This window comes from Zalophus californianus, chromosome 5, assembly GCF_009762305.2.
Source record: "Zalophus californianus isolate mZalCal1 chromosome 5, mZalCal1.pri.v2, whole genome shotgun sequence".
Lineage (NCBI taxonomy): Eukaryota > Metazoa > Chordata > Mammalia > Carnivora > Otariidae > Zalophus > Zalophus californianus.
In genome coordinates this window covers 46264703-46408881 of record NC_045599.1, presented here as the reverse complement: position 1 = coordinate 46408881, position 144179 = coordinate 46264703, and the positions used below count along the sequence as shown (strand labels likewise).

Below are 144179 nucleotides of genomic sequence, written 5' to 3'. Positions count from 1 at the left end.
CAGAAATTCCTTTCCAAGGTTTCACTGGGCATCAGGAGGATGGGGAGGGGAGTAACGTGGTAGACAAAAATTTGATCTGTGATGACAACCTGGAGAGGCGTGAAAAGGTTTTTATTAATGATGCAAGTTGCAGACAGTCCTGCCAGCTACAAACAGGGGTCATCATGCATTGGAAGTGCTGTCGGGGGCTGGCATTGTGGGGAAGGAGTGCACATCTGACGCAGTCACAGCAGACTCCTGCGCCAACAGTTGTTACAGAAGAGGTGGGTGGTGAGCTGATCCCAATCTGTGTAATGACAAGCTGCTTTATGATGGTGGGGGAGGGGATCAAGTGCCACATCTCCATTTCTGTAATAATGAACAGCCACGAAGGTACACACCCCCTCACAAAGCAATAAAACAAGCCATGTGAGATGCAGGGAGAGACCCTCAGAGCTGTGTGTCCGTGATCCCCCAAAACGGTGAAGTGAAAAGAGATTGAATCAGTTGGTTACTTTGACTTGATGACTTAAAAACTGGTCTGCCTCCTTTTTATTTCCCGCATTGATGTTTGATCACCGAATTAATGAATCTGGCCTCCGTTTCCTTTTGGTTTGACTTGGATGTAAATGTTGGGAGGAGAATTTTAGGATGTGTATCTATTCTATCTAGATGGTCTGTATTTGGGCAGCTAAACACTACGGAGACAGACAAAATGGAAAAAGAAACAGAGGTGACAAGAAGTCGGACAAGATGGGAATCACTGAGGGGTGGTGGCACAAGGGACCAGGACGAAATCAAAAGTGGTGGCAAAGACCAGTTTTGAGATTCATGACTTCTGGAAAAACAATTTATACCAGAGTCCCAGAGATCTCACAAAAATATTTTGATGTACCAGTGACTTACACAGAACACTTAATCAATGCATACTTAGCATATCACTCGGCACCATTTTAAGTTGAAATGGATCTATGGAGGTTTAATAGGATATTCACTATGAGTGGGGGGGGGAAGAACATGATAAAGATAACGATTTACTTGAGATTTGAGAAAGGCCCCTGGGAAAGGTATTTGATTCTGTGTAGGACGAATCTTGCTCTAAAATCTCAAGTTCATTTACACATATTTCTGAGACACTGAACCATGTTCTTTCCCTCAGAAACTCTATTTGTTCAGTTTGCTGACACCAGGCTCTGTAAGGCTATTGTTGGGGTGATACTTGCAGCCTACTCTGGGTGGGTAGAACAGCCTTTCAAATTTTCTCATACCTAGTTTTCTCAGAACGTGTACAATGAGGAACATCCATTTCCTTACTGTCGAGAAAAGTTAATGATCATTTTCCATTATATTAAAATATTACCCATTGTTATGACTTCAGTTTAATGTTCCTGCAGAAATCACCATGTGTTACAGAGTTTAACTATGCCAAGGCCAAGGCACCCATGTCTTATTTCAGAATTTTTCTTAAAAAATGGATTGTTTAGGATGAGTTATGACAAAAAGAAAGAAAGAAAGAAAAGGAAAGAAAAAGAAAGAAAGAAAGAAAGAAAGAAAGAAAGAAAGAAAGAAAGAAAGAAAGAAAGAGAAAGAAAGAAAGAAAGAAAGAAAGAAAGAAAGAAAGAAAGAAGAAAGAAAGAAAGAAAAGAAAGAAAGAAAGAAAGAAAGAAAGAAAGAAAGAAAGAAAGAAAGAAAGAAAGAAAGAAAGAAAGAAAGAAAGAAAGAAAGAAAGAAAGAAAGAAAGAAAGAAAAAGAAAGAAGAAACCAATCACACCACTTTGGGAGAATTAATAGGTAATTACATATTTTTTAAAAATCACTCTTAGCATGAAAACCCAAATTTTTAACAATGTTGTCTCCAGAATATACTCTCCAGAATATAATTATAAATGCCACATTAAGTCTCTGAACCAGAAATAAGAGCTTGCTTTTAAGATACAATAAATTCTTTAAGTATTGGGACTGTTTCTCTTTTAGGAGAGATGAAAAGTAGAATCACAAGCTACTACAGTATTGTAATTCCTTGAGTAGGTTTGTCATTATTATATTTAAAAAAATATTCATTCCCTCCTCAGAGGTTCATTATTTGTGTCCACAGAGGACAAAGGCAGGCCGGGAAGTGGACAGATGGAAGATCCAGAGTGGCCTCAGAGGATGCCCAACCTCCACAAGTTAGGAGGTACTTCTCCCCATATTAGGGCTGATGTACAATCACCAGGACCAGAATCTCACCATGTGAAGCCAGGAGCAGTGAAAGCAAGGGGAGAAAGAAGGTGGGGTCTGCAAGTAGAGCGAGATACTCATTGGGAGAGGGGAGAAGAGCCTGGGATTCATGCCAGCTGGTAAATCCAGTATTGGTTCATTCCCTTCTGTGATTAGTCTGATTGGGCTGCCAAAACAAAATACCACAGAGTGGGTACCATAAACCGCAGACACATATTTTCCCACAGTTCTGGAGGCTGGAAGTTCAAGATCAAGATGCCAGCAGGGTGGTTTCCTGTGAGGACTCTCTCCTAGTCTTGCAGACGGCCCCACTCTTGCTCTCTCTTCACACCGTCTTTCCTCTGTGCATGGCCGCCTGATCCTGATCTCTCTCCGTCTTAGAAGGGCACAAGTGAGAGAGGATCAAGGAGCCACCCTAATGGCCTTAGATTAACTGAATTACCTCTTTTAAAGCCCTACTTCCCAAGTAACTTATATGGACTAGGGTCTACCCATATGACCTCATTTTATCTTAATTTCCTCTATTAAGGTCTTATCTCCAAATTTATTAGATTCCATAGTATTTCCTTTTATTTTAGACGTCTCAGACAAAATAAACTAAAAATAATAGGCATCTTCAGATATTCCTGTTGCTTTTTGGTTGTACGCATATAACCTGGATTTCAGCTGCCCCCGTCCCACTTACCCTGCCTTTGGACAAATAAGATAAACTTGATTCAAAACCGGTTCTACCACCCATTAAAATCCAAAGTCTGCTCTGGGATCCTGGGATTGTCCAGCACTAACACCCCTGTGGGCTCCTCCCCACTGAGGCTCACAGTTATGGGTGCCGCCTCTATTTCCCCCACCTTAACCAGACCTGAACCTGGGCTCCTTCAGGGAGCTTCCTCACTTTATTTAAGAGTTAGGGCTGGAGCCAGAGCCACGGAGAGGGGTGCTCCTTACATAGGGCACCACCTCTCACCACCACCTCCCACTTGCCCTCACTTTCTTTTCTTTTCTCTCCTCTTCCCTCTGATCATTATGACAAATTCTTCTATCACATGCAGAACAGTTTAATAATAACTTCTCTAGCTTGACGATACTCTCGGGTCTCACCCTCTACCCCAAGTGGCTTATTAAAATATTTCTTCATCCAAATATATTCAGAGCTCTCTCTAAGAGGAATTCTGGTGAATACGATTTTCTCTCCCTCATTATAAGTACAGAAGGCAGCTCCTCTTCTAATCCAGCCCCGAGGTTCATCCTACACCTCCATAAACCCGTGTGTTGGGGCATCTCCCCGAATGTCTTCCTCTAATGGAGCAGGACACCAGGAAGGCTGCTTGCCTGGTACAACAGCCACAGCTGGGCAGAAATCAGCCACGCGGTCATGCAAAGTGATGCCACCCACACCACAAGTCTTTATTTCACCGAAATGCAACACTCCCCCGTGCAAAAGCTCAGCATTTTCCCCACGTGCAACTCTCATTACCCGCCAGGCAAACCTGTGGCTGCAGGCTAACTATTTAAACCTGCCTCTTCCAGACTTCTGAGTTTTCTCAACTCACAGTCAGGGCTCCCGCAGCCAAGAAATTCTCTCTTGCCACAGAGGAAAAAAATTCCCTGAATATCTGTGTCTCACACAATTCAGCAGATCACAAAGGATAAACGGGCACACTCTCTTTGAACTTGGCTTCAGGAGTGTGTCCATCAATCCAACAGATCTCGGCTGCCAGAGACCTCAGAATTCATCAGTCTAGGACCCAATTCATCTGGTCGAGGTTCTTTATGTTTTCCTTCTTTCATGTCCCTTCTGTCACCTTCCTTAGTCCCCAGTCCCCTTCAATTGCACACACTCCCTACGACTCAAATACCAGATGGTATCCTGTTATTTGACAGAAACTCTCCGAATGAGACTGAGGATACTGACTCTGAGTGTGAGGGCACTTGACCTATGCAATATTTTCAATTCCTGCAAGCTTCCTGCAGTGTAGGCACATGCCTCATGGAATGGCTGTGTGTGCACAGTGGTGGCTGCAAGATGTCACCATCCTTGTCAGAAGCCACCAAGTCCCAAGTTTCTGTTACTCCAGTCTTTGAAATTAAAGAATTGTAACATCTTAGTTTTTCCCCTTTCTGAGCCCCTGAGCCAGCCATTTCTGGTAGTTCTCAGAACTTCTTGTCAAGAAAACACGTCGACTCCCTGGCCAAGCATTCCCCTGGGTCTATTTGCAAAAGGATATTCTAATGGGTACAATATTTGAGCACCACTGCATCTCCGTTATATCTGCCTCATTATCTGACAGGAATCTATCTGTCCTTTGTTTGGAAACGTGCTTATTGTGGAGCCTGGCAAGTCTCAGGCTGAAAACAGGAGATTTATGAGCTGCCCTCCAGTTCCTGTCTGCCTTCTCCTAAGGCCACAACCCCAAAAGATCAGTCACTGAAACATGTTTTGGTGTCAAGTCTGAAATTCTGCTTTTTAAGAACATATCATAATGAAACCATGGAAATAGCATGCGAGGGTTTCACTCCTGCCATACCCCAGAAGGTCACATGCTCTAGTTCAGCCTAAAGGGACACTAATCATATTCAGCGTTCGAGGAGAGAGGCTTACAGTTGGAGATGACACCATCATTTGCATAGGATGTAAAAATAAAGGACCATTAATTTTATAGCATTAATTGAAGAGCAGAAGTGTTAGACCTCTATAATTATCTTCAGTGAATACATTTCATAGACATCTTCGCAAATGAGGCTTGTGTGTGTGCGTGTGTGCGTGTGCGTGTGCGTGACCGCGCGGGGTATAGATAGAAGAGCGAAGGCAAGGCCCCACACTGTCCCCTTCAAGATGCTCGGATTAGCACATCGTTAAGTTAAAAGCTTAACTTAAGTCTCAATTGCTTCCTCTGTGTGGAAACATGACATGTGTGGATTCCAGGCTCCTGGGAGGACAGTCTGCCTGGAAGAGGATTTCTAGAGCCTTATGCCATGTTTCCAAACGCCTGAGACAGAGGACAGGGAGGAAGCCCCGCAGCCCTGGGATGGAGACAGCAACTCCATACGGCCTCCAACACCCTGTGCTCCAGTCTGTAGTACCCCCACCGGGACCTGGCACCCTCTTGCTCCTGATTTCATCCCCATGTCCTCCCTACATGCTACACTTACCATTCCTATAGATTATTCCTACACACTAAACCAGGCACAATGGCTGTGGACCCACAGAGGTAAATCTCACTCAACCAATCATTTTGCAAGCTTAGCCACCTGACTGGTCGGCAACCCCAGGTCAGCATGGAAAGGAGCACCTCTAAGGATTTACACAGCAGATCATAAAGAACCATCTGAGTGACTTAGTAGCCCAAAAACCCAGGAGAATAAAGGGTATTGGGGGGGTTGGCTGGCATGAAAGAAGTGGAAAGCAAATCCAGCCTTGTTATCACAAGTGACATGGTGCCAGGGTCAAAGGCAGCAGTCACAGCCACAGTGGTCCATCTTTGCCTCTGTGTGAATGGGGGAGGGGCTGGAGTAGGGCATTAGGGAAAGAAGGACTGGGCAAGGGCTAAGCGCTGCCCAAGGTTTAAGAGTTGTTTAGGAGTTCTGCTAATTAGCCCAACATGCAAACTCATCACTTGAAAAATTATGAGCTACTTTTGAACCTTAGAGTCACAGAACCTCCCTGGTGGGTAATTTAGGGTTCCTCAGGGGAAAGGTTCGGAGCCACTAGTGTAAATAAAGCAAGGCATTAGCTAATGAGGTAGCACGACGCACACACTCAGTTGCAAAGGCCCTGTCTCCAGTGGCTGGGAAGGAGTGACAATACAGGGAGGAATTTCAGGTACCGATGTGCACACGTCGGGGAGAACCTGGGGCGGATGAGCCTATTACGATAGGTTATGCTTGGGAACCTCGTCTGACTTTGTGATAAGCTTCTCTAGGTATAAGGGGCTCACTCAGGATGGTGGAGCCTTCCACTAAATTCCTACATGCCTCACAGCTCAATTTGCTCTTCATTTCATGCTTCATTAACTTAGTTTGGTATATTCGCTTTTCTTTTCACCACTTTCTTGAAGTCGATTCTGCATACAACAAACGATACATATTTAAAGTACACAATTTGATGTGTTTGGAAAAGATTGCAGTACATATATACTGGTGAAATCAAGATAACAAACATTCCTGTCATTTCCGAAGTTTCCCTGTGAGCCGTTGTAATCCCCACCCCCCCATCCCTGTCCCCAGCAACCACTGCTCTGTTTGCTGTCATGTAGGTTAGTGAGCATTTTCCGGAGTTTTACGTAAATGCAGTCATTCAGTATGTACTCTGTTTTGCCAGCCTTCTTTCATTCGGCCGCACTCTATTCCCTGGCACTGCACTAGGGAGATTCCCCTCCCACACCAGAATTAGACTCGTGCACCAAGACGGTGGTGATAGGACATGATGTGTACATTACAGACAACAAAAACAGTGGTTTTGTATCTAACCTTTTTTTGAGATGCTCAAGGAACTATATAGTCACCCCACTTCACTGGTAAATAGGAATATGATCTTCTTTTTGGAAGCTGCACTAATCCTTATAGTTTAGTCTTGTCCTATGATAGAAATTCCAAGTCCTTAAGGGAACCTTCTTCAAAACAGTCTATGCACCTGGGTGTGGAAACTCCTGGCTTCATTTTCTTAATTCCATAAAGTGGCACATGGACTTTCTGTGTGGAACATAAACTGAGTACATGTACCTGGAAGTGAGAATGGCTGACTTGGTGCTTGTTGTTCTAACCGCCATTGGAGGAACTGGAATTGCCATGTAGAGTTCTTAGCTGGACTAAGCGGCCTTGAAGGCCTCCATTGTCCTTGACTCCAAGAGGCTAAACGACTCACCCAGAGGTCACCACAGAATCGACACCAGTGTGGAAGCTTGCTTAGGTGTGATCAGTAAGACTCCCTCGAATACAAGTGTCAAAAACTTGGCTAAAAGTGATGTAACCCAAGGACCAAAACAGAAGACCTTTAGTGGCTTTAACAATTAAAATTCTGGGGATGGGCTGAATTGGATCCAGGGGTTAACACAGGTCATCAGTATCCAGACTCTTTCTGCCCCTCAGTTCTGGCTTTCTCAGCTTTGATTTTATTCTCAAGCAGCTGGGGACCCCAGCAACTCCAGGCATATACCTGCCACCGTAAGCCTAAGAGAAAGGGAGTTCCTCACCCAGAATGCCCGAAGACTCAGTTTTAGCACACTGACTTGGGTGGTGTGTCTATCCCCAAGGCAGGGGGATGGAATATTCTGATTGTTCAGAGCTGTTCTATATATTCACCCAGGGCTGGGGGACGGAAGGACAGAGGTCAGCCAACCAGAAGGGCTAAAATGTGGAGGAGGAAAATTCCCCCAGTAAATACTACTACTCAGAGAAAGAGGATTAAATGCTGAGCATGTAACAAAAGATGTCCACTACAGTTGCTTTTTTTTTTTTTATTACATTGTATAAAATTCCCATGGCTCTCTTCAAAAACACATAGGGGATTCCTATATGCTTATTCAGCCTTGTTCTATATATGGATTTATGCCTAGCATTAAAATAAAATTATAAGCAAGATTATTCTTTATTTCCAAGATTAGAAAACCATGATCTCTCACTTAAGGACATCAAACATCCTATAAAAATGAGATAACATTGGGGCACCTGGCTGGCTCAGTCAGGTGAGTGTCCAACTCTTGATTTTGGCTCAGGTCATGATCTCAGGTTCGTGAGATCGAGCCCTGTGTCAAGCTCTGCGCTGGGCATGAGCCTGCTTAAGAGATTCTCTCCCCTGCCCCATTCTCACCCGCTGCTCATTCCCTCTCTTTCTCTTTCTCTCTCTCTCTCTCCCCCTTCTTCCCCCCCCCCCCAAAAATGAGGTAACATCTCAGTGGGAATTTAACCAGCAATGTACAGAGCATTTGACGTCCTTAGGACTCACTTGCCTCACATGAGCAAGGGGAATAAATAATTCTGTACCTTCCATTTTTAGAAGGTAAAGTTTTGAGGCTCAGTCAGATCACCCCCGGAAGTCCCTTCCTTGATTCTGCATGATTCCATATGTACCAGCAGGTTGATGTAATATATCACTCAAAATCCAAACAATCTCACTTTAATTAACGCAAACTAGCCTCATATGGTAATGGACATTATTCATGCTTTGAATCTCTTTCATCTATCAAGGAAATTTCCCACCTTGGGAATCCTGCCATCCCCTACGTTTCCCAGTTTCTTCTGCAAGCTAGGGCACGGTTACATGACCAGGACCTAGGATCAAACACCCCTTTGTGAGATTTAAGTTTAGAAGTGACACGAAGGGGCGCCTGGGTGGCTCAGTTGGTTAAGCGACTGCCTTCGGCTCAGGTCATGATCCTGGAGTCCCGGGATCGAGTCCCGCATCAGGCTCCCTGCTCGGCAGGGAGTCTGCTTCTCCCTCTGACCCTCTTCCCTCTCGTGCTCTCTATCTCTCATTCTCTCTCTCTCAAATAAATAAATAAAATCTTAAAAAAAAAAAAGAAATTTAGAAGTGACACGAAGAAAGACAGGCTGAATAGACTGTGTTGGAGAGAGAGAGAGTTGGCGAGATGGCCATCTTTCAGAAGAAGCCTTGTGCCAAGTCCTAGTGGAAGTATCCTATGCCCACCATTGGCCAAGTGAGTCATAGGGCTATGCTGGTAGCAGTAGGAGGCAGGCTTCCATTGCAGAAGACCTGGAGTCATTTGGACACTGTTCATGGTTTCACACCTCTAATCTCATCTTCTGTCCTCTGTGAACTGCTTAATGTGGTTTAATACATCATACCTGTGCACATGTTAGGCTTCAGTGGATTCTGTTGTTTGCAGCTAAGAATGGCTTGGTCAATATAGAAACTGACTTGAAGAGTGTTTTCAGGTCACAAACACATGAAGAAAGGGGCACCTAGTAAGGCTAAAGCAGTGAAAAACCCAGCTAGTGTTAGCAGATGGGACACTGCTAGAATATTTTGAATATTCACCTGTGGTTACCTGGAATTCATATCTATCTTGTGAAAACAAGGGTCGGGGGGATACAGTGGCATGAGAAATTCAAACAATGTGAACAGCATGAGTAATTCAGAGGTTACTTCTAACTGCACTAGGGTGCTTAAACTCCCTGCTCAGGGCATGGTCAGAGCAACAGGGACCTCCTAGTACTGTGCTCTATTGTCCTTTTCAGGTACAGTCTGAGTTGAAGCCATATTACAAGGTCAGTTGAAATCACAGCTTATTCAAGTGTCTTCTATCAGCATTAGGACCTTCGTAAGCAAGAATGGGACCTTGAGAATTTAAATTGGGAATATATAAGAAGCCTTCAACAATTCAGAAAATTCTGAATTCCCATGGCCTATTGCCAAAAAGCAATTGGACTTGCAGAATGGTAGAAAAAAATCTACTGAATTCTCAGGTATGATGCCAGCTGGAGCCAAATGAGCAACACCACCTTATGAGTTTGAGGTGGTATGTATAGGATGTGGTACACTCTCTGGACCATTTATGATACTATTTTCCCTTCTATAACCAAAGTACACGGAATTTAGAACCAAAATGTAAAAACAACAGGGCAGTGCTCAGTATTAGATCTAATGATCCCATTGAAAAAGTTTTATTTTCAATCCCTGTACTTCTGGGCACTGCCAATGTTAAAGTCTTGGTGCCCAAGGGGAGGAGAGTTCCACCAGGAACATGGAATGTCTTATTGAAGTAGAAATAAAACTCCTTCTTCTCAAGAGGATATCATGGAAGTCTCTCCATGCCCCTGGAAAAACAGGCAATAAAGGGGTTTTCAGTGTTGACTAGGGAGATAAATTCTGATTAACAAGGTAAAATAGGATAGTTTATACCATTTTGTAGAAAGAGTATTTTGGAAACCCAGGAAATCCCCTTGGGTCCCTCTGTGTATTGCCATCCCCACTGGTGAAATTCAATGGCAACCAAACGTAAGAAGGACCATAAGGAGAGGTCTGATTGTGAAGTGCCTGGGTGGTTTGGTCAGTTAAGCGTCCAACTCTTGATCTTAGCTCAGGTCTTGAGCTCAGGGTTGTAAGTTCAAACCCTGCACTGGGCTCCACACTGGGCATGGAGCCTACTTAAAAAAAGAAGAAGAAGAAAAGAAGAGGTCTGAATGTTTAGCAATAAAAGTTGTAGTCCCTTTGTCAGGTAAAGAACTTTAACCTGCTGATGTCCTGGTTCTGAAGGCAAAAATAACATGGCATGGTGGTGGAAGATGACGTCACTAAAACCATCCACAACCACAAGACCACGTGCAGAGACAAGGACAGTATCAGCCATTTGTTTCTCTCCCTTGCCATGCATATGTATTGACTATTCTTCCTTCTTTCCTTCTTCTGTTTCCCTTCCATTTTTTTATAGGGTGTGGGGGTAACATCAAGTGGTAATTAACTTTACATTTTACTCTGAGCCACAGAGTATCAAGATGGGATTGTGACAGAAGTGAAGAAGGTGAACATCCCCTGATGACTTGAGCTAAGAACTTGATGCGTAAACTGACAAGACTTTACGCTATCCCCCTTTGGAGGAGAGGGTAGGCAAGCTTTTCAGTTGTACAAAGAATACTTGCATGATGTTAGGCAGAAGCATTTTGTTCTTGTGGTTGGAGGAGTTTAGAATTTTAGTATGAAACAAAATTTATAGGGTTGTTGGACAGTCAAACAGTAGACGTATTTTATGTTGTGGGTTGCCATCTATATTTTGAACACTCTGTCAGTGTTTGGGAAATCTTCTGCCTACCCAAGGTGAAGGTGAGACGCTTGCTTTCCCAGCCTCCTTTGCAGCTAGAGATAGGTTCCTAAAAATGTGACCTAGTGTCCACTAATCCACTAATCACTAATGATAGTTCAGATTGAAAGGATAAAGAAGACGATGCCATGAGAAGTTCATTCTGGTAAGGAAGTCAGTGACTCATCCGGTGTGGCCTGGGCACTATTCCTATCGGCACACCCTCCTAGCTTGCTTATGTGGCCTCATGGAAACTCCTTGAACCACCACACCTTCGTTGCCAAACTCCCCTTCCTGCTTCCACTAGCTACAGCACGTTTGTTGTTTGCAACTCACTGCTATCCAGAGAAGCTTTTGCTGCTTGCCACAGTCCATCCTAAAGAGCACAAAATAAGGGAATCGTCCTTGCCTGCAGATGTTGGCATATCCCAGTTGCCCCTGGCTCAAAACCCTGAATACACATCAGGTAAAGGGAAGTGGTTCAACTTAAACACTCCTTTACACAAAGGGACATTAGCGCAGCTGCAGTTTGCCTAGAAAACTTAAAAGAGTGGCCCATAAAGGGAAAGCCCATCTGTTTGGGGACACTAAATCTGCGTGTAGTCCACAGGATATCACACCCAAAGCAGGGGCTCTAACTGCGAAGCCTAATTCTATAGACAAATCGTATTTGCCCTTATGGCAGCCTAGTGGGATGCATCACTGTGTCCAGGGGGGCCGTACATTGGATTAGTTGGTGGCTGTTACAGGTTAACAGGCTTGCAATGCAGTTTAACTAAATCTACATTTCCTACTGGCATTGAAGAAAATTCTGAAACAGCTGATCAGAAAAGAACACAACAAAATGTATTTTCATTTCAAAACTCAAGGCAAGTTCTTGAAAGGGACCTCAAGATTTCCCACCAAGAATATTTAATGAGCCACAGTTCCAAGCATGCTTAATTAAGTTGTTACCTATTGAGTATTCCTAACAATTGTGACTTAGTAGAATTTGTGTGAAAAAATAAGGACTGGATAGGTATTAGTCAAGTTGTCTAGTCTGTCAAAACTTATGTCATCCTGGCTTACTGAACTAAAAATGATGAGAATTATCAAAAGGATGGTTTGTTCCCTGACTAGTCACACATACAAACTATCTTTCCTTTATAGCACATTTTAATAGAAGTGCCCAACATCCCCCTGCTTTGCTGATACCATATGGTGTTGATGTAGGTTTATTTAGGTTCTTTGTTATCTGGGGAACTGAAAATTGACTGGGGAGTTAGACAAGCTCTTATCTCCTGCTGGCTTCTTTGCTTGCTTATGCTGCACTTTAAATAAATCACTCAACCCCTGAGCCTCTGTTTTCCCATTTAGAGAATGGGATCAGTGATGTCTGCTTTGCCGGCTCTTGGGAAGCCAGGGGAAAGGCAGGGCTCTGTTGTTTCCTGGGAGGCTAGAAGCTATTGGAAGCAAATGCACCAGTGGTATTCATGAGAAGGTAGCAACAGCCTGCAAAAGAAAGATACTGGCTTTCCCTAGACTCATTATTCAGACAGCTCAAAAGCAAGTGCCTCCCTTTTTCACATTTCCCTCCAGAGAATTTCCTGTTATTTCCCTGGTATTAATTGATGGTGGGCACCCACATTCTGAATTCTCAAAGGAAGTGCTTCCTACTCTTAACATTGGCTTCTTTTCTTTTTTTATTTGCTTTGTTTGTTTCCTCAGAGGAGTAAGAAAGAGGGAACGTGGCTTGTGGGGTTAATTGTGTGGATTACTAGGTGCATGCACAGAATGGCCCAGCTGAGCTCTACCTGCTTGTTTTCTCCATGGTACTTTCCTTGCAGCAAACTTTTTGAGCAAGAAATGAGGAACTCATTTCCGAGCCAGGTTCTTCATGCTGACAAAGTTGCCAAGGAGGCATGAGGCCATCCATAATCTTTAAGATGAAGGCTACATTTCTGCAACAAAGAGACCCAATCATATGGTGACTTGCTGAGAATATGCTTTCATGGGTAGCAGTCCTGATGGGAGCAGGTCAAGATGGCATGGCTCTTCTCCTGTCATACTGAGACCTGGGTTCCTTTGACCTTGGTGTTTTATCATCTCAAATGCAATTCTACTTAAATCGTACAGTGAGACCTAACATGGGTTCCATGAGAATGTTGGGTATTTTCCTACACTGGGATGTTTGGGTGGGGCCTCTGAATTAAAAGTACCTGGGTCATAATGGTCTTGAAACATTCCAGCATGCATGTCAACAGCACTAGGCCAGTCCGTGTTCTCTTCTCCAACTCTTATTGACTGCAACGTTGAGATGAGGTTGCAAAAATACTCAACAGTGATAGGTCTATACCAGCAGGAATATTTTATTACTTTTCCTTGAGACCGTCTATTTTGATGGGAGGAGAAGCAGTTCCCAAGTCATTCAGGTGGTGTCTGGTGACCTTTCTAGGGCTGAGACCTGGAACAGCTGCCCCTCAGGCTCACTTCTGCCCACCACTGTTCTCTGTCCCCTAACTACAATTTCTGAGGACCTGAAGACAAACACATGATCCCTGCCACAAAGCCCCAGCTCTGGTGAGAGACAAAGACCGGTGAAGTGTGCACACCACACACCGGGGCAAGTGCTCTCCACAGCTGGGCAGGCAGGGAGCTGTGAGCACAGAGGAGGGCCACACAAGATTTCCCAAGGAGAAGGGAGGTCTGATCTGCCTACAGGTCAGCCAGGTAAAGACGGGGGAGGGGGGAGAAAGACTGTTCCAGGTAGAGAGGAACATGCACAAAGCAGTGAAAGGCAATACAAGCAGATCCTGAAAATGACCAAAATGAAGAGGACAAGGGGCACAGGTGGTAAGGGGTGAAGTGAGAGAAATAAGTTAAGGGCCACTTCCTAAGGAGTCCTCACTTGCCATCTGAGGAGTCTAGACCAGATCCTGATTGCCATTGAAAGACACCAAAAAAAATGATTTTAGCTGTATTATGAACCTATTTGTGTTGTTAAAAGATCACAAGGGGCACCTGGGTGGCTCATTCAGTTGAGCGTCTGACTCTCGATCTCGGCTCAGGTCATGATCTCGCAGTGGTGATATCAAGCCCCACATTGGGCTCCACGCTCAGTGTAGAGTCTGCTTCAGATTCTCTCTCCTTCTCCCCCTGCTTCTCCCCCCACTCACCACTGCGTGTTCTCCAAAATAAATAAAATCTTAAAAAAAGATCACTCAAAAGCGAAGAGGAAGGGATATTCCTAAATGTGTGATCTCAGATCCACCAGCATCAGATTCACCTGGGATGCCAATTAAAACCGCAGAACCTTAGACCCCACCTTATACATACTGAACCAGAATCCTAGGGAGTGAATGCTCCAAGCCTTGACTCACTTAGAAGACACCCTGCAAGTGATTCTGATGCCTATTTAAATGTCTGTGGTACCAATTCTTTTAGGGTCCTGGTCCAGATAATGGAGCATCCAGTCCTAGGGACATGAAAGGAGTCTATGATGGCAACAGATTCCAAAGAGGAGGGTGAAGAAGGTGCTCATCACCCACATGAGGAATTAGGGATAGAACTTTGGCCCTGAGAAACCATTGCTGTAATTCCTTCCCCACATAAGCAAACACAGAAAAATCTGGTAGACGATAAGAAATAACTATCCTTCCTCTGGGTGGTCAATGGACACTCAAGGAGCCTGTTCCCAAGATGTGGATATGCTGGGGACAAGCTCTGTAAAAACAGATCATACTTCAGGCCAGCAAAGTTTGCAGCTCAGAAACACTGATTGGTGGCTTGCAGCAATAGTGCTGCTCCTTGTGGCATTTTGTTTGTTTGTTTCTTTGTCTTTTAACTAAGTAAACTCAATATTCATCCCATGGCTTAGAAAGTTGACACTGACAAGGGCAGAGACATTTTGATTGGTGCATCTGCAGTCTGGCTGCACCAGAGAAAGGTCAAATGCTCCTCTGACCTGGCCAGACCTGGCATCAGTAAGCAGAGTCTGTAGAGTTAGAAGGTGTCACACATTAAGACTAGTGAAGCCTAGAAGAGAGGAGGCATAAGAACTTCATTCTCTCCTGCAGCAGAATTCACCATCACCTGTGTTTCTGCTGGGGCAATTGTTTTTGCTTTTATGGGTTTTCCCCTTGGGTGGCTCTTTTGGCACCCGTGCTGTCATTTTCCTTGGCTGGGAACCCAAAGCCACTGGGGGGCTGACCCAGGAATAGAACCTAACCTGCTCACCCTCCGCCTACTGCTCTAAAACTGTGCCCTGCTGCCTCATGCCACGAGTGATCTTTTTCTAAAAAAGAAAAAGCCAGAGACCACAGAGAGGCTTTCCAGAATACAGTTCTGCTCTGTCCTGTATATAATATTCACCATATTCAGAATCTGGTTTGAACTGAGAAAATTCTATTGAGTCCTATATTAGAGCAATGCCGGCTTTGGAAACAAACGGACCCCAAAAGTGCAGTAGCTTGACACAGCGAAGTTTCTTTCTGTGTGGCAGTTCAGTGCAGGGGTTCTGGATTGGCAAAAAAAAAAAAAGGGTGGGGTGGGGGGGGAAGGGTTCTGTTTCATGTAATCAATTAAGGATTCAGGCTGACAGAGCCTAGGCTGCTTTTGATCTTTTTGTCTTCCAAGGTCACTCTGGGCATTCCCTAGGCAGTGGGATGGGAAACTTGGGGAAATTTGCATGGAGCATGGAAATTGTGAAGCCTGGAAGTGGTACACATCCCTTCTACTACACTCACTGAAATAAAATCAGTTCATGGCCGCACGTAACCGAAAGGAGGCTGGAAAGCGCAGGAGAAACAAGTTATGATAAGTAAGAAATGCCTAGCAATCCACAGTCAAAGATGGAAGAGCTTCCAGGAATAGCTGTGACATAAGCCAGGGGACTCCAGCAAGGACTCTTCATTTGTCACCTTCCACTTCTCATTAATGTACTCACTACCTAGTCCACAAGCATCTATTAGGCTCTTACTGTGTAGGAGATGCTAAGTATTGTGCTAAATGCTTTGAAGGGATTTTTAGGTGTTTTAAGACTTTGTTCCTTGAAGAAGTTCACAGGATCATGGGAGATTCAGACAAAAACAGTGCCAAACAAGGAGATAAATGCTACCACACGGAAGTATGGGAAGAATTACACAATTGTTTTGGAGGGGGGATTCTGTGGGGGAAAAAAATTCACCTAGGTGGGCCATCAGGGCGGATTAAAGAGCTTTGCAAATCAAAAAGAAAGGGCAATTTGAGAGAGGGAACAGCATCAGCAAAGGCATGGAATTCAAAGAGAGAGGAATGTTCAGGGAATGGAATGTGGTGCACACAACAGGTGTAGTTTAGGGTGAGGAGGGAGATACATGGAAGGCAAAGGTGGAAAGCTGGGTTACCATGACATCACAGAAGGCCTTGGAAGCCTGCACGGTGTTTTTGGTTTTTATCCCTAAGCCAGTGGTTCACCTTTTCTTTAATTATATACTGTTTTTACCTCACTCTTCTCAGATACCTGGTTCAAATGTTCATTCTGTATGTGTGTGGTGACTTGCCTCGGAGTATTGTGAAATAAGGCTGTGCTGTGTCCTTAGGACTCAGTCCCTCTCCATCTCTAGGCCGTGCTCTGTCTGCTGAGCCGAAGCCTCAGGCTTTGCGTGGTAGCAACACGGCAGGAGCACACTCGGCCCTGGTGTTAAGTTCACATTCAACACCAAGTTCTCTTGGTGTGTCATTGGCTTAGAGCGGCTCATATGCCCATTCCTCAGCTCTTGTCTTCAGTGTGTATTTATTGTTGTTGTTGTTGTTGTTGTTGTTGTTTTTCCTGTGAGGAGGGGTAGGGGGCAAGGCGGGGGGTGGGGAGATGAGCTTCGCAACCTCCTAGTCATCCATCTTGCTGACGCCTTGAATCAGTATTTTATCTCATGGAATGTACTCCTCTGGTCAGCCTTGAACCCACGCTTCCCTACTGGGCTTGGAGTAGTCAGCGGATGGTTGCGCAAAAGGAAACATAGGTACAGTTACCAGAGGATGGGTGAACGGACACACAGGCAAGGAAAAATTCCTTCCCAGAATTTCACTGGACAGATTGCACCCAACTAGCCAACTGCTAGGACCCCAAATATGCCTTGGGCTTTTCTGACATGTCTACCTTTTTATAAGCCACCTCTCTTTTTGGATGATTCCAACTCCCTCATCTAGTCCAAATACTCTCTCTCTTTAAAAATTAAGGAAAAACAGCTCAAATCCACTTCCTTTATGATGCCCAAAGTGTTCATTGCTTCCTGCAAAAAATTATAGCACTGAATACAGCACTCTTTAGGAAACAAATGTTCTCTACTTTCTACTACCGCTTGCCAACTTTTAATGACTACAGTTTTCCCATCCAGAGTGACTCTAAACTCCTTTAGGGAAACAACTTCACACATCTTTATCGTCCCTCGATACCTAGTTCACATTTCCCTTGATTTACATATTTATGTCCCACCTTGTTCTAAAATGAATCAAAGGTATCTTACAAAAATGCACTTGTACCACAAAGTAGAATAATATTAAGAATAAGTAGGTGAGCTTCTTTGGGGAATCCAGTTACTATATAAGAAGTCTGACTACTCTGAGATTCTGCCATGCTGTGAGGAAGCACAAACTAATCATGTGGAGAACAAGCTGCCAGCCATCCCCTTGCCGTTGTAGCCATCCTAGTTTAGGTACCAGACCCATGAGTGAAGAAGCAATTTCAGACACTATAGCCCAGGCAGAAGGCACATGGAGCAGGGGAATCTAGCCAACAGCCAGTACTAAGGACCCAGATACAGGACCACAGCCAAACTGTCCCAAACATACCCAGCCACGCGAGCCATTCCTGCTGAGGCTCCACATTGTGTAGCAGACATAACTGCCCCTGCGAGCTCTGATCAAATGAAAACTTGACTCCCAAAATCTCATTCAAGGCACCATGGCAGACTCAGAGGACAATGCAAAGATGTAAGTCTTGCTTGGAGTACAGAAACCAGAAGTCTGAAGGAAGAAGAACAAGATTTACAACTAATAGTTCCAGTTTTCTGAATAAAATGGAATAAGCACCCTCCACTCTGTCTCTCCTGATAATAAGGCCTGGGCAGAATGCACTGAGGAATCTGAAAAGTAAGTACTAGCGAGCATGTTGGGCAAGTATGCCAAGATTTGAAGCACCATTTTTTTTTATGTCTGGTATCTCATGAATTTATGCATGTATAATTCAGAATCTGTATGCATTCTTATAGCCAGAATACACTGACAATTCCCAAAATTTAATAGTAGGAAAACAACACAATTAAAAAGTGGGCAAAGACGTCAACCAACATTTCACCTTTGAGGGAAACAAATTAAAGCCATGAATTGCCATTACTTATCTTTGATAATGGTTTTTTAAAAAATACAATACCAAGGGCTGGTGAGGAATATTGCTGGTGGGAATATGAAATGGTACAGCCACTCTGGAAAACAGTTTCGTAGCTATAGAGAAAGCTAAATGTCCATTTCCCAGGTGAGCCAATGATCCCATTCCAAAAGCACTTGAACAGGTGAATGGATAACCATCAAAATACATCCTTACAAAGGAATATTACCCAGTAATAAAAAGGAACAAACTTCAATGAATCTCAAAGACACGTCAAGTAAGAAGAACCAATCCCTACTGGTTATATCCCATATGATGCCATTTATAGGGTATTCTCAAAGAGACAAAACTGTAGTAATGGAGAACAGAACAGTGGTTGCCCTCAGTTTGGGTCGGGGAAGGGTTGCAAGTACAAGAGAAAGCACAAGGGAATCTGCTGAGATGATAGAGCTGCTCTGTATCCCAATTGTGGTGGTACTGGCTATGTAACTCTACACACATATGAAAACACATAACTGTACACCAAAAAGAGAGATGAATTTAATTTTTAGAGTAATACTTTTTAAAGGGTGGGATAGAAAATATTGCACCTAGACAATTGTCTACAATAGAAAAATTGAAAAATTTTTGGGTGAATTCTACTAGAGAAACAAAACTTACCTTTGAGCTTTGACATTTCTAAAGTGTAACTCTGATGGTGCTCAGCCCTGGTCCAGCAGCTCTCTTTGCTGAGGGCCACCCCAGCCATGAACTATGCTGACAGCAGCTCCTGGAATGAAGGGCATTTATATGCTGACAGCTTGATGTAGGCTTTGATCTGAGTGTTGAAAGTGGGAAAGAATTCTGAAAAACTGAGATTGAGGCAGGGCCATCTTCCAAATGCAAAGTGTGTGTGGTGGCCAGTCTCCCAGACAGCCCCCAGTGATTTTTGCCTCCTGATACCCACACCCTTGTGTGGTTTCTTCTCACACTGAATCAAAGCTGCTCTGGGTAAACAACAGAGTAAGGCAGAGGTGATAGTGCAGGACTTCTGAGGCCAGCTCATACAGGGCATTGTGGCTTATGCCTTATCTCTTAAATGCTCATTCTGGGAGAAGACAACCACCATGTCAGGAGGTTGCTCAAGCAGCCCTGGGTAGAGCCCACATGGAGGGGAAGTGAGACGTCTTGTCAACAGCCAGCACCAACTCAACCTCCATGTGAGTGAGCCACCATGGGACCCTCAAGCTCCAATCAAGTTTTCAGATGACTGAGAACCCCAGTAGATATCTCAGTGCAAGCTCATGAGAAACCCCAAGCCAAAACCAGCCAGCTAAGCTGCTCCCCAAATTTCTGACCCACAGAAACCATAAGAGATATAAATAATTATTGCTATTTTAAGCCACTGAACTTTGGGGTGACTTCTTTTTTTCTAACACAGCTTAGGTACTAATAAAATATGTCAGCCAGCCTGCAGAAGAAAGAAAACCACGAGACATGTTCAGAAGATCGTCCTCTCTCAGACGCCAGAGAGGCTCCAGCTGGGCACAAGGTAGAAATGAGCTTAACAATGGCCACAGCAGGAAGAATTGGAAAGAAGGGACACAAAGGCAAGGTGTCACAAAGAGAAAATTTCCCAGTCACCCTGGGGTTCCTTGCTGAACAATTAATGGCTTTTTCTGCTGACACCAACAATGCTAATGCTCTTAGCAGAAATATCTTAGGGAACACAAGCAAACCGTTTCCTTTCTACCTTACTTCATCATGCCATATGACAAATATCAGCGAGTCGTTCACCATAGTCATTTTCCTTTCTTCCCAGACATAGAGTTATACCACATTTCTCAGCTTCCCTTACTATCCAGTGTGGCCGTGTGACCACATTCTGGAACATAAGCAGCAGTGAGGTACAAAACTTCCAGGCCTAGACCAGGAAACCTCCTGCGTGCTCCTTTGTTCTCTCTTCACACATATGCTCACTCCATGCAGAGGGTGGGAGGCCCTAGAGGATGGTAGGTCAGTAACCATCATGGGCCCCACATTCCCTCACAGAAGGCCAGCTGCCAAATACCTGTATTTGACAACTGTATGAGCAAGAAATAAATTTCGCGTTGTGTGAAAAAAATAAATAAGCGAAGCTATCAGGAGAGTGTAAAGTGAGCATAGGAAAAAATGTAGAGAATGAATGAGCCCAGTACACACACACACACACACACACACACACACACACACACACACACACACACACACCCCTGGCTGGAGGCCTGTTAGAAATGAGCCACGACATTATGATCTTGAGCTTTCTAGTAGCCAAAGCAAAAAGGAAAACATGATCAGTGACATGATTGACAGAGACCAAGAGATTTATTTAAAAAAAAATAAAAAAGAAAGAAAGAAAGAAGTCTCTCAGGAAAAGTGCAGCTACTTCCAATAATAAAAATAAATAGAACTTTTCCCAGTGAGTCTCCCTAAAGAAGGCACTGCATGATAAGCAATGTCCTCAACCATATCCGAGCAGCGAGTAGAACCACAAGATTCGTAACTCCATGTCTTCTAACATCCTTCAATGAAGGATAAAAGAAGGGATAAAATGCCCTGGTCAAATCTAGTAAAATCAGTTCTATGGGGTCTGGAGTGGGGGAAATACAAAATTTCGTGGTTGAATTAGTTCTCTGCTGGTCTGGCAGTGCTCAGTACCAAATGTGAGAGCATCTAGAGGTATGAATAAACTGACTTTCTTACAAAGCCCCTCCTCAACCAGTAGATAACTTGAGATATTTTGGTTACCTGATTCATTGGCACTTACGGGTATAGTTTTAAGGGCAGGAAAGGGAAAGTAGTGGAAGGAGGCCCAAATGTCCATGTGCTACTGCCCTGTGACCCCACGTGACCTACCAAACCTTAGCAAGCCGCTCGTGGGAACCAGAGTGTTTCACCATCTCACACGTCTTGCTGTATTTTCTCCCTGTGTATTTTCCTGGGGCGATGTAATTAGAACACTGACTAGAGAATGAAAAAAGGAAGAATAATCGAGTATAAGTACAACTGCAAAAAGTCATTATGATATGCTTTCAAAACCAGTAATTACCACTCTGACTTAACATGTAAATCACTATGAGTATTTTATTTGAACTACAACTGGATGCTTGTTATTTGACACAGAATGCTTTTGAGAAAGACCTAACGGCTTCCCACAATTGGGGTCCTTTCCAAGCCCTCCTTAGAGGAAGAAGAAAGGGATAGTCAGGAGGGTAATTTAATGCTTGCAGTTAAAACCTTGACAGAGACCCACTGTAAGGGGGGAAAGCAGAATGGGATGAATTAATAAATATGCAAAGTAACTTCTGATAGGGCCTGTATAAGCAAATTCAGAGAGTGGTTTTTAAAGTGAGAAGCTTCAAGATTGGCCCCTGGTAAAATAAAAAGGTTATAAACCCTACCACGAAATCAAGACTTCTGAGGAACTAGCCTGATCTGAGAGGAGTTGACTGGAGCAGTGAGGATGGAGCGAGTGGGAAGCCCAGGAGAGCGCTGGGCCCCGAGACCCCTGAGACTGACTTCTTAACAGTGCTCAGTGAATAGTGCCAGTCACGTCAGTGAGCATTTAAAGGAAACTACAGAAAACTGATCTTTGGTGGGCTGCGGAGGTTCCCACAACAGGGGCATACATACGGTATTGCAACAGCAGCTTGGTAAGCCTTTGGATCTGGGGTGTGGCAAGGGGAGGATATTTGGAATTAAATGCATTTAAAATCTGAGCTGCACACCATGCGCAGTGATAGTCATTTAGATTCCCCTGGAGTCAGGCAAACTAGCTGTGAATCTGACAACAAGATGGATAAATTATTATCCTGACAACTCAAAATCTGGCGAGAACTGGAGAACGACTCCAGCAGTAATGACAGAAACAGGTCAGGCTTGGACTGAGCCAGAGCTAAGTAACAAATACTTCTAGTATTTTATGCAAAATATTATTCAACCATTCTTCCTTCAGTTCAGTGAGGCTTAGAAAAAAATAAGAAACAGTATTTATATGGCTTTGGAGGAATTTAGGAAAGCCACCAGGATGCCAGAAATCGGGAGGATCAATGGGTGAAGATGGGTTTATGTTGTATCCTGTTAAGTGGTGCTGTAGTCTCAGACCTCAGGTTCTGCCTTCAGAGTGACATAAACCTAATAACCTTCCCCAGCCTTGGAAACATTTCTTCTCCTCCCATCTCCAAGGTGATTTCTTCTGCTTCAATCTCTGGAACTACAGCGAACCACTCCTAAGACAATAATACTGCCTTGCTCTGTAGATAGGACAGGCACCCTCAGCTGCCTACTCAATAGTCATTTCCCTCTTTCCCTTTGTAAACAAAACCCCACATTTGCTTGGCAAGGCATCCTCATCTACTTGGCTGTGTGCCTCACTGGACAAGTCATGGCAATCCTGTTTCTCTTGCCAGTCCTGGCTTAGGAATAAGCAGGGAGACCATTCTGTGTACTAAGATGTGAGGAGGAAGCTATTGGGTGGATTCTAGGAAAGGTTTCTCAGCTTTAAAAAGTGCTGCAGGGGCAAAATCGTCATTCTGCAGCAGATTCACGTTGTTATGGCCATGTGTGCTTGGAACTGGGATAGCAGTTCTGCAGCCATAAAGGGTCCTAGTCAAGGAAAAGTCAACTAATGATAGCAGAGTAGGAAGACAGAAGGAACTAACATCCTTGATGTCATTAAGGCCCCTGAATCAGTGAACCTGGAGCTCCCCATTTTAGAACTTACAAATGTTCTCATTGTTTAAGTGATTTTGACTGGCATTTTCTAGTTTTCTATTACTCGCAGCTGAAAGTGTAACAACTGGCAAAACAGATATGTGTATTTATACTCCTCGCATTAGGTTTCATAATAAACACCTTTGTTATTACCCACTGCATCTGCCATACACCAGTGTCAATGAATGCTGGCTTCCTGAAGAGGCAGATGCATGGATGGATAGATATGCCATTCTTAATACTAGCTGCATTCCCTAGCCTAGTAAATCATAGGTGAATAAGCCAGAAATCTATTCTAGATGCTTCCCTATTCCCCTCTCTCCATAGCCAGTTCGTCTCCAAGTTTTGTTCATTTTGCCTTCTGGATTCATCTCAAACCCATTTAATTCTTTTCATCTCTACCACCATTCTATTTCAAGCTACTACCAAGTCTTAACTGGACTAGTACAGTAGCCTCCCAAGTAGCCTCCTGAAATTTCTCACATCTATTCTCCACACTGCAGCCAAAGGGAATCTTTCCAAATGCTAAATCTCCGACCTCCCCCACTTCCGTCCTTGATTAAAGGATAAAGAATAAAATTCCAGAATTCATAAGATTCCACAAGCCTACATGGCCTGATGTCATCTATCCTTCTAGGCTACCTCTTGCCCTTGATACTCAAGCCAGAGAGACCTTCTGTTGATTCCTTGATGTACCCTGCTTTGCACATACTATTCTATCTGCCTGGCCGGCTCTCCCCCCAGCTCCCCTACACAATCACATACCTGTGTGTTCCATCTACCATTTTTCAGGTCAGCCTTGCCTTCCTTCCACTCTCTGAGTAGATGGTTCTCTGTTGTACACTTTGCTAATACCACATACCTTTCAGTCATAGCCAGGATGGCCATATAAACTGAGGACACTTCTGATAGTGAATGGAGGTACTATTAATAATTACACTGAGACAACATGCACGAAGAGAGATTTTCCTGGACTAACAGAACATTTGGTCACCCTAGTCTTTAAACTTACTTTTTTGTTTTTAGTGTTTTCATTTAAAGTCTGCCTCCCCCAGATCTCTACATGGGCAGAGACCATGTCTTTCTTTTCTCACCAACACATTCTCTATGCCTAGCGCAGTCCAGATTTAGTAATAGACACTCAATAAATATTTGTTGGAGGAACACTGGAAAGAAGGAGTATAACTCAGCTCACATTTTCCTTTCCTGTTATTTTTTACATTCTTCTTAGACCAGTGGTGATGTAATGTTATGCTCTATTCTCATGTATTTTAAAATATCTGATCATTTTTGCACAGCACTGCTTTATTGCTGACTCATGCATTTAGTCAACAAGTGTCTACTGAACATCTAGAATGTGCCAAGCATGAACGAGATGCTAGGAATATAATAGCAAACAAGACACAGTTCCCGTCCTCAAGGAACTCACAGTCCCATTAGGGAGTACTTGAAGTCCACTAGGATTCTAGATCAGCTTTTACCATGTTAATGCCTAGGCAATCTGGGCCTGACCTGGGCATGAAAAAGATAATCTGACTTTTTTCATTTCCTTCTCAGTTGTATCATTTCCTCCATGTCAGTTTCAAGGTCAGTACTTTCATGATTTCCATTTCTTACTAACACCTGTCTCCAGGAAACATTTAGCTACTTTGCAACAGTTTCAGATTCTGGCAATATATTAAAAACCATATTCATGCATATCAGCTTCCAAAAAATAAATGGAAATCTCAAGGTGCCTGAAATTAAGAGCAATAAGCTAAGGATCTGATCCTGAAGCTTCCCCATGGGTGGTTATCAAACTCAGTAATAGCTGGGTTTTAACACACAGTCAGGCCAGGATATGAGGTTATGGGTTCAATGGAGGCTCTGAATGGGAGCTAATACCCCTTTGTGAAGCTGGGATACTCAAAGGGATGTAGCCTTGGTAATGAGGTGCCTAGAAAAAAGATGGGCCCACTTTAACAGAGAAATGATAAAGTCTGCTATTCTGGGCTATGGCAAAGGAAAAACTTTGTTCCCAGAAAAATAAAATCTCGGGGCTCTGCCTTATGTTGTATCAAAGTTAGAATGTACACTCTGTCATAGTTTGGGAATTGTCAAGATTGGAAATTTACATAAAAATTAGTCCTGGGACAGTGATATCTCTAGAGTACCCGGCAGATATGAACAGGAAACCTCTATGGAATGACACTTATACAGCTTAGGCCACACAGGATTTTCACAGGAAGGTTTTTAGAACTATTATCTGAAAAAGATGTCTTAGGTAGGGGAAGCCGATTTTGAGATAGAGATTTGCATACAGGAGGTTTATTGGAGAGTAACCTAAGGAACACATTTGAGGATGTGAACGGATCAGGCAGAAGGAAATAACAGTCATACAGATGCGACAGAGCCGCCAGCTGATCTCATAAGGATTTTTGGAATTGGGGGATGATCTTCAAGAATATCCCAAATTGAAGGGCACCTGGGTGGCTCAGTCGGCTAAGCGTCTGCCTACAGCTCAGGTTATGATCCCAGAGTCCTGGGATGGAGCCCCGCATCTGACTCCCTGCTTGGCGGGGGCCCTGCTTCTCCCTTGGGGCACCTGGGTGGCTCAGTCGTTAAGCATCTGCCTTCAGCTCAGGTCGTGGTCCCGGGGTCCTGGGATCGAGCCCCGCATCGGGCTCCCTGCTCCGCGGGAAGCCTGCTTCTCCCTCTCCTACTCCCCTTGCTTGTGTTACCTCTCTCGCTGTGTCTCTCTCTGTCAAATAAATAAATAAAATCTTTAAAAAAAAATATCCCAAATTGAGAAAACAAAACTGCAGCCTTTATATCCCAACATCAGCCAGCCACTGGGTGCAACTTGCCCCTGAGAAGAGATCATAAACCTGGGAAAGATGGCTCCCTTTGGCCAAAGACAATCCCCAGAGAGACCCAGAAGTGAGCCAGCAGCAGCCAATGCACCAAGCAATAAGATATGAATGTCTCATTCCTGAAATTGGAGATGGAAGGTGGGGATTCCGAGCAGCACACATCAGCACCCACTCTACTCCGCTCTTGAGCTGCCCAGATCCATTTACATTTGCATTTTGTGGTAAGTGTGTCCCATCTGGGAAGAGCATCCTCAGGATTCTGGTTGGTTTCAATGCCTAAGGAATCATACAGGGGAAGTTAGTGGAGAAACTTGGCGGTCCTTGCTGCTGCAACTAGTTTTAAAAGCACAACCAGTTTTCACTGTCTCCTTTCTTTACTACCCGTTCTAAAGTCTCCTCAGCCTTTGCTAGTAACCCCTCGTGGTCTTAAGTAACTTAACTGGTGGAAGCTATGAAGGCCTAAGTTTCTAACCACAATGTGTCCTTCTGAGGTTGTGTCTACTGCACTTATTCATTAAGCACCCTAATTTGGCAGCACAGTATTAAGAGATACCCCAATTGCTCACTGAATGTGAAACATATTCTTCTTCTTTTCCATTAGATAACAGTAGTTGTATTTACTCCTGATCAATGTGAATTACCCTTGCAAGGTTGGTGTGTCCTTACCTTGCCTACTGGTCTCTTGGCACGAGGAACCTTAAGTGTCCCAGTGGCAGCCTAGTTTAAAGTAAAATGGGACTACTACTGTGTTCCCTGGTGGAAGCAGTCACCCTCTAGGAATAAGGACTTCTACCACAGAAGCTAAAGTTGCAAACACAGGAAAAACAAATTCCAGAAGTGGGTCATTGTGAGTGATAGTAAGATAAAGGGACATAAAATAGAAAAGAGTAATTAAGAAATGTGGTGGATAAAATGGAAAGCTCCAATATTTATATCATATGAATAAATATAATGTGAGCTCTTCAAAGAAAAAGGTGTAGAATGTGAAATAAGCAAAGTAAAAGTATGACCAGTTGAAAGCAGAAAATAACATGGTGGAAATAAAATAAAACGTCTATAATCACAATAAATATAAATGGATTGAACTCAATCACTAAAAGGCAGAGATGCTCAGATTGAAATTAAAATTCAATTGTATAAAAGAGACAGCTAAATATAATGGCATAGAAAGACAAAAAGGTAAGGGATGAGAAAAGATTTATGAAACAAATTCTTATTTTAAAAAGCCATTGTGGCTATATTTTATCAAACAAATTAATCTTTAAGGCAAAACAAATTTTTATGGATAGTGTCATTATTTTAAAAATTACCAGGAATGTAGGTGGTTCTGAGTCTATATACATGCAGTTAACAGCACAGATTCCAAATATGTAAAGGAATTCAGGAGTTGGTGGCAGTCTGTTAAAGTGCTACAACTCCTGGGAGTTTTGCATTTTCACAGGGCTTAGTACCTCAAGAAGAAAAAAATCATATTTAAGAGAGTGGTTTTTGGACCAATTTAACCCTAACTATTCAGAAGCAAGGTTAATTTATAAATGATCTGAAAAGTGATTAAAGAGGTCCTTTTAATCTCCTTATGTTTATTTACCAAGTACAGCTGTGTTTATGAAGTTGAATTTTTGCTTACTACTTCTAGGCAGTGAATTGAGTAAATGAATTGTGGGGTTGAGCTGAACTTTCATAAAGAAATCTAAAACCTGAGCCAATTGTCAAAGATGCATGCATCAGGGTAGATTTTTCCAGATGAGTTTGTTATGAAACTGAATTTTTGAGAACTTTGGACTGGCTGACAGCTTTATAACAGAGTCAAATTCTGGAAATAGAGAGGAATTTATCTATCTATCTATCTATCTATCTATCTAATTTATATATATAATTATATATACTGTTAAATATATATTTATATGTATTGTTCTGTCTTTTTGTTTTATTTGGTTGGCTGGGAAATTTTTCCTTTCTTTAATTAAAATAAATCTCAGTGGTACGGCTTATACAATCATAGTCTCAATCAAAAAGGTCCTCCCCATGGACTAAAATTCTAAGAGAACCACATACCTCTCATTTACAATATCTATTTACAAAGTCAGACAATCTCTTCTCTCTACATGTAGGTTCTTCCCCTTCTTTATGTCTCCATGATTTTCTCACCCATTCTTGCTTGTCCTTTCTCAAATGAAAGGGAAAAGGAATAAAGGAATCAGGGCTTAAATCAGGCAGGATTTTTTTAACTGGTAATATTGTGACAGGATGAGGGGGTGGAGAGAGGGAGGAGAGGGAGAGGAGAGAGATGTGGGTATAGCAGCTTTTTGCAGGGGATGTAGATCTTGGGAAGGGAGGTGATAGATATATTCTCGGTGGCCTCACCAAAGGGGAGATTTGGCTGCTAAATTTGACCTTGCTCCCAAGTAATTGATGAGACGTAACATTATCATCAGGATAATGGTAATGAGCTATAGATACAGATTCTCTGCCTGTGGAGATTGCAGACAAAATAGACTTTAAGGCAAAACACATTATTCAGGCTAAGAAGACTCATTTCATAACTTCCTGTTAGGAAAACTTTGGTGGGGTTATTTGATTGCTGTGAGCTCGGTTCTTCCACATCTGGAGAGCAGGAAAATTCAATGGGAAAAAAAATCTTCTGAACTAGACTTGGTCGCCATGTCTGAGCCTCCAGTCTCCTTGTTCCTGTCATCCTAAGAGGGAAATCTCACTAATGCCTCAAAATCAGGTTCAACATCAAGTTCATTATTAGCCTCTGTCTTAGTTAGACATTGATACTTCTTCTCTGACACTTGAAAAGGCCAAATATTTTCCTAGTTGTGGTTTTAGAATAAATTAACTTCTTCATTTCTGCTTTCTTTGTATTCTTTCTTAAGAATTTTCCTTTGAAGAGGGTTTTTGTGTTTCTATCTGCAGTAATCTGACTGGATATATTACAGTTAAGGCATCTCATTTCTGATCTGTAGTTTACCTTGTTAAATGGGATTTCAGTCATGCATCTTGAAAAGCTCTGCCTCTGGAATTTTGGTTTACCCTTGTAAATGCTCTCACTGACTTTGGAAGCAATTCCTGTGTTGTTGGATTTTTTTTTTTTTTTTCCTCTGTGTGGCAGCAGCCTTTCTACTGGTGTCTACCTTTTATTGATTTATGGTAATAGATGACCAGCCCCTTCTCTTCTGTCACTTTACAGGTTGACCTCCTTAGGTGAGGTTTTTCTAAAACTGGCACACAAGGTATAAGAACAGATAACCTTGTAAATTCAAAGGCTGGTTCCACTGAGTTAAAAATCCTGTAATTCCAAGATGCAGGAACTTGATGCTAATGAAAATTTAAACATGGAGTTTGTTTGGTTCTGGGTGCCTCACGCTGAGTATTGTTGCCATAAATCTAGGTTTGTAAACCTGGGTTTGTGATATCTCTCTTTTAGACCAGTGGGCTTTAGATTCTGGTGTGCATCAGAATGATGCAGCATGCTGATTAAAAATACAGACTTCCAAGCCCTACCCCTAGATATTAATTCAATAGATCTGGGGGCAGGGCCCTGGGATCTACATTTTAATAAGCTGCATGGGTGCTTCAGTGCAGATCATACTTCAGTCTTCATGAAACAAGATGAGAAAGAGAAAAGTATTTCCTGACTCCCATATAGATGTTGCTAGAAGCTGTCCTGGCACGGATCGCTAGGCCCTAGTGTTCTCCTGATGAACAAAAACAATTTCACAGTAAATCAGCATGAGGCAAGGCCACTCTGTGACCAAGATGGATAAGACAAAAACCAGATCATTCTGCAATCACATCTGAACACAGACAAAACCAAGAACAATGTTCAAACCACAAAATACCAAGGAGGCCCCACCCCCACTACTCCCAGCTAATATGAGCGACTGATGCTACTTAACAGTTATAGGTTTATCCTCGGTATATTCTGGCCTCCTTATAGATAAAATTTACTGAGATACACAGTCATAGAATTACCCCTGCTTTGTCACAGTCTCCAAGCCAGAGCAAAGCCCTGCTTCCTTAAACCCTCCCCAAAATCACCCAATACAATCATACATCCTGTAAGTCCCTTCTAATGTCTCCTTGCTGAGAGGCCACCATAGGCCCCATACTGTGCCTTCTCCTTCACTGCAACAAGTACTAAAACCAACTTGCTCTACTACAGGTGTGTTCCTGATGGTCCTTGGCTGGAGGCTATTGACAAGGGCTACTAGCTAGACCAATGCTTTCCCTTCTTTCTGTGTGCCCATGGTGTGCTGACTACTTTTGGCTACTTAACCACTCAAGGACCTAACATTGCTGGGCATTTGTGCTCTCTGCTATGGAAATGTATGGGTGTGTACTGTGTCAGTCATGACCCACACAGTATGTACAGTATGGTACACATGAAGCGGGTCATTGAGGAGAGTTCAGTGAATTTGCAGGGCACTGTCAAAAAAGGAAGATGAAGTACCAGAGACTAGCAACAGCTGGAAGCTGTTACCACCCCTAAACCTGAAGGAGCAAGAGCAAGGAGAAACTCTCAGAGACCAAGACAGTCACAGAGGGGGCCACCCAACAGGAGCTATGGCCTTTGGAAGAGGAAGGCAGCCACTGCTGACCAACGGGCCAGCAGGGCAGGAGCTGGGGAGACAAACACCCTGACTTGGCTCTCCTCTCTCCCCTCAATCTTCTGCCCACTGTCTCTGTAGATGCCAATGGGATCCAAAGGCAAGAAGGTCCACAATACAGTCTATGTGGTCAGCCTCCAGAGACCAGAGCAGGGCATGACTGGAGGGGCAAATGGAGACCAGGCAGCAGACTTACAAGGAGTCCATTCTCCTTATTTGGTAAGCTCTTTATACCACCTGTGTTGCAGAAGTGTGATGTTATCAAATATTATATAAACCAACAAACCTAAGCACAAAAAAAACAGAGTTCTTAATCCTATGAAAACTAAATCAAATGCTTTGAAAAGACGGAATGACAACAACAAATGAAACAAACGATTGTGCCGATGATGTGCCAGGTCCTGTTCTAAGCACTTCATACATATTGTGTTCATTCCCTATTGCTGCTGTAACAAATGATTACAAATTAGTGGCTTAAAACAGATTTATTCTCTTACTGTTGGATAACTCCAAAATGGTCTTAAGGGACTAAAATCCAGGTGTCAGCAGGGCCACATTCCTTCTGGAGGCCCTAGGGGAGAATCCGTTCCTTGCTTTGTCCAGCTTCTGGAGGATGCCCACACTCTTTGGCTTATATCCCCCTTCCGGAAGTCATATCACTCCAACCTCTGCTTCAATCAGCCCATCTCCCTCTCTGATTCTGACTCTCCTGCTCTCTTCTTTCCCTGATAAGGATCCTCCTGAAAGATTCCTTATGATCTCCCATCTCAAAATACTAACTTAATTACATCTGCAAAATCTTGTTAGGTAACATACTCCCAAGTTCAGGAATTAAGACATGTATTTCCTACAAACAAGGACATTCTCCCATATAACGGCAATATAACCATCAAAATCAGAAAATTCACATGGTACATTACCAACCCCATTCAAATTTTGACAGTTGTTCCAATAATGTCCTTTATAGTAGAAGAATCCAGTTATAAACCATATATTGCAATTAACTGCCATGTCTTTTCAGTCATCTTTAATCTGGAATAAGTCCATGACCTTTACTTGGCTTTCATGACGGTCACAATATTGAAGATTACAGGCCAGTTGTTTTGTAGAATGTTCCTCATTATGCATTTATCCAATGTTTCTTCATTCTTTTATTCAGGAGTATCCAAGTGATGAAGTGATGCTGTGTTCCTTTTAATGCATTTGATCCGATAATGCAGTATTTATTTGTCCCACTACTGATGTCATTCACTTGAATCACTTGACTGAGGTGGAACCTGAAAGATTTTTACACTGTGAAGCTGCTCTTTTTTTCCTTTGTAGTTCATAAGTATTTTGTAAGGAGGTATTTTGAAACTAGGTAAACACCCTGTCATTCATCCGACACTCAATCCATTCATTCTTTATCTCCATAAGGACTCATAGTTTTATTCATGGGTTATAATCTATTGATATAACTACTTTAATGCCACAATTCTGCCAGTAGCATCTACCTCAAACTGGCTTGATATACTTCCATCATTCTTTAAGTACCTCCTTGCTTCTGAAGCACAAGATGTTTGGGATCCTCTTGTACTTTCCCTGGCCCAACCCTGGAATCAGCCATTTCTCCAAGGAATCCTAGAGTCCTTTCAGTGGAGCATGGGATTGGAAACCAAGATCTGGGCACTAGGTAGCACGCTCATCACTTCTGGATTCCTATAGTGCACAGAACTAGGGAATATGTGTTACATGCATATTTCTATATCTAATATATGGAAAACCACCAGCCACACTGACATCTCCAATTCCAAACCAACCCCCACAAGTTCTTTCTAGTTTTCTACCTCTCCATACTGGGTCAAAGGATGAAGCATTACTTTGCCTACATGTATTAACTCACTTAATCTTTACAACAATCATATGGTTTAGAAAATAACATTGCCAGCCTGATCATCCACAAACACTGTATCGTGTATTTCAAACGGCTCAAGAAAAAAGGTCTATATACTCCACTTGCAACTTTTCTGTAAGTCTGTAATTGTTTCAAAACTTTTAAAAGTTTATGCTAAAAATATTCTCTGTTGGATCAACAGACTATGAGATACAATAGTGTTCATAGTATTCCCAGTAATCTGAATGTGATAAAAGCATTCATATATTTTCCAACCTGGGGGAGGAGAGGAGAGAATGAGAGAAAGGAAGGGACGGGATTTTAATCTAAGAAGTGTGGGAGGTGGGAAATGTGACCCACATGGCCTTATCTTTAACAACCTAGGCTGGTGGGTCAGAGCTGCAATCTTCAGTGTGACACTTCATTCATCATTTACATATGGCCATTTGACAACCATCCAGACCTGAGGTCCACTCAAGAGCTGGAGGATCCTGATTAGCTAATCAGCCATCTTGGCTGGGACACAGCCCATCAATGTGACAGAACATATTAGCTTAAAACTAACCACTAGATGAATTTCTTCAGGCTTATCCAGCCCCCTCAGTGTGAGAAAAACAGAAACATGTGACAACTCACCGGGATCTCTCTCTGGTCCAACTCTCTTTACAGACAGACAAACCCAAACACAGAGTGGTTAAGGAATTTGACAAGGTCTTACAGCTATGGAGTGGCAAGACTCAAAAAACCCTCAGCTTCCCATCCACATCATCAATGGCCTGCCAAAATTGCCTTGTGTGCTCACTGCCTTTGTCCTATGTAGCAACAGACTTCACCAAGGGACAATGGAAGCCCTCTTGATTCTAGGGGATTAGGGCTGGGAGTTGTTTGGTTAGTTACTAAAGTCCATCAAAATGGGAAAGCCCTAAAAACTGTTATGTAAATACCTAAAACATTTTATTTGATAGTTTTTCTTTGCAACTTGTTCTCCTGATTAGAGTTCCACAGTGTTTTTCTTGTATAAGTCAGAATCCATCATCTCTGATCTCCACTTTGTGTTTCTTTAAAGAGGAGTTACAACATAAAGACATTTGTCGAATAATATGAGTGCAGAACCATTCTAGATATTAATCATTTTTCCTCTTTTTTTAAAATTGTCTCATCCAGGGGCACCTGGGCGACTCTTGTCAGTTAAATGTCTGCCTTCAGCTCAGGTCATGATCCCGTGGTCCTGGGATCGAGCCCCACATTGGGCTCCCTGCTCGGCGGGGAGCCTGCTTCTCCCTCTCCCTATGCTCCTCCGGCCTGCTCATGCTCTCTCTCTCTCTCTCTCAGATAAATGAATAAAATCTTAAAAAAAATAAAAAAATAAAATAAAATAAAATTGCCTCGTCCATATATAATTCAGTAGCAATTTTAATAGATGTGTGACTTGGGCAAGTTCCTGTTATAACCTCTTTGTGTTTCAGTTGCCCTTCCTGCAAAGGGAGACAATCCAGGCTCATCTTGCATTTGCTCAACCCCAACCCTGGAATTAACCATTTCTCCAAGGAATCCTGCCTCCTTTCAGTGAAGAATGGTATTAGAAACCACGATCTGAGCACTAGGTGTACTCATCACTATTGGATTCCTGCTGTTCCCAGGTCCTCACAGGAGACAGCTAAGGAGTGTATATTATATACATATATATATTTCTATAACTCTTTGCATATATTGAAAACCATGAGTCACACTGGTATCTCCAATTCCAAACCAAGACCACAAAGTTTGTTCTAGTTTTCTGTCTTCCCGTATTTGTAACTCCCTTCTCCAACCGTGAATAAGTTGGCTCTCATTATCCTTACTATATTTACTTATCTGGCCAACACTCCTGTATGTAACCAACCAGTATTATTTCCACTACCTTCCTCGCCCCATGTGGACTCTGTCACCTCATGCTTAGTCACCTTTCTGCCACAGACAACTTCCACCCCTAAGTGGGCTCTGACACCCCCCACTGGGCCAATTCCCTGCATGGACACACTTGTTACCTTGCTCACATTCTGATATCCTATGTCAAGCTACTCTTCTTCAGCCTTGGTCCACTCAGGCCCTGCCACCAACTCTGGGCTACTGTGGCTTCCCTCCTTCTTTTGGAGTAGATGCCAACTTTGCTTTGTATCACCAATGAGTTTAGGATTGAACTGTTCAGAAATAAAAGGGGAGGAGGCAGGGGAAGAGCCCCTCCTTTGTTTTTAATGCCTTTTCTGACACAGTAGAGACTGTCAGTAGGGTCAAGAAACAGAAGGCACTGTTGGCATTAAACAAGGTGGTTTGGAGCTTCACATCTTGACCTGTAGTATGTAGGGGAGATCACTTCCAGATTTATTTATCCCCCAAATTGTGTTGTCACCAAAGGACACTGATAAATTCTTCAATGAGAAGTCTCTCAGCATTCAAATATTCAATCGCTATTATTGTCAAGATCACTTATTGGTAGATATTGTTTCCTTTTTCACTTCATTCCTTCATTAGCAGAGAGGCCTTACCTGCCCCATGTTATGGTGCTTAGCTCTTTATGCATTTCTGATACACTCTCGAAGGCCTGGTACACAGGGATTTGATGCAATTATTAGTGCTGCCTTAGAAGCCAGATAGACTTGTGTTCAAATCACTCTATCAATAATTTGAATTTTATAAGAATTAAAGATAAATATATAGATCTTTAAAATAAGGTGTGTGTATGGACACACACGCACACGCACACACTCACTCACACCTGCCACATGGTAAAGCATTCTCTAAGGCTTTATACTCCTACCAGGCTTACCTTCTTGACAAAGTCTCAAATCTGTGCATGTGTTCGTCTGTCCCTTTGTTCACTGGTCTTCCTTTGAGACCTGAGACCATGACAAGAATTTCAGGCATGTAAAAACTGATCAATAACAACAGTTCTGAAAAACCAGAAGATTGAACTAACTTCTCAGTGAACTTGAAATTAATGCATCACCTGTTATTCTCAGAAGTCTTGGATCCATTGGTACCCCCAATGGTATCATCCCAGCGGCATTCTCATTAGAACTAACATGGTATTTAAGAAGAGGGAAGGGAGAAGCTGCACTCCGTAAACCTGCTTCTCTCTGTGCTCAGTTTGCCAAGAGTTCATCCTGCCACCTCCTCATGTGAAAGTCCTTCCAGGTCCTGGCTTACATAACTCATTCTCTCTCAACCACTCATCGTTGGGTTGTGAGGATGCCCTGTCCCCTCCATGTTTCAGAGGCCATTCTGAGGGAACGAGAATGGGGAAACCTGCAAAAATATACTCGTCCAGTCTGCCCCAGTGAGCTGGAAGAAAATCTCAATTTGTTGCCATGTAAAAATCTTCTGTGGTCTCCCGCACGATGCTCTTGTCTTTGAACCCCTTCTGTGGAAACTGCTTTTACTTCAGTTATTTTATTGTAATTTTATTGTGCAAAATCCTCCCTCTGATTTCACTGGAGTCTTGTGCAGAGTGAAGTATAGCCTCTCCGTCCTGTGATGAGATGGAAATCGTTATCCTTGCCCCCATGACACCAGAGGAAAATGGGAAACTGCACTTGTGTAATCATCATTGTACACATCATATAAGAGAGGTACAGAATCGCTTCCTTTTTAGAGGGTTTAATTAAAATCATTACTTAAAAATAAGCCTTGTGACAACATCATGATTGGGCTATTTTCAAACTGTAGAACACCTATGAGAATTCCGGGTTCCATGAGAAAAGTGTCTCTTCGTAGTTCATGCATGTATGTTTGCAGGCCTCCAAGATGCAAAGAACTCTGTTAATCTTCTGATATTGGCTGCGCTGATTATTTTATGGTTGTCTAAAAATGAGAGGCATATCGAAATAATTTAATATTTTGTAATATTTTAGAGGGTCATTATAAGACATCCTCTTTTACTCAAAAGGATTAAATAACCAAGTCTATGTTTTTTATTACTGATTTCTACGATTAAAGCAAGTACATATAAGCTGAGCTGATTGCAATATAAAGAATTATTCTCTTGGGTGCTACTTGTATTCATTCTCTTTCTACATTTTAAAAACCCATTCATCAATTACTCTGCAGTAGTACCAGGAGTTAGCATGCACATATTATCTTCTCATATTCCATCACGGTCTTCCAAGATCACGCGTATGCGTGTGGGGATGTACACACCCGCCCACACTCACAAACACATACACACACATGCAGGCACTTATAATGGCATCCAAACATATTTACCCGTAATTACATTCTAGGCACTTTATCGAACAGATAATTTTTCATTCATTTGTGGAAGCTGAAAAGAATCCATGCTACTGTTTGGAGTCTTAAAGCAAACTGTAATCTTATAAACAGTGAGGTGAACCTCAGAGGCAGTAGTCTTTTGATATGCAGCATAAGTGAAATGCTGCATAATATAAAATGATGGCGCTATTAATCCTACAGCACTGGTGGTGCCCAGCGCCCCCCCCCTTTGCTATTGATACCAACCCCATTGTCTCTGGCTTTAAACTTCATCAGTATGCAAACGGAGTGTCACTATGATGGGTGGTAACTTGGTTGGATGCACTTTCTACATTTCTGGCAAATGAGTATAATTATTTTCAGAGCTGCGGGCAACTCATGCATGTTTTATCCTCCATCTGGACCAGCACGGTACACAATAGTGATAAAAGATGATTTTCCCCCTTGGATGTTCACAGGCCATCATCGACACAGTCCTGATGAAATGGCCATGTATCCCCTAGCAGCTCTATATCTGCCACAGCTTGACAACAAAATTATTTCCCCATAGTACTCAAACACTTCAAATATTCAAGCCCTCTGTGCATATATTTGTGTTTTGAAGCATTCAGCGTTAACATAATGTGGTAATTTATAAACTGACAAATTAACTATGCAGAAATCACAGAGAGGCCTTATGAGGTCTGCAAAGCAGCAGAAAAGAAAGCAGAAGCTTTTTGCGCTCTGTAATAATAATAATCCTATCAACTGTCGCAGATTGCCCGGCCTCCCATTGTTAGTACTGCGCGCTCTCGAGCTTGCTTACTGTAGGTGATATCACCCGAGCCGTCTTGCCTCAAACCTCACCAACCAGGAGGCTCAGCTGGGGCTCGAGGTGCCCTCCTTCTCTGGGTCTGGGGCTCGTAGGGGAATGGGACACCAATAAAAAAAAAAAAAAGGCAAGTTGCCTATATTGATCACTTGGAGCCAGAAATGGTTGTGTGGGATGGAATTTGGGGAGGGTGAGATTTGCCTTCAAGACGGGAAGGGAATTTAGGACTGGCAAAATCGATAACAGCAAAACTGAGATTATGCATGTGAGAGTACGATCGGCCTTCTTTGTTTCATGCTTATAAAATCATTTTAATGATTAAAATCCATCATCTTGCTAGCCTGCTTAGCAAGCGCTGGCGATCCTCACAGACCTACTATTGATCCTCAGACAGACAGCTGAATGGAGGTAGCATTCATCAAAGGACGCAAAAGAGTGCATTTTCACTTTTATTGTATTAGCTTAATTCTCTTTCAGATAAATTAAAGACTAATTTTGCTAGACCAAGGGGAGAGTCTATGGATCTTCTGCTGCCCCCATCTGTTTAACATGTAGATTCTTAGAAGGCAGAATTCATTTTTCAGAGACAAGAAAGTATTTACAAATTCTTTGCAAAAACACAGAACATTCCTTCACGATATGCCAAATCAGCCTCTCCTCCTTCCTTCTCCACTACACCCAGCTCTGCACTCCACCTCCCCCAGTCAGTGCACGTGTGCGCGCACTCACACGCGCGTGCACGCACACACACACACACTCACACACACACACACACACACACACACACACACACACACTGTCCTTTAAATGGTATGTACCATGCTACGAGGCCTACCAAACATCAGACACTCTTTATCAGCAGTTGTGCCAGGGTCTCCATGGCAACAGTATAATAGATTTGCCCTTATTCAATCCCAGAGGCCACATTGAAGCGCGATGCAAAATTTGCTGGGGCCTGAATTCCTTTCAAGCCATGGCTCATGTGTCAGGAAACAAGTCAATGCACAGACAGCGCTGCACAGAAAGATGGAGAGGAACCTTTTCTCTCCACTGCTGTTTGCTCACAGTGACATTCAGAAACTCAGGCCCTTCTAGATCTCATTTCTGTCTTGTTTTCTAGTTATTAATTCACTTCTTGGGGTGGAGAGGAGAGTGGGGGAGGGGAGCGCCAGGCTTTGCAATAATAAACTGCCAATGAAAGTGCAAAGCAAGCTGCATAAAAACGAAGCGTGCGTCTCAGCCTCCAAGGTTATGTAGGATTCAATATGGCTGAAGCCCACCACGGCAGCGGACACAGTTCTGGGGTGGGAGGCACCCTGGGGCCAAGCGGGGCTGAGCAGCCCACACCACCTCCTTGACCCACACCGGAGTGGTATTTTGTGATACCCAAGTGACCTTCCCCGGGGAAGCAGAGGCAGAAGAATGGACAGATGCCCTTGTCCTAAAGCCAATCTCGCCAGGCAGGAAGAATTCCCGGGAGCTCGCACCTGAAGTACACTGTGGCTAAAACAAGCACAGCTTAAAAGTTAAACAATCATTTGTTTCAGGTTTATTTTAATCATTAGCTTTGGGACTTACAAGATGATTACTTTGTGGGTTAATTATTTTCTGTGCTTGGCTTTCCAAACCTAATTGCTCAACTTCATTATTGTACATAGCGATCCATAGCTGGTTCCTAAAATTACCTGTCCAAATATTTTCCCTTTTGATTATCATGGAGAATTTGCTATTTTTCTCCCTGACTTGGAACTTTGCAGAAATGACTTCGTTGGCAGACACTTGTGTGATTTTGAACTAGAGACATCATGGCCATGAGAAAAGACTCAATCGCTGATAGGATTCCAAAGACGGTTCTTAAGCGGCTTTGCCCAGATGAAGCCTGATTAACTTCAGGGCAGTGGTTCTCACACTTTAATGTGCATAAAAAGCACCTGGAGTTTTGTTAAAACAATTTCTTGAACGCTGTTGCCAGAGACTGTGACTTGGGAGTCTCAGGGGTAGGGCCCAGGAGTCAGCATTCCCAGCAAAGTCACAGATGATGCCAGCACTGCTGGTCCAAGGGCCGAGTGAGTCTCAGAAACCACAGCTTTCAGCCATTCTCCAGCAGGAAAAGTTCCTCAACCTCAGACTTAAAGTTTATTTTGACTGTTTACGGTAACTTTGACTTCGATACTCTTCTAGAAGGGCATTATTTGTCATCCTAGCAGAATTACCCCCTTCTCCAGAGGATCAGACCCGCACTTTCACCCAGCACCTGGGGACACAGCGAGGACAGAAACCACGGGTAAGAAAAAGTCGTCAGGAGATCGGGATATATCCTCAGGCCTAACACTATGCCTGCCACACATCAGGGCTTGATCGGTATTTTTTTTTTTAAATGAATACATGAGTGAGTAAATATGATTGAATTGCAAGGCTTCCGTATTTCAGGAAAGAGATCTTAAGTCAAGGATCTGGTGTTCTGTGTTCTATTTAAATTGAAATCAAGTCAAATGTCATAGATCTGTTTTTAAAAGTGGCATATGAATTTTTGTGGGGGAGATTAAATTGTACTTTAAAATCTTCTAGGAGGCTGGAGCCATAGGATGAATCACTGTAGAAAGCAAAGTCCTTTTATAATTAAAAACATTACTCTCTAATTTATCTAGTTTTATAAGTTTGGGTTTTCTTCAAGTGGGAAACACTGCATTTTCACTTCAAGACTCACCAGCTTTGCTTCTTACTGCACAAAAGGGTGTATTTCTGCCTGATGTTTCAAACTTGGAATCATCGTTTATTTCTTTTCATTTCCCGTTCCTGCTGATTTGACCCTAAAATCTTGAGTCATTTTAACAAATAATCAGTTTCAACAGCAACAGAAGGTGGAGTCAATAATATATAACACTGACTTAAGATGATTCTGCTCCCTTTGACCAGAGTTTGGTTACCTGTGCTAAGTGAGTTATGCGCTAGAAAATGACACCTGGGCAGGGGGAGGAGGGGAGGTAAACTGAATTACAGCACGTGCTTTGTGAATTACCTCATCTACGGCGAATTCATGATAAGATAATGGCAGTGTTTTTCACCATACTTTACAGTATGTCTTCAGTTCTGAGTTTTTTCTTCCCAGAACAAGGCCAAGGGCACGGAAGTGAGCAGCCTCTTAGGCAGGGAGCCTAGCCGGCCCTTTCTGCCCTTCCAAGCAAGCGAGGTGCAGTGGGGACAAAAAGCAGATTTCTCTCTCCCACCCTGCCCCTTGCTTCAGTCCTTGAATAGTATCATCCCTCATGGGCTGGTGACAAATAAAATTCTCTTAAAATAAATCCAAATATACAGAACTGTAGAATTGTTATAAACTAGATCTTTGAGAGGGTGGATCTCGATGCTTCCTTTTGCCAGAGAAGGGAGATCCCAAGATCATGCAGGTAGTCAGTGGCAGAGATGGGGCGTGAGCCCAGTGCCTACACTCTGATAGAAGTCCCAGGACACCTACCCCATGCTGTTCCAGCCTGTTTGCCCTCCCTGGAAGGGAGCCCATCACACTGCGTGAGTAGATGTCCCCTCCCACACTCCCCACCTGCTGCAGGCTACCTAGAAGGGAGCATGAATGCAGAGTGCTATCAACAACTTCCAATTCAACAAATATTTATTGAGCACCTGCTGTGTGCCTGGTGCCACACTGCACTGTGACAACACCAGAATGAAAGGACACAGCATTTTATTACAAGGTGGTTACAACCAAGTAAATCTATTTTTCGTCACTTTACAATAGCTGTCTCCTCTGTAATGCTTTGCAAACTGGTCTATGCCCCAGTATGTCCGGAGCCACAGGTTAAACTGGTTGTTACTTCCTGATGTTTCCATTTTCCTTGATTCTAAGTACACTCTTTCCTTGATTTTATGACAGAGATTTTTCTAATTCACGCTTTAAGCTTCGGAAATGTGGATGGAGGCCTCTGACAGTCAAAGTGTGCACTACATTGGTGCTGTCCTCTGTCATTTTCTTTCTTTCTTTTCTGAGATACAGATTGAGCTTCATCTTCGAATGATACCTTAGAATTGAGGAAAGCAAGGAATTTAAGTCGGTATTTCTAATGTTAACTCTTTTAGGCCACTGCACAATAAGTCAGTTTTTAAAAGGTAAACAAATACCTCAACCAAGTCCCTCCTTTGTGGAGAGTGCTTTAGGCTCCCCCACCAGAGGCTCTGAATTCGGACTTTCAGCTGCTCTGTCACTGGGAGCACTTTGGGGGGTGGGGACCAAGAAGCCCCGGTTGAGATGAGGCAGTGTTTTGAGGTGCCAGAGTGAGAAGAGGAAAACATCTGCAGGACCAACATGACGCCGAGCGTTCCAATCAGACCCTGGACCTGAACACGAGGAGACAAACACTTCCAGATGCACTCGCCCGTTTTCATTTTACAAACATTCCTCTCCCGAGGAAAGCTGGTCTGTCATTCCCTGCGGTATTGTTGCGTTCTTCCACCTTGCCCCTCGCCTCAGTTCTTTGTGACCAACACACACTCCGGACCCTGCCTCTTCTCGCTGTCCTGCTCGGCCACCTGTCCAGTCCTGCGTTTGGCAGTAATGACCAACAGACCGTGCCTTTCTTGCCGAGTGGAGCTGCTGCTCTGTGGACCATTGTTTGTGGGGCCACACTGCTGTCCCCATCGCTGCCCCTATAGGATGGACACTCATCAACAGCTGTGAGAGGCTTCCCATCCTGGCCCATAGAAAAGAAAGGCCTAGAAAGGCTTCTCAGAGCATCAGTTCAGAGGTCCCGCAACCAGCCAAACAATACGCGATTATTCAACAGCTCCAATTCATTTTCCTCTGCTCCTCCCCCACTGTTACCCTTGAGAGAAAACTAATTTGCAGAAAAAAAGCCCCTGCCAGCTAACTTCTCCTCCTAAATGTATGATGACCCCCGAACTCTTGTCTCTGTGGGTACTTATTCTCATAGTAAATGCGCAGAGTTCTGAAAAGCCGTCTTCTCCTTTAAAAACCTCCCTCCCCCATCTTAGGCAGGGAGATGCTTTCTTTTCCTTTTATTCTTTGCTTCTCTTTTTAACGTGTGTGCTGAAATTGGCACTTTCTCTTTTCAGTTCACTCCCTTCCTGGGATTAATGCAGGCAGCAATGGAGAAATGTGCACAATTTTTCCAGTCTCTGCGCTAGGCGAACCCATGGGTGATGGATTAAATGTAACAGGCTCTACCTTACATATCACTATTTAAGTGAAGCGCCGTGCGGCTGGTGATGCATGGTGTCATCCAGAGCGCCCTACACAAGCAGGGGAGCGCGGCTGCCTCCACTGTTGTCTGAGTAAATAATGGGGCTAATGGCATTTGGTGCAAATGAGACGCCTATAGAACTCATAGTGCTTGTTGATCTCCTTCGTATTTTTCTTTGTCAAGAGCCTGCTTCAGCAGTGTGGCCTGCCTTCGCTATCCGGGGGAGGAGGGAAGGTCTCCGGGAGTTCAGGATTTTGTAACTAATACTGAACACCAGCGAGAATGGATGCCAAGGTCGGGTTAAGAATAAAGAAAATTGATTTGGAGGTCAGGGTCACAATGTGAAAGGCCCTGGATGCTGCCAAAATATTTTCATTATGCTGTTTTTGTTATGGAAAAGACCAGGCCTGCTGAAGGAGGAGAAGAGATGGGAGGTGAGGCTGGAGAGAGGGAGTCTGGGAGACACGAGGGGAATCAGAACTCTAGGATTTATGGGCTGTGGGTCCCCAAGTTTCATCTACCTGGCGCTTGCCTCCCTTGGAGAAGCGCGTGGATGGACAGACACTGATCATCATGTTCTCCCCCCACAGGATGGGGCAGTTCTGTACTCTCTCTCTCAGTCTCTCTCTCTCCTGCGGCAGAGACGCTGGAGACAAATTCTTCCAGTTGTATTTGCAGGGGTAAGCTATTTCATGCATCACTGTGATTCCACTTTTCACCCATGCCTACAACATACCTGCACCACAGGGCTGTATATTTTAACAAAAGCCTGTTATTATTGGAGCTCTGACCCGATTTTGTTTCTATATTCTGAAGTAGAAAAGACTCCAGTGGCATGAAATTAGCAACACATTCTGCTCGTGTGTTAATTGTGTGAGAGTTTTTGGCAGGAGAATCTCTTAGCACTACACGAATTTATTTTTTAATTTAAATTTGGTAGTGATTTCATATTGTGTTTAAAGAGAGGTACCATGGCTGAAAACACTTGGGATTTACTGTATGTTCAGAAAAAGAAAAAAAAATCTTCCTAATGCAGTGGTGCAGAAGGAATTATGTAATTTTTTCACTTAGCAGGGAAGCTGCTAGCATTGATATCTAATTCGTTACAAGAAATTGGCATTCCCAGGCAGTGGTTTGGGACGTCCTTGGACCCCAGTACAGTATCCAAATGCGGTTGTATCTGGCCAGTAGCAGATTACCTGCTCTGATAAAAGCAAAAATACATGAAAAAGAGAAAGTCAAAATCTCCTAGGACTGAGTGGCTGTTTTTCTCTAATGGATACCCCTTCTGAATCCCCCAAAGACGAAAGGGGACATATTATGACCATGGTTGTCCCCATGAACATGTGGATGGGGGAGCAATTCCCAGAAAAGGGAAGGGTGTGCAGACAAGCCAAAAGATGTGTCCCACTAAAGAGGATGGACTCCTGCTCTTATCTTAGTGGCAGAAGGCAGCTCTGAAAGAGGAAAAACGTAAAATAATGATTACTAAGTACTTACTGTCTACCGGCTATTGTATTGGCTGACATATGTCATCTCATTACCCCGGCCATATACTAGATGTCTGATTCTCTGCTACTGGCCTTTTGCCCACCTCCTCTCCCCACACTTCCCTCTTTGCCCATCACCCACCACACCCCTGTCATCTGAGAGGCTCTGAGCTGCCCTGGCTGGCGAGGAGCTCCTCCTTGGCCTTCATTCGCTGTGTGGCTCAGTCTAGCAGTTCAAAGCAGGACAGACAAGGGCTCTTTTCCCTGGTACTATCACTTCTGTAACAAGTCCTTCTCCAGAAAAACAAGCATGGCCTGAATTTGATTTGTGGTGTAGAGTAGAAAGACATAGAACATGATGCCAATTCCAGCTTCCTTGGGAAGATGATCTCCTCCATAGTTTTGGGTTTCTACATCTGTGAGAGATGGCTATACTTTGGGCCAGGATTAAACAAGGTGATGGATGTAAAGCTCTCAGCTCCAGGGATGGTCCATGGCCTCTTCAGGTCCCTTTGCTTCCTGATCCCCAGGCATGGCAGTCATACCTACTGAACCCACATTAGAGGCCAGAAGCCATACCAAGCTAGGCATGAGCAGAGATGTCCCCAGAGGTACCATGAAATATGTATCACCCCTCATTTAATCCCCACATAACCTGTACAGGGCGGTATGACCATCCTCCCTGAAACCATACCTTGAAGAGCAAAGCCGGAATTTCATCTGGTTTGTCTGATTCCAAAGACTCTTAACTCAGTGGTTCTCAATGCTGGAAATCTGGAGAGCTTTTAAAACATTTGATACACATACCCCCTACCCGAGACCAACTGGACGGAGGTGGGATTGAGTATCTGTCACCTTTAAGTTACCCAAGGAATCTAATCTGATGGTCAGTGAGCTATGAAACCATTGTCTTAATTATGCTCGACCACCTACCTTATCTACCATGGCCATCCACACAAACTAGGACGTCTTCACTAAGAGAGGAATTTCAAATGCTGGCTGCTTGCTAATAATTAGACTAGTATTTACCACTTATGAAGGGTCTACGATGGCATAGACACTTTATGTTACCTTTGATCCTCACGGCAACCATGCAGGAATGAAATGTGGTCAATTTTCCTGGTTCACAGAACTTACGTAAATCAGTTAGTACCTGGTACAAATAAGCTGTCTGTAAATAGTATCGTTAACATCATCACCACCATCATCATCTCTGGAATCCTCGTAGCAGCCTCCAGACCTAGCCACTCTGCCCCCTCAGCGGCCCGGGGATCTGTGTGCTTCTTACCTTACCACTGCCCCTTACCCCGAATGCCCATCATTTGTCACCCGGACAGCTGCGGCAGGCTTCGAACAACTCCCTGCCTCTAAGCGCATCCTCCCCCAATCCATTTTCTACAAAACAGCCAGGGTGATCTTTTTTAAAACACAAATATTTAACCTTTCCTGGCTGTAAAATGGTGATAACTGTCAGACCACTGTGTAAGGTCTGGTACGCTGGGCCCTTCATAAAAAGCGCCCAAGGGAGGGGCAGGTGGGTGTCCAATCTTCTCCCTGTTCTCTGCCAAGCCACAACCCCCTGCCTCCGCCCCCCACTGGAGACCGCAGTGGCCCTGAGATCAGCGTGCTTTTTGTGATTTATGTGCCTAGAGTGTGCGTGAGAGAGAATGGCTTGGTTTAGGGAGAGGGTCATGTGCTTTTCGAATTCACACAAAGGTTTTGTAGTAACAGCAACTGCCCTGAAGTTGAACCTACTTCGCTGAGTTACTATGCTAGACAAATGTGAAAATTTAAATAAAATGGAGGTTCCCTATGGGAGATGAAATTTGAACCCTGGCTGTCAGTCTCTAAAGCTACTATCCTAACCTCTGTTGTTCCCGGAAATACAGAGAAGGGAGGCTCTGGGGGGGGGGGTGGAGGGGGGGTGAGGGGGGAGGGTGTCTACAGATAGCAAATTCTTTGGGCGGCAGGCTTTCTGGCAGAAGCTTCACGGAGGTGGAAGGTGCAATCTCTCCCATTAGGGCCAGAAGTAGGCCAACCAAAGCCAACCGCCTTGTTCCCCCTTGTTCCCCTTGCTCATCTCACCTAAGTAGGTCTTCACTTTCTTTGACCTTCAAAAAAAATGTCGGAAAACTTTGGATGAGAACATTTTTCTTAGGAGAGGGGAATTTAGGGGAAAAGGTTGTGCTGGGCGTCTGACCTCTGTTTCAGGTAGATTCACTTCCGGCTACCTACTTGACAGGTGAGGTGTGGTGATAAAGAAAATTAGATTTTAATGCGATAATCTGCCACTATTCTTCTTTTTATCGGATCATTGCCTTTGTTGGCCCCTGGATGGAATACTTAGCACAGCATTTTGGAACTAGAACATTCCTTAAAAATAATCTACTCCAGTGGTTGGCATCCAAGAGCCCCTTAAGGATGGGGATCTTCACATGACCTTTTAATATCTCTGAGCTTATAAGGGTGGTAAGTTGGCATGGACTCACTAAAACATCCATTTCTTTGTCTTTGACTAGAACTTCAGTAACTTCATATGTTAAAACGGTGGACATCTCATGCTAAGTTCTAGCTAGCAGCTAGGTCTTCCATTGATAAAAAAAATGAAAATGAAATCACTCTGATCTAAAATTCCACTTGGGGCCCATGGCACAGTCCTGTTTTTCAGACCAGGATTTAGTTCTACCACTCCAAACTGTCATTTTCGTGACATTTAGCTCAGTGATAAATTTTGTTGGATAATTAGTTTCCAATCATACAGCTTGAATTTCAACTCAATACTTTTTTTGCAAATTTCATTTTAAAGGAAACTTAAGCTACCGTAAATTGAAAACCGGATCACTTAGCATCAACAGAAATAAATCCTGTGGAAAACAAAGCAATGTGCCTGATTCCCAGCTAGCTACAGTTGCTCACTGGAGATCTTAACCTGACGCCTATTCATTCATTGTTAAGGAGAGGGGTGGGAGAGATGAGGCCATAGTGGAACCCTGTCAAGGAAAAAGTGGCTCTAACTGAGGCTTTCTCTAACCTTCTTTTGGAAACGCAATAAAAAAGGGAATACTTTTCTCACAAAAAGTGTTTCATATGCCTTCTGCCTTCACCCTACGGAAGAAATACCATGTTAGAGGTTGTAAAATGGAGCCTCTGCCTTCATCCACTGTTCCCCTTTCCAGTCCCTTCCAAGGACTCACCCCCTTTTCCTCTTGGATGAACAATCTCTACATTTTCTTCTCCAGGCCTCATTGCTCCTTTTTTCCCATTTGCCCCCCTCTTCCAGGGCCCTGGGTCTACTCTGCTAGGTCTCAAGGCATGGGGTTCCCAGGTGGCTGATGAGGGGGCTTTGGGTCTTGGAGACAGAAAGAGAGAGAGTAGTAGAGGCAGAGAGCTGGTGGTGGTGCTGGATAGAGTCCACTGTTCTTAACCAGGTCTGATATTCCTGCTCAATAGTCCAGGCTTGTCTAGTCCTCCTCCCCATCTCCACTATGCCATGCAAGTGCAACTGGGCCTCAGTGCTGACTCTGACACCCTGAGGAAGCCCTTTAGCCCCTTTCTCCCTTTGCCCCCTTCCCTGTGACCCTGCACCTCCATAACAAGCAGGATGCTCTCATCTTGTCCTCTCTAGCCTTCACTCTGTCCTGCCTTCCTAAAGCAGTCATAAATTGCAATACTATTTTGGCATCCATTGATGTAGGCTGGAGAGATTATTTAATTGCCCAACATTTTCTATCCCATTCACCACCCTGCCTCAGCAAATTTTGGAAATTTAACCATCAGAAGCCAAAGAGAATGTGGTTATAGATACCAGCTCCCTTGTTACCTGAATCTTCTCAATTATTTCCCCCTGCTCTGTGTCCCTTGTGTTTTGTTTATGCTGCAAAGCCCTAACTATCTAAAACTCTTTTATCCAAAAACTCTGTTTCACAACCTGAAATGAGGTTGTGCTACTGGATGTGTTTTATTTACTTTGAAAACTGTCTAGCTCACCTGAACCCCTGCTTGTCTGACTTCATTCAATGCCTGTCTAGATTCTTCAGATCTTCATGGCCTCAGGGAGCCCCACTCCATTTTCTTATTGTTTAACCTCTGCTGCAGAGCAACTCCAATTTCAGCCTCACTTTCTATGGTGGAAACACGTGCCGTGTTATCTGAATCCCACAGTTGTTCCACTAGCTTTGTTGTTGCCTACTTTTAAAACCCACATTAAAAGCACAAGAAATGGACTTTTTGAAACTTCTTTGGTATTCTGAGGCAACATAGCCAAAGGGAAAGGATGCTGTCCTGCATTTAGGCACCTGTGTTCTTGGCTTGGTTCTAGAGTTGACTGTGTAACTTAAAACAAGTCCCCGAATCCCCACGTATTGCTATTTCTCAATCAGCCAGTTGTGGGTAACAATATCTAAGCTTCCTTATTAGCTGATGTTCTGTCAATTACAGACAGTATAGCTTTAGAAAAGTTTACAGGGGACTATCATTTTTATAATTAACCTAGAGAAGGAGTCCTTAATAATTATTTTCATAATATCTCATATTTGGCAAAAAAGATAATAATAAGGTTGAGAAGTATTAGTGGAAAACTGGCATGAGATTGAGGTTTTCTCTGGACAATACAGAAATGCTGATTTCCAGCAAATGAGTTCTCACTCTGCTTGAACACTTCCCATAATAGAAAGATCACTACCACCTTTAAAAGTTTCCATTACTGAACTCTTAGTTAGATATTTCTTTCTTGCATAAGGCAAAAAATATCCCTTTGGGAAATTTTCACCCGCTTGTCCTTCTGCAATTCAATTTGCCAACCATTTACCGAGCACCTCCTATATGCAAAGTCCTGTGTCAGTCATCTAGGGTTACAGAGATTAAGTCAGCTTGGTTTCTGCACTCAGGATCTTTGCAGATATTCTACAGATGAAAGGTTGAATGTAGTGTTGGACATTTTAAAGACAGAGATACTCCACTACCAGCCAAGATGTAGTAATAGAGACTTATCCTCCTATCTGGAACAACCAGAATGATGAACCAAATTTGTGCAACAATAGTTTTTAAAACACCGGATATTAGGCAACTAAAACAAGTGATTCCCAAGAGATGGGAAGTAAACAATTGCCCCTACACAAGCTTGCTGCCTTGAGAGACTTTTCAGGCCCTTGTGCAGGGGTGGGAATTCCAGGCACAGGAGTCCAGTGGACTCCCTGAGAGAAGATGGGGATGATTCCTGGAGACCAAGGCACCTAGAGTTTGCAGAACAGACTACTGGAGCGGGGAGAGCTGCACAGAATAAGAGTACCAGACATCTACAGAGGGTCCCCCCTTGGATATTCAGCAGAGTATTTATCAAGGAATGCATGTGAGTAAGCTAGCCAGTGAGGAAGTTACCACCCAGAAAAATTAGAGGGAGCAGGACCATGAATAGTGCCTGTTTCCACACCAGCCAGACTGCAAAGCCTCATAATTCATGGGGCATTGGGTAGAGTACTCAGAAGTTCTGTTTTTCTCTCAGGATTGAAAAATAATTCACCCTAGACTAAACACAGTTCTGGTTCCACCTAACAAATCTTAAAAACAAGACCCAAAAGGAGCAAACTGTTTACAAGCAATTTAACTGCATCCCAGAACAAAGCTCAAGAATATTTATAGGAATACAAAAATAGCCAAAACCCGGCAAAGTAAAATTCACAAAGTATGACATCCAGTAAAAAATTACCAGTTATGCAAGGAAGCAGGAAAATATGACCAATAATGAGAGCAAATAACAACCAATCAAAACCAACCCAGAACTGACACAGATGTTAGACTTAACAGACAAGGACATTCAAACAATTATCAAAACTGTATTACAGGTAGTCAAGTAGTGAAGTATAAACATGGAAGATATTTAAAAGACCTTTAGATACTAAAAAGAAGATGAACTTCTACTGATGAAAACTACAATTTCTGAGATTAAAAATTACACTGAATGGGTTGAATTATAGACTGGATACTGTGAGAAAAAAACCTTTGAAGAACTTTAATAAATAGCAGTAGACACTGTCTAATTAAACACAGAGAGAAAAAAGAATAAAAAAAGGAAACTCACTGCCCTTTGGAACAATTTCAAGCAGTCCAACATCCATGTAATTGGGGTCTACAAGGAGAGTAGATGGGGGGGGGGGTGGAAAAAGAATTGAAGCCCAAGCATGGGAAACGTAAAGCAAGCTAAACCAACAAACATGATAAAGAAATTGTTCAAACCAATGACAAAAAGAAAATCTCAAAAGCAATCGTAGTAAAATGACATATTATGTACAGAGGAACAACAGCAAAGAATAGCAGCAGTTTCTCATCAGAAACAATGCCAGTGAATAACAGCAATGTCTTTAAAGATGAGCAGCTGTCAACCTCGAATTCTATACCCAGTTAAAATACCTTTCAGAAATGAAGACAAAATAAAGACTTTTTACACAAAAGAAGAAAGACCTTGTCACCAGGAGATCCACGCTACAAGAAATGTTAAAGGAAGTCCTTCAGACAGAAGGAAAAATACCTGATCTACACAAAGGAATGAAGACCTCTGGAAAGGGTAAGTATATCAGACATTTTAAAATTAGCTAAAGCCATCTAAAGGATAATTGGCTGTTTAAACAGCAACAAAAAATAATGTAAAGGGAGATTAGTAATATATATATGAAGGAAATATATGACAAAAATAGCATGAAGCCCTAGAGGGGACGAATGGATGTATCCTATTATTGTAAGGTTCTTAAGCTATGTGTGAAGTACAGTATAACAAAACAAAGAGTTCTAGCTTAGAAGACAAGGAAGGAAATCAAACAGAATAAAAAAAAAATACTGAACCTAAAAGAAGGGCAGAAATAGAGGAAACAGGGAACAAATAAAAGGATGGGGAAAAAATAGATCTTGTTATCCACTCTGGACTCAAGAAGAAAAACTATATCTCCCTTTCCAGAGTAAAACAGTTTCCCCTTATGTGAAATGCTGCCAAGACCTTATCTGAAGCGGGTGCTTCACGAGATGATGCTTGTCCTCCTCAAGGTATGACCTTGCCTTCCTCTCATTACCAATAACTACAGTCAGCTCTAAGCACAGTCTGATTCAGGAAATAAAATGCCTGCTCACTGTACGTACACCAAAGAAGTTGCAAGATCTGGCAAACAGGCATTGGCAGAAACCAGCAAAAACACTCATGGAAGTGCATGTTGAGAGAGTGGGACAATATTGGGAGGCCTGAAGATAAAGATGAATGGGAAGAAGTCATTGATATAGGAGCATTCTTCCTTGACTGAGGGTTTAACATCCTGGCAAAAACATCAGGACCCAGTCATAATGCATTGCCGGCATGACTCTTTGAAACTTGGATATAACAATGGATTGTGGCAAATAAGACAGAGTCGCTAGAATGAACTTGGCAGACTATCGAGGAGAGGCCAAGGGGGGGGTGGATTTATTACTGAGATCAGAGAAGTTCCCATCTGTTTATATCTCCCAGGAATTCCCAAAGGACATTGCTTTGGCTAAAACAATAAGAAATGCAGTGATGAAGGGCGCCTGAGTGGCTCAGTTGGTCAAGAAATGCAGTGATGAAAAAAGCCCTGGTAACTCCAACAGTGGTTGTCCCCTGCACCCTGGGGTTGATGGGAGGAAATGGTGCTGTAAGTCTAAGCTCCTCAGCATCAATAAGAATGATAGAATTCTGGAATGTCAGAGGTCAGGTGCCATTTCTTAAGTGACAGTAGAAGGTATATGTGATTGCTATATGGGCACAAGGGCTGGAAGATGCTTTGGCCCTCATACATCTGTGCCAGCAGCTAAAAGGCCAGCAGGTTCCCGGTGATGGGACAGGTGAACAGCCAACTAGGATAGTACCTGACTTGTAGAATTGTGAAAAGAAATTGTGAGCGGGCACAAGCACACCTCAAAGGAGATCCAGTATGTTCACAGAGCCACCCTGTAGTTATTTCCCCATTCCCCAAGTGCATAGTTTGGATAAACAGAGCAGCTGGCAGTATCCTTCCCCTGGTTCCCTGACCTACAGAGTTAGAGCCATGAGGTAGGAAGAGCCAAGTGGAAGCCTGTGAAACTACCCATCCACAATCCCACCAGCCAAGAGAGTAAACCCAAGTCAACACTGCATCCTGAAAGACAGTTAAGGTCACTATCAAAGCCAAAATATGTGGGGTGGATATACTCCATCATATCCATGTATAATCCACCTTTATGGCCCTTGAAAACATAAACTAACAGATCATGAAGGAAGATAGTGGACTACCATGAACGTAACCAAGTGGTAGCCCCAATCTCAGTTGCTGAGCTATAAATGGTATCTTTACTAAAACAAATCAACACAGCCTCTGGCACTCCGTATGTTGCTATTGATCTGGTGAACATATTCTTTTCAACCCATCATCAATAACCAGGATCAAAAGTAGGTCTCATTTAAGTGGGAAGGACATCAGTACACATTCAGAGTCTTGCTTAAGGCTATGTGAAGCCTCTAATACAATGGCAAAGTAGCCTGCAGGGATCTTAACTGCCTTAATATGTGGGACACTACCCTGATGACATCATGCAGATTTAACCTGGTAAAGAGAAACAGAAGTTGTGTGTCCGAGAAATTAAACCCCACAAAGAGAGCCCAACCTGCCACACCATTGACATTTTCAGGAGTCTGGTGATCTGAGGTGTGCTACTACACCATCTTTGAGGTAAAGGACAAGATGTTAGATCTTGTACCTTATTCCAGTCTTCTATTGCTGCATAACAAACCACAACAAAACCTAGTGATGTACAACCACCACCATGTTATTATGTTCACGGATTCTGAGGGTCAGAAATTTGGAGTGTCTTGTCTCAACTTCTCAATTTCTGCCAGCTTTTCTAAATTGGGGTTCCACGGTAGAATTAAGCCCTGATGCCCTAAGGCATCCATTTGTATATAATGAACTAATTTCTCTCCTGTGCATCTAGTATGGTACTAGTTATGTTCTGTACTTGGGAGAATGGGAAAGAAATACTGACTCAAACTGCTTTCTGTCTCCTGTGGCTCAAATGAGGAACCTCAGTTGAGAAAGGCTGGCTGGAGCAGTAGCTAGGGAAACTCCACCAGCTGGCGCTGACTCAAACTGGACTAGAATCTTAGGGAGTCATCTTCACCTATATTTGTGGTGCCTGGGCTGGGGCACTTGAAGGCTGGGCTCAGTAAGGACTGTCAGTTGGAACACCCACACGTGGCCTTACCATGGAACTGTGTTCCACCTGTGATTTCTTCACAGGATGGTGGCTTCAGGGTAGTTGGGAGAGCAAGTGTTCCAGTAAACAAGGGGGAGGCTACGTAGCCTGTTATGACATAGCCTCTGAAGTCACAGAAGGTATCTTTGGCTGTCTTCTCTTCGTGGAGGCAATAAATCCCTACCCAGACTCCAGCTGAGGGGACGTGGACTTTGTTTCTTGATGGCTGGAGTATCAGTGAATTTTGAGGTTGTTTTAAAACCACTAAGAATCTTTAGAAATTAGAGGCAACATATACCACTCTCGGGGATACTGCTCTGATTCATTCATTGGGTGACTTGGAAGGCTGCCAGTTTTGAGTGTAAGAGCAAAATCTGCAGATCTTGCCACTTGGGCCCTATGACCAGTAGATCTCTTGGTGCTATTTACTGTGAATAAAGATGTGGTGTGCATGTAGTCTCTGTCAAGCCCAATAAAAAGAGCTGCAGCACAGATCCTAGAGTTCTAGAACTAGACTTTCCTTCTGAAGCAAAAAACTAAAAACCATTTGAAAAGCAGCTCCTGAGCCCTGACAGAGATGGATCTTCTGACCATGGGACATCAAGTGACCATGCAGCCAGATGATTGTGCCCATTATGAGCTGGACTGTGTTAAAGTCAGACAGGCACAGCAGTAGTACTTTATACAATGGAAATGGTTCATTTGAGCTTGGGCCAGAAGGGATCCGGAGGACACAGGGAAGTTCCATCTGCCTCAGATTCCTGTGTTCTCTACCTCTCTTGCTCAGTTCACACCTAAGGCCTTAGAGTTAGTTCCCTACAGCTGACAAATGAGAAAAAAACTTGGACCTTGTTCATGGATGGGTTGTCTTGACAAGTTAGTGCTAACAGTCATTGGACCAGCATACTATAACCCTATTCAGGACGGCCCTGAAGAATAGTGAAGGTCACTCCTCCCAGTGATCAGAGCTGTGAACAATTCACTTGCTTATTCACTTCATGGGTCGGGGGAAGCTGTCTGAGTTATGGGTACATCTGGACCTAGGGGCAGTGGCAAATGGCTTGCTGGTTGGGTTGGAAGCCTCAAAGACTTGAAGTCAGGAGACAAGAAGATAAGAAAGAGTGGAGAAAATCATGTAGATGGATCTCTGTTACTGGGCACACAGCACCTGGATCTTCATCTCAACACCAGGCACACCAGAGCACCTCCTCTACAAGTGTGGCACCGAACCACTAGGTGTGCAAGATGTCTTGAAGATGCCAGCCAGCCTCTCTCCCTAGCCTCTCCAGGACTTGCATGACAGAGGGGATGTGGTGCAGGGAGAGAGGGTCCGCATGGCCCCAACAGTATGAGTGCCATCTCACTAAGACCAGTCTAGCAACCGCTGTACTAAATCACTGAAACTGCTGTACTGGTCACCAGAGAGACCAACAAGGAACACTCCATCTGGCACACGTTCCTTAATGAAACCAGTCAGTCACTTGGGGGTAGGTTTTTTCCATCAGACGCCTTCTACTCTGAGAGAGCACGGACTCAATCTTACCGGAAATGGATATGGGTTTGCCTTCCCTGACCCAGTGTCTCTGCCAACCACTCTGATGTATGTGCATATCTAGATGGTGTTTGAGGAGTTAACACCCCAAGGGCAACCGTTGACCAGTTGGTGCCAGGAGCCAGGAAATGATCCATCCTTACTTTCTCTCCTTGAGAGGATGGTCCTCAAAGGTCCAAGGAGCATGGAGCCCATTTGACCACACCAGGAACCAGCTCAACAAGTACATTGGATCGGCTTTCTTTCCATCTTGTTTGACATCTCTTACTCCCCCTATATTGGTGCCTGTGTTTCCCAAATGAACCACCTCCATCACCCTCCTTTCTCAGGCTTTGCTTTCGGAGAGAACTCAGGCTAAGACACTAACCCAGATCTCTTCATAAAACATGATTTTTCTGTGAAGTGAGATGTCCATGTGCTGTAATTCAAGCAATCTCTACTCACATGGACACAAGGTGCTTTTCTGTTTGCTTGCTTGCTTGTTTTTAGGTAAGAAAAAAAATTTGGAGAACACAATATATCAGGTTCCTGGTTATGGTAGATTCTGTTTGTGGATGCAATGCCCATCACACTGGCCTTCGGGTAGGCTGGGCAGGTGGTGCCTTGCACAGGGGGCTTGGCTGGGGAGTGGGTGGGCCTTCCCTCACCAACCAGAGTCCTAGTAACCGGCTGCATCTGCCCAGAGGAAGGGGTGCCTGCTCCTAATTCCCAAAAGGCACTGGTAGCTCATGAAGTCCTGTACCTGAAAGGCACTTCCACGCAAGGAAGCCACATCCCCTCTACCCCAGAAAACCATCCTATGGGGCAGCAAAGTAGGGCCTTTTGATTTGTTGGTGGCACAGCTTTGAGACTGTTCTTGTAGGTAGTACCTGATCATATTTCACTGTAAAATGAAAGATGAAACTGATGAAAAATCTAGTTATAAATCCTCTAAGAGGAAGCCAAGAAAGAGATGCAGGTAAGCTTGTTTTCAAGAAATGAACTAAAGAGCAGGAGGGATCATGCCCAGGTGACCTCAACATTTGGTGCTGGCTTTTCCTCATGGCCTTTCCCAGGTGACTGTTCCTGACCCTTCTCAGGTGAGGGGATAAACTGATAATGGCAGTGCACTTGACATCTTCCGTGCAAGGAGGGAGTCTGCCCCCATCCTCTCCGTCAGCCCAGATCAGGCGGCTGAACTGGAACACACATTTGCCATGGCTCTCCAGCACGCACATCTGGGAAACTGAGGACCCCCCTGGTGGACCCGGTTCCCCAAATTCTCACAACTCTGCTTTCTCTTCTGTCTGATTTCAAGGAATAGGAGACTGGGAAGTAGCTACGCACTCGCACCTATCTGCCGGTTGCCTACCGCTGGGGGTCTACACACCTGTAGGAAGTGACCCAGGAGGAAGTGAAATTTGAAAGGTGGGTGAGATTTCTGCAGACTGTCACCTGCACAATGGGGAGAGTATCCCAAAATGTGAGGGACTTGTTTTGCATCTTAGGCAGGCTGAGAGTGTGGTTCCTCTTCAGACCTGAAGAGGGGATTCTACCCCCTCTGCTTCCAAGTAGCAGGGAGGGAAAGAGTGGCCCTTTTGTATAATCCTGGAACCCCACTGCCTGGCCAGAGTCCCACCTCTGCTGCCTATGGGATCTGTGACATGAGGCAACTTGGGGCTGCTGGCTGCTGAGGTGTCAGAGGGCACAGGTGTAGAGCTGGGACAGCAGGAACCAGCCTGGGAGAGCCAGGGTGTCGTGGGTCTAATTTTCCCTGGCAGTCCCCCCTCCGCCGCCACCCCCTCCCCACCCCCCCACCCCCCAGGCAACAGGGAGGAAGGCACAACTCTCTCTGTGTAACAGTCCACAAGGAAGTTCTGTGCTCCCTTTGGGCCAGGTGACCTGTGATCCCATCCCCATGTTTCTGAAGCTCTGAACACCAGCAGACAAACCCGATCACTCACCTCCTATTGCCCCAACAGGCTCTTCCTTTCGGTTTCAGTTTCCTGATGAGGAGACATGCCTCTTCTCCAGGGGACTGACCCCGGGGGTTCTGCTCCCTGTGGTTGCTGCACACTCCCCATCGGCAGACCCACTTCCTGCCTTCTCTGCTCTGTGCACTAGCAGGCTAACCTCTGTGAACTGTTCTCCTTGACCCCCTTGTCAGCGGGCTTCCTGTTGGGCTTGGTCAACGGGAGGCAGCAGCAGGAAAGAAGGCAGAAGAGGGGTCAGAGGATTTCCTCCCTGCTTCACTGGGGTCCGACGAGGGCTGTGACCCTTCGCCACTCCAGCTTCCGCTGAGGGGATCACTCCTCCACAGCACCGGCCCCTGGACCCTGGGAACTAACTGTTTCCTCCTCTTGTCCCTCCGTCCTAGGGGTGCTCGTGGCTTCCCCCTGTTCCTGGTGTCACGGTGCTCCCACCCCTGTTTGCTCCCCTTACCCATTTCACACCACTGTAAACTGTGCCATAATTCATGCTTTGCATTTCCACCATCTGGTTGAACTCTGGCTCCTGCCAGGACCACGGCTGATAACGCTCACACACGAGAGGGTCGCTTTACCCACGAAGCCCAGAGGTGGCGCTGTACCTGTTCCATTAATTATTATTCCAAAAGCTAATCTGAGTGACAATGCTGACTAGTACACTGTTAATGTTCATTAACATTAAAATTTAGAAATGATGGATGAGAATAAGAAAGAAAACAAATGCCACCCATATTCTCAGCACACAGAGATAAGCACTGTGTTACCACACACATTTTTCCTTATCACAAAGGGATCCTCTTGCATTTTTTTACTGGCTTAAACATAGTACGAATAATTTTCTTCCTCAATAAGTATACTTCAGGGGCACCTGGGTGGCTCAGTCGCTTAAGCACCTGCCTTCAGCTCCAGTCATGATCCCAGGGTCCTGGGCGAGCCCCACACTGGGCTCCCTGCTCAGCGGAGGGTCTGCTTCTCCCTCTCCCTCTGCTCCTCCCCACCAACCCTTGTGCTCTCTCTCTCTCTCAAATAAATAAAATCTTTAAAATAAATAAATAAATAAATATACTTCAACACCAATGAAGTTACTTCTAAAACCTTTAACTCAAAATTCCTAATGGCTGCATAGTATTCCATGTAGGGCCACTCCTATACTTTAATCAGGCCTCTATGGACAAGCATTCAGGTAGGTTCCAATTTTTCCTTATTATAAACACTGCTGCAATAAACACCCTTGTACGATATAAAATACTTGAAAATACAACCGATAAACAGTCTTCCTCCAGCAAAAGTTGCACATATGCTGCAGCAGCAGGGTCACCCCCTCTCAAGGGATAATAATATCTGCCTTCCCTGCCTCCCACTGATGTTGTGAGGTTCAACTGAGAAAATGGAGACGTCAGTCCTTTATACACTGTAACACGTATGGGGTGACTCTTACATACGATCTAATTCTTTCACAACGACCCCGCAAGGCAAACATGGTGGATATATCCTCGAGGCACATTGTACCGACAATTTTGCCAGACATAAAGAACTCAAGGCTTACTTTTAGGCTTTTATACATGATGTCTCTTTAGCACAACAAAGAATTGTATGTAAGAAAAGCAGCCTTCCGGTACCAGAGTAAACGACCAGCTGGTAGTACATTTGATCTGTTCTGGTGCATGTTAACTCATGGTGTCCCCTCCAGAAGACCATGTCAAACAAGTGAAGGAATCTAATTCATCCAAGAGGTCCCTGGGGCTTGGAGGTCCCACCCTGCCAATGTTGGTTACCCCAACTCCTAGAACTGATTAGTCATGATAACTACTTTCCAGTCCTTTCCTGGTAGTCTCTTCCAAAAAGCACTTCAGGTTAAAAAAATAATTGCTTGATTAAAAAAAAAAAAACAACTGAACAGTTTAGTTTTTTTCTTTAATTGGGACTTTTATGTCAAGTGGAGAAGCTACATTGACATCTCATGTAAAAACCACCCCATCACTCAGAAGAAGGCACCCCATTTTGGAGGAATTCGTGATTTACCTTGTACAAATCTAAGTTCGTGGATGTTCTCTGCTCTTGCTGAGGCAATACGATTAAAATGTCAAACAAAGTTTCCTGGAGCAAGAGTCCTACACAGCTTTCAACTCTTAATGAAAGGCACCAGACAAGTTTTCAAAATCTGACTCGAGTCACGGTAATGCTATTTGTTAACTAGTGTGAAAAGAAAAGGGTTCAGTGCGTTAAAGAGGTGATGTTCTACCGAGGAAAATGATGTTCTGAGGCATGATATTCTTTTTGATTGCTTCTTTTCTATTGTGGTTCCGTTTTGCCACACAAATTCAATAAAGGGGACATAACCCTATGTTATAATGCCATAAAGTGTTATTTTAAATCCCCGTGAATTAAGAAGAGGCACCAAGCCTTCTCTCTGACTCTTTTCTCAACTACTTGTTCCTTTTTTTTCTTTTTAGATTTTATTTATTTATTTGAGACAGAGAGAATGAGAGATGGAGAGCACGAGAGGGAAGAGGGTCAGAGGGAGAAGCAGACTCCCTGCTGAGCAGGGAGCCCGATGCGGGACTCGATCCCAGGACTCCAGGATCATGACCTGAGCCGAAGGCAGTCGCTTAACCGACTGAGCCACCCAGGCGCCCCCTACGTGTTCCTTTTTATCTCTTCTGGGAAGGAGACAAAGGAGGAGTAGGACATGGTGTTTGTGTGCCAGATATAACTCACCTCAGTGGCACCAGGGGTCCACGGCTTGCTTTCTGTGTGAGTCAAGGAAGCACCTGCCACCGAGTCCCACAACCTGACCGAGAGGTCTTGGCAAGGAAAGGTGTGCACGCCTCGCAGAGAAGCTGAAATTGCCTTTGTTTCCTTCCTTCCTAATCTTATGTCTGTAGATATTCCACTCTTTCCATGGGTGTATTCATTTCCATCACCACCACTGCCTCATGGTTTTTTTTGTGGTTGTGTATTCAACCAAAGAAAATGAGTAAGAAAACAATTACGATAGTGGAAAAAGAAAGATTCAAAACTGCCATATGTGAGACCCATGGGAGTCCCTGATTAATTTTCATTTTCATCATTTAGTTCTGAGCTTGGCCTGATTCACTAAATGTAAGTAAGTATGGTCATGGATTTGATTTCCTTGCAGCTTTAGGGAAAAAATGAACCAGCCCAAGTCTCTTTCTTACCATGATCCGTTACTGAAAGGCAAGGTCTAACTCCATGTGCCAGTGGCCCCAATACCCCAGCAGCAGACCTCTGTCACCCAGCAATTCCCAAAGTGGGAATTTTGAAAGATTTTAGAGAGCACTCAGCTAACACTGAAAGCATCATGTCGTAGATAAAATTGTCCATTCCTTTGTGCTTCCCTGGTCTTTTCTTGGATCCATGTTCTCCTACCCATTTTGAGTGCCCAAAATACTGATTCTGAAGTAAGAATCTGTTAGCGAATAGTCACAAGGGTTAGGACACTCAAGGAGTCTCGCCAGAAAAAGAAGGATCAGCATGACAATGGCACAAAAAGTACTTGGGGAAATCCAGAAGAGGGGAGACCACCGTATGTCGGCAACCATTAGGAAAGGCTCCAGAGAGGAGCAGAGGTGAGCTGAGCCTTGGACAGACAGGAAGGTCAGATGGGACTGAGAGATGTGGGCAAGAGGAGGAAAGAAGAGGCATTTGTGGAGTGCGGGTTGACTGAAGTGAACAGGTAAGTCCGAACAGGTATGCTAAGGAAACGGTGAGTCTGATTAGAAAACATTTTCACAAAGGCAGCATGTCTCTAGGAACCACTTACTTCAATGAAAGCCCAAGAGATTTGGACTTGATCCTACAGGCAAAAGAAGGGAGAATGGCAGGGGGAAAATATCTTTAAAGACAATGAATGTGACACTTATGACCAACATTGGTGTCAGGAGGCTCCCACACAGTCCAGCTGAGGGGTTGTGAGACTAAGGAGGAGACACAGTGGCTATGACAACGGAGAGGAGGGTAGAAGCGAGTGACCGAGGCTGGCCAAGAAGACTTCACAGAACTCTGGGAGCTGCCCAGGGTCCTCTCGGCAAATGTGTCACGAATAAAGCCTTTCTCTTCCTCTGAAGTCTCCCCATTCTAGTCCTTTACTTCACCCTCGACGGTCTGATCAGCTCTGCTGTGCTAAAATGTTAAGGGCAGACTATGACTTAAAATAGGAGCAAGAGAAAAAATTGCACAGTGACAAGAAATATTGAGCTGTGGGCATGCTCTAAGAAATAGCATCTCAGAGAATTCCTTCAAAATTCTTGTAAAATATATTTTTCAATAGTAAGAAAACAACACAAAAAATTGGACAGGGTTGCAGGGAGTTACACAAGAAGCCATTTACTCCAAATTTTTCTTCAAGCTGAGGCCTTTGGGTTGTGGTTGATGGCTGTTGACACCAAGAGAAAGCACATCAGCCTGGATTAGATATCATTACTCTGCTTTCCAAATTGCCCTGATGGCTCAGGGTCGCAGCCCGCCACACATCTGGACTCCAGGAATGAGTCATTTAAAGAGGCACCCTCAAACAGAAGTTTCAGTTCTCTCCCCTCGCTCTATTGCGAACTCTGCACTTGGACGGTCTGTTAAACAAATCAGGGAAGAAAACAGGAGTTCTCTAAAGCAGTCATGCAAATTTGCACAGGCAGAGGGTCTGAAAGAAATTGGGCCTGGTCAAAATGACCTCAGGCAGCTGCCAAAGGAAAGAACCTTGCTTCTAAGAATGTTCTGCAGCCTTCCACGTCTCCTTCCATGACAGGCATCAGTGGTGTGACAATTAAGTGTGGTGGGTGGGCATTTCTGTGGGCTGGGAGCCTATTTTAACTTCCAACTGTGGGAGTGAGCTTTAACTCTGTGCTAAAATTAGGGGAATCCAGCAACTCCTGTGGTTATTTCAATCAGTTCCCACTTATTGAATAGCGGCAGCACAGTTAAGTAATAACATGGTAACCTTGCCAAGACATAAATGAAATGCTGAGTGTTGCCCAGTTGGACCTGAAATTGCTTCAATGATCTAAGTGGAGAGCCAAACCAACAAAAGGGCTGCTGGAACCTCCGAGGTGGGGGGAACTGGGGACATGGAATAGAGTCCCCACAGGAGCTCCTCTGATGTTTGGGGAAATTTTAAGGGAGCAGAAACCGATGGGCTGGGCCATCCGAATTTCCCTAACGAAGTGCCAAGATTCCCAAGGGTCAGGAAGACTTGGTTTGATCTCCCCTCTCAGAGACCACACCCTGGCTCTGCCAGGGCAGCCCATAGCCAAGGCCAGGGCATCATCGAGACCTTGGCCCTGGTGCGTGAGCTCACACCACACTAATGAGTGTAATAACGATCTAGATAAGCAGCTTCTTACGGCTGCCCTGTGCAGAGCATTGTTCTGCCTGGCTCTACATGGGGAGGAGGATTTTTCTCTAGCCGAGAGAGAGAGAAAGGCCGTGGTGCCAGCTCCCAGTTCAGAGCAGAGAGCCGAGATAAGGAGAAAATGAAAAGGAGGAGCAGGGGGGCAGAACCAGAAGCCTTGAAGGAAGCCTCTTTCAAGGATGCTTGGAGCACCAAGGGGCACATTGGCCCTGAACCATCCGCACTGGGTTGAGGCTAGAGATGGAGGGAGAGAGAAGGGGGGAACCTGATGTGGCAGAGGTCACTGGTTACCACAGTTTGAGCACCCGGATGCTGGGCTTTTCATTTCACCTTCCCCACCCTCCTGTGTTGGCTATTTTCTTCTGCATGGTTAGGTTGATCTGAGTTCAAGTCCAGCCCACAGTCAAGGGGCAGGGATGACACGGGGGCAGGACTGCCAGGAGGCGGGATTACTGGTGGCCGTCCTGGAAACTGGCTAAGTGCACACACCAGGATCATTTAGCCCGTCGGCCGAGAAGCAGAATGAACAACAGGGAAGGAAGGAGGAAATCAGCCTACTGTGCTATGGGCCTGACAGTGGTTGTCAACCCTGGCTGTGCTTCAGAATTATCTAGGGAGCATCTAAAAAATACTGACACCTGGATCCTACCCCAGATATTCTAATGTAATTGGTCACAGGTGGGGCCTAGGCATCAGGATGTTCCAACTTCCCCATGCCATTCCAATGAGCTGCAGGATTGGCAGACACTGACGAAGTCTTTCCAGCGAAGGTCAAGTAAGGGACAAGACTGAACGGAAAGCATGGGCGTACGCTCCGGGTGTTTCCAGGTGGAAAGGCCCATTCAAGGACACTGAAAGAGGACTCCTCATCCCCTACTTGAGGATCGAGTCACCTCCATACCATCCCTGACAAAGAGAAGTGCCTTAGCCTCTAGAAACCTCTTCTCCCCCACCCCCCCAAACACAAGGCCAGGTAGCGCATATTGGGACACAGCTGCCTGCTTGAAGTTCACCTTATGTTGAGCTGATTTCAATGATCTCTTCTATTCTTATTCCTATCCTTTGAGTTTTAGTAGAAAGGCAAAAAGAGAATCCCACATAATGTAAAAAAAAGTCTGAGCACTTGCTGTATTATTGGATGGAAGGTCTGGTCCTGTGATACTGTCAAACCATGAGGAAGCCCGCTCAGGGAGGGGCAGGTCTTAGCAGTTCTGAAGTTCCTCTCTCCTCTCTCTGCCCCTAGAAGCCCACCTGTGCCACATCCCATCCCCTGTACACCATGGCGTCCTTCATGTTCTGACAGGACCATGGGCTTAAGAGCTTAATGGGTTACTCTGCCTTTTTTTTTTTTTTTAAAGATTTTATTTATTTATTTGAGAGAGAGTGAGTAAGAGAGAGAGCACAAGTGGAAGAAGGGGCAGAGGCAGAGGGAAAAGCAGACTCCCCGCTGAGCAAGGAGCCCGATGCGGGGCTTGATCCCAGGCCCCTGGAATCATGACCTAAGCTGAAGGCAGAAGCCTAGCCGACTGAACCACCCAGGTGCCCCGCCTTTTGTTTTAATAATTGTCTTCACTGCCTTATCCTGAAATCAGGGATCTACAGAAAAGTTAGTAGATTTTGTTTCATTAATTAATTGTTTTCGTTCAATAAATCCTTATTAAAAGTCAGTTTGGTGCAGGGTTCCTGGAGCTATAATGGTGGGGCACAGGCAGCCACGGTCCTGCCGCCACAGAATAATCACACAGACACATGTCAACCACAAGTGTGATCAGTGGTGTACAGGAGAGCACGTCCGGGGGCCTGGCCCTGTGTGAGTGTGAGGAAAGGTGAGGAGGAGTTGGCTATGGGAAGGGTGGAGAGCTCAAAGAGCAGTTCAGGCAGAGGAAGAAGCCTGGGCCAAGGTCCTGGGCAGGGAGGGAATAGACGTATAGGAGGAATTGAAAAAACTGGTGTGTGGCTGAAGCCCAGAACAAGTGGGAGGGAGCTCAGGAGAGAGTGTGGCCGAGAAGAGGGTAGAAGCCATGTTAGGATGTATTATTATCATGAGAACAGTAGAAGGCCATCAAAAAGTGCTTACCAATCAAGGGCAAATGTAAAAATGTCAGAAAGAGCCTCTAAATTTGGTACTCTCCTACCCCCAGTTTATTTATTTGCTTGTTTTTAAGGATTTCTTTTTTTTTTTTTTAGATTTTATTTATTTATTTGACAGAGAGAGACACAGCAAGAGAAGGAACACAAGCAGGGGGAGTGGGAGAGGGAGAAGCAGGCTTCCCGTGGAGCAGGGAGCCCGATGTGGGGCTCGATCCCAGGACCCTGGGATCATGACCTGAGCCGAAGGCAGACACTTAACGAATGACTGAGCCACCCAGGCGCCCCAGGATTTATTTCTTTATTTGAGAGAGAGAGAGAGAGACAGCACACATGTGCACACATGTGAGGGGGGAGGGGCAGAGGGAGAGAGAGAATCTCAAGCAGACTCTGCAATGAGTGCAGAGCCCGGCGCAGGGCTCCATCTCATGACCCTGAGATTGTGACCTGAGCAGAAATCAAGAGTTGGATACTTAACAGACAGACAACCAGGGGCCCCGTTCCCCCAGTTTATGCCATTACTCTGCATTTGGGTTTTAGAACATGGAAAGTTCCTCCTAGAAATTTGAAAATCCTTTTTAAATAACCAGAGGTCTCCGGCATTTATTCATTCTACAACTATTGCCAGGCATCCACTATGCACTGGGCATTGCCCCTTGGCCACTGCCCACATAGGGCTTATAGCCAGGGGAGAGAGACAGACAAGGAAAAACAGCCAAGCTGCCAGGGGCCACCCTGAGGCTCCTGGTATTCCCAGTGCTTCTCTGCACCCAACCTTCCTCAAACTGGCATTGTTATGAGCAAAACTGAGACAAAGACAAGAGCAAACAAAACAAAGTCCCTCTCCTATCAGCCTAACGATGAGAAACAAGTAATACGCAAAAAAATATGCATATATACACAAACCAGGTAGTTATAAATGCTATGAAAAATAGATCAGGTAAGGGGGATACCAAATGATGAAGGGGTTGCTATTTTATATACAATGCTTACAGAAGGTTTCTGATTAAGTAACATTTCAGCAGGCAGCACATTAGGAAGTTACATGAAGAAACGACATTCCAGGGAGATGATAGAGCAAGTGCAAAGATCCTGAGGTAGAAAAAAAGATCCTGAGGTAGAAGCATGCTTGGCATGTTCCAGGAACATAGGGAAGTCAGTGAAACTGGAGGGGAGCAAGCAGGGAGTGGGGCTGCAACAGGAGATTGTCCCTCAGGAATAGAGGGTATGGCGTCAGAGAGGAGGGAGGAACCAGGTCACAGAGTCTCGTAGACCACAGTAAGGAGTTTGGACTTGATGTTGCAATGGAAAGTCAGCATCCGTAATAAAGCCTTGCACAAGGTGGTTAAGTGCTGAGAGAAAAATAAATCAGGTTAAGGGGATAGAGAGCAACTAGAAGGCTGGAGAAGCTATTTAAAACAAGTGGTCAGAGAAGCTCTCTGAGGAAGTGACTTCAGGGCTGAATCTTGAACTGTGTGAAGCAGCGACCATACAGATTTCTGGGAGAAGCCAGTTGCAGGCAGAGAAAATAGCACTCAAGTGGGAATACGCTTGACATAGTCTGGAAAGAGCAAGGAGGTCACAGTGGCTGGCACATAGTGTGGGAGGAAAGGGCGGAAGGAGACCGGGCTGGGGAAGGAGGCAAGGGCCAGTTCCAGCGGCCCTTGGAGGCCAGAGTAAGGCCTTCTGTTCTATATGCACCACAAAGACTTAGAGGATTTCAAGTAGAGAAATGACCTATCTGTTTTAGCAGGATTACTCTGATCTCCCGGTTGAGAACAGACCATAGCGAGGGAGAAGCAGCAGGAGGGACATGGGATTAGCAGTGGCCAAGTAGTTTTGGCCTACGACAGCAATGGCCTCAGTGATTAGGTTGGGGATCGAGTCTGAAAGCAGAACTGGCAGTATTCACTGATGCCTTAGATAGGGAGATGGGGGGAAAAAATCAAGATGGCTCCTGTTTTTGTTTTTTGTTGGTTTGTTGAATGAACCGAATCAAAACCCAGTGGATTTCTGCAGATGGAAGACAGCCTCGGGCAGGGGTAGGCCTGGGTGAGGGGCCACAGCCTGGTGATGGCGGAGAGGTGGAGGGGGACAGGAAGGCACCGTGAGGCCAGGAACAGGGAGCAAGGAAAGGAAGGGGAGCCCTGCGGGACCCTAAAGAGACAGGTAGGAGAGTACCTCTGGTGGACAACCTTCAAATTTTGCTCCCTACACTATTTTTTTTAAAGATTGTATTTATTTATTTGACAGAGAGAGACACAGCGAGAGCAGGAACACAAGCAGGGAGAGTAGGAGAGGGAGAAGTAGACTCCCCGCTGAGCAGGGAGCCTGATGCGGGGCTCGATCCCAGGACCCCGGGATCATGACCTGAGCCAAAGGCAGACGCTTAACGACTGAGCCACCCAGGTGCCCTACGTTATGTTTTTTAATAATTATACAGTAAAAATGACTCCGTGTGTTAAGTATAGGTCTACAGATTTTAGCGGTTGTATAGATACATGTATAACCACCACCACCATAAGACACAGAACAATTTCATTGCCCAAAATAACTCCCTCATTGTATCCCTTAGCTCTGTTCTCCAAGACCATAGTTTTGTCCCTTTGAAACTGTCGTATACATTGAATCATATAGCGTATAATCTTTTGAGACCTGATTCTTTCATTCAGAATGCCTTTAAAATGCCTTTGAGATTCATCCAAATTGTTGTTTGTTATTGCTCAGTTAACTGTTCCATTGTATGGATGCACCCCAGTTTGTCCGTTCACCTGTTGAAGGACATCTGGATCATCTCCGGTATGGGCAGTTATGAAGACAGCTGCTACAAACATTTGTGGATAGGTTTTTTTTTTTTCAAGATTTTATTTGACAGAGACACAGCAAGAGAGGGAACACAAGCAGGGGGAGTGGGAGAGGGAGAAGCAGGCTACCCGCTGGGCAGGGAGCCCGACACGGGGCTTGATCCCAGGACCCTGTGATCACGACCTGAGCTGAAGGCAGACACCTAACAACTGAGCCACCCAGGCGCCCCTCATGGATAGGTTTTTCTGAGAATATAATTTTCAGCCCTCTAGGGTAAAATACCCAGGGGTGGGATTGCTGAATAGTGGTAACAGTGCATTTAACTTTAGACTGTTAATATGGTGAATTGCACTTGATCATGGTACAATATCCTTTTTATATATTGCTGGATTTGACTTCCTAAGACTTTGTTGAAGAGTTTCTGTGTCTCTTCATGAGGGATATTGATCTGCAATTTTCTTTCTTTCTTTCTTTTTGGTATCATCTTTGTGAGATACAGATTAAAGCAGTGTTTAGAGGGAAACTACAGCATTATGAAATGCTAGAAAAGAAGAAAGTATTCAAATCAATAATCTAAGCTTCCATCTTAAGAAAGTAGAAAAAGGAGGCCAAAATAAACATAAAACAAGTAGAAAACAAGAAAGAAAAATAAAAACAGAAATCAATGAAACAATAGGATCTGTTTGGTATCAGGTTAACATTGGCCTCATAAATTGAGTTGGAAAACATTCCATCCACTTTCATTTTCTGGAAGAGATTGTATAGAACTGGTCTAATTTCTTTAAATGTTTGATAGAATTAACGGTGAAATCATCTGAGCCTTGAGATTTCTCCTTCAGAAGATTTAAACCACAAATCCAGTGTCTTTAAGAGTTACAGAACTATTCAGGTTATCTATTTTATCTTGGTGAGTTTTGGTAGTTTGGGCTTTTCAAGGAAAATGATACAGTTCTTCAAAGTTGTTGAATTTACGTGCATAGAGTTGTTTGTAGTATTCCCTGATGATTTTTTTTATTGTCTGTGGGATTTATAGCAATATCTTCTTTCATTCTTAGTACGGGTAATTCGTGTCTTCTCTCTCTCTCTCCCCTCTCTCTCTCTCTCATTTCATCTTGCTAGAAGCCTATCAATTTTAATGATATTTGCAAAGAACCAACTTTTGGCTTTTTAAAATTTTCTCCATTGTTTTTCTGTTTTCAATTTCATTGATTTTTGCTCTTTATTGCTTCCTTCTCTCCCATTGCTGCCATTAAGGGATTGCTTGGGGACTGGGGTATGAGGGAACAGAGAAAAGAAAAAAAAAGAAATGATGGCTTTTTGCACTCTTTCTGAGAATTAGGAGTCTCTTTCTCCAGTCCTTGAGCACTCCTGGTGCTCTCCCAGCCTGCTCTCTGGAGGCCACTTCCAGTCTTCTGGCTGCATCAAGTTCAGGATGGGGGCGAACAGAGGGAAAAAATGGTAAGCTCACCACCAGTTCTGTGGTACTCCGATTTCTGCTCTTCTTCCCCAATGTACTTGCTACTACTTACTTTTCAGAGTCTTCATCCATCCTGTCCAGGTTTTATAGCTGCAGTCATCAGAACCACCAGGTGGAGTGTGTTTCTTCCATCTGATCCAGACTGAAACTTTACCCCCACATTCTTTGAGCTGATTCAGAAAGGGTTTGGGGACCTCCTATGTGGGGCCATCCTATCTTCTACCCCCACCACTGCTCCATCTCCCTGGGCTTCCTTTGCAGCGCGACTGCCCTGACACCCACCCATCCGCTTGGGTTCCCGGGGATTGTCTGCAGCTGAGGTTGAGGCAACTTGCATGATTGGCGCATCCAGGACCAGACACATCTTGGACAGCAAAGGAGCATTTCTTTCTTCCAAGATCAATTCCTACTACATGAAAATTAGTAGTTCATTCCAGAGGAGATTCTTAGCGATTCGTAAGTCTTGGGGCATCCTGTTCAAACGTGGTTCCGTTGGTCCTGGTGGCTTACAGTTGATTTCATAAAGTTCTCTTCCTGGCCAGACTGATGGTTCCTAAGATGACTGGATTCTTCTTATAAACTTACTCAAAAGGGAAGCAAGCCTACCTCTTCCCCAGGTTCCTGCACATTCCTTGTGGTCTTTTTTTATGGTAGGTGATTTGTTCCAAGAAGGCACAGTCTACCGGAGCTGGGCATCCCCATCATCCTCACAGAGTTGCATAGCAATTCTCCTGGTGCAGTTAGAGAGAAATGTCCCAGTTGCAATACCCTGGCAGGCCTGATGGAGAGGAAGCCTGATGCTAAATGAGAAACCCAACCTTGTCCTCCAGGCCTGCCCGAACTGAAGTTGCCTAGCAAGTCCAGGGCCTGTCTTTTTAATATATTTTGAAATTAAAGTCAACATGGAAATGGGGTGGGTGGATGGGTGGGTGGCTCCAACGAAATGGTCATTGTGCACCAGGCTGGTTATCTCACTGGTTGTTAGATAATAAAAGAGGATCAGATAAACACAGGCATAACCTCTGCCTCCATTGATAATGTAAATCATCCCTTGTATCGTTTGTCTTTGCTTCAGACTGGATACAAAAGGCACAGAAATGAACAATTCATGCCTAAACACGGGAGAGCTTGAAAGCTAGTATATGTCAGATGTTTACTCTAGGTCATCATTAAGGGCTTGAGTGGATTTGCCTATAAACACAGGCTATTCTGTCGGGGGGGAGTGAGAGAGACAAACTGTCGTGTCGTGTGGAGACAGCTCTTTTAAAGACACACTGCAACTTTTCTGCCACGCACAGTAAGTTATATAGATAATTCTTTTTATAGGAGATGAAATGTTGTCTCCTGAGCAATGCAAAGCCTAATGTGTTATAGAAACAATGCTTTCTCTCTCCACTTTGTGCAAATGTCATTTTTCATTATCCACCGAAGAAGAGCTTGCTGGAGACTGAAATGAGAGCAACAGCGTCACCCCTTCTGCAGCTGGTCAGGCACTTCCTGACACAGACTCAGCACAGACCTGCCCTCCAGCCACGGCAGTTCTCCCCGGGCAGCCTCCCCCATGGGGGAAGTGCAGAGCGCTGAGTCCTGGAAAGATGTCGAAGCTTTCCAGGGTATCCCTTCCCACTGCCCTCACTCTCTGCTGAAGGGTTTGTGGGTGGCGGTGGTGACTGTCGTTCCTGCCCGGTCCAACCAAAGGCAGCTAAAGAAAAAGTGCCAAGACAAACAGAACGAGAGCCTTGGGGACCCGGTAATGGGTACAGAGCATAGAGTCTGGTAATCATTCTTTTGATTTGTGCTCAGATATGTTTTCTATTTGCTTTCGCACAGAATGCACATTTTCCCCCTGGATTGCAAATAATCGGAACCAGGGTAAAACCGTCACAGAGTGGCCTTCAAACATCATGTCTGTATTGAAACTGAATGACTGATCAGACACTTAAATATGGAAACTGGGGATTCGGGTAAATTGCACTGATACGGTTTTTAAGAACACACTCGGACTTGTTTAAATAATCTCTGCTTTCTTGGGTCTCTCTCTCTCTCTCTCTCCCCCTCTTTCTCTCAAGAGTTCTGCATTTTTTTCCTTCTAATTTTGCTCCCATTTGTTCCAATTTTAGTGTCATTCAATGATGTGGTTGCACCTAAGTTATTTTTACATCATTCCTAACAGAGAGAACAAGGAAAAGAAGATGAGATTGCATTATCAACATTCCCAATGTCTGGTCCCTCTGCCCTTTTTCCAGGGTCAATTTCTTGAGCTAATCCGCATCTTCTTACATTTTTATCAGGGTCTCCTGACAAGCCTCTTTGGAAGTCAAAGACAGGCAAAGAAATAAGCACACACTGAATGACTGAATGACCGACAGGGCTGCATGTCCTGCATACCCCCTCCCCCAGGAGATTGGGCGGGGGGAACTGGTGTAGGAACCAGGGTGCTCACACCATGCTGGGTGAGGCTCCTGTCTGGTAGGGCCCCTGACAGCAGTCAGGCAAAGGAATCCTACCATGGGGCTCTAGTCCCACATTAATGTCAAGCACTGTGTTTTCTTTTAGTTACTCAAGGATCAAAGGGAAATTATTCAATAAAAAGGAACTTAAAGGGGACTTCTCGGCCTACACAAACCTTAATCAAAAACACTTGTTCAAATGCAGCTTCCTTGACCTGCCTTTTCATATCGTCTTTCCAGTTCATATACACATTTGTGATTAAAATAAGGATTTTCTCCATCACAATTCAGCACCCCCTTGCCTCTCAGCTGACCAGACTTTCACAAGGGTGACGTGACAGTTTGTTGCTAAGGAACTGAAGATATATGTCACAACTCAGTGTTCTGATGAAGAAGAGTAAATTCTTTTCAACAGATTGAATATTAAGTATAAAGAAGCCGTGTGTGTGCGCGCGCGCACATGCACGTGCATGTATGTGTGTGTACGTGCGGTATTAGAACTGACAACAGCCAGAAGGTTTCACACAAGCGCATTACTGTCTCAAATGTGGATGATCAGCCACCTGCTCTGTAAAAGCTACTCTTTAATAACCCTCCATCGCCTCACTTGTAAGAATACCGTCATGCGTTTGAACTTTTCACTCCAGCTTGTTTGGCTCCCCTCTGTTCAATGCCTGTTCCCTCACACTGTCGTGTCAGGGATTTATCACACTGTGACCTCAAGTCACTGTTCTCTCTTAAAAGGAGTCAAGCACAAACTTCCCAAGTCTCTAATATTCTAGGTGTTCGGCAGGGAGACTGGAACATGAAATTCCTCCCACATGAAGTCCACCCACATCAGTGTTTTTCGAAAATCTACTCCTCTTAGTCACGACCTATGAATACGAATAGAACTCGGCTAATGTTTCCCATATCCCATGCGCCTGAACACTGGGGAAGGTTAGAAATTATATAGTTTGCGATTTCCAGGGAGAAGTGCAATAACTTCACAGTTTTTTTTAAATAGAATTCTTTAAGAAGCAGAACATTTAAAATGTGCCCTTCTTCTTTTGCAGCATGAAAAAAGATCTCTGCCTCTCAATGTGGTTTGCCTGCTATCATGTTGCTGATTCTGTGATCTTTAGATAAAGAAAAATGGGAAAATCTCACAGCAGGTAATGCCACAAACAAATGGTATGCATACAATAATAGATAAGTACACACCGTGAATTGAAGAGGAAATGGATATATGTAGAAAAGGAAACAGTGATCCTTTGAAAATTTAAGATAAGAGCTTAATTACTTATAAAACTACAGGACGATGTGACCTGAATTTCACGGAAGAGAAGTAAACGTCGTGGTCAAATCCTTGGGTACTAGGCCATCATTTTGCTTGAATTCTCTCTCTATGCAGTAGGGGGCCAATTCGGAGTAATGCATGTTTACTCTGCCTAATTGAGGATGTTGGATGCTAATGAGTTTTCTGAACACTGCAGAAAAGAATGTTGCATGTGAAAGGAAACCAAAGGGTACATGGAAATGTAAAAAAAAAAAAAAAAAGTCACCAAAGGATACATGGAAATGAAAAAAAAAAATGTCCTGGGAACATGGGAAAGTTCACTTTGGTAGACTGGGAGAAGTCCAAACAAAATAGGTTTTAGAAAGAGGTAATGTGGTTAAAAGACACTCACTCACCCTGGCTGGAACAGAACTATAAACAGAGTTTGACCGTGACCTCCCATAAATGATACAGGCATGTGTTGACAAGCAAACAGAGCATGTCACTTGATTCTGCCCATTATTTATGCTACCCTGTGATTTCCTTCTGTGCCCCTTGGGGTTTTCTCCCAACCACCCCAAAAGTTCAAACTCTACACACATTCTGAGACTAAAAAGTAGGAAGTACGTCTACATTGAAATACCTAATCAGAAATGTGTAACTGAAGACAAACCTCTGATTAGTACCAATATAGATTCGGTTTAAGGTGATTAGGGCCATTTAGTCTCAAGATGAGAACATGTAGGAGCCTTAACATATGCTGGATCCCTTCTGCCCTGGACTCTGTCAAGGGGCAAGCCAAAAAAAAAGAGGAAGGATGAGGCTCTGCCCTTGGGAAATTATGATATGATAGCAAAATTGTATCACAGAGACACACAGGACAGCATAAGCAAAGGGTTCTAAGAGTGGTTTTGGCCAGATGTACTCCCTCTGAGAGGGAGATACCTGTCCTGATAACTAAAGGATATGGAGGTGGAGGGGAAAGGAAAGGGTATCCTTGGGCTAGGGAATCATCCACGGAAAGGCAAGCAGGCTGAAGTAGCCCTGAGATGACCTTGAATATTCTGGTTATCTGTTGGTGTGTAACAAACTATCTCAAAATTGGATAGTTTAAAACAAACATTTTATTTCGTTCATAATATTTGTGTCTCAATAATTCAGGAAGAGCTCAGCTGCATGGTTTATCTCTGATCTCCATGGTGTCAACTGGGGCTAGATGATCCATCTTTAAGATGGCTTCTTCCCTCTTCGGTCTGGCACTTGGAGTCCCTGGCTGCCTCTCTCTCTACCATCTCCCTCACCTCATCTTGGGCTCCTCACAGCATGGCAGGCTCAAGGTAATAGAATTTCTTACAATAGCCGCTCAGGGTTCCAAGAGAGTGTCCCCAGGGTCACAGCTGGAAGTTCCAAGGCTTCTTATGACCTAACCTTGGAACATCCAGACATCACTTCTACCGCATTCTACTGGTCAAGCAGGCCACAAAGGCAACCCATATTCAAGTGAACGGGATTAGACTCCATCTTTCAAAGAGAAAAATCACAACTGATTTGTAGCCAATTTTAACCAACCTCAGAAAGTAATGAATAAAGCAGAATGGTTTAAGTAAATGGCCAATGCCAGAGAGCAGGAATAAGCACCAGAGTGCAAGGCAGAGAATGAGTACAGAGGGCTTTGAAGGTAAGAGATCTGAACATTCAAATAATAACACCCTTTCTCCTGATATATCCTCTCTTGTGGAACTATGTTTGGCCACACAAAAGAGGGCACCATGATTTTCTAGAGTTCCCAGGCACTGGACTAGGTGAGTGAAGGAAACAGAAATTTCCCATCTAAATCTCTCCAAAGGGATACTCTCCAGTCAGGGCATATGTGGTTGTGAAGAATATAAACTCTTTCAAGCCAGCTTAAGAAAAATGAGGACCTATTCAGAAGCACAGCAGGCAAGCAATAAGAGCATCCCAGGACAAGAGATGGGGTAACTGGGCCACAAGAAATGCTACAAGATGGACGCTGCAAACCCCAGAGCCAGGATGACCCTCTTCACCCCTGATAGGGGCCTGGGGTCCCCCATCTCTGTGCCAGCTTCGATCTCTTTCTTGTCTTCCCAGATGAGCTTTCCCTGCTGACTCATCAGAGTACCCATGGCCAAAAATCGCTGCTCCAGGTCCACGTGGCCTTGGATCCCTACATGGCCTATAAGCCTCCGATTCCTACCACTCAACATTATCTGATTACAGATTAGTTCATCTCTTAACTTGAATTCTGGAGGGGCCTCTTGTTAGATTAGACCAGCCTATGGATTGGTCCCCTTTGAGTCAAACAACTACTCTTAGTACAATCAAGTAGGGCGGGAAAACAGGTTTCGGTGTCTAATAAAAATGTAACATAAAAGCATGGTCATCTAGTCTGTCCCTGCACCTGCCCCCACAATCAGTGAGAGAGCATGGGGGGAGAGAGTCAAGGAAAAAGGTGCAGGAAGGCTAAGCAGCAAGTAAGGAGGATCATGTGGGAAAGAGGCCAGCCCGGAGCTGGGAAATGGGACGAGGACAGAATAACTTGGTCCCCAAGCCATTCATGCATATCTAAAACCTTTCCCTGGTGGAGGCAAACCCATTTCCTATTGACCTTGCCCTGGCAGCCTTGATGCATGAAGCAGTAAAGTAATGGACAGTAATGGATAGTATCGAAGAAGGCCCTTTCTTATCTGGCTCTCACAGAGGATTTTAATGCTTATAATAGTATTGGGGTATTAGCCCTCTCTTCCTATATTATTTTCCCGCATACATATCTATACCAAGCCATAAGGGCAATAAGCATAAGCTCTTTAATTTTGTCAATAGAAATTATTAATTAAAAAACTGAGTAAGAGGGGCACCTGGGTGGCTCAGTCGTTAAGCGTCTGCCTTCGGCTCAGGTCATGATCCCAGGGTCCTGGGGTCGAGCCCCGCATCGGGCTCCCTGCTCAGCGGGAAGCCTGCTTCTCCCTCTCCCACTCCCACTGCTTGTGTTCCCTCTCTCGCTGTGTCTCTGTCAAATAAATAAAATCTTAAAAAAAATTAATAAAAAAAACTGAGTAAGAAAACAAATCCCCATTGGAGAAAAGTATTAATACTTTTAATATCATACTGTCATAGAAAAATGCAAATCGGGATTTTCCTTTTCCCTAATCAGCAGACATAATACAGGATAAAAGTTTAAATTGATAAGAGCTCTTTCAACGCTGGAGAAAGGTATTGACCTTCTCGCAGTAAAGGTAAGTGTGAAGTACATTAAAATCACCATTTTCTCAGTAATCAAGTTTACCTCTACAATAACTTTGGACTATGACACTCCTTCAGAAATGCTGTCTGCTCAAAATTCTCCAAACAGCAACCCTGAATGGAATTCTGCTGGGGTAGGAGAATCGTGGCTGGGCAGTCAAAATCAATTTGTTCCTGTGATTGACACGAGGGCCTGCATGTCAGCCAAGCCTTCTCAAACCATCTGTGCTCTGATTATGATCAATAGGTATTCACGATATGCCCAGGAAATGTGCTGTTTGATTACTTTTACATGGGAGAGAAGACAAAACATCTCAACCTAGAGTCTCTTAATGTGGATGTAGAAGGTGGGTGATGAATTATTAGAATATAGAGTTTGCACTGATAAACTTTTGAACTTTCATTGAACTTGTAGATTAAGAATAGGCAGTTTTTCCAAGAGGAAAATTCACCAGACAACCAACAATTTTTCTTTCACATATTTAAGGGAGATGTTCGATCTGGTAAGGAAATAATAGTAATTTATGTCTTTGATAATTGAGAAGGATTATAGTTCTATACACAGAAAAAGCAACCATCACCCGGGCCCTGTGAGTCACAAAGCCATTAAAGAAGAAGCTTCCAGCTTAACAGCAGATGAAACCTCCGGATTTGGAGCATGATGTTCTCCAAGAGGGAGTTGAGAAAAGGAAAAAGAAATCCCCATCTACTTGTAAAATTAGGGCTCCCTCTCTGCCTTCCTTCCAAACAACCATAATGACACTTTTCGAATTCAGCTTGATCTCCTGCACTAAAAGAAACACACACACACACACACACACACACACACACACACAGAGCCATTTCTCTGCATGCATAGCTCCCTTGCATACACTGAAATGCACACATATAACAGACCCACAATGACCCTCAGTGGGAGGCAACCGTCCAAACGTAAGCAAGGAAGCTGCCTCCTTCAATCTGCTGAGACCCATCATTCTCCAAACATCATTTGTCCCGTAATCTGTAGGAACAGCCTGGAGCAGATGAAAGATTAAGAAGGAAGATTGCTGACCAGCTGGAAACATGTGTTTGGTACATTCAACTCACTATAAGAAATTATTTTACTGATAAAATAGTGTCAGCTGAGATCAGGTTCCTAAGAGATGGGAATTACTAATTTTGCTACAATGACACTGAACAGCTTGTATTAAAAATACACACTGGCTGTGTGTAGTGATTCTTTGGCTTGTTCAGTACAATGCACCAAAGACTTCAAGTAAATGCTGGCCACTCTCCAGTTCAGTTGCCCTTATTAATAATAGATCCTATCACCTTCCTTCCCCAGATCTCCTCACTATAATGTTTTTGCTTCCCTGGAATTCAATTTGAGTCAATCCTACCACTACTTTTAGCATGCAACTTGCTGGATGCTCAAAAGAAGGACACGATCTAATCACAAGAGGCTAATAGCTGGTGTTGATAAAGAACCATGGGTGTTATAATGCAAGGCTGGGAAACAGCCAACAAGAATGAGAAACACAGTCTCAAAGCAAAGTCTAAAGATGGAGCCAGAAGCTCCATTTGGGGGGTTCAGAGTGCCTATTTCATTTGCAGGAAAGAGACTTATGCAAGTTTTCTCAAGTCATGGGGGTTAGATGTTATTAAAAAAAAAAAAACAAAACCCAGACCTGGCATGGAAAAGCCCATCAGGAGCTTGGGCAGGTCTAGGGACTCATTATTCTATCTCTTTGTCTTATGGCATCTTTACCTTGCCTGCTGGTCTCTTCTGTCCTCCTATCTCTACTGACTTGGCTTACTCCAAGTTTCTGTTTCCTTACAACTATGGTTTGCACATGACTGCTCATGACCTTGACTCTACCTCCCGGTGTTTAGTTTTAGCACACACTGCTAACTGTCTTATTGGAATTTCTAAAGAGGAGAGAGAGAATTTAGTTGTCTCTACTCACATTTCATGTGGACATACTCTGGGTTAGTGGTCAGCCACTAGATGGATTACTTTAGTGCTGATGACCCAACCACAGGCCGGTTCTCTAAGGACCGGGTCTGGGGGTATAAATAAAGCTGTCCCTTCAGCAGGGGCAGTTCAATTTATAAAAGGCTTGGTCGGCATTCTAAAGGTTGATCTGCCTGGTCCAAGGGATAAGTGGGAAAGGTTCTGTGGAGGAGGTTACATTTGAGATGATCATAAAAGGATCCTGTGAATGGACAGGCAAAGATGGAGTAAACATGGAGGTGATTCCATAGGCAAAAGCCAAAAACAGGAAAGTAGGGAGTATGTGAATATTTTGTTTGGCTAGAGCAGTGCTTCTCATATTTTTCTGTGCATGTGAATCACCTGAGGATCTTTTTTTAAATGCAGATTCCTATTTTCCTATTCAATAAACCTGAGGTGGGACCTGAGATGCTGAATCTCTAAGTTCCCAGGTGATGCTAATGTGCTGGTAGAGACTTAAGAATAGTAGGGCTAGAGAAAGGAATATGCCAAAGCCTTAACTGGTACCCACTCCACTTCCAGCAGTAAGCAGCTCTGAAGGATGTGGGACAGAAGAATGACATAATCAGAGTGGTGTTAAAGAGCAGTTGATTTGGCAATGCTTTGTGTGATAAATCGGAGGAGAACCGGAAGATCAGCTCTTTAACAATTGTAAAGACGAGGAAAGAGGTATTACGGACTCAATTAGGATGACTTCTCTGGAAGGGGACAGGAAGGGATATATAAGATAAGATATATAGCCAATTGAACATGCCCTTCCCAGGGTCCTTACCCAGTCTTGCCTTACTTAACAAGAGAAGTCACTTCCTCAGGCGTCATCTGGTCACATCTTTCCATGTCCTTTGCAGGGTGTCTGCTTTTCATTTCAGATCACATCTAAAGATACACACTCTCTTTTACCTCTAACCCTTAATTTCATTCTCCCTGCCTAACTGCATTTTTTATTGTGTGCAACTTGCCACATGATTTAACTATATTATAACCACATAACTATGTTATTCCGCTATTATTTCATTGTGTACCAGTAACCAAATTCAGTAACTATATTTGTTCTGCTGAGGGGTTTTGTAGAAAGCTTATCTGAAGGGCACTAGGCAATGAAGTAAAGTCTATTACCGCCTTATCACCATCAAGAAAATGATCTGTTTGTTTGCAGTTCACTGAAGTACATAGCCAAAGAAATTGAAAGAGAGTATAGGGAGGGCTTGAGTGAAGTCCAGAGATGGAGATGGATGGATACTCTAAACACTAGGCTTTGGTTCAAGATGCCCAAAAACAGCTGTGACAATATGCAGTAGGGAAGTTGCCAGATCGTGTATTGACAGGAAAGGAGAGATAAGGTGACAAACCTTATATTAGAATTCAGAACCTCTGTTATTATGCAGCATACCTAGTCCCTACTATACATTTAGAACCAAGGGAAAGATAAACTTGATGTTAAATACAAATCCCACCTGAAATTTTCTTAAGGCTAAAGGCTTCATAATATCCTGAGATTAAGGCTATAAAGAAGAAATCTGTGCTTACCTATTGGATCGTTCGTGCCATTTTGAGGTCAAATTCTGAATACTGAACTTCGGTTTTCTGGTTGAACATTTGAGGTCCCTGTGCATTAAATAATTTACACACCAAGCAGGACTTTAAATCCATTCCTTTTCCTCCTACTGGGATGGGATTTTGTGCACACATGTGCACTTACATCTCAAAAACCAAGCAGTTGTTGCTGATCAAAAAACAAAACAAAACAAATTTTCCTGTGCTTATAGAAAGAAAGAAGGAAAGAAACAAGGGAAGGAAGGAAGGAAGGAAGAAGGGGAGGAAGGAAGAAAAAGAATTGTTCAGTCCAGGATATTAGAACTATTTTGATTGCACAAGAACATAATCAGAGTCAGGAACACAATGGAGGAAGTATTCCCAAAGGAAATCAAGATTAAAATGCACACTTGGCCTCCTCCTACAAATGCCAACCTCCCAAGCCCACAGGTCATTTTGTTTGACAATGTCACATCGATTCACATTTCACAACGTGCTCTTAACTTTAGAATCTTAATGTGCCGGATGGAATTAGCTGTGTCTTTTGAGTAGAGCCTAATCCTGACCATGTCCATTTTTGGAGAGACCTCCTAGTTGGTTGGAGGCATTGGCAAGATGCCTTGTCATTTTGGACTGTTGGGTGAGCTAATAAGCTTCTATCTTGTTTTCAAACATATTCACACAAACATACAGATACACATGCATGTGTACATGTATGTGTATACAAATACATATAGACATGAACTGAACAGAAACATTATATATATATATGTGTATATATATATATATATATATATATATATATATATATATATATATATACATATCTCCTTACAAGGCAATGGGAAGCCACACTTTGAAGAGGACATGGATCTGGGGGAAAAAAAATCCACATTCTCTAACAACTGTGGTAATTGTTTCACTATGTATATGTATATCAAAGCATCATGTTGTACACCTTAAATATATGTAATTTTTACTTAAAAAAATAAAATAATAACAAATAAGAAATACGGAAGTGAGACTTCCTATGATCAGTGAAGGTGATGGTAATGGGTCAAACTCTCTGACCCCATTTCAGAAGTAAAATGAGGTTTGGGCCACTAGCAAACGGCAGGGAATGAAGAGGAAGAGGCTTCTGAAGACCGGTATGAACCCGCGTGGGCCCCTGGGAAGGAGAAGGAACAGACACGCTGGACCTACTTCCTTTCCTCAGCTCCACTCCATGCTGGGGCTTCGGACTGTGGACACATTTCTGAATGTTCTGGTGGTGGCTGTGCGTGGGGAGGAGTAGAGCAAGGAGTCAGCCCGCCATGCTGACAACTTGTGCTGTCTCAAAGGCAGTATTTCCAGAGGGAATGATCCAAATCCTTCTTTCTGCTTCTCTCTGTTTCAGTTCCTTGCCTAGTCCCACTTGCCCAGAAAGAAGAACCACCTTCACCATAAGTAACATCCCTTCCCAGAGAGGTCATGGTCTATGGTCACACAGCCATAAAAAGGCTGCAACAAAGACATCCAGCTTCTTTGACTGCAGACTGCTGTAGGCTCTTTCCTCCTGGCCTTGTGAACAGAGCTTTACTTAGCATTTGTGGCTGCCCAGTGGGCCCTGCCTCCAGGCTGCAGGATGGCTACTGGGTTCAAGCCTCATCTGGCACTTCCATGCCGATGTCACATCCTGCCACTCTCTGCAGTCACCCTCCAGGCGGTCATCACAGAACCTATTCCTTGGTCCCAGCATCATTCACAACCACCCATTGCTCCACAAGGGACAGGGGAGCTGAGGTTTCGGGGCCCAAGTGTAGAAGCAAATTAGAGTGTTTTTAATGTTACAAGAATGGTAGCAAAAACTCCTGGAGGACAAGAGTTGCATTAATCAGCAAACATGTGTTATGAACAATCCCTAAAAAAAAAAGGTACTATAAAAGAGTAATGATGATAAAAACACATGTGTGTGAGCGGGGTGGAGTTTAGGGGTGGCTTCATGGAGCGCTGGGGTGTGTGGGAGCCACTCTTTCCCAACAGATGTGAGTTGGTGAAGTGAAAATCTGGAGAACACACTTACAATGCACCCAGCAGGAAAGCCACAATGAGGAGCCCAGCTGGGGAAGAACCCCATGGAGGGCAGGAGAGCCGAACCGCACGAAAATGGCTTCCCTCCCGGAAACACTTGACTTCAGAGCCAGCCATTATTCCGCCAAAGTCCGCACGGAGAGAATCCGGCTGTCAAGCTGGGGAGGTCCTTACCCCTCCAGAGACCAAAGCAAGGTGTCAGGGAGAGACCCCGCAGCATCAGTGGGGAGGACGCTAGTCACCGGCTTGCTCTCCCTGCACTCCGAGCTCCTCCCAGGCACCATCCCATACTGCAGACACTGGAACACGAAACACTCTGTTTCCAGTCTTCCTCTGCAGGTAGCCATCCAGACGGGATGAGGTTTGGCCAATCAGATACACCGGTATGAGTCCTCAATTTAGAGCCCAGTTAGGTGGGGGGAGCGGCAAGGCAGGGAGTCTTTAGGTGGCTGGCTCTGCCGTGGCAGGTGGGAGCACCGCCTTCCCGTCAGAGAGCACAGTAATTCCACGAGCTGGCATCGCTCCTGGGAGCTTTGACCACTGCTTGCCCAGCGCTTCCAAGTGTTCACAGGCCACTGAATACCTGATTATTCCTCCCCTCCTGTTCCAGCTAGCTAGAGGGATTCCCATTGTCTGAATCGGCCCAGACAGTGGCAGACCTGCCGTGTTCGACACCCAGAGTGGATCATTTCTTTAATGCCCTCCTCTATGGGACAAAATTATTTTCAGTGGTAATCCTGTAATAAGCAGTCATTACTATTATTCTCCTTATTCGTTAGTTTTAAAACAATCACAGGAATAAACTTCAGTTTTAGAGATACTATTCAAAACCAAACATCTCCTGTATGAACTAATTGGCATTTATGCAATTTTATACACTAAGACACCAAGTGGTCATGTGGAAGGACAGAACTGAATTAACTCGGGTTTTGTTTCTTGGCTTTACGATCACTGCGCTGTTACTGCTTATCTACTGTTTAAAAGCAGGAAAACCTAAGTACTGGGGGGGCTGCAGACATAAGTTGTGCCTGAAGCCAGCTCAAACCATCCCGGACCGTTCTTCCTGGGAGTTCTCCTAATTAACTTTCAGGTGGGATAGACTCTATATTAAAGGACAAGTAATAAAATATGCTAATTTGAAGGATATATGTATATTTATATATATACATTTATGTGACTGTATATAATTAAAATTCAACAGTCACCACAGCAATTATTTAGAACATGGACCAACAAAAGATTTTGGGGAAGGAGTATTTTATCACTGACATTGTTTAGAATTGCCAGCATGGGGATAATAAAAAGCAGACTGACTTACAGTCGATTTTATTATTGGTTTTAAATTCTCAGCAGACAATGCAGCCCCACACCACAGGCAGCAGCTAGGAGATCTGCCCCTGCGGCCTGTGCCGGTGCCCCTGCCCTGAAGTGAGCAGGCAGGGGTGAGCCTGAGAGAGCCTGACCCCAAGCGTGAGGGCTCAGGAGGGCCATGGGGCATCAGGGGGAGAGCCTGAGACACCAGGGCCTTCACCACACATGCCAAGGGACTCAGCCAGAGACCCTCCTGACTGCCCAGATCCACAGATATTGCTAAGGCGGAAAGATCCCCTCACAGATTGCCTTTGGTGAGGAGGAATGAAGAGCCCCAAGCCCTGTTGAAACACTGGTGCCCGATTCTCGGGAGTGAGGTGACTCACCCACCCGCATATGATGGAAATGTGCATCTCAGCATGATTAAAAATCACTTCATGCCACGAGCCCTTAAGGGCACACACAAATAGTTGAATCTATAAATGTTAACTCTACCGATGCCAAAATTCCACTTCCATCTAAACCCCCAAATTTCCTTGATTGGTCAGGCAGATGAGCTGCACACCAGCATGTTCGGGAGAAGGGGGTCAGGGAGGGTGAAGGCCTCCAGCAGAGGCTCAGCCACCAGGCCAGGCAACGACCCAGGCACCGTCTTTAAGGAAAGCACCTTCTCTCTCTTCTCCTCTGAATTGTAGCCACCCCAGAGGTAGCAAAAGCGCTCTGAGGGAAGAGACCGAGGTGCTGTCCGGGCCCTGTCATGGTCCCCAGAGGCACAAGTCTGATGCAAGGCTAACATCCCAGTTCCAGGGAGAGTCCAGTTCGTCTTTCCACCTTCAGATGACGGACTTTTAACACAAAGGTACAGACTCACCGAGGAAAGACAACACAAGTGGGTATTAATGCAGGCCCCCGAGGCCCCCTGGGAATTGAGGGGGACGCTCCCCTAGGACAAAGAAGATAACAGTTACTCACCACCCCCGGAGGGCACTGTGCACTGGCAGAAAAGATGCACGTCTGCATCGCCTCACACCGAAGGACCCACAGGATGTTCCGACCTCTCTCGTCTGGGCAGCAGCAGTGGGTCAGATGTGTCTGCAGGTACCGAAGACACAGCCATGGCAATAGGCCTCTGTGTCACTAGCAGCCCATCCTGCCGAGCGAGAGGGTGCTGTTTTATAATTAGAACTGGCAAGCAAGGCAGGGCCATTCGAGCACATGGCTAGCTAGTGCCCAGGTGTGTGGGAGGGGGTACGCCCTGGCTCATGCATTTCAAACAGCGCCCTGGCATCTAAACTCAGATTGCAGCATCTTGTCAAGTAGTGTCAAGCCAGCCTTATATCTAAGAGCTACAGGCCTTAATTACTCCAGGGAACAGTCTGGTGATGAAACAAAGAAAGGCTTGTTACAAAGGCCCCTTTGTTGAAAGGGCCTTTGCCTAGATTGCTCCAGGCACCCCTTATACCCGTCACCATCCGGGTGCTAGGAAGCAGTACCAGTCAAGTAACTTCTGTGGGTTTTGGAAGACCTATCCTCAAGTCTCACATTTCCTGGCTGTGTGATCTGTATAAGCCACAGATCCATCCCAAGCCCCAGTTTCCTTATCCATAGAATGGAGGTGATCAGTGTGAACTTGACCCATGTGATTCCAGGCCCTAGGCCTGAGTGCTGCAGGGTCGGTGGAGGTGCCAAACACCCCCGGCCATACCCCAGCACTGCTGAGCATTATTTGTGCCCTCCACAGGCAGGCAAAATCGAACAGTCCTTTGAATGATGTCCCACCCCTCCATCCCCCAGCACAGAATGAACACGTAGAATAAGTAAGAGAATGTCTTTGTAGTGCATATTTTTTCTTTTTCCTATCAGGGATCCACCACTCTTGGGGAAGCGGTGGCGGGGGTGGGGGCGGGGGCCAGTGTGCAGAAACCCACCTCCTACTAGGACAGCCAAGGAAGTATGTGCTGTTCCCTCTTCTCATTCTGAAAACAAAGAGAGGCAGGCAGGTGATCAGCCAGGCCAGGCCAGATCTCCTGCCCTACACTTGGAATCTCTAGGGAAGGTGTGAGACAGAGGTTCAAGGAAGATGAAGATTCTTCCTGATGTTGGTAGAGTCAAGAGACCAAGGCCCTGAAGCTGTGTCCAGGAGGAAGGGACATTGCGGGCTCCTAGCCCACTGTTTCTGGGGGTGGACCTGTGCTGTACTTTTGCTGCCCCAGCCCTGCATTCCTGCTGCTTCTCCAGCCTCCTGTCTATTCTGTGAGCTACTGGATGGATAGCCTTCTGATACATTCCCTTTCTGCTTATGTTGACCAGATTTGGGCTCTGCTGTTTGTAACCAAGAGTCCTATCTCGGACATAGTGTGAAAGATATGGCCAGGGAGGAAAATATCCAAAACACAGAAAAAAAAATATTTTAATCTACCTACACAAATATCACAACATGATTTAAAACTGTGAAAATGAGGGGTGCCTGACTGGCTCAGTTGGTTGAGCTTCTGACTCTTGGTTTTGGCTCAGGTCATGATCTCAGGGTCCTGAGATCGAGCCCTGAATCAGGCTCCACACTCAGCAGGGAGTCAGCTTGAGATTCTCTCTCTCCCTCTGCGTGCATGTACACTCTCTCTTTTTATCTCAAATAAATAAGTCTTTAAAAAAAATGGAACCTTTAAAAAAATAAAACCATGAAAATGGGAAAGAGACTCATACCTGACTGTAGTGACATGGTAAATGAACTGATTCATTCACTTGGAAAAGTAAGCAGTCATTAGAATAATGGGTATGAAGATGACATAACAATAAGGCAAGTGCTCATGAGATGGATTGACAAGTGAAAACAGGGTAAGAAGTTTTATGTACCAGACAGCTGACCTTCCTCCCCTCAGAATATAAACTCCCTGGGGTTAGGATTTTTTAGTCCATCTTGTTGAGGGTCCTACCTCAAGGCACTGGCAATAGTAGGCACTCAGCTAATACTTACAGATTCAGTGAATGAATGAATGAAAGGAACAATGATCTATCTGCACAGGGGAGGGATGGAGCATCGTCAGATGCTCTTAGTGGCTGTTGTAGGCTAGTCAGATTTTTAAAAGCTGTTATTTTCTCTATATCCAGCACTTTCCTTCATGTGGTTTTATTCGTTTTCCTGAGAAGCAAAAATTTATTTTTCTTACTCTAAACCACTGGTAGGTGACCCAACTTCTCCTAAGATGTCCCCTCTTGAGAAGCCTAAGTTGCCACCAAGCAGGGTGAGAAGGGCAAAGGAACGACTGCTCCCCTTGCCAACAGGAAATGCTTGGCTGAAGCAATCCATTAGAAGCTGGCCCTGCGGCCAAGTAAACATCACCTTCCTGCAGCAGCGAGCACCCTGGACCCTCGGAGCACTGCCCAGGCCACATCAAAGTCCTCCGGCCCTCCTCCGTGCCCCCTGGTCTGTCATCTTTCTCACTTCCTTACCAGGCATCCTCGCCAGTCCCCGAGCACCACAGGATCTAAACAATAGCAGATTCCACAGCCGGAGGGAGTTCAAAGGGGTCAACAGCCCAGGCAGATTGGCATTCAGCTGAGGCCGCCACCAGCTTAGCAAGTGGGATCCCTTCCCACCTCGGAATGACTAAGCAGGGGAGCAGAGGAGTCAGCATTCTGCAGGAGTCAGGAGGTGGACTTCAGGCAGCCCTGAACTTTGGCAGCAAAGAGGAAAGGGATATTAATCAGTCAGGTGAACTGTGAGGCTAGAATCTGCTACAGATGCATGGGCCGGCCTGGCGGTAGGTACCTGCTACGATCACCATCTTAAGGCCACCGCTGGCTTCTATTCACTCTGATGGTGGCATTCTCTCTCCTTCTCCCTCCCTCCCTCTCTCCCATCCCCCGCCGCCCACCACACACGCAACTTGCTTCCTGATAAAATTAAACCGTGCGAAGGAAAATGCTGGACCCAGAGCAAAGACACACATGAAAGCACACACCCTGCACAGACTCCACTTGGCCTCCTTCATGTCGTCTCCAGAAATTCTTCTCCGCAGCTGCCACTTCCCCATCTTATATAAAGACCTGTTAAGTCCAGGTTTGATCCTACCCAAGACCACAAGCCCCAGGCTCCGTGGCCCACCCTGAAGGCATTTTTCCCCTTCTGAACTTGGGCTGCGGTTTCATGGGTTGCGCGGTACCAGCTGGGGGGGCAGCCCTACACAGAGCTCTGGGTCCCACTACGCAGGTTCTCCCCCCAACTAAGCTCCTCAAGGCACCGGGAATCACCCAGTGCCCTCTCCTCAGAGCTCCGGGTCCCGGCTCTGTGTGGTCCCCATTCCAGGCTACGGAGGCAGTGAGCCACCAGGCAACCTCCTTCCACCAGAGGTCTGTATGTCTGATCTAGCAGAGCTCTAGAAGATTCTTCGCATAAGGAAAAATCTGTGTCCTAAGATGGCCGACCGAGCCAGAGAGGGAGTCCGGGGGCTCTTCCGGGTTCTTCTCCCTGCCCCGCTTCGTGAACACGCCGAAAGTGCCAAGTTTGCGGAAGTAGATCTGTATAAATTGCCCCCTTGGTTTGTGCTCGGGGCTCAGACCTTTGGAGATCACTTTCCTCAGAGCCCGCAGGCGTTAAACAAACCTCCTATCCTCCAAGATCTCCGGGTGCTGCTTTGTTCTTCCATCGGGCAATCCAGTCCAGGTTCTGTAACACTTCAAGCTTCTAGGTGTTAATAACCCAGTCTTGCCTCTGCTTCCCCAGACCTTGGGGTGGTAGCTGCTTCCTGCAGTTACCTCTGAAATACTTCAGGGTTCCTTTTTTGCCATTTCAGTCTGCTAACACCAGTGTAAGTAATTGCCTTTATGAGATACTCTCTGTCAAGATAACTACGGTGATCAACTCCTTACCTCAGTCATGTTTATATGATCAAAAGACTTTCTGGAGTGGTATTAGCAGTTTTGGTTAGTTTTACTGAATCCAATTTAAGTTAAAATTCATTGTTTTTTTTCCAATTATGCTTTAATTTTAGAATTTTTTTTTTTAAACGATGGTGGTTTTTGTTTTCTTGGGTGAATCCTATACCGACACTGGAGAAAAGCTATTAGGAAAAGATAGGTCGGATTGAACCTGCTAGAGAAGATACTTCTCTGGGTAGTTTGATGGAGGGTCCATTTCTTCCTCACTTAAAGTGGGGAGAATTTTTCATTCATCATGTTCAAATGACAATCCTCAAGAAAGCTGGAAGTTAGCACCCACTAAGCTGTCCAACTTATTGACCATTTCTTATCTCTGAGGGGTTTTAGGTACAGAAGAACTGTAGAGGAACATATGTCTTTTAAAAAGCCAGGGATTCCAGAAGTCTTGAAGAAAGAGGTTCTTGGCAAAGGAAAGAAGACCCAACTTGAAAAGAGAATGCTACAGAAGGATATACCAATAAAGTTAAGCAAACTAACTGTTCATAAAGACCAAAGGGAGGCCACCACACTCTAAGTCAGAGGGGGAGGGCTATTAAAATCACAGGTGGTTGCAATAACCACACACCCATTCAGTGCTGAATTTTCAATCCCTATCTTCTTACTTTGGGAGCAATTAGTCTCGGGTGAAAAATTGCACTTGCAGCTAATTGCACCTGCAATTACCTACTTCCGGGTGCAATTAGCCACTTGAACCTAATTCTGAGTGTGCAAGTGTTTAATTTCATGTGAGGAGGTGATTGCACATACAGTTAGTTGTGCCCTCAGTCTTTGCACCTGCAACTCATTGTGACTAATAAAACAAGTCTTCATGCAAGTCTGGTTGAAGGCACATATGGTGGACTCTGCTTGGGGACCCTGTTGGAGGGTCCAATCCCTCCAACGATTGGATTGGGTGGGCTGCCAGAGACACTTGTGTGCTGAAGGGACAAATTATTAGAACCTGTCACTCCTTGGATCTATGAGTACATCACCCGTGCCCCTTCCTACAACATGTTCCTCCCAAACTGTGGAATAAGAAGTCAGCAGACAATGGGGCGCCTGGGTGGCTCAGTTGGTTAAGCGACTGCCTTCGGCTCAGGTCATGATCCTGGAATCCCTGGATCGAGTCCCGCATCGGGCTCCCCGCTCAGCGGGGAGTCTGCTTCTCCCTCTGACCCTCCCCCCTCTCATGTGCTCTCTCTCTCTCATTCTCCCTGTCTCAAATAAATAAATAAAATCTTTAAAAAAAAAAAAAAAGAAGAAGTCAGCAGACAAGAAGCCCGGCTTGGCCAAGATAACACACCAACTCTTCTGCTGATGTTCAGAAGCACCCATAAGGCACAGGTCAGGTCAGAAATGCATTTCAGCCAATTCTCCATTATTTAAGATAACTCTGAAGAGGTTGTTCAAAACACTTAGGTAACAGACATTTACTGAAATCCTACTATGTGCTTACTCATATAGCAAATCCAGAGATTAATAGGCATGGCTCCTGCCTTCATGTTCATGTCAGCTCCACAAATATTTATTGAGTACCGACTATCTGCTTGGCATGTCCAAGTGCTCATGAGCTCATTGGGAAAATCCACTTAATTCTCTTTCTACAAACATCTATCAACACCTCTCGGAATCCACACTGAAGTGGGGAAGAGAGATGTTAAACAACTGTTTACACAATTAATGTCCTAATTAATGGCTGTGGGAGTGCATAATCGGAGGCTGCCCTGGGCTGAGAGTTCAAGTTAGGTTTGTCCAGAGAATTGATACTTGAGCTGAGATTTGAAAGATCACTAGGAGTTACCCGGGCAAGTGGCTAGGGAGGGAGAGTCCCAGCTAGAGGGGTGACACTGCAAAGGCTCTGATGCCGGAAGTAACAACACTGAGATGTGGAAAGATGGCCAGAGTGGCTGGAGCAGAGCAAGGGGATGGGAGGATGAGGTTTACATGATTAGTGAGAGGAGGTTCTTCAAAGTAGCCCAAAATGCACCCCAGGAGAGAACAGATGATGGTGGCTACTAGGAAGGAGTGCACTGTGTGGCCTCTCAACATTAGCCTGTAGGGACTCTTGATGTGAGGTATATTTTTTGCCCCTCTTCCTCTAATCTGACCGATAATGTCTTCATTATTGGACCCCGGAAGAGCACAAAGGGACATGAGGTGGAGGGAGGACAAACAGCAAATCAGCCCCTCCTTCTCAACTGCATAACCCTGAACTTAAACTTAGGTAAGTAACTCTAATTTGGAGGTGAGGTTGAAGATTTACATTAGACTGGACTGGACTTGTAATACTTGAAAATAAACCTCATTTTCAAAATTGAGGCTCTTCTAATAGTTGAAAGGGATCCAGAAAGCGATAAGATCTGCACGAATTGTCTCTAGAGGATGGCAAACGGACCCACCTGAGCACTTGAGGCTTGAATGGAAGAGACATGCAGCCTCTTTGTGATGACACTCCATTGAAGTCTGAGAAGGCAGGGAAGATTCCACAAAGGTAAGAAGGACTGTGGGATTTGATAGAGAGGAGCACTGCAAGGGAATAAGAGTGAGAACACAGGAGTTGAAGTCTGCTGTCTGCTGAGTGGGAAGCCTCAAGAAGTCGAGCCTAGCAAGAGTGGAGGATCTGAGGTGTGAGCAGTAGGGCTGGATTAAATGGGGTGAAGTCAGATGGGAGGAAGCCATGAAGGCCAGGCAATAGGAGTTAGGAGTCTCTAGCATCAAAACTGGCATCTCCTCCAGACTCTTAACAAGCATTGAAATGACTGAGTTTGAGCCTAAAGCGGGGGTTCATCTAGGTGAGTTCCCTTCTAGGGCTGATTAGGACTCCCCGCCCCCTACTTCTTTGTGTATTGTCTGGTGGGATGGGGAGAAGTCATTGTTGTGAGGCATATTAGCCCCTTTGCCAGCATTCCTGGCCACAGTGGAACATATGCTGTGTAGGTCTTTAAGGATATAGGGAGAGCATCCTCTCTTTTCCCACTTTCTTTACAGTGGCCAAGACTGGCTTGCTGTTCACCAATTCAGCTACTCCTCCCTCAACACACAGCAAGATCCTGTTTTCCAGTCTCCCTTTACACTTAGAGTCATGGATCTGGTTTCCAGTCAAGTGGCCAGTATAGCCCTGGGCCCTAAAACATTCAATCCAGCCTTCTATGTATTCTCCCCTCCCAATTCATAAGACTGGAAATAAAGGACTTCAAGATGGTGGAGACACATGCTAGCAAGAATCTGCTTCCCTGCTGACAGAGGCATCATCAGAACCCAATTAGGTCATGACACAGGCAGGGAAAAAGCATGCTTGGTTAAAGCATTCAGATGTGGATGGGGTACCTGGGTAGCTCTGTTGGTCAAGCGTTGGACTCTTGATTTCAGCTCAGGTCATGACCTCGAGGTCCTGGGATTAAGCCCTGTATCAGGCTCCCCACTCAGCGGGGAGTCTGCTTATCTCCCTCTCCTTCTGCCCCTCCTCTAAAATAAATAAATAAATCCTTAAAAAATAAAAGCATTGAGATGTGGAGCTATTCAGGACTGTAGTGTAGCCTAGTCTACCTTAACAGGGCAATCCACCCCAGCCCCAGTGTTCCCTCTTGCTTCCCTCTGCACCTGTCCCGCAACACCCATCCCACAACACCCTTGGCCTCATTATTTTCATGCAGCAGAATATTCACAGCTCTAGAGGTGGGGCAAGAAGACCCAGGAGGAAAACACTTAGGCCTTTCTCTTCCTTGACCACATTGCTGCATTGCCACACCATGGCCTTTACTGGTCCCTCTTCCTGGAATGCTCCTCCTCCAGATGTTCCTTCTGGTGGCTTCTCCTCAGCCGAAGGGACCCTTTCTCAGAGAGGCATGGGGCCACCTGCCAACAACTTACCATTACAGTACTCTCCTTTACTGTCTTCATGGCACTTACCAATCTATGAAGCGATCTTTTTTACCGTCTTTCTCCTAGGATATCATCTCCATGAGTACGAGGTCTAGGTTTTTATATATTGCCATTTCTTTAGTGACAGAACATGCCTACACCTACTCAGCAAATACATGTGGAATGAATGAATGAATCAATGAGTGAGTGAATGAATGAAGAGAGGGTATAAAGATTCATACCTCCGGGCTATCTAGGCTCACCTCCTTTACAGATGAGAAAATCGAGCCCACCTCCCTAAAAGGAGGAACCAGAAAAGCATCTAATGCCACTCTACCATGCTAGCTGTTTCTGGAGTGCTGAACTTGGACGTGATTTATTCAAACGAAAACTCTGGGGGAATTGTTTCAGAGGGATCCATAAAACAAATGTCATTTGCACCTGGAGAATTCACCCAACCTTCCAACCAATTTCAAATATGATTCCTTAACGCAGATTTGACAAATTTGAAATCTCTTATACAAAGCCATTTATCATCTAATGTGTACCTGCCCTGCACCGCAGTTTAAGTTATAGCTTTTAATGGGACAAAACATTTCTATAAAATCATCAAAATACCTTAAACCAAAACTGCCTATGAGAAATTGATGAGTTTCAAGCATTGACTCAACCCCTGAAAACATCAACCTTGCCATTGGCACCATGGGCACTTCTAATAAAAGCAGCTAAGGAGGTATAATGAATATCTAATGAACCATTTTGTATATCTATGTGGTTTATCGAATTGGAAATAAATCAATGAGCCTTAGTAAATGCATATTTTTGCGGTATATTCATAAACAACAATCTTGTTTTTCTATCATGACTCAAGTGTCATTCTTTTTATAACACAACTGAAGATTTAATCATTAACTTTATATATATATATACACATATATATGTATATATATACACATGTGTGTATATATATATTATGTGTGTGTGTGTGTGTGTGTATACACACACACACACACACACACATAACCCAGAGTGTAGAGAGGGAGGGCATTCTCAGGCAGGTTTGGTTCTTAAAATGTTTTCGTGTATGGAAGCTCTGTGGATCATGAAGGTAAAACCGAAACACTCACCAACTAGTAGTGAACACAGGGCATATGAATGATAACTGGTAAACGACATGGAAACTTCCATGAGTACAATACCAGGAGATAACCTAGACTGAGCACCGGGAGACAACATGAAGGAAAATAGAGGGCAGGGTGTCCTGCTTTGCAGGCACTGTAGCTGAGCCCAGCTGCCCCTCTGGGCTGGCTCAGCCAGGGGCAGGTGGTCTCATTGGCCTGGACCAAGCTTCTCGGGCAGTCCAGTTGGGCACTATGTTCCCCTGCAGGCCTCCCCCACGAAACCCTGCCTAAGGTCCGGCTTGGTTGTCCCACCAGCTTCCTCAGCTGGAAATGGGGAAGTTGCTTCCCCTCCCGTTGGCATGGGCTCAAACCCTATGATCCAAAGCTGCCTTTCTATCTCAGCGACTTCCCTTCCAGAGGCCAAATATAACCATGCCTTTCCCGGCTCACAAAAATTCCAGTCAGACAGCCATGCACAGGGACAGCCAGCCAAAGAGCGTCTCCCCAGGCCAGCCCACAGCCAAAAATAACAGCCACTCGGTTAGTATGGGCTGGATATTTTTTTTCCTGTTGCTGGGACTTTGGAGTTATTTTTTGTTTGGGTTTCGGATTTTGTTTTGTTTTTGTCATTTGGAAATAAATAGAGTAACTACAGAAGAAGCTACATCAACATCCCACATTAGGCTCATGGCTTTAGTGCCCGTCGCCATAGGTCATGACCGGAAGGTACTGATCTCTTACACCTCCCCAGTCACCTACACAAAAAGGAGAGTCTAGCAAGTGCATCTCCTCCCCACTCTGTCCAGCAGTGCTTCCTGCGGGGCCACGATCAAGGTTGGACACAACCACCAGGCTGTGTTTTCTCCACAGTCCAGCTAGAAGGACTGGAAGAGGCTCATCTGTGGGACAGGGTGGGGTTGGTTCCAGGTTTATCCCATGAGGCACCTGGGCTGCAGACAGGCCGTCAGCGCTGTCTGTTCAGTGCCCTCCACAAGGACTAAAGTGACTTACATTATTAATCTATTTCTTTAAAAGTACACAGTGTTTAACAACAACCAAGTCTACTTCGGATCTGCTTCCTGACACTCAAGGCTCTTGTCGACCAGGTTTCTTTTTGCAGGCCAACAGACACATCTTGTTAAATCTTACCTAGGGGGTAACACTAAATTGAAGCGTGCTAAAGAGATCCAGGCTGGGAAAGGTAATTGTCTTCTCCGTGCCCTATTTCCAAGCGCAATGAATAATAAGCAATTGTGCAAAACTATAACCTTCAATTGTTGGAATGCCTTTCTACTTTTGTTCTTCAAAGGCAAAATGTTTTCTAGCATGATATTTCTACCTGAGGAAGAAAAAAAACACACCCCTCGATTTCTACACGTGCGTGCATATCACAGATACATCTCATTTCTTGTCGTATTGCATGCTGTCCCTGGATCAATCAATAATTTATCCATTTAATGTATTTATCAGCTCTCGTGTGTGTGTATCTGTGTGTACATATACACGTCCTATGTGCTGGTGTCAAAAACGTCTTCTATATTAATGGAAAACAAGCAACCTCTCGGGTGTTTCTCCACCATGAAATTAACTTTGCATCTTATCCATCGAAGGAGTGAAAAGTGATAACTTGTGCCTGTTTTTTACAGAAAACTAAGTATCAGTCTACACCAGAAAAGAAATTATTCTAAGCATTTCACATTGCATATTTTCTGTAGTGGCCCCCCTCCTTTTTTTTTCCTAAGGAAAATCGTTATTACTCCGGGGCCACATAGATTGTAGAGGAAATATGGCTCCCGGGTTTCAACTTAGTCTATTTTGGTTGCCTTTCCTTTGCTTCCTCCTTGGAATATTTATCATGCTTGTCATCAAGAACTGCTTCTGATCACCTAGCAGTGCCAAGAGTGGTACCAGGTGTGTGTGCTTGGCAGTCCTCACCTCCACTGCCGTCCACAGGCTGCAACTTGGATTTAACCGTGGTCATCATTCACACCCTCGTGGCAGCAGCATCTCGGGGTGCTACAAGCATGATGACAAGCAGCAAGAATGAGCACCAGGACAGCAGCTGTTGTGGGTAAAGTCAGGCGTCTGCACCTGGCTTATGCTTGCCCTGCTGCTCCTGACATTTCCCTCCACCCTCCTTTCTCATCTGAAAGCCTTTTGTGTTTCATCAAGGCCACGAGAGGATCACCAGAATGACACGATCTTAGAGAAAGGGATCTCAAAAACAACTAGTTCGACCTGCTTATTTTAAAAATAAGGAAATGGAGCCCCAGTGGGTCAAGTTCATTGGCCAAGCTCATGCAGGTGGTTGTTGGCAGAGCAAGGACTGGAGTCAAGTCATGGAACCCACTTTCCGACGCTCTTTCTACCACACGAGTGGCTTTCCAACATCTGTTAGCACAATCCACAGCAGGAAATAAATTTTCTATCATGACCCATGATATCTACACATATATGCAACCAACACAAAAGTCTCGTAAAATAATACTGACCTTTACCATATGTGGTACAGTTTGGTATTTTCTATTGCAGTATATTCATTTTAAAATATTCTGGAGCTTGCTTGGCAGCATGTATACTAAAACTGGAACAATACAAATAAGATTAACATGGTCCTTACACAAGGATAACATGCAAATTCTTCCCATATTTTTTGTACATTTACCAAATGTTCCTTTTCTTTCCAGGGATAATATTTATAGGTATACAGTCAAATAATTTGCATTTTTCCTAATTAGATACATCTATTGAATGTCTAGGAAGGTGAGGGTTGAATAAGATACCGAGAAGGGTCCCTTCCAGCTCCAACCTGTCATGTGCCAGATTTGGAATGATCTTATTGTCTGATCTGTCTTTAATTCTGAAAGGCAGAATGATCTAGTAGAGAGAACACTGGGTCTAGTCCTGGCTCCACCATCTTCCAAGTATGTGACTTTGGGTGAGTTTTCTGTGTTCCATTCTCATCTGCAAGATCAAGCTGTTGCTAATTGACAGAGTTCTGAGAAGTGAACAAAATAATGCAAATGAATGCAATAAAAAGCTCTATACACAAGACTTGTTGGAACAGCAATGGTCTTAAATTCTCACATTTCAGAGAAATATGGTGTCTCAAGATGTTTCTGGATTCTCATCAAAACACCTGCATAATGTATTATGAATAAATTTGGTATCATAAAAGAAAAACTATACCCTGGAACGGACTCATTTTTAAAGGCATTTGCAGGTGTTTGGAGAGGGACTGACCCTAAATCTTGAAGATATCCAGCCTCAGAAAAGTAGAAGTCATTGAGACCAAAGATGACTCCAGACTCTTGAAAGGGAAAGGTGACGAGTCACAAACTCAAAAATGTATCCCAGAAAGGTTGCTACTAGCAGGTACGAAGAGGAAGAGTTGAATGAACATACGGCGATTGTTCACATACAAGAGCCACGCTGCAGGCTGCCGGGACAAGTGAGGTGGAGTGAATTAACGAGCGAAAATGTCCCAGAGGCACTGGATGCCAAGATAGCCCATTTTGAAGAAGGCATCTTTCTAGGAGGTGGCTGGTTTCAGGGTATTCCGTCTTTAGATGCACTAACTCCAACGAATCAGGATTTTAAAAACCGATACGGAAATTACTTTTGAAAATATTCAAAATGTCTGCAACAACCTGGCCAAGAACAACAGAAGGACCCTCGACAGCTGAGAACGTTAGGCAAAACCATTCCAAAGTTGGTTGTGATGCTTTGCTCAGAGATTTTGCGGCTCAGGTGGAGAAAGGCACTGTTGGCCCTACTAAGGGAGTCAGGGCCACCAGGCTGCTGCCGCTGCCGCTGCCGCTGTGTGAAATGGAGCCGAAGTTGTCTCGGAGACCCCAACAAGGAGGAGGCTCCTGGCATGGGCAGAGCGTGTGGAGGTGACAAGGAGGTAGCATATTCTAATCCCTCAAATGGTGCATTACCACCACGAATGAACTGTTACAAGAGGTTCAAAGCATGTCACTACCCGCTCACAGGTAACATATTCCGTGTTTTTGAACAGGAAGACATTGGCATCTTCCTTTTTTTTTAAATGCCAGCTATGATTCCAAAGTTTATTCCACAACCCACCGAACAGAGCACGTGAAAACAGCACACGCGTGGTGGGGAAGGGCAAGCCTTGAGCAGGGCGGGCAGCGTTGCACCTGCTCCCGCCTTCTCCTCTACACCTACCCCCCACCTCAGCCCTCATTCCAGAGCTTTTCCAGTGCCCCCTGGAACCTCTGTTCCTTGATGAGCAACCCCCCTCAGCTTTCGCCTGGGGGCAGGGAACTTTCCTCTTTGTTCCTGTTTCCTTTGAAGCCACGCTCTGTCCACTGGTACCACTCATCCCTTTCCACTCCTCCCAGACTCCCGGAGCTGTGTCCTCCCTTCTCCTCAGAGAGACCCTTACTCGTAAATCCCTCCTCTCCCTGTGCCACTTGGCTGCCCACCACGACCCCCAGACCTCCTAATGGCATGTGGGTGGCGCACCATCTTTGTTTCTAGCGTACAATCTGCCACCAACTCAGGCACTTGAATATCCATGCGGACCACACGTCCACCACACCGGCCCTCACTCCCCTTCCTTCCTTCCCTGCCCTGGGTACAAGCTGGCTTCTGAATTGCCTGCCTCATCCCACCTGAGGCTCTCCGATCACACCTCCCTCTCCTGAGATCTTGTTCCCTTTATTCCACAAACTCTGACGTTCCATCTGCTCCAGTTTGGCCATCCCCCATTCTTTCCACGTTCCCCATTCTCTCAGCATCCTCATGGTTTTGCTTCCTTCCCCTTCCAGCCTAGACTCCAGGACCCAGAACTTCGGCAGCTCCTTTGACAACGCTCTAAACCAATGGCCTGTGAATTTATTTCATAACGCACATCCAACGGTGAGACAAGAAATAGAACTGACCATCTCTCTCTGACAGGCCTCCCGCCCTCCCTCCCTTTCATTCTTCCTTCCTTCATAAATTGCATACTTTTTACTACTGGGCTGACATTTCTTCATTTTAAAACATTCCACAAAAATAAAACGGCATAAATGACAAGATTTCAAACAATCAGTCTAGGAAGAGCTCCAGTGTTCCCTGCGCATCCCCAGTGGCCTGTCTTTCACAGCCCCTGGAGGTGTGCACACCCCAGTTTGGGAACCACGGTCCTAAGCCCTATCACTCTTTTCCCTCCTGAACCCACCTAGCCATGAGTGCCCCGTTCTCTGCCAGATGGCTGCACGGTGCTGGGGGACCAGCGGGGTCCCAGGTGACCTCTCCAGGCTTAGCCTTTCTCCTCAGGGCAACAGCACTGAGAGCCTCAAGGGGTAGAGTCAAGCTCACTAGCAAGAAAACTTGCTTCATCTTTGTATCACCGGCCCCCAGCACGGTGCCTGGCACTAGCCTGTGACCCCCTAGCGTTTGTCGTGTTTGTCATGCTCAACAGTGTACGCAGGTGCCACGCCCAGCACTCTGGCTGCACTGTGGTAAAGGCGGGACGAGCACATCAACAAAGCCCCGCGGGGCAGCAGGGCCCAGCTGGGCGCATGCTCCATTCGGAAGCCGCGTGAGGATCCCTTGCTCTCATAGAACTGGTCTGCACCCCGACCCAAATGACAGACTGACCTTCCGGAGTCAGACACTCCACAGCAGACCCCAGCCCGACTGAGGCCCCGTGTGCCTCAGGCAACTTAACTGAAGCCCATTTCTCACCTTGCCTGTTCCAGCGGGCTGCTATGGAGGCAGGCCAGAGGGCCCCTCCAGCCCGTCTTCACCTTCCCTAGATGCTTGGAGCAGCCTGGGCCCAGGGCTCCAGTGCAGCCCCATTTCCCTCAGACGCCCCCTCACGGAAGGACTCCCTCACTGTCAGAAGGAAGAGGTGGACAGGAGAGTGACCAGTAATTTTAAAGGAGCAGCCTCAGTGGATGCCAAATGGCGGGGTGGGGCTGCGGATGTAAGCACGACTGCTAGGGAAGCACTGAGCAGAGGTGCTGCCCAGGGCCCACGAGATGTGCCTGTGACCCAACTGTCCTCTTGTTAGGGAACCTTCGGCACTCTACCCCTTCCCTGTCCCCTGCTTGCCACCTGCTACCTGGAGATGGAATCCCAGGGCAGCGGGGTCTTTCGAAGGACACACAATGACGACGGCACTTTCTCAGAGGGGTAAAGATGATTCGGGCAAAATTCCCTCCCCTCTGTCAGTTCTTCCATCTTCTGTTTCTCCCCTTCTTCGGCCAATGTTTTATAACCTGGGGTCCATGGACTGACCCTTACATCAGAGTCACAGATCTATGAGGAATGCAGATTCCTGGGCCTTGGGGAGATTGATTCAGAAGCTCTGAAGCTGGAGCCAGAGAGTCTGCATGGTTTTGCCCATTGAAGTTTGAGAACCCCTGAAAACGGTTACTTCTCCGTTCTTCCCAACCGTGCAGCCTTCGTCCCCAGCTCCTCTCCATCTCGCCACCAACCCCCCTCTGCCACTCCACTCCTCAAGCCATCATAATAAAGCCCGTGGAGACACAAATGGAAGGGCCCAGGCAGGAAGAAGACCCACTGGGCTTTCACTCTCCTGTGCTGACCTCGAGCTCCTCCCTTACCATACCTTATTTTAATTTATCTATGACCTCTCGCGAGGTTCTTAGAGGCCCTGCTTAATTTAATTTGGCCCACTTGCCCAAAATGAATGCTGGGCAAGTCGGGGACTTAGTATATTGAACTCAAAGTTGCCAGGAGGAAACCAAGTCAATCAGGGACCTGAGATCTGGCCTCATGTTGATCTATTTTGGGCCAAAGCCACATCTACTAATAGGTGTCTACTAACAGACTTGCAAAGTTGGAAATCTTAATCAATGCTAAGCAAGGGATATAAATAATAGGGACATTTGCCATCCACTTACCTCCTGGGGATGGGGTGTGAACTGGAGATGACTATGGCCACAAAGCACTCCAAACCCAAAGAAAATTCTTTGAACCATTCTTCCACTCATCGAGTTTCTGCAGCACCATCCCCGCGCAGCTCTGACAAGTGAGCTATTTTTGTACACGAACAAGGAGAGCTATTGTTATCTCTGCTCAGAATCAAGGATAAAAGGGAAAGGTGAGAGGGAGAAGGAGGGCACAAGAGAGAAGGAACGGAGGTGAGATGCAGAAATGCAGAAGGGAGACCAGAAACCAGAAAGAAAGGAGCCAGGTACCCTTCCCAGGGATGGAGTAACCCACAGGCCAGTGTGTGGAGCCAAAGCACCACGTGACCCCTCCGCAGCCCCAGTAATAGGCCCTCCCTCTGGTCTCACGGGATTCCGGTGGGACTAAGGATATGTGTCCAAGGGCTCTGGAAATGGTGAACCGGTGTCCATCCCGGGTGTCCCCTCTCTATGTGCAGCCAGGGAGCTCGTGCCCCTTTCCAACACCCCAACCCTGAGACTCAGGACACCCCAGACCAAAAGAAGCTTAACTAGCAAACTCTTTGCCATCAGTACGTGCATTTCCACTGTCCTCACACCAGACGACCTAGGATTCTCGATGAGGGTGCTATTTTAGCAAGAAACTGAAAACTACAACAGAAAGAGCCCACAGAACATGCTGAATCCCTGTGGTAACACACCCCCACTGAGGGGCAGGGCTCCACGTCTGTTTTAATACATGGACACGTATTTGTTTTGAGACCAGCAAGGCGGGTGCCACAGCTTCCTGCGTTCTACCCCGTCAGCATGAAAGATGTGCTGCCATAGGCTGGTTCAGCTCCCTCTGGGGCTCTCCTCCTCCGAGACTGACGAAGGTGAGACGCTTACACCACAGCTTAATGAAGAGATTTCCTTCAGTTCTCATTCCTGACTCACCCCCATCGGCTTCCCGGGGCCACTAATCATCCGGTCAGGGCGGCAAGGTGCGCTTGCCTCCGGGACCTTGCCACTTGGGGGAGCCAGAGAGCAACGAGGGCCCAACGTTTCCCAGGGAAGAGCTGAATCCCCACCCGACCCCCGCCCCCCACACCCACTCCCTCCTCCAGGCCAGAAACTGAGGCTTCTTAGCATTTCTGGATCCAGCGAGGGGGAAAAAAAAAAAAAATCTCACCTTCATTGTACAGTTCCTTGGTAAACTCTTACTTTCTTCTTTATCAAGTTTGGGTGGAAAACAAAACAATTAATTTAAAAAGCAGCACACAAGAACCTAAACATTATTTATGTCTCTAATTATCTCATTCTAGTGGGTATTTTAGTCCCTGTCTGGTCAGGACATTAATTATCTTCATAACTACAGCAAAAGTTAAATAATAAGCACCCAAGGCTACAGCACTACTGTAATGCGCAAGCTTAAATGAACTTATAAATTTTATTAATGGATGCTTTATACAACTCCATATATTATAAATCAAACAAGAAACCTATTTCTATCTTTTAAGGGTGCGGTGAAAAAGCTTTAACATTATTGAGGATAATTTTTATTAAGTTTAAAACTCCCTTTTTTTCAGTAATGAGACTGTTATGAGGATAATTTAATCTAGTTTGTCATGAGGCACCCCGGCTTGTTAAATAAGTTAATAAATGGCTGTGCATTAATCAAAGTGACAAAGCTATGAAGAGCTGGGGATGGGAGACAATTCTGGTGATAGTATTAATTAGTATTTAATTAGAAACTTAGGGCCCATAAATAAAAAAAATCATGGTAGAGACATTTATGCAAATCGCTTGGAGCTTGCAGTGGAGTTAGCTTTGCTTTAAAGAAACATGATTTTTTTTTCCCGGAGCATACTGTACACAGCAGCACTGTGGCCACATCACGTGGCCTCACCGAGCGCTCTTCTTTTGTTTCCAATTTGTTCCAATTACAGGCCTGTAAATTCAAATCATTCTTTTGACTGTCTTGATTGAAATGTAGAGTTTCCACAATTTCTACTGGGAGTTCTTTTCATTTTTAAATAAAAAAGAGAAATGTTTTAGAGAAATAAAGAGTTTCTGATTCTTTTTCTGCTGGGTTAATGAAGATGTGTGCCACCATTTTCTAAGAACAATTGTGGAGTCCATTTGGTGCACACACCGATGCCTCCTTTCTTAAGCCTGGCGAGCTGGACCGGGGTTTTGTTATGTGATACCGTATTGAAGACCGCATGGCCTCAACCGCCACCGTTTTTATGATGATCACAGCGCTTCTCCCTTTTGTCTCACTCACATGCTTTGATAAACGCGCAATTTTTGACGGCCCCAAAAGATAATAACCATTTGGTTCCGAACGTCACTGCTTTCCTAAGACCCATGTCCCCTTTTTCAGACTTTATTATTTGTTGCATTGATTCAAGAAAGGTTATCCACAGTAAAACTGCTTTTTCTATTCAACAGTCTATCTCTGTCATGGTTCATTTATGTGTGAGCATGACGGACTGAAACCCGTATTATCCACAGCTGACAAGTGTCAGGCCGACAGTTCAATCAGCCCTTCCTTAAGATGATGCCCAGGGCCCCGTGTTTGAAGTAGGACAATAAAGCAGGCAGCACAATCAGGGTCAAACTGATCCAATCCCTGTATATAAAGGGGATTCTGCCTAATAACACAGTACGATTTTTTTTCCCCTCTCCAAACACATTAGTCCTTAAACAGTGAGTTGGCCCTTAAGAAATTCTGTGACTGACATGAAAATGCTGAAGTTTTAACGTGGTTGGTTTATCCGTAGCCTCTTGGGGTTGCTGCTTTGTGCAGACTGGTTTTGTCAAAGTCAGAAAAATAATGTATTCAGTGTCTGATCATTTTTAGGGAGTTATTTGAATGGGATTTTAAGTCAGACATCCTGATGTTGACACAGGGATCATTTTCTTGTCCTTTTGTTTTACATTTGTGGAACAGATCATTTGCATCAGCTGATAAAATTAAATCTCTGAAATGCATACAAAAGCAAGCTCCCTTCAGTGACTCTCCCCAGTCCCTCCACCCCCCTGGTAAGCAGAGCTGCTGGGGGTGTTTCTTTATATGAGGTCTGTCTAGAACACATGCAAACCTGTCTTCCAAATTATGCTCCTTCAGCCCGGGGAACACTTTGACGCAAACATATAGGAAAGCATCTCACTATGAATCCTAAAAACTAACAGCGGAGCCAAAGTCAATAAAATGCTAATAGCCTGCACTTGGCTCCTTGAAGGGACATGGGTGCTGCTGCCTTTGCTAGTCTCCAAGCTTTGCAGATGATGGCAGGCAAGGAAGGGTTGCTCACCTATTTGGAAGGAGCCAGAACACTAAATGCCCTTCATAAGAAGGAAGCCAAAGCTTCTCCCTCCCCACCCCGCCCTTACAGCACCATTAAACTTTCAAGCCAGAAGGCACCACAGAGAACATCAAATGCAAGCAACTTCCAGACTATGGATGAAGGAGGCTCGGGGACATTTTGTGACTTCCAGTGGTCAACGAGCTTGTAAGCAGTGGTGGAAGGACAAAGTTAACAACAACAAAATCCTCTATATTTTGCTTCTCTCTATCTGGTGTCACTGGGTAAGGCCAACTTAGTGTAGGAGAGTCTGATGAGAAGAAAAATTCAGGTATTGGAGAATGGTGGTGCCCAGAGCTACCAAACATGACTTAGGTCGATTCCCTTCTTAGACAATTCTAGAAGTTCTAAGAAACATGTTCTCTGTGTTGGTTATTTGCTGGGACACTGCTCTGTCACACTCCATCCATTTCCCCACACCTGCTGCCCTGCTCTGGCCCTGCTGACCCACCACCCAGACTCCTTTGGTGGCTAGAGAACTTGGGGAGGCCTTGATCATGGTCAGTCAGAGAGTGGGAGGAGAGAGGCCAGCATGTGCCTTCCTTTCTGGCTCCCTGCTCTGATCCCCCATTTCTGAAAAGGCTGATCTCTCCAGCACTCTCACCCCACAGAGTGTCCTCTCCTCTAGGGCTCCAGCCATCATGAGCACCCATCATTCGGTTTCATCCCCTTGCCTGTAGTCCTAGGGGGCTAATAGCTTCCTACTATTGCTAATCTCTGGGTGCCCCAATGTCTCTTGCTCATTCAGCTATCCCTGCCCACACTTCTGAATGTAGTCCCTTCTTTAAGGCTGCCATGGGAATATTCTCAGGTGAATGCTATTTTTTGCCAGAACCCTCAGGGACACACTCAAGTACTTAGCTTCCTAACTAGTCTCCCTGCTTTTAATCCAGTAGTTCTTAACATATTTAGAATCTCATAGAGAATGTGATGAAAGGCATGGGCTCTTCCCCCAGAAAAAATGCACTCACACTTACACACATATACACAAAACTTTATGTACAGTTGTAGAGTATCCACAGACACATAAAGCCTATCTACATATCTTCTAAGGGGTCCCTAGCAGCTGTAGTCCCTTCCCTCCACCTCTCCTAAAACACCCATTTCTTCCATGTGATCATATCCATTTCCTCCTTAGAAACCTCCAGTGGTGTCCTACCAACTTCCACAGAGCATGAAGCCCAGAATCCTCAGCCAAGCACATCAAGCTGAATCTGACAAGGTCCTATTAAGAAAGGACTTCAAGCGAAGGAATTGAATGCAGGGGAGTTGTTACAAAGATATTGAAAGAGGTGAAAGGGATGGTAAGACAAACACAGATGAGCACAAGTGGTAGCCAGTGCTACGGCTGGAGAAACAAACGGAAGAGTCCCAGAGCCAGGGCTGCCTGGGAGGCTAAGATTGTAGACGGCACGGCTAAGCAGGAGCTGCAGTGTGGGACAGGGCACAGCCACTACAGTGACACTGCCCAAAGCAGGAAGAAAGGGTGAGGGATATCCTGGCTCCTTTTGTCCAGTTGTTCTCGAATCTTCCACACACCACACTATCTCAGAAGCCAGGTGACATGGAAGCTCTCAGGAGGTCAGTGTCTCGAGGTTCAAAGCAGGAAAGGCGCATGATGGATCTGAGATCAAACAGGTCAAGGACTTTCACAAAAGCCCTCCAAGACCTGGCCTCACCTGCCTACGGAGCCATGGTGGAGCCTCGATTGTCTTCAAAAAGCTCGTTCTTCTGATGTCTACTGTGTACTGACTGTGTGCCAGGCACTAGTTCCAGGAGGAAGATGAGGGAAATGCAGCCCTCGAGCGGCAAGTAAATAGTCAAGACTGAGGCTGATGACTTACTCGTGTAGGCAGAAGAGTAGCCAGGGCGGTCAGTTAGAGCAGGCGACCACAGTAGGCTTGGGTAGGCCGGCAGGGCAGCGATAACTCAGGAGTTTGCTACCGGGAAAGGTAGAGAGAGAATGCAGATGACTAAGTGAAAGAAGAAGACGCTACATATGGTGTGAGTCCCACCATATGACTTTCTAGAAAAGGCAAAACTATGGAGACAGTAAGCAAATCAGTGGTTACCAGAGGTTGTGCGGAGGAGGGGAGGGGTGAACAGGCAGAGCACAGAGGATTTTTAGGGCAGTGAAACTACTCTGTATGATACTATAATGGTGGGTATGTGTCATTATGAATTTGTCCAACCCACAAAATGTATAACACTGAGAGTGAGCCCTGTTGTAAACCGTGGACTCCGGGTGATAACAAGGTGTCAGTGTAGGTTCATCAACCATAACAAATGCACCACTCTGGTGGGGGGTGTTGATAATGAAAGGAAGACTATGCCCAGGTGGGGGTACAGAGTATACAGGCAATCTCTGTACCTTCTGCTCAATATTACTACGGACCTAAAACAGCTCTAAAATATAAAGTCTATTAAAAAATTCCCTCTCCCCATAAAGGGATGCCTGAATCTCATCTAGTGGTGTATTAGAGCCAGTTCTTCCCAGCTCACAAGAAACTGTTACATTTCCAGAGCCAGTGGTTAAACACAGCCACTATTCAAAAATAGATTATATAAGCAACAGTTACATAAGTCTTATTAAAAATAAAGGTAACAGATACTCAAAATTTATCATTTTCTGATTATTTTACTACTATCTGTGCTCTTGAGGTTGGCCATTGCCCACGAATGGCAGAAACATGACATAATGATGTGCCATCGTGCATCTCTTCCCAGCGCCTCATTCAGTGCTGTCACATTGATGGCTTATGGAATATGTACACCACAGGAATCAGCAAATACTGTAAATCAGGGCTTGATTTGCTGTGTTGATATCTGGATGAGGGGTAAGAAAACCATAGCACCCAGGTCAAATCCGACCTGTAGTCTGTTTCTGCAGGACTCACCAGATTTCACATTTTTAAGGGATTGCTTTAAGGGGGAGGGGCAGGGAGAAAGAGACAATTTGTGGTCCACAAAGTGTAAAATATTCACTATCTGGTTCTTTACTGGAAAACTTGCCAACCCCTGGTCTAGACTTTAGAAAGTGATGGGTAAGATGTTATAACACAAATTAAACTTAAAAGCATATCCTATCTGTAACTGTTACATGGCAAATGGCACAGAAAATTGAGGAAATATTCCTCCAGTATTTGAAAACTTTGACACCGTCAGCAAAGAATTCTCTCGTGTCATCAGTCAACAGGTGAAGTTCCAACATACATCTTTACTGTTTCGTGTTCATCTTATTTGTCAATGTAAATGAAAATGTCAACTAACACTCATGCTGGAACTCTACCCATGAGTCAATGGGTGAGTTTGGACAGTGACCAAGCATTCATTAGCAGTCTGGTTTTGTGAAATCACAGTTGAATCACAGCCATAAGTTAACTACAGACACAAGAGCTCAGGAAAAAAAAAAAGGAAAGCATTATCTGAGAATCAATGGGCTAAAGAACATTCTGTAATAAAGAGTATTATATATTTTATTATTTGTAAGTGGTAGGCTACACAACATTCATATCAATAAAATTTATAATAAATTTATGTGTATATATATATACATGTATTGTTTTTTTCTAAAGAGCCAGTTATTAAACTTTTACCAGCATACCATTGACCCCACCCCCAGAGTCTGACTTAATTGGTCTGGGGAATGGCGGTGGCCTTGGTATGGGGATTTTTACAACATCTCCCAAGTAAATCCAATGTGTAGCCAATGTCGAGAATGACTGGCTTCGAGGAAAGATCAAAGTGCAGGGAGCAGCATCCCCTTAAGATTTCATTCTTCTTGATCAGAAAGGCTGCTTGAACCTGACCAGGGAGGCTCCAGACGTGAGCATGATGGGGGATATGCTGGGGGCAGGGAGGGTGGAAGGTTCCTCCCAGAACTGGACACACCTCACTGGGCTGACTTTTTTTCCAAGTTCTCAGAACAAAATTTCTTTTTTTTTTTAAACATTTTATTTATTTATTTATTTGACAGAGAGAGACAACGCGAGAGAAGGAACACAAGCAGGGGGAGTGGGAGAGGGAGAAGCAGGCCCCCCACTGAGCAGGGAGCCTGATGAGGGGCCTCATCCCAGGACCCTGGGACCACAACCTGAGCCGAAGGCAGACGCGCTTAACGACTGAACTACCCAGGCACCCCTTAGAACAAAATTTCTTGAAGCAATGTTCCCACAGTCTCTTAGAGATGCCACTATTATTACTTCCTTTTGCAAAGTGACTCACTACAGCTTTACCAAATGTCCCTTTTCCTCTCCTGTCTCCTACAAACATCGTACCCATCCCCCACATTCCAGCTTAGCTATCCCTTCTTCTCTCAGAACTTCCCCAGTTATGACAAACTCATTCATCTCTCCCCACCCACCCCTATATCCATGTACCCCGTGCTAAGAAAACCCTGATTTATTAAGGAAAGCACTGTGCCCTGCTAAATATTCTTTCCAGGCCCCCATTCCAGCCACGAGCGGCCCATGTGACGTTGTTTTAGCTAAGGACACCTAAGCTGAAGTCTGATGAGTGTTTAGGACAGAGCTTGCGCTTTCCTGATAGAAGCACTGGACACAGCTGGTGCAGAACCCTGCGCACTTCCACAGCGCTCACTTCCAGAGCCGGGAGCAACCAGCCATATGCAAAGGTGGAAGAGGAGAAAAATAAAAGGAGCGGGGTCTTTGATGCTGTCAATGAGCCACAACACCGGTCCCTGACTTCTTGCCTGGGGAAGTCTTGTTCTATGAGAAAAATAATCTCCTAGTTGTTCAAGCCGCTCTGGTTTGACTCTTCTGCGGCTTGCAACCAGGCGAAACGCGAGTCTAAAAATCTCACAATTGCCTCTCTGATAGCCCTAGACTCCTACAGACGTGCTCCACACCACCCATACCCGCCAGCTCCAATGTGGGAACCGGTCATGTCCCAGGTATTTAATTACAAATCAGTTGTTTGAAATTTGGATACACTTTCCTTACAAGATTGGCCTGGCCCAGGAAAATCCAGAAACAGTTTTGAAGTAACATGTCAACTCTTTGGAACAATCGAGATGATTTGAAAGAAGACTCGAGAGGAGTTAGATGCATACACTTCATCAGGAAGTGAGGTCGCTAACAGTGACTTGTAAATAGGAAGGCTATGGTGAGGAATCATTCCCAAGGACTTGGCTTTTGCCCAGAGCTGACTTCTGTGGGAAGAATGCATGTAGGTACAGCACGAACTCGGTGGGTACATGTGTTTGGATCAGAAGGTAGAGGGCACAGAGCGTGGAAAGGCCCACATCTTCAAAGTGCAAGAGAAAGGAGATGGTGACATCTGTACCCCGAGCCTCACAGACCGCCTGAGCCATAACTGTTGCATACATGGTTGCATTCTATTTTTGTACCATATTAATGGATATGATATTGGTAATTGTTCTTAATAGAATCACAGAAACGAGAGATGGAAATGCTATATGGTATGATGGAATGCTGTTCCTTTGCCATTTATCATGATAATAAGCCTGCTCATTCATTACTTATAAACCATGCTACAACTTTGCCAATGAGGCAGACCAAAATGGGGAGATAAACAAAATTGGTTTCCTTGCTAAATGCGATGCCTAAGTTTTAAGATATTTTGCTGAAGTTTTAAACTGATTGTCAATTAGTCAATGAGCTATGGCAGGCAGTGTATTTCTGGGTAATTAGTACGTGTCTTTGGGGGGTTATTTGGCATGAGGCTGAGGGCAAAGTAATTTGTATCTCCCAGAAAGTGCAATAATTGCCTCAAGCTGAACTGCTTGGAAAGTGTATTAATTCTATTAGGAAACATTTATGTTATTTTATATGGCATCCTGTATATTCATGAAGTATACTCATAAACCATAAATTATTCATTTCGGGGGCATTATCACATGAGCATGCCATCACTGGTAACTAGGCAAAAGGGTGGGGTTGTTTGTGCAGTTGGAGAATTCATGCCTTGTCGGAAAAGATGCAGGTTGGGTTTTGGAATTTATCTTATTAGAACACTGGATCCTAAGAGGGTGAAGAGGTAGTGTTGAGAAAGGTCAAAGGTAAGGTCATTTGCTTTAAACTAGCTTTTCAGGAAGCCAACAGGCCTTCTATTCAGTTTGCTTATGTGGTCTGGAAAAAAAAAAAAAAAAAAAAAGCCCTGTGAGAGCTAAGAGCTACAGAGATTACAGGCTTAATCTTGATACTTTGGGACACTTCCTTCCCCAGTCCTGCTCAGAAATGTCCAGATCATGAAAAAGGCTTGTGAATGAATGCTCAGACTGTGTAATAGTTATCTACTGTGGTATAAGAGATTACTCCAAAACTTAGTAGCTGAAAACAACACACATTTTTAAAAAAAATTTTATTTTATTTTATTTAAACTTAATTAATTAACATACAGTGTATTATTAGTTTCAGAGGTAGAGTTCAATGGTTCATCAGTTGTATATAACACCCAGTGCTCATTATATCATGTGCCCTCCCATCACCCAGTTGCCCCATCCCCCCACCCACCTCCCCTCTAGCAACCTTCAGTTTGTTTCCTAGAGTTAAGAGTCTCTTATGGTTTGTCTCCCTCTCTGATTTCATCTTATTTTATTTTTCCCTCCTTTCCCCTATGATTCTCTGTTTTGTTTCTTATATTCCACATATGAGTGAGATCATATGATAATTGTCTTTCTCTGATTGACTTATTTCGCTTAGCATAATACCCTCTAGTTCCATCCACGTTGTTGCAAATGGCAAGATTTCGTTTTGTTTGTATAGCTGAGTAATACTCCCATATATGTATATATCATATCTACTTTATCCATTCATATGTCGATGGACATCTGGGCTCTTTCCATAACAACACACATTTATGATCTCATGATTTCTGTGGGTCTGAAACCATGTATGGCATAGCTGGGTCCTCTGCTTCCCAGCCCCTCACAAGGCTGCAGTGGAAGAGTCAGCCCAGAGTCTGTGGTCTCCCTTGAAGGCTCATCCAAGGAAAGATCTACTTCCAAGCTCAGTTCCAAGCCCTCATTTTCCTGAGGGACCAAGTTCCTGGATGGACGCTGACCAGAAGGCGCCCCCAGTTCCTTGCCACTTGGGTGTCTCCAATATGGAAACTTGCTTCATCAAATTGCGCAAGCCAAGAATGGAAGGCAAAGGTCATGATCTTTTGTAACTTAATCGCATGCATTCATCAAACAAGTGCTGACCATCTGCTGGTGTCAAGCACTGTTCTTGGATGTGGAACTCACTCACAGGTGGAAGGGAAGACTGGCTTTGAGTAGGAAACACTGCGTAGTTAACACTGTGGTTGGAGCTATAAAGGAGAAGTTAGGAGAGAGATGAGAGCATGAAAGGAAGGCCCATCTGTGACCTGGTCTTGGGGGGTCCAGGAAGGCTTCCCCGAAGAAGGGTCATTTACGCTGGATAAGAAAGTAGGAGAACATCCTAGGCACGGAGAACAGTATGAGACCCTGAGACCTCAAAAAGCTTCCAGAAACCACAAAAGCAAAATCAAAACCAAATTAACAGAGTGAATGTGAAGACGCTTGACACCAGACGAAGCCAGAGAAGTAACTGGTAGCCAGGAGGAGCCAGGCCTACCCAATCTACTTTTCCCTCTCCTCCAGGATAAACAAGAACAACATGGCCACAACCTTGGCCTCATTTGACCATTAGAGTAGAAACACCACTGGCACTAATTTGTGCCTAGAAAGATGTATGATAATGTTTCAAACAGCATCTTGAAAATGTCTTATCCTAGGAAAGCAGCTTCTGTCTTTGTGATACAGAACACGAGCCATTTCTGTCCACTCAGCAATCACAGATTTGCACACTCGGCTTAGTGGAGGCAATGTGGCTGTGACTCCTTCCCAGGGAAATACACCTTCTGCTCCGAGCCGTGACTTCTCATGCAACTCAGGAAGCCTCCATCCACTGTCCACTGTCACTCTTCTTCCTCAGTCCCTGGAGGTCAGTGGTTCTCAGTGGGAGAACTGTGAAGCTTGAGGGCATGTTTTTGGTTGTGTCAGTGACTGCGAAGAACCATCAGCATTTACTGGGCAGGGACAGAGCCGCAGACATTCTTGAATGTATGAGACAGTCACAGCAAAACTCTGTCCAGGGGTCCCACCAGGTATGGATGCAGGTGAAAATCCTATTTACAGTTTTCCGAGACTAGAGCCTAACTATGCTTTACATATAAACACAATTTTTTTTGCACAGTTTCCATATACCCTTCATTATCCAATAATGAAACTACAGTGGGAATTGGGGAAGGATTTACTTTGCTTTTTTCCAAAACTTTTCCCAGAGTTAGTCACTATTTCCCCAAATCATATCATGGTATTTGAGTCACCCATAGGACATGTATAAATCTGCCTTTGAAACTGTCACATTCATGATGATTTTATATATATATATCTTTCTTGTCTCAAAATGTCACTCTAAAGAAAGTGTCAATATTCAGTTAGATGTGGTTCTACCTCTTTCAAATCCAAATACATTGGTAATAAGATGAGGAAAGCACCTGGGTACTTCCTTATGAGCCCCAGTTGCTTGCTGTTCAAGGGGTGCTCCACAAACCAGCAGCATCTGCATCTACCAGCACCCTTGTTAGAGGAAGGATCTCAGGCCCCACCCTGGATCTACTGAATCTGGGTCTGCACTGTAAGACCCCCAGATGACTTAGATTCACATGAAAGTTTAAGATGCCCTCTTCTCCATTAGGTATGAAAAAGCACTGGAAAAGCATTTTTTTTTAATTACAAATGATTTTCCTTCTATTTCTCCTCTCTATGACATTATATTAATTAAGGCATTATATTAATCTTTTAATTATATGGAAAAGGTTGCTTCTGTTATCAATGAATTTCACCTTAAAGTAAAATGGGAGTTACAAAATCTATTTTAAGGAAAGACAGTGCTGTGTCTGGTAGGGTTGAGAATGATGCTCTCAGATTCCTGGAATTCAATAATTGGGTGTGGTGAACTTTGGAGCATCTGAACGGGATAGGGCATCAGAGTCAAGTTTCTCTGAACTTGGTCATTTATACACTCTAATGAGTCTTAAACCTGTATGTCCAGCTCCGTGTCTCCCCCCCAGAGCACAGCAGATACCTCCCTGCTTTCTAAAGATAGACTGGCCAGCTCACAGAGCAAGTGTCCTGCTGTTTTCTACAGGGTCAGGCCACACTCATTTATTCTACAAATGCATTTTGATCCCCTTCTATGTGCCATGCACTGTCACAGGGCTGTGAGTAATAGAAAGACAAAGCCGGCCTTTGTGGAGCTTACAACAGACAGCCTCATAGGAGAGCTAAGAGGCCCTAAATAACTGTATGAAGAGTTAGGAAGAGGTGGGTGCCCTCGGAGAGGCACAGATCATGCAAGACCCCTGTGTGTATGAGGGGGAAGGAGGGCACACCCACATAGAAAGAGTACGGAAAAGTCCCTGGGACTCACCCGAGCCTCTGCGCTGCCCAGAGACGGGGCTTCACGCAGGAGCTCTCTGGTGCCGCCACGCAGCTATTTAAACCTCCCATGCTCCCCTCAAACCTGGCTGGCCACACCTGTCCCCCCACCCTCAGCAGGAGCTTGCTTCCTTCTTCTCAAAGTAAAAAGAGTTGTCAGGTGGAACTCCTTGCACTTCCCACCATTGCTGCCTGGGCCCTCAGTGGTGCACATGTCCTCTCTACTGGACCCTTCATATTAACTGATAAACACACTTCAATGTGTTCTAATGTCATTTTTCAACCATCACTCAAGCCACTGGCCTCTCCTCTCCTCTCTTTCACAATCAGACTTCTTTAAAAACAAAATGTATTTTTGTATTTATCTCCACCTCCTCAACTCCTACTCACTCTTCAACCCACTGCAACCAGCCTCTGACCTCACCACCCACAGAAGCCCCTCTTACTCATATCGCCAACTGCCTGCTTCCTACTAATGCCAACAAACCCTTCCTCTGTCTCCCTCTCATGGGAAATTCAGCAGCATTGGACATTGCCAATGGGGCCCTAGAAACAGCCTCTTCCCTCAGTTTCCATGACACCACACCCTGGTCATCTTCCCCTACCTCATGGACCTCTTCATTTCAGCCTTCTTGGAGGGTTTCTCATCTCTTAAATGCTGGGGTGTCTTGGGGTTCAACCCAAGACCCCCCCTTGCTTTTAATAAACACGTTCTCTGGACTTGACCATTTATATCCTTTAATGATTCCTAATCTATAGCTCCAGCCCAGTTCTCCCTCTTGAACAGATTTCTGGACAATTCTACTTGTCCCAAAGCTACCTCAAACTCATTATATTCAAAAACAAACAAATTCGTTACCTCCCACCCCACCTGTTCCTCATTCCTCGACCCCTATATTATTGAATGGCACTACCATCTACCATTTGTCCAGGCTAGACACTGAGGCATCATCCTTGACTCTTTCCACATTCTCACACACAATCAGTCACCCTCAAATCCATGCTTTCTCCTATAGCCAGAGTCATCTAACGAACAGGTATTATTATTTCACCACTCCGCTTCAAACACACCCATGGCTCCCTCATTACCCTCGGTAAAGTCTGGCCCCATTATTCTAATGCTTCACTTCCTTCTCATTTGTCCTCCAACCTCAGACCAGCTTGATCTTTCTAAAATATAAACTTACTCAAGTTACCCTCACTTCTTCAGCTTTTAAAAGTGCTGATGGAACCCCATTACTAAGAGGACCAAACTAAACATCTTAATTGATCAGGTTCTGTTAGAAAAAAACATGGAGCATTCAGAATGGCTAGAGCACAAAGCGTCCTTCCGGAGGGACAAGAGATGACCTGGAGAGGTGCACTGAGCCAGATCACAGAGGGCCTTGAACTCCCAAATAGAAAGTTTACACTCATACCAAGAACAGTGGAAAACATGTATCTGCATGCAAAGTTTAAAGCAGGTGAGGATTTTGCATAGACCGTGGTGCTCCTCATCGCCTCGCCTCCTCTATGGTGGCCAGTTGGGTGTGAACACAGACTCTCCTTGAGACAGTCCAGCCTGAAATATGACCGACCTCAAGCTTACACCACGTCCATTTCCGCTTGCAGCCTCAGGACTTTAAGACAAAAACTGTCATGAGATGGATGAAAATGCATCCCGCCCCCCAAAACTCCCAACAGCTTAGGGTAAGAAAGAAGGAGGAGGCAAGGCTGAGCCTATCGTTCAAGCCGGGGGTGATGGGAAGATGAAGGTGCCGCCGGCAGACACAGAGGGCCTCATCAGGAGACAGAGGCGGCTTGACATCGGAATGCCAGTGAGCAGAAGAACGAGGAGGCAGGAAAGCAAGTCATGTGGGGAGAAGTGGGAGTAACTTGGGGAGTTCCGAAAAGCGAGGCTAGAAAAGCGAGGGGGACTCAGAGCCCCTTCACCCACCTAAGTGTCTGTCAGGAAGGAGGGGGAGGGAGAACCAGCAAAGAGAAAACACCCTGGAGGAGCAGACGGTGCCTCAGTCGGTGAAAGTGCCTTCTAACTCCTGCCATGTCTGTGAGGGCGTGAGCATCCTCTCCCCGGGACGACTGAGCGGGATGTGCAGGCACCTGTGGATCCGAGTCCTACTTCCAGAGGGAGGGCGAACTAAGTAAGAGTGATCCAGCTCTGAGTGTTCCACCCTCCGTCTTCCTCCCCCTCGCCCCTGCTGCTCCCAGGCTTCACGTTGGCGATGCAGCCTCACCATGGGCTTTACCTCAGGAGCAACTCTGAGAAGACAAGCCAAGAGGCAAGGCTTGCCCTTGGTGCCCTCCACCATCGCCCCCTCGGGCCTTTTCTCGGCCACTATTCCCTCCCCACCAGGGGCCCAGCACTGTCCTGCTGGCCTCCTCCTCACTCCCCGTGAGGCCATGGCCAGGACCTCTAGATCCTTTAGAACCCATCTGCCCAGGTCGCCCCAGCCTTGGGTGCTCGGCTCTCTGGGCTTAGACACTCCGGGACCCTGAGCTGGGCTCTGGACTTCGAAACGACTGCCTCTATTTGCACACACTGAGACCTTCTCATTCCCCCTCAACCACACCGGGCTCACATCCACCTAACCCCCTAGGTCCCCTTACTCTGGGAAACCATGCATCTTTTCACACAACGGTTCCAGGAAAGGGCAACAACTGCCTCAACCTTTTGGGTGAGACAATTTTGCCCAGCAATATGTACCCTGTTGTCCTTCTTCAGACAAAGGGGGGCCTCTGACATAAAACATTTTTTTGGGAGAGCAAGATTCTCACACACACACACACACACACACACACACACACACACACACACACCCAGACATCAATTTGTCTTAAACATCAAATTGTCAAATTCATGATCCAGTCCTCTTGGGGGAAGTTTCTTTGAACAAGTTCGAGGCAAAGGAAAATTAGTTCAGGTCTTTCACTCAATAAATATCTTTTTGAACACCTGTAGTGAATTCGGGGCTAAAGCATACAAGAAAGGAATATCACATGTCTCCCTGGCCCTTAGAATTGCTTTGGGAAGGAGAGACGCTCCCATGGAGGACGCCAGGTGACAATATAGGCAGCAGGATAGGGTGAGGACCACAGGACCAGATGAAATCAGGGACCCTTACACCCAAGTGTGCCTAAGAATCCTCAAGGTATGGAGTCATTTAAAATGCAGATTCCTGCTCCTGCAGATTCCAGGAGCTCAGAGTCACTAGGTCTCTGGTCAGTCCCAGAAATCTGCATTTTAAATAATCCTGATGTGGGTATTATCTTTGAGAAATACCGGTCCGGCCAGTAGCTCTTTCTAGGGACCACAGGAAAAAGGAAGCCCACTGGGCAGGCCCAGGAAGGGAGCTGTTTTTTGTGTTCAGACCTTAAGAAGCTGACAAGGAATCCTTTTCATTCTTCCTCTGCAGGGTTGAATGTTTTGAAGAAGAGCCAATACCTTGCCATTATCTGGAGAATGTGCAACTGGCACTGGGAATAAAAAAGGACGTGGACCGCTGAGTCTAGAGTTGATGAAACCAGTTTATCTGAATCTGACTCCAGGCCAGTCTGATGCTGAGAGGTGGTGTCCTGACTCCCTGAAGCCTTCTCGTCTATTGTTTTTCTTTTCCTGGGTGGCTTTGCCAGGACCTCATAGATATCATTATTTTCAGATTACTGTTATTACTCACATTCTTCTTGAATACAATACTACTCTGTTTTTATCTCCATAGAGCAGAGGACCAAGTTGCAGTTGTTTTTTTATTTTTGTTTTTGCTTTTTTATCTATATGTATAAAACAATCAGAGCAAGGCCCTCCAGGGGTTATTCTCTCTGCTTGTGGGTGTGGTAGAAGGTGAGAGGAACTACAGGAGGACCTGCCCCAGCGTGAGAAAAGGCACTTTAGGGGAAGCTCTTTATGCCCCTCCTGTCCAGCCACCCACTGCTTCTCAACCTCTACGGGGCACTCACTCTGCACCAGGTGCCATGCTAAGATTGGGGGCTGCCATTCCAGAGGAGGGATAGAGAATAAATAAATGAACAAACACCGGAAAACAACATTAGTGGTAAGTGTTATGGGTTGTTTTTGGTTTTTTGTTTTGTTTTGTTTTGTTTTGTTTTAAGCCAATGAAGTAGTAGAGAGGGATTAGACTCGAAGGCCAGGGAGGAGGTCATGCGGAGCAGCTGTAGGGAGACTAGGGGGAAAAACATTCCGGATGCCCTTTTGGAGGAACGATCATAGCACATTCAAAGATCAGAAAGAAGTTGTAAATGTGGCCACAGCCAAAATGAGATCAGAGCATAAAAGTAATACAAAGAATTTGGAGAGGGCCCAGAGGTTTCGTCTCAGATGGGAAGAACAAGAAGCTAAATCCTTGGGCTGACTTAATGATTTCCCTATGACCAAGGGGACAGGGTAGTGCCCATTTCCCAGCAGACATTCCAGAAACTGAGCTATCACTGCATCAGGAGCCAATTAAGTCTGATACAAAGAAAATGAGTTTCTGCAGTTTGGCAGCGATGAGTGATTGATGAGTAACACTCCCCAGAAACTGACAGATTGTCAAGCCTGCCTGCTACCCCTGGGTCATCTCAACCTAGAATTTCTGGCCCAGAGAGAGCAGTCATGGCTTTCTCCCTCAGTGGATTTTCCTATGGAGAGCTCAGGACAGAAGAAAAAGAAAGACATCAGCAAGCTTTCTGAAAGCCACGAACCGACGGGATTCTGTGTGCTGTGCCTGCATCGGGCTCTGTCAGTATCTCCACAGTAGCTCTGGTTGTGTGTAGCTATCCGCGCGGGTGAGGCACATGGATGAGGGGCATGTCAAAGAGTGGATTGCAAACCAAACACGAAGAACTTATAGTGGTAAGTCATATTTTACTAAATACATAAGCCTGTTCGGCTGACTCAGGATCTGGCCTTAAAAATGGACCTTTGGTAGAGGTTGAGCCGAGGGAAGACACCTGCCTGGTTGGCTTTGGCCCCATACCTGGGCTTGTCTCGGGCCAGCTGTTCTATAGGGGCCTCCAGGACAGTGTGGCCAGAGAAAACACAGCATGCCTAGTTTAACTTGAATTTCAGAAAAAGAACAAATAATTTTCAATATAAGTATGTTCCATGCAATGTTTGGGATATATGTATGCTAACAAATTTATTCACTGTTTTTACTGAAATTCAAATTTAACTGAGCGTCCTATATTTTTATTTGCTAAATCTGGCATCTCTCCTCTATCACAGTGTGTGAACATCAAGCTTCCCTGGGTTGTAATCCAACACTGAGACCCCCAGTGGGACTTCTCAGAGTGGGATTTGTTTCCACCCTACCCAAGAAAGTAGAAAGCCCTCTGTGTGAGAACATATACCTAAGAGCCCTCTGTAGGGCACAGCCGGCCTGCAAGAGGAATCATTAGACAAGGTCAGACGCAAAGACCACCTTCGATTTTGTGGCAAAGGGATCCAAAGTATGGCTCCCTGGTTAGCCTGATGGTACTTCCTAATGTTGATCTTAAAGATTGAGCATATCTCAGTTTTTCAGAAGGGTCAGTCTGTGCAAAACATTTCTCATCCTCTACTCCTGAGCTATGCCCTTAAGCCCTAAGATGTGGGTGCCCTAAATACAAATGCTGTCAGGGAGCCCCCAGATACAGGTGCCAGGACCCCCTGCAGACGGCACCCAGGAGTCTCCTTTGGACCATGCTTTCCAACCTCGGCTCTCACCCAGGGCTCATTCGGTCCTTAGGGCCCCGGATGCTCTTGCATGCTCACCTGACCCACCCTTCTCTTGCCTAATACGACCTTAGTAACCCGACGCTGGTTCTGGCGGCCTGCCCCGGGCACCAGTGGGCTATGTTCCTGGGTGTTATTGCTGGGATTTGCTCCAGCCTCTTAAAAATGCCACCTCGGCCAGCCCGTGTCCCCAGACCCTGCTGGCCTGACCTGTCCAGCAAAAAGACGAGACACTAAGATCATTCAGTTCTGTCCATGCCTTCACACAGGACTGTGAATTCTATACTGTGGTCACATACTATACAAATAATGCTTCCCCTTTATCCCCCAAAAGTCCCTTAGACAAGTTCAACCCCCATGTGCTAGTTGTTGAGAGTGCTGTGACCACGTATGTTCCCCTGACCATCCCTTGGCTCTTAGGCACGATGGCATGGAAACCCAGGATGGTGCTCGAAGGCAGAATCCTCTCCTTGAGGCCCCCATACAGCTCTAAGGGCAGAGGGTCCCATCTAATGGTCTGCCCTCCTTTCACGACCTCCCCTCTCATGGTTTTGGGGTCTGGTCTCTGGGTCCTTTCTCACTCCATTCCCTAGACACATTATCCACAACTGCGTCAGGGATCCTGGGGCAGCTGCACTCTGGTTTGATAGAGATGTGATGTAAGGTCGCTTTCCACCTTATTATCTTGAGAAAGCATGAACGTACCAAATTGGGGGGGCCTGAAGCCTATTCCACTCCCTGACCCAGTTCTCTTGCAGAATCTTCGGAACCTGTCTCCACACCTTCTCTATGGCAGACGGCTGATGTTTCCCTGCATTGTTGTCTTGGGCTGAGGCTGCAATTTTCCTGATTTGGCCCTTGCATATTATTTAATTGTTTATCTTGACATACAGGTTTGTCCCAGAGGGGAATGCTTAAAAAGTGGCATGGCATCCCTCGATATATATAGAGAGAGAGATGCAGCTTTCACTCCCCATGGACAGGTTTTCTCCTGCCAGACTCCTCCCAATTATCCTGCAGGCTTCTTTGCCCCGAGGGCAGTTTGCAGCTCCAAGGGACTGGAATTGACTTAAAAAAAATTCTTTCCTCTCTCTGCCCCATGTGAGGGGGCATTGTGTGCTCTCTAAATAATAAGCCTGGCTTTGTGTGACCTAACTGGACAGGGCCCTTTGAGAGATTTTTCAGTTGCAGAGAGAGCAGTCAGCTGCACCCTAGGAAACCAAGAAGTTTCCAGACCAAGGAGAAAAGTCCATGACAGCAAGATTTTTTTTCCTTAAATCGTATTGTCAACTAATTCCTCTCCTCCACTAGTGTTCAGGGTAATTAGGTAAAAGTGTAGCAGAAGAACACAAGTTTCTATTTTGGATCTGATAAATGACAGCATTTAATCAGATGGCCCCCACCCATTGCTAACAAAACAACAATCAACCAATCATTTAGTGACCTTATGAGTTAGATGCAAGTCATTGTCATCAATCAAGGTAATTATTATACTTGCTGATATCCTCCGCCAGACCCAGGACTGGCTAGAAACTAAAGGGTTAGAAAGAGGTAGAAGTCACAATGCTTGGCCTCCACCTCACAAAAACCCACTCAGAAGAGGAGAAACTGACCAGAATTGACCACCTCCACTGTGCCAGGCTGGGGATTTACACACACAAATTATCTCATTTAATCGCCTCAATAACCCTGTAAGGCAGAGAGTAGCAGCTCCATTTTACAGATATGGAAACTGGTATCCAAAAAGCATTTAAGTGGGAGGCAGAATAATGTCCCCCCAAAGATGTCCATGTTCTAATCCCTGTGAATATGTTAGCTCAATAGGAAAAAAAGGGGTGAGGAAGAACTTGGCAGAAGTGATTCAATTAAAAAAATCTTGAGATGGGGAGATTGTCCTGGATTATCTGAGTGCATCCCAGGTAATATCAAAGGCACTTAGGACAGGTAGATAAGAAGGTCAGAGTCAGAGCAACAGAGATATGACAAAGGAAAGAGAGGCTGGAGTGATGTGGGGCCACAAACCAAGGAATGCAGGCAGCCTCTAGAAGCTAGAGAAGGCAAGGAGGTGGATTCCCCCTGGAGCCTCCTGAAGATACCAGCCTTGCTGACCCATTAGACTTCTGACTTCCAGAACTGTAAGGTAAGAAAGGGGTGGTGTTTTAAGGTACTAAGCTTGTGGTAATTTGTTGCAGCAGCAATAGAAAACTAACACACTGTGGTTATTCACACCTGCCCCAAATGCATTCCTCAGATGACTTGAGCTGGCCGGAGAAGGTTCCTTCAAAGTGATAGGGCCAGGCAGGGCTGCCATATTGCCTCCCTGGCCCCTCGAGTTCTGCAAAGCAGGGGCCCCAGGGCAGGATTCAAACCAAGTCAACAAATGTGTCCTTAACGTCTATATCCTTTTTTCTTTGCTGATCTGCTCTCTAAAGATAACATTTAGGGGCAAAATAAGCAAAATGTCAAAAGAAATATTCCAAAATAACATGATAAGCTTAATGAATGACGAAGGAGTTCAGGAAATAATGCTGTTCTGAGAAATAATTAGTGGTGCATACAGCGGTGATCAGAGCCAACCTGGTGGAGGGAGGGCAGCTTCACCTGGCCCTCCAGCATGGGTAGGGTAGGGGTAATGCAGGAGGCAAACAGAAGGCCTTACAGATGGGGAATGGCCTGATATAAGAAATACTACTAGGAACAGAAGCAGCAGCCCATCTCCCCACCCTTGATCCTCCACCCGCCCCCCCGCTACCCTCACCCCTCCCCTGACTGTGGATTCCATTAAATCTCCCAACTGAAGTCTTGGCAAAGGTTTTATAACATCCTGTGTTGTCTCGTACCTTACAGATGTTGTCCCGTACCTTACAGACCCAAACAGGTCTAATGTGTCTTTCTTGCCCAGAGCTACCCAGCAATGAGGAACAAAATGTTTTCAGTTCTTCAAAGTCAACAAGCATACTCTGTGTACGTGTGAGTGGCCAGTTTGATTCAGCATGTCCAAATAAGGAAAATTTGGAAGAGAATTCCAGACTTTAACCTGGGTGGGGCAATTTTGTTAAATACAAGGACGGTGTGTTCAGAGATACCTTTTTAAGCCACCTTTAATTTGTAACAAAGCAGATTTTTGTGCAAGAGGTGGCATATAATAAAAATGACTTGGAGGCAAAAGACCCAACCTCTAGTCCCGAGTTCTGTTGTCACCTGAAACATGACATGGAGCAAATTCTGTTACAACCTCTACGAAATGAGCACTTGGTCTTAAAATTCTCTTAATCATTTAAGATGCTTTGGGCCACAGGCAACAGAAATCCTGATTCAAACCGGTTTAAACATGAAGGAAATTCATTATCCTGCAAAACAGAAAGTTGAATGGCAGGGCAGCTTAGAGGCTGTATTAGTCAAGATTCTCCAGAAAAACAGAACCAACAGGATATATATAGAGAATGAGATTTATTATAAGGGATTGACTCACGGTTATGGAGGCTAAGAAGTCCCATGATCTGATGTCTGCAAGCTGGAGGCTCAGAAAAGCTGGTACTGTAATTTCATTCCAAACCCCAAGGCCTAAGAACCAAAGGAGCCAGTGGTGTAAATCCCAGTCCAAGTCTGAAGGCCAAAAAATGAGAAGCACTGATGCGTGAGGGAGGGAGAAGATTGATGTCTCAGCTCAAGCGAAAGAACAGATCTACCCTTCCTCCACCTTTTTGTTCTACTCAGGTGCTCAACAGATTGTTTGGTGCCCCCTCACACTGGTGAGAATGATCTTTACTCAGTCTACAGATTCAAATGCTAATCTCTTTGGGAAACATCTTCACAGACTCACTCAGAAATCATGTTTTACCAGCTATGTGGGCATCCCTCAGTCCAGTCAAGTTGACACATAAAGCTAACTCTTACAACGGTTGATTGATTCAGTGGTGTGGATGATGCCATCAATGACCTGGGTTCTTTCTCTCTTTCTCTCCATTCTTGCCATCCTGAGTATCAGTTTAATCCTTATGCTGATAGTATGGTGACTGCCATGATTCTAGGCATCACAGTTGGACACAAAGTATCTGGAGGAAAGGGGGAGAGCATCCTCCAGAAGTCTTCCCCTCACATAGCACTGGCCATCGGTGAGCCACACGTACCCATTTCTGAACCAGTTACTGAAAAGGGGATCCCTTGAGAAGGGTTGTTCTAGCCCCTCCTGAGGGTGCGGAAGAGGGAAGACAAGTGAACAAAAGCATGATTCTGTGTGGACGGAAGATGGGAGAAACTGCAGGTGGACAGGAAATTTAAAGCGATCTCTGTACTCTCAAAGCTCCAAAAACCCGTAAGTTAAAAACTCAGTGGTTGCCTGATATGGTTTAAACCCAGACTGTCAAGCTCCATGCCTACCCAGAACCAAGCACTGGGCTATACACCAGCACTGAGCAAGCGTCAGAGAACTTTCATGAAGCATCCCTTCAAGGGGATCTTGACCACTTCACAGCCAAGACAGTCAATCCCATTGCTTTAACCCTTCTTACCACTGCTGGAGAATTGAAGCCTGGCAATTTGGGTTATACAGATGAATGAGAGGGAAAGGTTGCTCTTAATTTATGCAAGTTCCGGGACAATCAGCCAACCTACCTCCCTGTTTTCTACCCTGAGACAATCCAAGCAAATTTTAGGGTGTCACATGGTGAGAGAGAGGTAAAGTGGTGGATAGGGCTATGGCATTTTCTTAAAAAAAAATTCAAATTGGCTATTAGAGTTACTGACCTAACATTGACCACTGGCAGATTGTGTCTGTTTAAACTCATTTCCAGATCACTTGAATGAGAAATAGCAGTTTTCTCCTAATGTATACCAGGCCCCTAGAGTTATTTCCTACAGCTGCAATGACTATTGTAAGTAAGGAGAAAATAGACGGATAGAGGTTTGATGAGAAATTTTACACTTCTCGTGAGTCTTTTTTTGAGGGGCTCAGTGTGTTTGCTCAATTCCAATTACCTGCCTCTTTCTTCTCTGGCTGGATTAGTAACTATTCAGTTCAACCAAAGCATAGAACAGTATCACTAAAATGATTGTTCCTCTCCCAACAGGATACTTAGGTTTTGACTGAGTAATCAAACTCTGTAAGAAATTTCGCCAAGATATTTATTATACCAAGTAACAGGAATAGGAGGTATACTTTGTTATATAATATATTGTAACTAGCTAGAAGAAATAGATGAAAAAAAAACTTCCTTAAACATGAAAGTCACACATATGTGGTAGTAAATTTATGTCCCCTGTCTCACAACAGTGTTACCAGACAACCAAGAGAATAAGAAGCATATAAAGTAATAAGTATATTTGAATAAGCAAAAGAAGTAAGCATTTTTCAAGTAACAACTTTTCTGGCAAATTATTGCTGGTAGTTGTCGCACTCTGGAGAAGGCGTTCTGTTCTTGTTATAAGGCTTGAAGTTGCCATATAAAAGTGGATCTAGACAGCCACATCGAGGTGAATCCCATAGGACCTGCGATCATAATTAATTCTCTCTTCCTCCCCATCAAACCTCTAAGCACACCTACTCACAGATGTTATTCTATCTCGTAGGGGGTTCCATTCCGTTTCCATTCCATCCCTGGTGGAACTGCTAATGGCCCAAACAAGGAGAAATAAGAAGAACCAGAAGAAAAACAAAGGTCCAGAATCATCCGCAAGCTGAATAACACATACTTGGGGAAGGGTGGGCATAACAGTAGTCAAACGAGAGAAGAGGTGAGATGTGTCCATTTTCTTTCAGCCTCTCATTCCAGGTCCTGGGTTCATCCTACCTCACAGGCCGTCTCAGTGAAGGGGAAAAAAAAAAGCACACTCATGTGGTGGAGACTTCTTATTTGATGTCTTCAACATCACATGGAGCATTGATTTTTTTTTATACTGTCTTTTGCTCCCCTGCTTGAGGTTTTCCTTGGGTGGAAGGCATCTTGAAAGCCTTCTGCCTTTCATTCTCCCAGAATCTATGCTCTGGTCTTGAGACATTAGTCACAGTTCCAAGGAGGGGACAGGTCAAATAACTTTACAATCAAAACCCAAACCTAAACAGATGGCTCCTTTATTCCAAGAAGGCACAAGCACTTGTCACTCTCTTGTGATAATGGGATTTGGCCTCAACGTTAAGGCATCCCAGAGGCAGAAAGCTGCAGTTTGGGCCCAGTGGGCTCTCTGCTCAGTTTCAGCTCCCAGCGAACCGACTCGAGATCTTCCAGTCAAGTGTGGACTCAGGATGCGCTAAAAAGATGAATGCCTGAGGAAATCCTAGGCAGGCTGGCTACGTTCTCCAAGTGTGGTCTTTGAACTATTAAGTGCATCAATTCACCTGAGGACTTGTTAAAAATGCAGATTCCTGGACCCCCTCCCTGATGCTGTGAATCAGCCCAGGAATCTGCTTTTTCAAGAGGCTTATCAGGTCATTTTAATGCTCTTTGACATCGGAGGACCACTTCTAGACCCTCGGTACACAAACGTGGTCTTGAGACCAGCGGCATTAGCAGCATCCAGGAGTTTGTTAGAGATGCAGAATCTTAGGTCCCACCTCAGACATCCAAAATCACAATCTGCATTTTAACAAGATGTCCAGATAATTCCTTAGAGTTCGAGAAACATTTTGCTAGAGTAGTTTTGTCTTATACCCTTGTTCCCACCAGCTCAGAAGAGAGTGCAGTAGCACAAAAAGGGGCTTCCTCTCAATCCTAAACTACATATTAGGATCAGTAAGGAAGTCTTTAACAACACTGATTGCCATAGCCAATTTAACCCAGCCTTCTGGAAGGGGGACCTGGGCATCTGTATTTTTAAAAGCTCCCTAGCTAATTCCAATGTGCAGCCAGAATTGAGAACCACTATTCCACCAAAGCAAAATTCAGAATCAAAGCTTACCCTAAAGACAGTGTGAAGCTGGGTCTCACTGCCCTAAAAAGCGATCAGCCATTTGCCTAGTAACAAGGGATTCCTAAAATATTTGCCTTTTACTAAGAAGAGGCAGCTTCAGCCTTTTGAATGACTACTCACTGTCCATGCCTCATACAAATATGTTGGGTCTCCACCGCCCAGGAGCTCAAAAGCAGCATTCCCGTCCCCTTTGTTACTCAAGGCCAGGCTCTGGCATCCTTGGGATGGGAAATGGCTCCTTCTGAGGCAGCATTTCTCTTAGCTTTCTCTGCCCCTGGGATTTGTGATTCTGGACAAGGCATATGTCTTCTCACCATGCCATTTCCCTCATTTGCAGAGGGAAAACACAGTGTTCATTGATTCCTTTGGTTAAGCTGACTGGTGCCCCTGGCTCCCGTCCAGTGACTATTTCTCTTTGCAGCAATCCTCAGCTGGGGGAGAGCCAGGAGGGAGATGGCTGCCCACTTAGAGCCCCGAGCCCCCCGTGCTCTCTATCCTGTGAGATCTCCAAATGCCAGCTCATTCCGCTGATTCTCTTCCGCCCAGGCGGGTCCATCAGAGAGCCCTGGAACAGGTTTGAGAACAGAAAGGCTACTGGATTCCTTTGAAATACCTGAGTTCAGTTTTGACCCCGGCTGGAGAAATAAAACCCGTTTCTCCCAGGGGAAAGCCTCCTGATTGATTTGGATAAACACTCTTGAACTCTAACTATAGCACAAGGACTCACCACTGTTATTTCTATAATTACTGATAGCTGATGTTTCTTTTTAACAGTTGCATACACCTTTCCCATCTTCTCTTCACCTCCTACTAATAACACTGATGGCTTGCCATGTGCCAAACACATTACCATGTGACCCGCACATCCATCTGCAGAGGTAGGTGCTTGCTATTTGTATACCCATTTTACAGATACAAAACTGAAGTTTCAATAAGTTCAACAACTTGCTCCGGGTTCCACATGGTGAAAGTGGCAGAAACTGGATTTCATCCAGGTCAATGTGATTCCACTAGGATACGTCTACAAAATGGGCCCTTCCTTTGGATGTTTCCCATACCCTCACCTCCAGCCTCTGTGCTTCCCAGAGCAAGATCTCAGCCACCAGATCTTCCTTTCTGGCTTGACTTGTTTCAGAATTAGCTGGAGTATGTGCCAGAGTCAAAACGATTTGGAACCAACAACAAGTGAAGAGGCAGTGAAGAGGAGTAAACTCAGATTCCTATTTTATACCATATACCCAAATAAATTCCATATGAATGAAACATTTAAATGAAACAATGGAAGTACTAGAAATATTTGTAGGTGGGAGACTTAGGAAATCCTGAGGTAAGGAAGGACTTTAGAGAGTGACACCAAAGGCAGAAGCCATAAATTAAAATATTAAGAACTTCAACTGCACAAAAATTTTAAAATGTAATTTTAAATGTGAAAAGCAATTGACAAATTGGGAAAAGTAGAAAACATATAAGACTTAATAGAGAGAATACAGATATTTTTTTAAAAAACTCCTACAGACCAGCAAGAAAAAGACAAACACTCCAATTAAAAAAAAATGGGCAAACATAAAAGAATAAAAAGAAGACCACAAATACTCACGATTGATGATGATGAATTGTGGCAACAGATTTTACATTCTCTGCAGGTGGGAGTATGAATTGACATAACCTTTCTAAAGGTCAATTTGACAAAATGTAGTAAAACTTTTCTAAAACACAGAACAGTTAACCCAGCTGTTTTGAGGAATCGATCTTAAGGAAATAATTAAGGACATGCACAGTGACCCAGCAGGAGAATGACCCGGGAATGGTGTGGACAGAAATAAGACACGTGACAACACTTTAAAAGCCCAGGAAAGGAATGGTTGGAAATCTCACCCCACATCCCTGCAGTGGAGGCACTGGGTGGTCTTTAAGGACAGAGTCTATTTATTCGACCATATTCATTGTAAGGATGCTTCCGTGGAAAGATGTTCACGATATTTTGTTCAGAAAAAAAGGAAGTCGCTTGTCCCACAGAATAACTGTGTTGGCACTCAGGATATACAAGAAAGGTTTGTCTCTAGGTAATGAGAGTGTTTTGGGTTTCTATTTTCTTCCTTTTGCATGTTTGTGTTTTCTCGTTAGTTCAATTAACATGTACTGCTTTTGTGATGAGAATGAAAAATACAATAGGAGTTGTAAAGGGGACTCAAGGAGCCCCAGTCCTAGTCTCTGGTGACCAACACTGAAAGGGATGGACTGAGTCAGAGAAGCGACCCACACTCCTGAGAGCTAACTGGGACCTGCCCAGGGAACGTCTTGCCCTCCGGGCACCTTGCCGGCCCACTGGAGGCCTGTCCTTCCCTGCGGCCAAATCAGCAGTCACCCCCGCCTCTCCGCACCCTTCTTTAGAGAGACCTGAGCCGCCGGCGTGGGTCCCAGCCCTGCAGAGGGTACCGAAGAAACAAAGTGGGGACAGATACAGCCTGCGCCTGAGGAAGCTCCGTGCGGCAGCAAGGACGAGGCGCTCCTTCCAGGCTTGGCCCCTGTTTCGACCGCATGTGGGTATTTTCCTGAGATAGGTTTCTCTCCCTTGGACTTGCCTAAAAACATCCTTTGATTAAGATTCTCCTGCCCTTGATTAAGATTCACTGGTGACCGAAGGGGGCCGCCTCTCTCTGCAAGTGCCGACAGCCCCACCAGCCTTTCGGCTGCTTCCTCTCCGTCTCCCTCCCCTGTCCCGGGCCAACCCTGACCACGCCTCAAATTGCCCCTAGGAGGCAGAAATGCCAGCTAACCACCACGGTGCCTGGTGCCCGGCGCAGTGGCCGGGAGCCACCCCGGCGCCGAGGCCGGCGGGCCTGCGCAGTACCCCGCGGCTTGCTGGAAACCCATTTGCAGCCAGTCACTGGATCCCGGAGAGGGGGACCTGGGTTCATGAAGCCAGAAACCGGGGAGGCGCACCCCGCCCGGGCAGCTCGCTCGCAGGCATCCCGCAGAGGCCTGCCCGCCCCCTGGAGGCGCGGGGGACGCAGGCCCGCTTCAGGTTCCGCTCCCGAACCCCGGGAGCCCCCTTCCCGCCAGGACGTCGGTCACGGGTCTCTGGGCAAGGTCGCCCCGGGACGCGAGTTCCCGCCCAGCCTCGGGCCGACGACTTCCAGGATCGGAAAAGCCACGCTCCGCCGAGGCCCTGGGGCTGCTCCGGCTCGGCCTCCTCGGTGGCCGGGAGAGAGAGGCAAGGAGCCTCCCGCGGCCCGCCCGGGCGCCTGCCCGGTTCTCCCGCTCTCCCTCCTGGGCCCGGCGCGCCGACACCAAGAGGGCTTCCTTGCACCCACCCCCAGTTGACCAACCTAAGGGTGTCGGATCCCGCCTCCCCCTCCTCCGGCACCCGTCCCCCCCCCCCCCCCGCCCCAAGCCCGGGAGTTGCGGGGGTGTGGTCGCTTAGTCCGGTGGCCTCTGCCACCTCCCTGCAGGACCGGAGGTCTCTCAGGAGCACAGCACCGCCCCCACCCCTGCAGGACTGGGGCACAGAGGGGAAGGGGAAGGGGAAGGGGCTGCCGCGCGCTCCCGGCACGTGGCGCTGCTGGGCACGCGGAGAAAGTGACCCACGGACCGCGGACGGGGGAAAAGGAGGCGAAGGCCCCCTCAATCCAGCCTCCGCAGCGCTGCCGAGCTCACGGAAGGACAGAACTAATTTACTAAAACAGCACATTTTAAGAAAGGAAATTTGAGACAGCAATAGCAGCATCTCAGGGAACGGCAGGGGTAAAAAAAAGTTGCGAATCAGGCTTTCGCGCAGGGACTTAGATTTTGCAATAAGCGCTTAATTAAAAGTAAAATATATTGATGCGGTAGGCAAGTCGCGTTCCTGGGAAGGTAAAAATACAGTGGACTCCCCCACACCCCAGATGCTCCACCTGCCTGCTGTAATTACAGGGCTTCAGAGAGGAGGGGAAGAAAACACGACAGAGAGAAATCTGCTTGCATATTTTTCTTCTATTGTGCTGGGCTCATTTGAATTATAATGTGTTGCAGGCCGGAGTCGGAAATTTTGTGCCTTGAATAATGAATCCCCCTGGAGCCCACAGTACCTGTACTTCTCTTTAGTGTCCACTGAGAATAACGGGTTCGACATTCAAGTGACAACACTGGAAAGGATTTCAAAGCCCCTGAGCCCCAGAACGCTGTACAGCCCCACGGCTCTTCTGCCTGCCCTCTCTTTGGCTTCCAAACGCAGCAAACTCCGTCGTGACTTAAAATACACGGGTCCTGGCTGTGACCACAGAAATACAGTAGAGATAAACAGGCTCTTACTTGTGAATCTGAGGTAGTCCTGCCCTGCACAAAGTTTCAAAGCTGCTAAGGCTCCAGGATACTACCCAGATTTTTTTAAAACAGGGCAACAGAGAGGCGCACTGTCTTGTCCCAAGCCAGGACAGGCTCTTCTGGCGTGAATAGCGCTGCACTGGCTGAGGCTGGCTTTCCGTAAGAAAGATAATAAACATTCAGTGATTCAATAAAACAGACACGGTTTAAATCACAGGCAATCACCAAACCTCTGGGACACTTTTCAGTTCTGAACAGCTATTTGACAGAGGTTTTAAGTTAAGGGGCAAATGTAGAACAACAACAACAACAACAACAACAACAACAAAATCTGAAAATCTCACTAAGATGAGAGAATGAAAGCTTTTCAAAATGATAGAAGTGACCTTTCATGCTTCAACTTTCAAACAAGTGTTGTTTTGTTTTGTTTTTGTTTTTTAGTTGAGCATTCTTTCTGGTTGGAAATAGATTCAGAAGTCCTTTTAAAAACAAGTCACTTTTGGCCAAATATATGAAGGTTTATCCACAATACCATGGGACCATTAAAAAAAAAGTTCTTTATTGACACGAAAGGATTCCCAAGGTACATTGCCGAGAAAAAAAGTAAATATACTACTATTTGTATGGCGTGAAAAGATTAAAAAAAAAGCCATGTATATACCTATTTGTTTGTATAGCCGTAGAATATCTCCGGATGGATATTGTCTCTTGGGGATGGCAGGAGGGGGGGCAGGGGAAAGACTATCCCCTGTTTATCTAAATCCTTTGCCATTTTGTTTTTAAAAAACGTATTTGGACTGCTTGGTTAAAAAACAAATAAAATTTAATAAATATTAAAGTCATTCAAGCTGGATTACAGCCAAGTCAAGACTTGGTGATGGAGGGAAGGTCGGCACAGTTAATAGTTAAGCCTGATTCTTAAAGGCAACTATCATCATTACTTTCTCATCTTTTCATTGAGTCTGTTAACAGCTTGCCCAAGGAAGCTGATACAGAGTTTTCTCTGCCTGCCCATCTTCTCCAACATATGCACAAACAGGCAGGGAAATGACCTGAAAATGGGATGTAGGAAGGAAAAGAAAAAAGAAGCAAATTCTAGGTTTAAACAGCAAGTTGACAAAGGACTGCTGACTACACTCGTTTACTTTTTGAGCTGGGACATTTCCTTTGTATCCCAAGCATTATTTCAGTCCCCACTTATTAATATTCTAAGAGCTTTGAGCTGAAAAGAAGAGAATCCCGAAACCTGGGAAAGGCAAGAATTCTACCAGGCCTTTGGGTCTGGCTGAACCATCTTGAAATAGCCCTTTAGAGTTTGCTGTACCACTTCCAGCAGCCGCTTGGAGCAGGGAAACGCAGAGAATCATCTACATGGTGTGAGATGTTCCCCCCCCCCCCCCCCCCCGCCGCCCCACCGCCCCAGGAGCTCTCAATCCTGCTTCTCAGATGCTAGATCCTACAGTCCTGCTGATTCCTAAGGTGGCCAGAGAGTGAGCCCAAGAGCCCAACTGGACCCCAACAGGGGACCATCCTCCCCAAAGACAGGGTGGAAACTTCCCCTGTGATAGACTCCTCTCACCCAATCAAAATACACAAACCCAAACAAACAAGAAGACAAAATTTCTCTCCTTTTCACCTGCTCTCTGATTCCCACTAACAGAGCCCAAACCTTCCTTTCTCCACTTAGAGCAGGATTTCTCAACCCCGGCACTTCTGACCCTTTGCTCCAGATAATTCTTTGTTAATGGGGGCTGTACTGTGCCACTGTAGGATGCTTAGCAGAAATCCTGGCCTCTGTCTACTAAGTGCCAGAAGCACCCCACCCTGAGCCGTGACAACCGAAAATGTTCCCGGACTGCCAAATGTTTCCTGGGGAAGGGCCTAATCATTCCCAGGTGAGAACCATTCAATTAGAAGCTGAAAGCTGGTATTTCTGAAAGATGTAACAGCTTCTTTCTGTGTTTAATAAAATGGTAAAATAGAAATAATATTTTAAAAAATCATTGCCAGACCAATAAAATGAGAGTAAGAAGTCAAAGTCATGGAGAGGGAGGAGGAGGCACAAAACACAAAATGGAAGCCATTTGGGGGAATACGTATCTGTCAGGGGGCCGAAATTTGGACCCAGGTGACATTAAGATGTCGCAAGCTGGGTCCTTTCCATTTACCCCTACAAATTCACCTTCCACCCTTCTCCTCCCTGCTTTGTGCCTCAGGAAGTATATCCTGATGGGTGGTCCTGACAGACTTCATCAACATGCCCTCTCTCTTCTCTGGCTTCTGGGTTTGGTCAGTGGAAGGAAGAGGCCAGCGGGTATGTGGGAGGAGAGAGAGACTGATGACTCTGCATCTCCCCTGGCCAGATTCTGGTTCTTTGACCGCTTTTGTCTTCCATAGGCGGGAGCCTGTGGACAGCGGGCTATTTCCTAGAATGACAGCTCTCTGGCATGAGGCAGCTGTGCCCTCCTCTTGGCTCTGGCCTCCAGGTTGCTGGCCCCTGCAGTTGCTAGCTCCAGGATACTGAATCACCCCTCGCTGGTTTGACTAAACCCTGCCCACACTGTTCTAAGCCAGCCCTTTATTTAAAATCTCCTGACAATCCTTGGTTTGAGGATGCCATCCGACAGAGAAGGGTCTAGTTCAGAGCTCCCACGAAAGTCATCTGTTTCCTACGGGACCATGACTGATACAGATGATAAAAGAAATCGTTTGAAGAGAAGGGTTGTTGGCCTGGGCCAGGATTTAGGAATCCCTCCGTCCTTTGCCCAAATACCCAATAAATTGTACCTTGAACCAAAGTGATCACGGCTCCTGTTCTCCTCCCCCCAATAACCAAACGCAGGCCTGAGATCTCCCAGTTAAAACCTGAGAAAGCCTTTGCCCCAATACCAAGAGTAGAGGTTGTCCAGGCCATGCCTCGACTTCTTGAAAGGCACATGACTGAAGATGAAAAAAGCATCCCCCCAAAAAAAGAGATAAAGAGATCTTCCCCCAGGACAGCGAAGTCTGCCTCCTTTATCACTTACTCCACAAGGATGGAAGAGGAGAAATACCGACATGTTAACCCCCTTCTAAGGGCATTATCTAGAAAAGAAAGACAAGTGAGTGTCCTCTAGTTTAGCACCAAACTGCCTTCTTTGAGTATTTCCATCTTCATGGAATGTGTCTGGGAGGAGAAGTAAAATCTGTCAGCTGCATGGAGGAAGGCGAAGCCCTCTTCCCTGGCCCCTGGGCCATCTGGGTTGGGCAGGGGCATACACGGGGCCCCAGGCTTCAGCTGCAGGAGGTAGGGAAGCGCCGAGCTCCTGGAGGTGCTGGTCCGCAGGCGAGCAACAAGGAGGGCAGGTGCGGCAGGGATGGTCCAGGACACCCGCCCTGCGTCTGCCAGCAGTGCTTCCGGGCCAGGCTGGGACAACAACCTCAATTGTCCCTCCCAACAGTAGCCTGCTGATCCCAGAGAAAAGACAGCCATGGGGCCATTTGGACCAAGCCTCCACAGGAAGAATGCTGCCCTTTCTCTGCAGCTCTGGGTCCCAGAGTCATGGAATCCACAGCTCAGAAGCTGGCAGCCCCCTCGGAGGCCTGGGCAGCTTCCCCTATGGTCACATGGCCCCGAACACTCTGCTCTTTGTGACAGCAGCGTGGCTGGGTGGGCCGAGGACCTCTGCAGACAAAGATACTTCAGGTGCCCCCTGAGCCCCCTGGAAAGTGATGAAAGAGCCTCTCTCCTCTCATCTGTGCCCCCGGCATGCCCAGCTCACCTGGACTCTGGGCCCCCCACAACCTGCTGCTTGACTGTTATTCACAGGAGAAGCGGGTCCCAAGCCAATGTCAGAGACGGCCTCGGATTCAGGGGGGCATGAGGGCAGCGCAGACACCTTCAGGGCTTTTGCCTCATGCAGCTAACGTCAGAGATGTTTTATGAAAACAAGATTTGAGGTCACATTGTTTCTTGGATAAAAGGAACTTTGCTTCAAAGAAATTGACTTGCTAAACAACGCTAGGAAAACTGCCAGAATACTGCTAGGCACAGCCGGCCACTTTTGAGTCCCCCAGTGTTTCCACAAGCACAGAGTAAATGACTCTCATTAGATCAGGGCTCCTGTGACCGGGTCCCTGAACCTCCTGGGTCTTCATCCCCACCCCCCCACCCCCCCGTAAGAACACAGAGCCTGGACTCAACGGACCTCCAAAGCTCTTCCCAGCTCTACACTCCATTTCTACTGAGCAGCGTCCTGTCTCCTGGCACCTACTGAGGAGAAGTTAGCCAAGAAGGAAAAGAAGGCAGCACAGCTCTGGAGCCAAAGGGCCCGGGGTTGAAGCCCAGCCCTACTCTGTACCGTCCGCGTGACACCGGGCAGGTTATTTCCTCTCTGTGTGTCCTCATCGGAAAATGGGAAATAGCGTTAGCCCCTCTCCATGGGGTGGCCATGAGGGTCACGTGAACGAGCATATAGAAGGCATGAGAACACACCCAGCACAGGGGAGGCACCCCAGCAGCATCTGCTGTCTTCGAGACTCTTTTCACTTTTAAAGATGCCATCTGAGTCTTTTCCTGTCACCAGTTCAGCCTCACTAAAAGCAATTTGGCAAACAGACCCTCGCAGGGCAAAGAATGGTCATTTTATCTGGGGGAATTGAAAATAATGCCAACCTTATCTCCTTCTCCACGAGCATTCTCCTGTGCTGGGAAGGAGGCTTGGCGAGGGGTCCGTAGTTCCTCACAAAATGGGGCAGGATGTTATTTCTCCCAGATAGGAGAGAAAAATGAAGCACAGAGAGGGGCCCAGGCCAGGGCCTCCATGCAAGCCATGGCCCCAACTTCTGCTGACCCTGAGCCTGCAGCAGGCACCTCTACCCACCCAGCTGCCTCGCAGCTCCTACCTAGAGCACCCCCTCACACCCAGCCCCGCCGAAGCCCAGGTCTGTGCTCAGGGCGCTCACAGCCACCGCTGATCAGCTGGGCAACGCCAGGGAGTCCACTCAGACCATTTCCGCAGGCCCAGAAGCCACAGCCATAGGAGCCAAAGGGCTGGGCAGTAACTGAGCTGGCTGCAAGCTGAGGAATCACAGGCCCTGGGGGCCAGGAAAACAACCACGGAGGGAAGGACAACGTTGGAGTCCCCCATTTAACCCCCAGGCAGCACATGCACGGTAGGAATAGACCGTGACCTTGGAATCCCAATGCACGCAGGGCCTAAGAGGCCCTGTCATCCAGTCAGTGCACAGAGAGCCTTTAACATGTACGTGGCAGGGGAGGTCCTGGCCATGTCTACTTCACCCTCCAGACACCCTCCCGCCTTTCCAGGGGTGGCTCTGCCCTTTGCAGGAAGTACCTACAGGCTTCTACTGCATTTGGCCAGTAGGAGGCAGTACCGTGAGAATGGACAGCCAAACTCAAATGAAGTCAGGGAGTTTAGTTCCCTGGTCTCGTTCCCACCCCCACCCTGGGTCCCGTTTCATAAAGCCATAGCTTCTCTGTCAGAGAGCTCTTTCCTCAGCCTCAGCTCTCTGCTCTGGATCCCTTCAGGTGTAGGAGTGAGGGAGGCCTCTTCCTGTCACTAGGCACTGTTGCTTTCCCTTAGCCCTGCCCAGGCTTTGCTCAATAGCCCCGAACTCCCTTTGACTACCCCACTTGAGCACGCTGGCTCTTCCCTATGGGACCCTGCGAGAGGCCAAGGCCTGGCCCAAGGGCTCATTGCTCCATCAGCTTCGCCTTCTCTTTCTCTTTTTGCATATTTGTGCCATAAAATAAAACACAAAAATACCCGTTAAGATATGAAGCCATCACCCAATGGGAGAAAACACAGGAATATCAGTGCATTTGACACTTTCTGTGTGCTAGCCACATCTCAGACACGCGCGTGCGCACACATACACAGAGTACACCATAGCAAAAGGCTGGGGGAAAGCCAATTACCTCCCCTTTCCACTTGTCACATCCCAGCTGGCACATGTAACCCAAGAGACCATGTACTGGAAATGCCAATGGAGCGTGAGAGCCACACAGAGTTAGACCCTCAATGGGTAGAACCCTGGGGGACAGAGAACACTGGAGTAATTCTGATAGTCCCTTACGCTTCCTAATGGGAACTGGGACCGAATGCCACATACCCAGGGCTTTGGGGCAAGTTTCCTTCCTTCCTGCTGCGATAATCATTACTGTATGCAGCCCAGCAATTTGGCGCCTCAGCAGCCAGACTCCTGGTAGGTGCCTGGTCTTGACCATTATGGGGGATATTATGATCCTGATGACAGGATGGCTGAGCCGTCCAGCAAAGTGACCGGTAATTTGCAATCTAATGGTCATTCAGCGGTGGGTAATATTATGGACCTTACCCTGCAATTGTAAAACAACCAGCCCTCTCTAACGTAGCAGTTTTCTCATCAAAAGCCTAGCCTGTGCTTTTGATTTCTGCTAATCAGTAACTGTGCCAGCTTTGGCTTTGGATTTGGAGAAGCTAAACAAGGGAGCACGAAATGATACACTCTTCTTCAGGGCCCCCAGAATGAGAAGTCTGGGCAGCTCTGTCGAGTGCAGGGGGAAAAAACAAGTGAAAGCATCTGGAAGGCAATTTTATTTCTTAAAAGAGCAACAGAAGCTGGCTCCCAAAGCTTTGTGGAATGCAGCGAGTGTGGCCTGGGAATCCAGGAGCCCAACACAGCAAGGCAGGACACACACAGCCAGGCGTGTGCACAGGACCTGTTGGGTACCTACCCCCAGCTCATGCCCATTTGTGGTATATACACGCTCACATACACACACGCCCAGAGGAATACAATTCCTTCCAGCCACAGGGCTGCTTCCTGACAGACTGCCGGAAAAGGGGCGAAGGCCCCTCCTGTGTACTGTCCACCATCCTGCTTGTGGGCACAGTTCACTTCCACCGGCCCCGATGTCAGCAGGCACTGTCAGGAGAGAGGAAACTCTGATTAGATGTTCAGGACCCAAGTGGGTCCCAGTCCACCAGGACACCTCAGTGGTAGGCCACTCTTTAGCACTAGACAGCACAGCCAGTAGGAATTGCTGGGTGCTCACGAGTTCAAATCCATCACTCATGACCAATGTGACCTGGATCGATCAGCCTAGCCAGGCTGGTGTGTGGAGGGCAGTGGAAAAGATGACGTCATTAACTTTCTGCCCTGCTAGGTAATGGCTTGGTTTTCCGAATGCAGTTGCCTCAGCTATAAAGCAGGGATGATATACCTTTGCTGCCGATCCCACAGAGGACATTCCATGAACCAAATGGTGGCAGATGCCTGGAGACTGGTGCTCCAGCTGTGCACTGCCCTTATTGTGGAGCACCCACCACTAGGAGAACTCCAGAATATAAGAGAGGAAGGAAGGATGGAAAGAAAGGAGAGAAGGAGAGAGCGCTAACAGGATTCAGTTCTCTCAGCCCATGGCCGTGATCGTATAGATGGAAAGTTGTGGCTTCCCAGAACACATAGAGGGGTCTTATTTTTCTGATTCCTGGCTTCTTCCCTTGGCAGAAAGGCTAACTTGCCATGACCCCCATGACTGCAAACGATGGTTGGAGTCCCAATACAGCAAAGTGTCATGAGCACAAAATCTACACCTTTCCTTCTAAACCCTGCACCAGGTCACTACCAGAACAAGGAGTTAATGGGAGCAGAGTGGTGACCAGGGGTACATGGCGGTGGGACTTGAAATGACGTTACCTTTCAGTTCCAGTTACAAGTGATCTATGTGGTCAGAAAACAAAGGAAGGCACAAGGGGATCACCCTACCCTGAGGCCCATTCCCCAAGCCCAGTTCTGCCTCCCCTCTGACCTGCCTCACTGTTCCATGTCTCACCTAGGACTATGGGACCATCGAATGTCTACGCCCATGGAATGGGAACATGGGGACCAGAGTTCAGCAGGTAGATGAGTCAGGTCTAGAGAGATGATAGAAAAGATGTGAGTCCTATCATCCCTGGCCTCAATAGAGTCTAGGTATGGGGTGCCCACCTGAAATCAATTCAAAGGGGGCTTGCAATGCAGCTGGATGGTAAAAAGGGAAGTAAGTGGCAAATAGCTAAAGATAAAAAGTTAGAACAAGCTAGAAAGCAGATAGATTACCAAGCAATAAAATAGCTAACACTAGAAAACATGGTGGACCTTGGGTTGCCTCCTCCAGATCGATTCCACCTTAGATGATTATGTCAGTCAAGTAATCCCAACACACCCACAACTGAACTAGAGCCTATGAGACATGGCGGGGGGGGGTTAATTTATCTCCCTCCTAAGAGAAAGCCACAGAAGGGGACAGTCCCTCTTCTTCCTTTAGATTTCTTCACATCCAAATGTGATGGCTGGGACAGCTGCAATCATCTTGCCACCAGCCAGATGATGAAGTTAATATCAAAGATGGCAGAGGGCAGAAGCACAAAGAATATGGGTCCTAGATGACATCATTCATTTAAAAAACAACCAAGCCTGGTATTTACTCAACCTGGATCTTCAAGTTATGTAAGATAGTACATGTCATTCATCTGAGCCGACTTCAGTAGGGTTTTCTGTTAATTGCCACTTAGAGCACCTTAATTGATATAAGAACCCAACCCAGGAAAACTGGGACACTAAGGTTGGAGTAGACCCAGAGCCACACTCAACGTTGATCTGTTGAGAGCTCTTACTAGTCCTCCCTCCCTCCAAATAAACCTAGGAGCAACCCCAGGGCAGCCAGGAGTCAGCTGAGTCTACAGGTGTCGAATTCGGCCTTGAGCTGCCAGTCAAAGAGCTGAGAGGGCTCAGAGCCAGGCACCCCTTATAAAAGCCCATTCTAGGGCTTCTGGAACACAAATGTCCAGACCAGTTGGGCACTTCCCCTTCCCTCCAGGGTCCTCCCCCAGCTCCCTCGGCAGCCAGGCTCCACAGATGCCTGCATAGAGACCAACTCCAAATGGGAAACAGTGCTCCACGGAGTCTGTCTCAGAACGGTATATCCCCTGAACAGCTGGGGCTTTGGGGCACTTGTCCCCTGTGAAACTCCTCATTCCAGAGCAGTTGGAAATGCACATTTGAAGGCATCATCTCTCAGACCCTCTGCTTGGCATACTGGAGATGGCAAAAAAGGTGAAGTGGAAGGTGTTTCAGATGGAAATGAGCATTCTGACTTTTGGGTTAAATGCCACCTGAGTTCTTAACGTTATTTGTGACTAGTGATTCTTTTCCAATAGGGGAGACATTGAAACATCAGTGTTGACTTAATCACTCTAAGGAGATGCAGAGGGTACCCAGAGGAGTGGAATCTAGAAAGTCCATCTCCTAGTTTTACAGGTGAGGAAACCAGGTCTAAAAAGACGTGAAAGGCACTTGCGGTGCCAAATAATGAGTGACGGAGGTAGGGCTAGAGTCCGCGTCTTCCCACTCAGGGTTGGCAGCATCTCCTTCCTCTCCTGGAACAGAGTCATGCTGGGAATGTCCACAACAGGGTGGTGAATGCTTCCAAATTAAGAATGCTACTTCACAAGGCCCTCTGGGGATAAAACCCCTTTTTCACCCAACAAATGTTTGTATCATAAATCATGAACAACAGTGTTGGTGTATCGTGCTGCTCAGTGGCCAACAGGAAGTGATGCAAGTGCCCGTCACATACTTCCTAACTGAAGAAAGAGGAAAAAGGATTGTTTGCCCTGGGCATAGGGGTCTCGCTGCATGCAGCGTGGTGCAGGCACGAGCTAGGGAGATTCTAAAAGGAGAACAGTAAAACAGCAGCTCTGTATGTGCTGCCATTGGAAGTGGAGAAAACAAGGTGTGGCCCAAGGCTGATGTGCTTGCTTCTATGCCCCTCTTGCCTCTTTGTGGCCTCTTCCTTCTCCCTCAACCCTCACAACTGACAGAAGGACTTCAATCTGGTGGATTCCATCTCACTAATATCTCTAAATCCATGCACTTCCATCCCGGTTGCAATATCTCCCTGTGCATCCCTGCAACCCAGGCTTCAGCATGTGTCCCTACATGCAGATGTGACCACTGCCCCACCCCCACCGTCAAATCCCTTCAGGCCTCACCATGGCCAGCTCCTCGGCAGGACCTAGAAAGTCATTCTTGCCCCTGCTTGCGTGTCCAGCTTTATCAGCTGCAACTCCCCAGTCTCCCACCATAAAATTTTAACTCTTACAAGGCATCACGTTGTCTCTCCGGCCTCTAGATTTGCTGCTTACTCCATCCCTGCACCCCTACTTCTAGTCACAGCCAAACACTAAGGTGTCACCTCCTTCACAACTCGTCCTTGACCCGCAAGGGCTCCCAAGTCCAAGGCTCCCATAATATCCCCTTGCCTCTCCCACCGTGGCATGTTTCTTGCCACACTGTAATTGCATGACTCTTCCTCCATAACTTCAATGTACCTTACGCTCCGGGAAGGGAGGGACTCGTTTGTTTCACCCTAAGATCTCCAGGGCCAGGCACGACCATGAGGCAGATGCTTAATAAGTGTTTGGTGAATTAATAACAGCACTCACCACAACGTATTAAACACTATCTGAGCTCAATCAATGCTAAAGTCTATGTGACAGGTGCTGAGGAGAGGAAGATGAATGCCACCTAAGGAAAAGAATGCTCTCCTCCTCCTGTCATACATTCGATTGCCCCAGGTTCCAACCAGTGCTGTGGAACATCATGCAACAGTAACTGAAAGCCAATGAAATGGGTTAGAAGAAATACACAGGATTATCGTGCAGGTCAAAGAACTTCACCAGTAATGAAGTTCTTCATCAGAAAAACATGGAGCACTTTGAAAATGCATTTTTAATGCACTTTTAATGCATTTTTTTCAAGGACTAATGAATACACTCTAAGAAAAACGTAACTTGGAGGAGAATACTGGGTAACTTAGGGTCATTGATTACTGTTCTAAACATTTAGATTCCATACTCAAGAATATGAGGAGCCTCTTCTTTCTCTTTAGCACACTTACCACAGTTTGCAAAAGCATGGTTAGTTGAGCAGTTATTTGTTGAAAATCTAACCGCCACTGGCCTTTAAGCGATGGTAAGGGCAAGAATAATGACTGTTTTACATCCCCAAAGCCCAGCACAGTGTCTTAGCACTTAGTAGATGTTCAGTAAACATTTGTTGTCTGAATGAATGGATTCGTGAATGAGTGACCACACAGAGAATACAGCCCGGTAGTTAATTCATCCTTGGAAAAACACTGAGCACTAGATAGGAAAAAGCCATCCTGCAAGCCCTCTGATGAAAGATAAGGAAAATGAAGAGTAGGGATACATCAAGGTCACTAAAAAATCAGTTCAAAAAAAAAAAAAAGAGAGACAACCAAAAATATGGAACCAAGAAGAGAGATGCTATATAATAGAGCACTGACTGATAAATTCAGAGCATTGTTACACCTCCGACCTGTGAATAAAATCCTGCTTACCTAAACAGTGTTGGCGAGTTTGTGCATTGTTTGTGTTTTGCTTAGATGAGAACACCACGGCCACCCCGTCAGCCTCCGTGTTCAACTGCCCCAATCAACTGCCGGTGGTAATTAGGGAGTGCTGGGGAAAGGACGTTGAAGAGAAATTAGAGTGCGTATTTTTTCTTCCATTGTGGCTGGCTCATTTGAATGATAATGTATTGCAGTCCGGGCTGTAACATGGACTGCACTGAATAATGAGGCGGCTCTGGACTCCCGGCACCTGGGCGGCCAGTGGTTAGTGGCCGGCGACAAAGCAGGAGCAACATCTTTGGGCAATAAAAAGGTGATGTCAACATGGCCAGAGACAGATGCTGGGCCATACCCCACTGCAGGCACCATCGGGAGCTGCCATCATTGAGAGCTTCATTTATTTTATTCGTAGTCATATTTCCAACTGAGAGACTTGAAGATGTCTGACTGGTGGCATCCTGAGGAGATGAAACACTGGGGTCGGAGACCAAAGGAGGCGCAGAGCCCCAATCCTGGGGTACACTTCACATCCATGAGCCTGCTATCTGTTTTCAAGGAGTCAGGGATAAAGTTGGTTCAACTCCAGGGACATGGACAAATGACTGCTCGGGGTCCTGCCAGCCTAGGGATTTTCAAATATCACTTTATTTTTGTTAACACGGATATCCCTTGTAAGACGCCCACATGTGTAGACACGTGGCGCTGGAAACCGGAAGCCAGGTGCTAGAAGCTGCTTGGTGTGCGCCCGGGAATGCAGTCTCCGGATCCAGACTGACTGGGTTTGAAGCTTCTTGTGCCACCACCAATTGTGGGCCTCAATTTCCCCATTTGAAAAATGGACAGGTAACAAGAGCATCTACCTGATATGTAAGGTTGCTACAAGGTTTAAATGTGTAAATCAGTGTAATGCACTTAAAGCAGTGCCTCATAGTCAATACCCAGTAAATATTAGCTATGATCAGTACCGCTCTATGCAAATGCCAGGAGACACTTGACCTCCGGGTGGTGAAGCATGACCCCCTGGGATTGGTGGAGATTCTCAACCCAGACGGATCAGGGCACCACTCAGCCGCCTCCTAGCCAGTCACCTCAGACAAGTTACTTAACCTCTGAGCCTCAGTTTGCTCCTATGTAAATGGGAATACCTAATAGTAACTACTTCACTGGGGCTGTTGTGAGGGATGAATTACAGATAACATGCACAGGAAAGAGAACCTGGCACATAGTACACACTCAGTAAACACGGAAGAGTAACAGTGCCGGCAATATGCTATTATCACTATTATCCTCACCATCACTATTATTATGACAATCCACCATTAAGGATTTTGGTCATTAGGCAGTAGGCAATGAGATGTCATGAAATGTTCATTTGAGGGATTATCTGTCCTGATCTATGCACCTGAAATCTGACTCCGGCAGCAAGTGGGCTGAACAGGTAAGTGTCGGCAGAGAGACCAGGTAGAAGGCTTTTGCAATGATCAAGGCAGATGATGGCAATTGCAAAACCATCTTTAAAAACTCCTTAACGAGTTGCACTTGCAACTAAGTTATTTTATTTGTTTGTTTTTCTGCTATGCCATCTATCCCTTTCCCGGGAGTACTGGTGGACAAGTACTTGGAAAAAGTGACAAGGTAAATGAGGACACTTGCCTCTCTCTCTTTCTCTCTCACCCCCACTCACAGCCCCCACATAAACATATGTTGTTTAGTTTGTCTCAATTTAAATATGCAGCCCAACTCTTCATAACATATCACACCGAGATTCCTAAAACCTTTCTGAATAAGACACGTGATTAGGGCAGAGCTAAATCATGTGAGTGACTTGGGATCGGAGGAGTGGGGGAGGGAGTGACAAGAGTTTTGCAAAGACGTTTTGAATCTACACCTAGACACCTATGCTAATAAAGGCGCCCTAGGCACCAGTCCCAAAGCCTTCTGGGTCCTTAGTCTCAGAAATCTCACAGGAACATTGAGATCACTACCTATCCCCATTTTGGGTGCCCACCCTCCCCTCCACTTCCATTCAGTCTACAGTCATTTCTAAGTGCTCTTTCGTATAGGAGGTGTGGGCCCAACCCGCTCACCCGCCACCCTCCCAGCGACAGGCCACACCTTCTCCTTCATCTCTGGGCTTGTCAGCGGAGCCAGGATCCATGAATGGCAAAGCATTCAGAACTGGAGCTCAGACAGTGCTCATCATCCTGTCACCAGGACAAAGGAAGGAAATTCCATTATGTCACCTTCCACAAGGGAGAGACAGCGACAATTTCCCCCATAAACACTGCACTGACACTGTTATGATGTATCTCAAGCACTTCTAATCAGTATGGAAGGGGAGAGACCGCGGAAGCTCTTCAGTCTGCAAGACACCGTTCAGTTGGGATCACGGTCTCCTGTTGTTACTGAAATGACCCAGCTCGGAGCTTCCACTACTCTCTGCATTCATCGCAGAGATTACATACACACACACACACACACATACACATACATATATACACACTACATATATAATATATATATGTATATATATATACATATATACATAATTTTCTACCTTTGCAAAGTATATCCACATTGTTCAGTTACTGTGGGTGAGCACCAGAAGTCAGGAGTATTTAAATTCAGACACCACATTTTCACCTGTTCATTTTCACCTCCTTGCCCTGTCTGTTCTTCCTCCCCTACAAATTTTAAAAAGACAAAAGGTTTTCATTTCTCCATTTTGAAAAGAAAAGGGATTTTTTTTCTTTTCTAGTTTTAAAGAGGGAGAACTTACTTTCTATTACTTCTTACCAGTGGCAGAAATGGGTTTGATTTTCTAAAGGTTTAGTCAACACTGTCCAACCATGTGTTTTCAGTTTAAAACCTGCTTTCTCTCTCTCTGCAAATTATTTATTAATTATGAAACCAGCCACCACCATAACCACATGATCAAACTTAACATCACCAATAATGGGACAAACAGACATCACCTGCTTCCTAATGTGGTGCACTCAGGAGGACAGAATGCCACCTATGTGATAGTCCTGCCAAAAGAGACATATCCAGAACTGAATCGTGAGGAAATACCAAACTGAGGGAATTCTACAAAACAACGAGGCTCTGCTCTTCAGAAATGTCAACGTCATGACTCGGGAACTGTTCTAGAGTGAAGGACACTAAATAGGACTGTGGGGGGGGGAGCTGGGTGGCTCAGTTGGTTAAGCATGACTCTTGAGTTCAGCTCAGGTCATGATCTCAGGGTCCTGGGATCAAGCCACGCCCCTACGTCAGGCTCCATGCTGGGTGTGGCGCCTGCTTAAGATTCTCTCTCCCCTCTCCCTCTGCCCCTCCTCACCCCTGCTCGTGCACATGCACTGTCTCTCTAAAATAAAATAACATAACATAAAATAAAATAAAATAAAATAAACAGAACTGTGGTGATAGGTTGTAGTATTGGACCAATGTTAAATTTCAAAAATTTGATGACTGCATTGTGGTTTTATAAGAGAATGTCTTTGTTCTTAGGAGATAAGTGCTGAAGAATTTGAGGAATAAAGTCTGCCAATTACTTTCAAATGGTTTAGCAAATAATAATAAAAATGTGTATATGTGGGGCGCCTGGGTGGCTCAGTCGTTAAGCGACTGCCTTTGGCTCAGGCCATGGTCCCAAGGTCCTGGGATCGAGCCCCGCATCGGGCTCCCTGTTCAGGCGGGAAGCCTGCTTCTCCCTCTCCCACTCCCCCTGCTTGTGTTCCCTCTCTCGCTCTCTCGCTCTCTCTCTGTGTCAAATAAATAAATAATA

At 45.3% G+C, this 144179-nt stretch overlaps 2 long non-coding RNA genes and 1 pseudogene across 2 annotated transcripts; 2 read left to right on the top strand and 1 right to left on the bottom strand.

The window, feature by feature from the left end:
* Window positions 1-30970: 30970 nt before the first annotated feature.
* On the bottom strand, window positions 30971-83780 carry LOC113929298. The gene is made up of 4 exons (XR_004820094.1): window positions 83456-83780; window positions 35350-36203; window positions 35170-35239; window positions 30971-31767 (listed from the first exon to the last, which is right to left on the bottom strand). It is a non-coding gene; the product is annotated as an uncharacterized LOC113929298 (long non-coding RNA).
* On the top strand, window positions 73808-80635 carry LOC113929299. Its single transcript, XR_003522156.2, has 5 exons — window positions 73808-73990; window positions 75485-75566; window positions 75821-75920; window positions 80184-80250; window positions 80499-80635. It is a non-coding gene; the product is annotated as an uncharacterized LOC113929299 (long non-coding RNA).
* Window positions 83781-94941: 11161 nt separating the features above from the next.
* LOC113930049 lies at window positions 94942-95036 on the top strand (annotated as a pseudogene).
* The last annotated feature ends 49143 nt before the right edge of the window (window positions 95037-144179 follow it).